Source organism: Anolis carolinensis, chromosome 1 (assembly GCF_035594765.1).
Source record: "Anolis carolinensis isolate JA03-04 chromosome 1, rAnoCar3.1.pri, whole genome shotgun sequence".
In the NCBI taxonomy this organism is placed as follows: Eukaryota; Metazoa; Chordata; class Lepidosauria; order Squamata; family Dactyloidae; genus Anolis; species Anolis carolinensis.
The window spans coordinates 261,135,031-261,250,694 of record NC_085841.1 but is presented as its reverse complement, the minus strand read 5'-3'; the positions used below and the strand labels follow the sequence as shown (position 1 = coordinate 261,250,694).

The following is a 115,664-nucleotide window of genomic DNA, read 5'->3' as shown; positions in this document are numbered from 1 at the left end:
GTAGGGCATATCATTCAGAGATTGCACACATTACATAATAATTTAGTTGGCTACAAAGTGTAAATTTTTACATCTGAAGTGCAGAAAAGAACTTGACAATGATTCTAGTCAGGAAAGGCATGCTCCCTGCTCCCTTTATCTCCTTAAATGACAATCTCAGTGGTTCTCAACCTGTGGGTCCCCAGATGTTTTGGCCTTCAACTTGCAGAAATCCTAACAGCCGGCAAACTGGCTGGGATTTCTGGGAGTTGCAAGCTAGAACACCTGGGGACCCACAGTTGAGAACCACTGGACTAGTTACTAGCAGAATTCATAGTTTCAAGTTGCCCATGTAGCTGCTTTGATCTTCCTTATTGTAAGCATTTGGGCCAGTGTGCTGTCAGTTAATCCTGATATAACACACTCCCCTGGGCTTGTCTTTATTCCCCATAGAACTGAATGAGGACTAGGATCTGAATATTACACAGATAAATGTCATTTGTTCATTTCTGTTTTATAATGTATAGTTACAAGAGCAGTCTCCATGTTTCAAAAGTAGACTCAATTGAGCAACTCTATTGTGCAACTAGAAATCATACACAGCAGAAAAAAGCACCCTTAGCTTTTATTCCGTAACCAAAGGATGTAGAATAATTAGAGTCAATTATCCAAATAAAATACAATATTTTAATTACATAAGCGTTCCCAAATGCCTGATTATCTAATGGAGATTAATGAGACTGTTTTGGAAATCCTTGTTACCAAAAAGATCCTTCTTAAAAAAAAAATCATATATATCAGAGCTTATTTCGCTTTACTGAGGAGTAAAGCAATCTTCTCACCAAAGGCGTTGATTTAATGAAAAAGCAGACACCTGTCTGGCAGCATCACCTGTCTGGCAGCCTTTTGCTTTTGTGCACGCACAAAGAACCACTACTTAATCATATGCAGGATGAGCCACTGTACTTTCATATGAGTTTTTTTTTAGAGAATCACACCTATTTTTCAGCTTGACTATTGTGCTATAAACCTACAGGCTCCATACAAATTCCTCTCCACTTGACTATGGCTTAACATCAAGTCCTTCCCATAGGAGCAGGTTGCATAAGACATATAAAGGGCCAACTTCAATTGTAATTCCTCCCTTGACAAAGCACCATCTTGTGCCCCTAATGACCTCCTTGCCCTCTATTCTCACAATTTCCTTTTATAGGTTGCCTCGGGGACCATCACTGGACACAGTGGCTGCAAGCATTTTAAATTTCCCCATAGTGCCCTAGTATAGTCACATTGCAAGGCAATTCCAGAGCAATGTGAGAAAGTTAAAGAAAAATAGATTTCCTAGACCACTGTCTGTTGTTAGGGAAAACCCACAGAGTGGGAAAAACAGATAGATCAATGGGCCAAGCCTTGATGCTGGTGGACTTTCCCGGTGTGTCTGACCTCAGATTTTGGTTGCCGTTGCTGGGTGCTGTATTCCAAGGAAAGGATTGTTGGATGGAGTATAGTTTGTGAGGTGCAGGTATCTGTAGATTGTGTAAACAGTTTGAAGGAGACCAGAACAGTCTCAACAGCCATTGAGGCTTACTTTGAAAGGTTCTTTAAAAACAAATTAATTCATGAAGTAATTAATGTTTACATTTATGCTTTTCCAATGTTAATAGCAATTATATAATTATTGACATTAGTGAATGTATTTTTAAACAAAAAAATCCAATCTTTACTATTTATTGGTTATAAGCCTAAAGGATCCTTTATCAAGCCAGTTTTCACTTTCTTTTTGGAAGTTTTATTTTCTTTATTTTGTATCAAAAGCATTGCATAAATTAGTATGCAAGTCATTTCACAGCGCTTTCTGTCTTGGTGTGGTGGATATGTCAGTTTACAGCACAGAAACATCTGCTCCCCAGTGTGCTTGCATCTTTTCCTCACTGCTAATTTAATAGCCAAACATTTTAAAAGCCATTAGAAAATCTCTTTATTACTTGCAATACTGGGGAGACCAATTTGTTAAATAGTTACCAAGCATAAGGTTCTGAATTATCAAATTGGTTTAGAATATGTTCATTCAAGGAATTAAAGAAGAGCAAAGGATAGATCATGGCCAGAAATCTTTCATGAGCATCAGAACGTTGGGTTAGTTTCTGTGGTCTATAGTGCCAATTTTCTACTGTTCACGAGCTTTGAAAGGTGTCAGTCATCAAAGACAGATGATGAGATTCTAATAGAATTTGCTGAAATTAGGAAATAATCTTGGTAAAAATTTCTTAAACAGCCGATTTCCTTTGAATTGATGCTTTAGTATTTTCTTTCATCTAAATATATAATGTGTTGTAGTGTCCTGTAAACTATGTGTAAAACCTAAAACAAAGATAATTTGGAACAATCAAACAGATTTGGAGTAATCTGATTAAAGCAATAAGAGAGGAATACTAATGAAAGAATAAAGTGTATCCTAAGGCATTGCCGATATATAAAATAAAGGGTATAAAATATTATTAACTGTGTTTGCTAATGAGGGATTCCTTTACAAGTTACATCATGGCAGTGAAAGTATATTTTGTGATAGCAACCCAAGTATGGGATATGAAATACTATCTCCATGAATTAACAGCTACAATTTTAAAAAGACAAAATTTAAGGGCCCACCCAGACAGGCCCAAAATGCGGGACATGTGTGGTTTTTTACCAGGGGTATCCAAATGACGCCCCTGGTGAAAACAAATTCAGAATAATATTCCAAAGTAATTAAATACCCCATTATATCTGGGCCTTCCTGAAGGAATGTGGACAATTTCAACAGAAAAGAAAAAACCATGATGATGAACAAAATCTGGCTACCGGTTTTAAAAAAACTCTACAATCAGGACAGTACATAAAGAGCAACACTCAAAAAGCAGGGGAATTCCAGACAAGAATCAATCAGGGTCAGCTAACACCTCCAACAAAGGATTCCTCCAGGCAGCAACCAGCAGGCCTTGAAACTACAAGGCCATTAAATACTAATCAAGGTGGAGAATTGGAACATTCACATGTGCCTCAAGCAGACAAAAGTTCTTTCTCCCACCTTGGATCTTCCACAGATATATAAATCTCATTTACTTAGTTTCCAACAGACCCCTCAACCTCTGAGGATGCCTGTCATAGATGTGGGCAAAACATCAGGAGAGAATGCTTCTGGAACATAGCCATACAGCCTGGAAAACTCACAGCAACCCAAAATTAATCTTTCTTTTTCTGTCTCCCTCTCCCTCTCCTTCAAGCACAAGATTATATCATTTCCTTTACTAGTAAAGTAAACTGAACAACCATTAAAGAGATGCCTTTCAATAATCTCCCTGCATATGACAGATGATTGATTGTAAAGTTTCACACATTTTTCTCACAATGATTCAGTTTTTTATGCCAGTTCAAGTACTATAGTGACATGCCTCTTCATTACTGTATGCTGGATAATAATGCTCTCAAAATATAATTGAACACATACAATAATACAAACCATTTAGTTAAAAAACAAAAACAAACAGCTAGGAGTAATTTACATAATTATAGCTAAAGAAAAAAAGGAATTGGTTAAATAGAAATAAGCTATGATCATAACATCCACAATATTATAACTGATGGTGTTAGATACATAAGTTAGGGGTTTGAATAAGTTGTTTCGATAATACCTCCTTTGACAACAGGAAAATGTTGTTACACTGGCGGATTATAAAAAATGGAAATAATTAAAAGGAAACAATTTTTTCATGAATTCAGATATTCTACCTTAGGTAAATTATCATTTATAGGCATATAATAACTCTACAGAATAGATGACAAAATAAATGTACATTAACCATTGTCAGTATTCTGCATCAGCTACTTAATTAGTTAAGTAGAGATTGTGAACACAGAAAGTTATGGATGAGTTTACATTCATAATCAGTATTTAGTAACACTGTTGTCATATAATAACTCTCCTCATCCCCTGTATTACCAGGCAGCAGCTACTTGGGAAGGTTTGTTATGCTGGCAGTTGGAAAATGAGTGAATGACATTTCTTTCAGGTTTGTATTAGTTAAGTATATTTATCTTAGTAACTGATATAGAATACTGCCCCCATTTTAATATGATGAGACTAGAAAGATCCTTAGCAGATAGCAAGTACAATTGAAAATATCGACAACATAAGATTTTATCTAAGGCATAATGGTGCAGTACATGGCCATATTTATGTGTGTTTCATGTTTCCGAAGGTAAGTATAACTATTATTATGATGGAACTATGGTTGTCAGATGAAATAAAGTGCATCCTCCTGTTGTGTAAAATGAGAAATTTCAGCAGGTGCTGCTTGTGTATGGCAAAGCAACACCAGCTTAAATTCTCTCTTCTACACAACCATTACCACCCCCTAAGCTAGGCAGCAGGCAGGGATCCTGAATATGAACAAATCACAGATGTGTAGGAATCCCCGGTGGCACAATGGGTTAAACCATTGTGTTGGCAGGACTGCTGACCAACAGGTCAGCGGTTCAAATCTGAGGAGAGCAGGTGAACTCCCTCTGTCATCTCCAGCTCCCCATGCGGGGACACGAGAGAAGCCTCCCACAAGAATGGTAAAACATCAACCATCTGAGCATCCCCTAGAAAATGTCCTTGCAGACGGCCAATTCTCCCACACCAGAAGCGACTTGCAGTTTTTCAAGTTGTTCCTGACACGAAAAAAACAGATGTGTAATTCTATTTATAGATTATATATTTGCATATGAATGCTGACCTAGGTTTTTACAGTCATCGGACATAAATTTGAGAAAATATGAAGCTATGTGGATAATTTCATGGCAGAAGGTTACTCTCAACTGTCCAGGTTTATTACAGGTTTAAAGATAAGAACACACCTTTGACTTGCACTTGGAGGCAACTAGGCAGCCAGTGGAACTGGACCTCATTAAGACCTGGGTGTAGGCTTTCATAGTAATGATTGCAATTATCTTCTCTTCTCTGTTTTGTACAGATATACTAAGATTTTTTTGAACTGCTACTGTTTTTTAGGCCACCTCAATTTTGTGAAATTTTATATTTCTATGATAGTGAGCGAGATTGTTTAGTTGGATTCTGATTCCCACAATCCAGATTAGTTGGATTCCAATTCCCACAATTCCCAGCCAATGAAGGATGGGAGGATCGGGAAGTCTGGTGTTTTCCTAGCATTTCATTATAACGAAGCACCTGAACCCTTAAGAAACACTTAGGAGCTGAGATGCTGTAGGAAACCTCACATCAAATAAATCACAATATAAAATTAGGTATGTTCCTAATTTCCTAATGTTTGGCATTAAGCTTCAGACTCTTAAAGTTTGCTAAACCAGTTCTATAACAAAATACCCAACAATAATAGTAAAAAAAAGAAGCAACTGCCTACAATTCACTATTTCAGAAAAAAATGAATGGAAGATAAGTGATGTACCAAATACAAATGCCTAACATTTAGTTACCTTTTGTTGTCTTCTTGGGTTTTTCTTCCCCTTGTGGCTACAGATTGTTCCCTTGTCTCCTGGGTATTAACTACCCTTTTGCCAAGGAGTTTCTGACATTAATTTTGCTGCTTTGATTACTGAGGTGAGTAGATGACTATATATCTAATTTCCACATATCAAACTTGGCATAAATCCTTGCCTGGAAAACAACACCTTGTGGGGGGAGTGGGTGGGAAGGACAAAACAACCCAAACCAAAACAATCATGATCATCTGAACTTGCGTACTTTACCATCATCAGCTATTTAAAAGTGAGAGTGCCAAAGCAAGCCTTTGATAACGCTTGGGTGACAGAAGCAAGTGACAAAAGATCTGCTAACATGGTAAGGAACTATCCACGAGGCATGATCTGAAATATGCTATAAATGTTTTTGGAATAATTAAAGAAAAATAAATGATGTTTTTCTTGCAGAAAGTTACAGCTACATTAGTTTGTGCTTTTACCATCATGATGCTCTTCTTGGTGGTTGAAACGTTTCGTGCTCCAAAGGTAAAAGTTAGAACTTAAAATGTCTTTGCAATAATATTTCCCTTTCATCTGGGTGAATAATTATTACTTTCTTTCTGCAGAGTAAGCTCATAGCTAGAAATTGGGGCCCACAATCAATGCTATACCTGAAAGGACGATGTAAGTTATGTTTGTTCTCTCATTTTCAAAAATAAATACGCAATAACTATCTAGTAAATGAATAATTTCCTTTTTAAAAAAAATATCTTGGAATGTCCTAATATATTAATAGCAAAGTATTGTACATAAGTTCAGGTGTTTAATATCATTGTATGTTGTAATACTTCTGAGTTGCAGGCATTTCTGTCCTGGGTCAGTCTACAATATAGCTGGCATGAAAAAAATAGTTCAAATGTTTAGAAAAACTAGATTACAATAATATTAGATAAAAAAATTAAATTTCAAAGAAAACATTTTTTCCTTTCACATGTGTTTTTCCTTAGGAGGGAAATTGCATGGTTTGAAATTGTTTCATTGTGCAATTTATAATACGCAGACAGTTTGTAAAGCCTTTGTAAAGTATGTGTAAACCACCCTGAGTCCCCTTGGGGAGAGAGGGCAAGTTAGAAATAATAATAATAATAATAATAATAATAATAATAATAATAATTAATAATAATAGGATAGAAAAACAAGAAAACTGATGACAATCCACTACTCATTACATCAGCGTAGTGATGTCGACAGACTTTACCTGCCCAGAAAATCAGGAGGCAGGGGGCTTCTGCAAGTGAAACAAACGGTAGAAGAAGAGAAATATGCCCTGGCAGATTATGTGAAAGGCAGTCAAGAAGCAGCATTAAGGGAAGTCAACAGTAGTAAACTGCTTCAAGTGCAAAAGACAAAGAGTGAATACCGTAAAAACACAATCCAGAACAGAAAACTGGTGAAAGAAGGCTCTCCATGGACAGTTCCTGGGACAAATTGAGAGCCAAACTGACAAAGAAAAAGCATGGCTGTGGCTCACAAATGGAACTTTGAAAAAGGAGACGGAGGGCCTGGTTCTGGTAGCCCAAGAACAAGCCATTAGAACCAATGCCATCAAGGCCAAAATTGAAAAGTTGATGACAGATCCCAAATGTAGACTTTGCAAGGAAGCAGATGAAACAATAGATCACATCCTCAGCTGCTGCAAGAAGATCGCACAGACAGACTACAAGCAGAGGCATAACAACGTTGCTCAGATGATTCATTGGAACTTGTGCCACAAATACCATCTGCCTGTGACAAAGAACTGGTGGTATCACAAGCCAGAAAAAGTTACAGAGAATGGACATGTCAAGCTACTCTGGGACTTCCAAATTCAGACAGACAGAGTGTTGGAGCACAATACTCCTGACCTCACGATCGTGTTAAAAAACAAAGTATGGATTGTCGATGTTGCAATCCCAGGTGACAGCAGGATTGAAGAGAAACAACTAGAAAAGCTGGCACGATATGAGGATTTAAAGATCGAATTGCAAAGACTGTGGCACAAGCTAGTCAAGGTGGTCCCAGTGGTGATTGGCACACTGGGTGCAGTGCCTAAAGACCTTGGCCTGCACTTGAACACAATCGGCGCTGACAAAATTACCATCTGCCAGCTGCAGAAGACCACCTTACTGGGATCTGCACACATTATTTGCCGATACATCACACAGCCCTAGACACTTGGGAAGTGTCCGGCGTGTGATCCAGTACAACAGCCAGCAGAGTGTCTGCTGTGGACTCATCTTGTTGTGTTTCAAATAACAACAACAACAACAGGATAATGGGGTGGCATTGACAAAGGGCAATAGATTTTCAGGAAGCAATATTAATGTGGAGCCACATTTTCAAATTTCTTGAATGTGCATTTGTACTACTTGTGCCAACACGATGTTTCAAGACCTAATGAAGACAGCTGTGGAAACAATGTAATTCAGTGAAAAATATATAGAATCATAGCATCATAGAGTTAAAAGAAACTACATGGGCCATCTATTTCAACCCCCTGCCATACAGGAAAAATGCAATCAAAGCACCTCTGACAGATGGCCATCCAGTCTGTTTACAAGCTTCCAAGGAAGGAGCTCCCACCACACCCTGAGGAAGAAAGATCCACTGCTGAACAGCTCTTACAGTCAGGAAATTCTTCCTAATGTTCATGTGGAATCTCCTTTCCTGTAATTTGAACCCATTGCTCCAAATCCTAGACTCCAGGGCAGCAGAAAACAAGCCTGCTTTCTCTTCCTTATGACAGCCTTTCAGATGTTTAAACATGATGATCATGTCTCCTTTCAGCCTTCTCTTCTGCAGGCTAAACATACCCAGTTCTTTAAGATGCTCCTCATAGGGCATGGTCTCTGTGCCTTTGGCTATTTTAGTTACCCTGCTCTGGACACATTCCAGCTTGTCGATATCTCTCGTAGTCAAATCAAGTGCATTTTAATGATTAGCCTATCAGCCGTATCAAAACATTTAACACATAGACATAAATACAACATACAAACTACGGTACAAAAGAAATTAAAATTAACAAGCTGTTAACAAGATCCCGTCCAGGTCAAATATCTGCGTCACCTTTACAGTTTACCCCAATTGATTCCAAACATGCAGTTCTTAGCTGTGTTGCTTTGAATAGGAAAAGGGCTGTTTTGTATGTTATTTTAGGATTCTGGCCGGCCAACAAAGATGTAGTTTTAATATGTGGGTCCCAGTGTGTTCTGTGAATAATGTATGGCCCGAGGTATTGGTCTCTCTCTTTCTTATACAATTCACAGCTGAACAGTACATGTGTGATATCCTCCACCTCTGATGCTCCACAAATACAAAATCGTTCGTTGTATGGGACTTGATCAAACCTTCCATATTTGACCATTGTATCCAGCTGCTCAAATCGAGCTCTGGTAAATACCCTCCTGAAGTGTTTAGGCATTTCTGTCTTTAGATATTGGGCTGTTTGTAAAGTATGATTAAAGAGACTTAGCCATTTCAGTGAGCCAGCTTTACTGAGGGTAGCAATGTCTTTTTGGGTTTCTATATCCAGTACTCGTAAATTGTGGTGCCCAGAATTGGACACAGTATTCCAGGTGAGGTCTGACAAAAGAAGAATAGAGAGGCACAATTTCCCTCAATCTAGGCACTATATTTATTTTGATGCAGCCCAAAATCCCATTGACTTTTTTAGCTGCTGCACCAAACTGTTGGCTCTTGTTCTACTTGTTGTCTACACAGACTCCAAGATCTTTTTCACATGTACTGTAGTCAAGCCAGGCATCACCCATCCTGTATCTTTGCATTTCATTTTTTCTGCCTAAGTCTAGAATCTGACATTTGTCCTTGTTGAGATTCATTTTGTTAGTTTTGGCCCAGCTCTCCAATCTGTTAAGATCATTTTGAATTTTTGATCCTGCCCTCTGGAGTATTAGCTATCCCTCCTAAATTGCTATCACTTGCAAACTTGATAAGCACGCTCTCTAAACCTTCATCTAAGTCATTAATAAAGATGTTAAACAGAACTTGGCCCAGGACTGAACCCTGTGGCATTCCACTAGTCACTTCTTTCCAGGATGAAGAGGAACTATTGGTGAGCACACTTTGGGTTCGGTTACTTAAGGAATTCAATGCCTAGGGGCAAACCAAGAATGGGCAACTTGGAAGTCCCTGAACAGACTCAGAAGCGGAGTGGGCAGATCAAAAGACAACTTGGCAAGGTGGCACTACCTGGAGGAATCCTCCACCTTGTGTGACTGTGGAGCTGAACAAACAACTCAGCATATGTATGCTTGCCCACAATGCCCTGCCTCATGTACGGAGGAGGAGTTGTTTAAAGCTACAGACAATGCGGTTGCTGTTGCCCGCTTTTGGTCCAAAACTATTTAGTTGCTTGTGATTTCTTTTTTTTTTTCTTTTTTAAATTTTATTTTTATTTCCATTATTTGAAATGTACAATGCTTTTGACACGAAATAAATAAACTTAAGGAATTACAAATTCACCTAACGGTAGTATTACCTAGCCCACAGTTTACTAGTTGGTTTGCAAAAAAAAAAGAAAATCATGGCCTTACTGAAATCAAGATATGCTACATCCACAGCATTTCCTGCATCTATTAAGCTTGCAACTATAAAAAAAAGAGATGAGTCTGGCATGACTTGTTTTTGAAAAATCCTTGTTGACTTTTAGTAATCACAGCATTCCTTTCTAAGTGATTGCAGACTGCCTCCTTAATGATCCTCTCCAGAATCTTTCCTGGTATTAACGTCGGGCTGACTGGACGGTAATTGTTTGGGTCCCCTTTTCCCCCTTCTTGAAGATAGGGACATGATTTGCCCTCCTCCAGTCTGCTTCTTCTGTTTTTGAAGAATTTTAAAAGATTATTGCCAGTGGTTTTGAAATTACTTCTTTTAGTTCCTTCATTACTCTTGGATGTAGTTCATCTGGCCCTGGAGACTTGAATTAATTTAGAGTAGCCACTGCCAGGTATTCTTTGACTGCTTCTTTACTTATTTGGGATTGCATTTCCCTTATTGCCTCATCCGGTCCATATTGCTTTGATTGAACACCAATTTCCTTTTGGGAGAAGACTGAGGCAAAGAATGCGTAGAGCAGCTCTGCCTTTTCCCTATCACTTATTAGCATTTCATCATCTTCTCCATGCAGATCCCCTACTGTTTCCTTGTTCCTCCTTTTTCTACTTACATAATACTTTAATAATAATAACAATAATAATAACTTCGCTTTTCTACTTACATAGCCAAATATGCTCAGTCTTTTGAACCTTTTTCTTATATGTGTTGGTTATTTGTTTGAATTGCTCTTTGGTGATTCCCCCCCCCCCCTTTCTATTTCTTGTTCAAGTCCCTTTTAAATCTTAGCTCAGCTGAAAGTTCTTTGGATATCCATTCTAGTTTTTTTAGACTTCTCTTATTTTTCTTCTTCTTGGTACTGTTTGCAATTGTGCCTTCAGTATCTTGTTTTTAAGAAAATCCCATCCATCATTAACTCTGTGTGGATCAACCACCCAATTGACATGGAAGCCACCAGCAATCACTGAATTTTAATCGTGTTAGTGAGATTTCTTCACTTAAAAGAGAAAATGCAAATTCTGTCTCAAAGGGCATTTCTTAATTTCATGAACTACAATGTGAGTTAGACAGAAGCTGTGCACCTCACTGTTTGATAGATAACGTATTGTCTCTCTTTGCTCTCCTTAGATGGTAGAAGATATGTTGCTTCTGACAACGAAGAAGAGTGCTACTTGAATGACCAGAATGCAGTTCTGAAAAGTATTTATTTATAATTACATGTATCATTATGTATTTATTTACTTAGTTACAAACCTTAATTTGCCTCCATTATTGTTTCCTAAAAAACTGTGCAGCATTTCAGTACAATGTCTGGTGGTTTCACTATTTCATCATAAAATAAATTATAACATTATAAATATAGAATTGACAAAGTAAGACAGGAAAATTTACAGCTGCCTAGTAGCATGTTAGATCTTTGGTTCCATCCATTTCTATACTGAGTGGCAGAATCTGTCTAAGATTTCAGTCAGAGGCTATTCCCATCCCTATTTGGAGGTGCCAGGGATTGAACCTAAAATCTACATGTAGACCATATTGGCTGATGTCCTTTTGGTTACATATGAAAATATAACTGGCTTAGACCTTCTGCCCTTTAGTTTTTATAGATGACACATAATTACAGTAACTATTAAAAAATCTAGTCCTAATAGAGATTAGAAGTCCTGTCACCATTAATTTCTGATCACAAAAAAGGAAAAGAAAATATAATTAAGTATAGAGAACAAAATACATTGAATATTTCTCCTTCCCCTTCTTTTTGTGTAGCTTATGCTGCTACCAGAACTGTACAAAAATATGAAAACATTTTATTAAAAATGTGTATCTTTCCCAATCTAGGTTACAAACGTTCAGCACCACTGAAATTGCCAAACCTCTGAAGAGTAACAGCTCCAGATGTTGACTATGGGGACTATTTTACACACTCTTCGCAATATTCCAACTGTTGTAAATAATTTTAAGGATCATATCTTTTTCTCATTGTGCTCCTGTGACATGCTATATTCTGTAGAGTAATTCAAGTCCATCTGTTTGGATAAGCATTACTATGTCATCCTATTAAAGGTGGAAATTGTTGCATGTTATGCAATTTGTCACATTAACACTAATAATTCTTATTGAGTATTTTGTGGACCTGGGCAGTTTGTTGTGCAATATCAGTGGCCATTAATTTTCATTATCATGCAGACAGGTTTTAGCTATAGTTGAGAGATACAGTACTTTATTTCACAAGTTTTTACAAACCACACTGCCCCCGATTGCAACATTCAACACCCTAATGCTAACTGTGAAAGGCATTGCTAGTGACTCAGAGATAGAGATGCAAAGTCAAACCTCTGCTCTTGACAATCATATTTGACATTTATGTGACCCACATTACTGGAGTACTAAATGACCCAGAGCTTTTAATAATTATAGCATACATTTTCCAAAGTACGGAACACATATATACATACCATTTTACATCGTAAATGTGACATATACATTGTGGTAAACAGCTGGAGCTTTTTCACAGGCAAAAAAAAATGCATTTTTGAGGTATAATAGACTCTAAGACAACATGACTCTTCCCCTTCTAAAAACATAACACAAATGATCTGCCTTGCTTTAATAACACCAAAATGACAAAAGTGGGTCGATTAAGTAAGTGAAGCTTTATTTATATCTCACCCCATCACCCAAAGGGACTTGGAGCGGCTTTCAACAAAGCAATAACATAATAACATAAAAAATAATAAAACACTTAAGTCAAACAATTTAAATCACCAGAAATAAAAGTAGTCATAATAAATAAGATGAAATATAACTCAGTAATGTTACAATCAATATAAAACTATGTGAAAGTTTAGTACATAAAACATATAAACATTAAAATGAGTAAATATGACCTGCTCTTGCTAGTTTGAGCACCAGGGTCAATTAAAATTCCGTTTAAACTCCAATGGTTAAAATTATTGTTAGTCGTTTCCAAAAGCCTGTCTTCAGTTCTTTCCTGAAAATAGTTAAAGTGGGGCTAGTCTGGTTTCCTTGGGGAAGGCATTCCTGAGCTGGGGGGCCACCACCGGGACGGCCCTTCCCTTGTCCCCACCAGCTGCGCTTGTGACGAAGGCAGGACCAAGAGAAGGGCTTCCCCAGCAGATCTTAAGGCTTGAGCAGGTTCATAGGAGGAGACACGGCCGAGTAAATAAACTGGACCCGAACTGTGGAGGGCTTTGTAGGTAATAACCTGCACTTTGAATTGGGCCTAGAAACATATAGGCAGCCAATGGAGCTATTTTAGTAGGGTGTGGTGGTGTACTCCCTAGCTCCCGTTAACAGCTTGGCCACAGATCTTTGTACTAATTGGAGTTTCCGAGCTGTCTTCAGAGGCAGCCCCATATAAAGCGCATTGCAATAATCCTTCTGAGATGTAACCAAGGCATGGACCGTGGCCAGATCTGGCTTTTTGAGGTACGGACGCAGGTGGTGAGCAAGTTTTAACTGTGCAAAGGCTCTCCCAGTCACCGCTGACACCTGAGGTTCAAGGGTCAGCGTTTAGTTCAGGAGGACCCCCAAGCTGCGGACCTCTGTCCTTAGAGGGAGTGTTATCCCGTCAAGCACAGGTTGCCATCCTATACCCCAATTGGCCTTTTGACCGACCAGGACTTCTGTCTTTTCTGTTTCAATTTTTTAGCTCTCATCCAACCCATCACAGCTGCCAGAAACTGGTTTAGGATCTGGGCAGCTTCTTTGGCTTTAGGTGGAAATAAGTAGCAGTGTGTCATCTGTATACAGATGTAAGTATTGTAAATGTAAAGTGATACGCTTTAGATCAACAAAACTCCTAACTTCATATACATGCTAACAGGAGGGTGGGGTAGAGAGTAAATCTATTGCTGCAGAGTGGCAAATCCACTCTTAGGCCCCTTCTACACTACCATATAATCCAGATTATCAAAACAGATAATCCACATTGTCTGCTTTGAACTGGATTATGTGAGTCTACACTGCCATATAATCCAGTTCAAAGCAGATAATCTGATTTTATATGGCAGTGTAGAGGGGACCTTAGTTTTACTAGCTCCTCATTCAACTACTACAAGTGACATTGGGTCTTTCCTGATTTCAAATCTCTGGTCCAACACCAGAAAAACTCCCATAAAATTTTCCACAGGTGGTACATTACTCCGGAAAAATTAGGGATAATGTACCCGAACGTGCAAAATAAGTGCTGGAAATGTACGAAGCAAGTGGGATCCTTCTTCCATGTCTGGTGGTCGTGTGAGGAAACCCAAAAATTCTGGAAAACAATACATACAGAGACCCAGAAAATTCTAAAAAGGACCTTCCCTCTTAAACCAGAGTACTACCTTCTGGGTATTCTGGACACTGATATAAAGTTAAATGGAAATGAGGACATTTTATTTACTTATATGAGCACGGCGGCAAGAATTATTTTTGCAAGGCATTGGAAATTAAAAAACATCCCAAACACCAAAGACTGGCTTGATAAACTAGATGAAATATATGACATGGACTCTCTAACATTTCTGGTTAGATTACACAGGGGAAAGACAATTAAGCGCACAGACTGGTCACCTTACAAAAAATATAAGAAACTCATGCTGGACAATTAAAATATAGTCTAACAGTTCCAGACTGGAACTGCTAGGTATCATAATAAACCCACCCTAGGAGAATTGGAAATGAGATTAGATATGAATTGACAATCCGAAGCGTGGAGAATCGAAGATCAACAATTTACCCTATACCCTTTCCCAATTCTTTTTTTTTCCTCCTCTTCCCTCTTTCCTGTTTTCCTTTTAATTATTGTATATAAAACTCTTCAATAAAAATTAATTAAAAAAAAGAAAAGAAAAACTCCCATAAAACCCAGAACAGCTATGGGAAGAGTGGCTATGAAACGAAGTAGATATGCACTTCCTTGACAATAGGTTTACTGGTTGACCCTCTGAGGATTCTGTACTGGTAGTGACTTGACTACCTAGGAAAGAGAGATTTGTGGTGGTGGTGTGTACATCAATGAAAATGTCAATTTAGTGTGTGATAGCTCAAATAATCTGAATTGCATGCTAAGAATTATTAAACGGTCAGAGTTAAAACTGCCATCACCCCAATACACTTACACATATTTCTGGTGAGGCCACATTTGGAGCAATGTATATACGTCTGATTGTTTTCTCCCAGAAAGCATACTGGGAACTAGCCAGCATGATATAGTAGTTTGAGTCTTAGATTCTGGGAGACAAGGGTTCAAATTCTCCACTCACCATGGAAAATCCACTTGGGCAAGTAACTCTCTCAGCCTTACAGGAAATCAATGGCAAATCCTCTCTGAACAAATCTTGCTAAGAAGTCTCCATGACAGTAGCAGTATATGTTGGAAATGTCTTGAAGGTACACAACAACAGAAGGCAGGGAAATGTTATTTTACTTTATTTTCTTCAGGAAGGATGTCATCTCCTCATAGCATCTGCTGCCACATGCTTTAGCTGAGTGGGCATTAAAGGGGATTTAGCACAATATTTTGCTCTGTGTCTTGAATAAATGTTTGCTCTATGTCTCAAGGCTTAGGCTACTGTAAGTCACTGTGCAAGTTCTTGGACAGCATCTCCACATCCATGATTGTGCTAGGTCTGTGGTTCAAAGTCTTCCAGATGCTCTTCTGCAACAGTTCACAGAACAGCACCATCACCAGAATTCGTTCTTTCTTTCTGTCTATCTATCTATCTATTTTATTTTAAAATCACTGTGCATTGTGTTCATATTTCTATGAACTTTCTCCATTGATTTAAAAAGAATGGATGTTAAATAGATATCATCTTCTCCTTTTTCTGTGTGATATACATATATCTCTTGATGTGAGGTCTTCCAGACTTTACAATTTTTTCTAATATAATATAGTATAATTTCTCCATAGTGATCTTTTGCTTTAAAGACATTGAAAACATTGCACACATTCTGAGTAGTTTTCTTATTACAGTGTAATATAGATAGATGTGTTTCTAGCTGCAGTAATTGCCTTAATTTCATAGGAACATAAGACTACTGTGTAATCAGCTATTACTAAAGTAATTACACTGACAAAAATGGTTCACAAAGAGACAGTGTTACAGTTGCTCCTACATCAGTGCTGATTGTACTAATTTAATAGTGAGTCACATTTGTCTCTGAAGTGGATAATGTGGGACAGCAAAAATCCACATTCTAATTAAGATTTATGAAAAGCATTATTTTGAGATGTGCTTTCAGGGTAGTTTTGACTTTTCAAGATTAATCTGAAGCCCTTTGTCATTCTAATATACTGTTACTATTGTTTGCCTTCACACGGTGTCTTTTCAAGGCATATGATAGCCTTCTACAAATAATTCAAGAGAAAATCTGTATCATAAATGTACTGACTGATTAACGGAGCAAGCAAATTCATTTTGCAAAATACATATGAAATAACCAGTGGTGGTCAACATTTTGGAGAAGAGCATCCTAAGTTTGGGTTTATTTTTAACAATACACCCTTGGTTACACTATGATTTTCCTTTTAAGCCCACAGTTCTACCCTATGGAATCCTGGGATTTTCAGTTTAGGGAGGGCTAATATGAATTCTCAACCAGAGAACTCTAAAGCTTCCCAAATTACAAATCCCAGAATCCTCTAGGTTGGAACTCTGGCAATTAAAAGGATATCCTAGTGCTGTAAAGCTAGTTTAAAGGGACTCTGATTCTCAGATATGAACAGTGTGTTGCGAACAGTTCACTTATTATTCTAGGGTTTTGAGTTAGTGCTACTGGAGTGGAAATATTTAATAGCACAATACTAGAGACTAAAAAAGATAGTCATGACTAGCCACATACCTGAGACTTGCTGCTCCTATCCAGAATATCTGCAAATGTCACATGTGGCAACTGTTTTGCAGATCAGCCATCCAGAAGTTGCAATAGTTTCTTAAAAAGAACTTGAATATAATGCATGAGAAGGAACAATGTGCTTATAATAGTTTACTCTTTGTGATAACAGAAGCACATAACATTAATTGTTAAAGCACCCTGGTTTGAATACAATGAGTAAGATTTATTTATTACGTATTCCAAAAAATTAATTTTGAAGTCTGTGAGGAAGGAACTGGGGCAACAACAACAACAACAACAACTTCTTATATCCTGCCACCATCTCCCTGGAGGAACTCAGGGCGGCTCACATGGAGACAAGCCAACATATAACATAGCTTTAAAACACAGTACATGAATTGAATTAAAACAATATAAACAAAATTAATATACAACACCATAAAACACATAAAACAAAGCAATTACTTTAAAACCTGGCCTCAAGTACAGCATATAAGGAGTGTGACTAGTGCAGGACTCTAGATAGGGTTTGTAGGAAGTACAGGGACAATCCAGGATAGGGGCAAGGAGGACGGTCTCATCAAGACACTGTAATCTAAAAGGCCAAAAGTAAGGATCAGGGATAAAGTGCAACAGGAATTGTAAACCATTTGCCAACTGGCAAGACTATTCACTCAAATGCGCACCAGAACATCTACATTTTTAATTCCTTACGGAAGGTGGACAATGAAGGTGCCAGTCTGATGTTAATATACCAACATATGTTAATATAGCAACAAACATACACATGTATAACCATTTGCAACTAATGTTAACATGGAATACATTTTTAAGCAGTGGTTCTTAAGCTTTTTACATGTGACCTTCCTGTACATTAAATGCAGTAATTCCTTTCAAACCCTTCCCCCCTGCTCAACATAGTCTATGAATAAAAGAGCCAAAGAAGCCAGTAGAAAGGGTAAGTTCTAGCGCCTTGCAACCTGGCCTTGGAAGGCTGGAGAAAGAGGAAGAATGGAAGTTTTCTCACTGCATGTATGAGGATGGTAGTAGAAGCAGTCACCAGGCTGACTCAACTGGAAGAGGAGAATGGAAAAATGTTGCAAGGAGGAGGGGAGAAAGAATTTGGGATGAGCTCCCACATGTGCTCTCAAGCACTTACCTACCTAATTCTTATGCATTCCCCTCCCCGCCTTCCCTATTTGTTTCCTTGGCTCCTACATCTCATTCTTCTTCACTACTACACTACTTGCCCCTCTTTCCACTTAATTTAGTCTTTTGGAAAGATATGTTCAGTACTGTCTCCATTGTATTGCCTTTCTCAATCTCTCTACTCTCCTTCCTATCCCAGTTCCAGATAAGGAAGCGGCACATAGATCTTGCTTCCTCAAGTGTGACTGAACAATCTGCAGTGTGGAAACTTTACAAATGGGTGGGGAGAGAAAGGAAGATGAGAAGATGATAAATACAACCATCTTTTAAGTAAGCTTAGGGCTCCTTCTTTTTCTCCAGCATGTGCGCATGTGAGGAGGAGGGTAGGAGGGTGGGAGGGGCAGTTGAGGCAATTAGAAAAGACCCTTACTTGGTGCTGGAAATTCAGAGCAGTCTGCAGAACACTTAATTGAGAAGAGCACCCTCTCTTCTACCATCCTTTCCTTTTCCTTAAATTGCCCTCTCTCCTCTTGCTCCCTTATTCAACCCCCTTCCACCCCAAATGAATGCACAAAGGAACATGTGCACAGCCAGGCTCTAAAGATATTCACATTTTTTTTCTTCTTTTGTGGAAGTGTCATGTTTCTAATCTACACAAAAGTTGAGGGCCTCTGTAATTTAATTATTATGTTTGAAAAATTCTTGCACCTTTCTTTAAGGAACTATGATACTTTCCCCTTGAGCATTGTGCTCCACAGTTTGATAACCAGTTTTAAAGTAGGGTTGTTGTATGTTTTCCGGGCTGTATGGCCATGTTCCAGAAGTATTATTCCAGAACATGGCCACACAGCCCAGAAAACATACAACAACCCTGTGATCCCGGCCATGAAAGCCTCCGACAACACAGTTTTAAAGTAATGTTTCACTGATATTCCAAAGCGCTGGGCCTAAATTATCATTTATCAAAGACAATGGTATCAAAACAATCTTCCTTCTGACCAGTAGTATGTAATTCAGCTTAACCTCATATTCTCAAATCATTAACCCATTAGCAAGGAACATCAGATGATACTGACATCAGGACATGAGGTAAGTTGAACAATGTGGATATAGAACAGGAGGTTCAACATCAGAATGAAATTTCCAGAATTATCAGTGGACATTTTCTGATAACATGCATTTTTATACTTAGCAGGAAACAGAGACTTTTGACTTCAGAGAACTGTTCTTCTCGAAGATAAAACTATCACACTTGTAAACTTTTAATGAAATAATTCTATCTCAATTTGAATGATAACACAAGTCCTGAAAAACAGGACTTCTTAAAAGCAGATCTAGTTTTGTTTGAAATTCAAGGAAAATCATCTTGCCAGGTTTAGAAATTGATAGATGCTGCTGATAAAAAGCACACATAGAAAAGTGAAAGGAACGAAATATAAGAACATAAAGTAGGAAATGTGTAACTCACCAGAGATTTCGAGACTCACCTTCCATCAGTCTTTAACCAGTCTTTAACCAGCAAAGGCAAATGGTGAAGGATGAGGGAGTTGAAATCTCATATCTGAAAAGCCACATATACCTCATTCTGGATATAAAACAAAACATTATGAAATATGTGAGTAAAATCTGAAAAAACATTTAGTTTTGATCTTATAGGTACATATTTATTCATTTATGACATTTCTACCCCGCCTTTCTCTAACCCGAAGGGGACTCAAGGCGGCTTTACACATAGGCAACTATTTGATGCCTTAAAAACAATGTAAATTAAAATTAATATTTAAATAGAATAATAAAATACATTAAAACAATTAGAAACACTTAAAACAATACAATCACAATTAGGTAATCCACAAGTGTAATCTGGGCCATTCCTATAGTCATTGCACGTTATTCCATATCTATCTATTGCACAAGTTCTCCAAAGGTTTGGTCAAAAGCCATGTTTTTACTCTCTGACGGAAGGTCAAGACGGAAGGGGCTGATCTAATATCCCTGGGGAGGGAATTCCATAGCTGAGGGGCCACAACTGAGAAGGCCCTGTCTCTTGTCCCCGCTAATCATAGTATGGGGGATTGAGACAATCTTGCCTATCAGTTTGCAAAAAAAAAAAAAGTCTTTATAACCTTGTTCATATTCTACCACAGCCACTCCAAACCCCTTTTAGAGATATACGAAAAGCTTGGCCTCTTACGGAACATCGAGAAAATCAAAGTGCTCTTTCAGTAGGCACCAGCCAATCCCTCTGCAAAGCCAGAAATACAGCTTAATGGTGTAATGTTAGAAAATGTAGACCATTTCCACTACTGAAGCAGCCACCTCCCCACAAAAGTCACCATTGTTACATTAATATGCATTAAGTTTGTTGTTGTCTTAATCTTCTAATTACTGGATTTCAATACTAATATCAGGTGAATACAGAGTTTAGTATAGTATGGGATATGGTATTAGTTAGGCCTATTTTTAATAGTACTAGTAGTAATAGTAATAATAATAATAATAATAATAATAATAATAATAATAATAACAACAACAACAGGTTTTATTTCTTGCCCACCTCTCCTCATGGCTCGAAGCAGGTTACAGTATTACGAAATCATAAATAAACACATAATTATTTTAAAACACTCTGTAAAATACTCATATTAAAACATACCTCTTAAAATACGTATGAAAATACACAAAACAAAAACATGGCATTCAGTGGAGTTTAAAATTCACCATTAAAACTGTCTGGGTAGGCCTGCCGGAAGCGACAGGTCTTCATTTGTATCTTAAATTCTGACAACTGATCCAGCAGTTGGAACTCTACCGGCAGGTCATTCCACAGTTGTAGAGCGGGTGATGAAAAGGTCCTCTGGGAGGTGGTTGCCAGTTGGATTGTGGCTTGTTGGAGTAACTGCCTCCCAGAGGACATAAGTGTGCAGGGCAGATTGTACGGGAGAAGGCAGTCCTGTAGGTAACCTGGACCCAAACCATGTAGGGATTTAAAGGTCAAAACCAACACCTTGTACTTTGCCTGGATACTAATTAGCAGCCAGTGGAGTGACTTTAGGTTCGGTGTAATATGCTCACTCCCCCTCAAAAGATGTACAGAAGCATATGAAAAACTTGGTCTCTCACTGAACATCAAAAAAACCAAAGTACTCTTTCAACAGGCACTAGCCAATCCCTCTGCAATGCCAGAAATACAGCTTAATGGTGTAATGTTAGAAAATGTTGACAATTTCCGCTATCTTGGTAGCCACCTCTTCACAAAAATCAGCATCAACACTCAAATACAACACCATCTGAGCTCTGCAAGTGCAGCATTTTCTCAAATGAAGCAGAGAGTGTTTGAGGATCAGGACATTTGTAGGGAAACCAAGATGCTTGTTTATAAAGCTATTGTCCTCCCAACCCGCCTACAGACGTTACACTCAACTATTGGAATGATTCCATCAGTGTTGTCTCCAAAAAATTCTACAAATCGCTTGGGAAGCAGGCGGACAAATGCCAGCATTCTAGAAGAAGCAAAGACCACCAGCATTGAAGCAATGATCCCTTGCCATCAACTTCACTGAACTGACCACGTTGTCCGAATGCCCAATCACCGTTTCCAAAAGCAGTTACTCTACTCTCAACTCAAGAATGGAAAATGGAATGTTGGTGGACAGGAAAAGAGATTTAAAGATGGGCTTAAAGTTAACCTTAAAAACTGTGGCATAGACACTGAGAACTGGGAAGTCATGGCCCTCGAGCTTTCTAATTAGAGGTCAGCTGTTAGCAACAGTGCTGGGGAATTCGAAGAGGAACGAAGGAGAAACGTGTCAAGAGGAAAGTACATCAAGCCAACCCTGACAAGGACCACCTTCCATCTAGAAACCGATGTCCTCACTGTGAAAGAACAAGCAGGTCAAGAAAAGGCCTCTACAGTCACCTATGGACCCACCGGCAAGACTCTACACTTGGAAGGCAATCATACCCATACGCTTGTGATCACCGATGATGATGGTGTCAGCGGCTCCATCAGCTGTTTCAGGATTTTAAAATGTGGACATGTGCTGGAGCAGTCCATGCTAGCGTTTAGAAACATAGTCACATATTTTCCTTGACTGCAGGGATATACAGTCATACAAATATGCACATTTTTTGACGAAAATTGGATTTTAAGAACAACTTTTTAAACCATATTTTTTGGCCGTTAATATGATCCAGTGCACATTTTCAGCAAATGTCATTTAGCCCCTCCCATTTATCATGGTTCCTTCTGCATTTAGGGCCTGTGTAGAAGGGCCCTGAGTGTTCATCTGTGCTCTCACATAACTTGCCTTTTTTTCTCTTTCATCAGATCCATCCATACTCTACAGATGATGGAACCAGAGAGAGTAATCTTTGGTTCCTGAGGGGCAAGGTTGCTGTCAAACGCAACTCAGCTCTTATTTATTTATTTACTTCATTTCTACCTCACCTTTCTCACCCAAAGGGATTCAAGGCGGCTGTAACTTCCTGTGGTGTGGCTCTGTGCAGGTACAGGACCCAGTCATGTGAGGTCACAGATAACCACTCTAAGGACCAGTTACAGATAAGCAACCTATGGTTGACTCTAACAAAGGTACCATTTATATCACATTACATTATAAAGCGAAGGTGCTTGGTTACCTATCATGTGGCTGACTCTTTCAGAATTCTGTGAAATGTAGTTTAGGGAAGCAGAGGCCTTCTCTAGATGAGAATTCCTAAACTACATTTCCAAGAACTCTGCAGGAGCAGAATTATAATACTAATGTCATATTGTTCTGAAGATATGAATTACATTATGAAATACATATTTAAAGGTGTAAAACTCAGTACACAAAACAGTGATGAATGATAGCACAGATTCTGTTTACCTGAATAAATTTACACTGGCAGCTCAGTTTAGAAATCTCAACAAAGTAATCAAAATTGTCATAAATATATAGTTCTATATTTCATACTGATCTTCAGTATTTCAATCATGAGCATTACTTAGAAATCTGGAAATACTGTAAATACCTCCTCTGCCCAGTATCAAGACACGGATACATCCATAATTCCAAATAAATTATATAGTCTGATTGTTACTAGGATGTGAAAGTGTTCATGACAGGTGCTGATGACAGCCGGACAGACCACAGGTTAATCTGATCCACGATGGCTATCAAGATCGTCCCCAAATGCAGACTCCAAGAAAAACAAGGTGTAAAATGAACACCCAAGCCCTTCAGGAGCCCTCCAAATGAGCCCTTCTCCAAACAACACTCAAAGATCATCTACCCACAGAACACCCTGAAAATGTTGAGGAACATTGGAACAAACTGAAGACCTCCATCATCACAGCCTGCGAAGAAACCATTGGATACCAAACTAAGAAACATCAAGACTGGTTTGATGATAACGACAAAGAGATCCAACAGCTAATTGATAACAAAAGGAAAGCCTTCCAAACATGGCAGAGAGACACCAACTGTGCTGCCAAGAAAAAGATCTATGCCAGTGCAAAAGCTGAGGTCCAAAGAAGGACCAGAGAACTCAAGAACATCTGGTGGACAAAGAAGGCTGAAGAAATCCAACACTTTGCAGATACTCATGATGCTCAGGGATTTTTCAAAGCCACAAAGATCATTTACGGGCCAAGAAACCATGGCATACAGCCTCTACGCTCATCAGATGGAACCAAAATTCTGAAGGACAAAACATCAATTGAACTACGTTGGAAAGAGCACTACAGAACCTGCTGAATCGCAGCTCCAATGTGGCCGAAGAGACCCTCTCACAAATCCCGCAGCAACAAACCAGGGATGAGCTTGCAGCACTGCCTAGTTTGGAAGAAGTTAGCAATGCCATCAGCCAACAAAAAAAACAACAAAGGCAGCTGACCTGATGGGATCCCTGCTGAAATCTTCAAAACAGGTGGACCTGAGCTGATACAACAACTCCACCAGCTAATTGAAAAGGTGTGGGTGACCAAAGCAGTTGCTCTATTCCGAACTCAAGAACGGGAAAGGTAATGTTGGTGGGCAGGAAAAGAGATTTAAAGATGGGCTTAAAGCCAACCTTAAAAACTGTGGCATAGACAATGAGAACCTGGTCCTTGAGCGCTCTAATTAGAGGTCAGCTGTGACCAGCAGTGCTGTGGAGATCGAAGAGGCATGAATGGAGGGCTTAAGGGAGAAACATGCCAAGAGGAAGGAGCGTCAAGCCAACCCTGACCGGGACCGCTTTCCACCAGGAAACTGATGCCCTCACTGCAGGAGAACATGCGGGTCAAGAATAGGTCTCTTCAGCCATCTACGGACACACCCCCAGGGGGAAGACAATCATCCTCGAACTACGAGGGATCGCCTAAAGAAGTAAGTAAGAAGGTGTTCATTTGGCAGTGCAGGAAAGCTCATAATTTACAAAAATTGTATTGTGCTATAAAACTTATTGCTAACAGAAATATAAGGTGGAAGCACAGAACTCCCATTAGAAAGGTAGAAACCCTACCTTATCTTCACTAGTAAAATAGACTTGAAAAATGTTCACATGCGTGATAATTTATGTCTACAGTTCTGATGGATTTTTGCTATTGCATTATTAGATCTATTAAATCAATGTACCATTCGTATTGTGATACATTGCACTATTTAATTAAAATAAGTATTAGGAAAAAGTTTTAAAAGGTATCAAATAAAGCAATTTTTTTTAAAAAAGAATAATTTAAATAGAGTTCAGCCAAGAACTACATGTTATAAAAGGGAAGGTGCTGTGTAGTGTCATACAATGCACTGCTTTCTCCTTTTGTAAACTCCACATATCCCAAATTTACTCTAGATTATTAGCAGATTATTAGCTATTGTTTTATTCTACTTTAATTTATCTGTATAAATGTATTATGTTGTTGATATTGCATTGTTAATAATAATATAGATGATGCATGTGTGTGTGCAACCTATAGGAAGGATAAAGGGAAGAGAAAATTTATTATGCAAGCAGTAATATGTACTGAATGCCCCACTTTATTAAAGAGAGATGAGCAATCACCACATACACTGATATACATAGGTTTATAGTGTAGTGGCAGTGCTTTTAGTAATTCTGAAAGGGTTTCTTAAAAATGAAAATTCTGGAAACTTTGACATTTTATATACAATATTACTAAATTTATTGCCAAGTTTTGCTGCTCAAAACAGATAATTGATTTGGGTTGTGGCTCAAAAGTCATGACTACAACTATTACTTTCTCATCTGTTATATCTTTTCTTTTTTAGCAATGCATTTTTTAGTCAGAACGTTTATTAGATAAAACTTATTTCAAAGTTTTAGTGTTACAAAACTAGTAAAGCTTAGTGAACAGAATACAAGTTCTTTTTAAAGTTCCTTTCAATCCCTAACAATTCAACATTAAAAAGAATTCAAACGACATCTAACATACATCATTTTAAAAATCACCTTTAGTAAAGCAACTTCTCTGTAGTCTTTGAAAAGATTAACCCTTAGGAGGAATTAGCGATGAGTATGTTAGGTTGAAACAAAACCAATTTCACAATGATATGCAGTCGCAATAGCAATACTTTTCAAATATTAGGCTTCTATTTGATGTTAATGAATTTAGAATAATCCAAGAACCATATGAAACTCAAACAGGTTACCTGGGACATTTAGACTCAGCCCTATTTTTCCAGTCTTTTTTGAGCCTGTAGTAACACAAAGTCTTGAAATGAAATGGGGAAAAATGATACCATTCAGTGTTTTTATGGTGTTGCTAATATGAAAAAAATATTATCTATGTTATCTATGGTAACATAAACTAGAATGCAACTGAAAGTAAAAGTAGCCATGATATAACAGTAATAAATCAAATGATTTTTTAAATAAATATTACCAACATCAAAGGCAGTAACAAGCAACCCTTTAGATCATATTGTGGATTGGTAACTGAGATACTTTATTCAACTTTCAGTCCTTTAGATTTAAATTCAGAGTGAAGAATCTGTGATAAGCATCTCCCAAATTCTTCTAAGATCATTCGTTCTGCTAAACAAACAGAGTAAGATTCCTTTTCTGCCTCTTCAGCTTGTGCCAGAAGACAGGCACATGTTGCCTCCACCACTTCCCATGATATACATGTATTCGATTGCCTACTGGAACAAAAACAAAGAGAATGAGAGAGGATGGATGCAAAAATAGTTTCCATTGTATTCAGTAATATGTTGTTGTGTTCAAGTCCGACTTAAGGCAAACCTAAGGCAACCCAACATGGGGTTTTCTTGCCAAGACTTATTCAAAGGGAGTTTTGTCACTGCCTCCCTTCTCAGCCTGCGAGAGAGTGTAAACGGCCCAAGGTCACTCTGTGGGTTTCCATGACTCAATGGGGATCCAAACCCAGCTCTCCAGGGACCTAGTTCAACATCTAAACCACTATGGCATATTGGCTCTCAGTAATACTAGTATACTCAAGAGTTGAATTAAATGTTTGGAGACAAATGTATCAAGGAACCAGATTAATCTCTGCACAGATACATAGGGGTCAAGAACTGTTTGTAACAGCAGGAACAACATACTTAACCCTTCCAACTGCAACACCCCCTTCCCTCAGTTAGGAAATACTAGCAGGAAAAACAGCTAGGGCAGTGGTTCTCAACCTGGGGTCTCCAGATGTTTTTGGCCTTCAACTCCCAAGAATCCTATCAGCTAGTAAACTGGCTGGGATTTCTGGGAGTTGTAGGCCAAAAACATCTGGGGACCCCAGGTTGAGAACCACTGAGCTAGAGGAAGGGGGTTTAGGACAGAATTATCAAATGAATTCAGATTAAACATCCTTCTTCTACTTGTCATATACTGGCACAAAAGATCTAACAGTATTATAATTGTTACTTCTGCAGCAATGTAAAGCTGAAACAAAGTCAATCTGAATACCTTCAGAGAAAATGAAATATAGGGAAGAACAGGCAGAGGTTGAAAGGACCCATGAGCTAGACTGAAAGGGTTTGCAATAGTGAAATAATTTCTTATATGCTTAATAGTGATCTATCTATTTCAAGATAATAATACATTTTATTTGTATCCCGCCACCATCTCCCAGAAGGGACTTGGGGTGGCTCACAAAGCACTCAATAGTGTGAACACACAGAATACAGTAGGTACATGAATGTATAAAACAATTATACACACAAAATTTATATAACACAATCTATAAAGATATATGTCTTAGAAAATTTATGGGTTTTATGAGGATAATCCTTAATAATTACCTGTCTTTTCTAGGGTTTGACCATATTTCTAAGTTAGAAAATGATACAGCATCATTTTCTTCATGACTTTTAATCTCCATATCGTTCGGCATATTGATTAGTGTTTTTCGCTCAGGGCTTTCTTCATAATTTTTGCAGCCAACACATTTACAGATAGATGAACACATAATTTTAGCCTACAAAATTGAAAAAAAAATCATGAAGAGATCATATTATTAAAAACAAAAAGTGACATATATGTCTCCGACTACATAACTCCTGGTTATCCATAAGAGGGTTTGTTAATGCTCCTTTCTCAGGGTGCCGAGATGGTCTTATCAATGTGTTGGTGAGCATAATTAAGAAACCCTCAAGAATAGTAAGCAAACTATTTCTTTATGAATAGTATAAACAAATACATATATAAACCTGTAACACAATTTTGCACTGTGATAATGTTTCTAGTCAGGATCTTAACTATTGCCTTTTATAGGATACGGCATGTCAACAAACCTCAACAGTGGGTCCTTATTTCCTATCTACCGATGAGTCCCTCTCAGTCCACACTAAACTATGTTGTGGAGGTCTGTCTTGTAGAATCTTGTGGCTTAACCTGTAACATAACTTATTCCCAATTCCTACATTTGTCACTTAAAAAGGCCATTTACCTCTCTATACTTATACACTGACCGGAATTATACCAAACATTTTCTACTGAATTAGGACAGGTCCTCATTTCTGAGTACGTTCCATTCTGTGCCTACCCTCCTCTCTAATACTACGTTTGGATGAGAAAATTTTATTCAACAAACCTCAAAGCATTCACAGTAATTCTTTAAGCACCCTGAACGCTTACAATTACATCCTTTGTTATGTCTGGGTTTTATATCTCCAAGTTTTCCTTTTCCAATCTTTGGCAGAAAAGCTTCTGGGTTTCTGTCAAGACAAGCCTAAAATAAAACATTTTATTTATTATAAAAAACAATAACTCTCATCTGAATTAAAGAATAAGTACATCTTATGTCTTCTAAAATGTGCTCTTACTGACATGTAATTATTTTTCAGATTGCAATTAATAAGAATGCTGAACACTCTGGCCTCTTCAACACTGCTCTGTATCCCAGGATCTGATCCCAGGTTCTGCTTATCCCAGATTATCTGTCAATGGAGACTCATATAATCCATTTTAAAGCAGATAATCTGGGATCAGATTCTGGGATATAGGCTAGTATAGAAGGGGCCTTGTGGTTGCATTGAATAAAATATTCTTATAGCAGTATGCCTGCTATTTATGTTTGGTCATAAAAGATTAGTAACAAAAGATTACCTAAAATGCTTCCAAGTCAGATTTTTTTCTTTTATCAGCTCCCCTTTTTTCTTATGATTTTAATTATAGTGATTAAAACAAAATTGATCTATGCCTTCTTTTTAGCATGATAAGGGGAACTAGTGGGGCAGGTTTATCTGCTCTAGCAATTTCTCACTGTTTTACTGTTTAGACATACTTAAGTAGGGGATTCTACTAAGCTGTTGCTTAGCTTGACTATTGAGGGCAGACATACACAGCCACAGTAGGATCGACTAGAGTAGAATGCCATTCTTTCCCACCATCAAATTTATTGCATCGATCACTGCAGGCACATTGGTGCAACCTGAAACCAAAAGTGTGTTTCTCCATCCCCCCTTCACCAACTTCCCAGTGTCAATGCTATTAAAAACTTCCAGCATGGCAAAAGGCGAGGAAGAAAAGGGACCTGCGCAGATTTTGAAAGATTGCTTAAAATCTTAATTGAAGCTTCCTTACCTGAGGCTTTGTTAACTAAAGCCCCTTCTACACCGCCATATAAATTGCAGATTATCTACTTTGAAAATCTGGATTGTAGCATATGGCAGTGCAGAGGGGGCCTGTACTAAGGTGTACCTGTATTATCATTTGAATATATATATGTGTGTGCGTGTGTGTAATTTCAGTGGATTATATATCTTAATGTTGCATTGATTCAAAAGGAGACTTTTATGAGGAAAATTAGTACTGTATGTTTAATCAACATTTTTTGCCTGAATAATAAGAAATGATCTGCATGTATGCTTTCAAAATACAATAGTAGACTAATAAATTTAAAGAACAGAATTACTCATTTTAGGACAAAAAACAGAAAATATGACATACTTGTATTACCTTAATGGCATTAAACCGTTCTATTTCATGTTGTGGATTATTGTAACAATTATTACAGTTGCAGTTACAGCAGAAATCACCATTGGCAAAGCAATCACAGTACCTGTATTTAACAAAAAAACATACAATATATTTTTGAACACTTTAAACATATATTTATATAGAAAAGCAATATGAATGATTCATATTTCTTTATCCAGCATCCAGCATCCCATGAGTGCCAGTTAATTGAGAGTCTACTATAAAAAAGGTAAAGGTTTCCCCTGATGTTAAGTCCAGTCATGTCTGACTCTGGGGGCTGGTGCTCATCTCCATTTCTAAGCCCAAGAGCTGGCGTTGTCCGTAGACACCTCCAAGATCATGTGGCCGGCATGACTGCATGGAGCGCCGTTACCTTCCCACTGGAGCGGTACTTATTGATCTTAGAAGTTAAAAAAAAACCCACATATATTGTGCCTCCTTTTAATATGTATATTAAAAGGAATGTATGTACTCACAATTTGAGACACTGTGACTTAGTACAGTTACAAGGCCTTTTTGACTTTGCATCCCAGGAACCACAAGGCAACCTAAATTGTTGAGAAAAAATACATTCACATTTGATAGTAATTTGAAAAATAACAGAATAGATTTAAACTTAGATGCATAAAAGTGACCTGATGATGTGGTTTTTCCTCCTTCCCTCCTACTACTCCCTGAAATTGCTACTTAGAAGATCTAACTTGAGATACTCCAAATGAGAATTAACAACATCTGGCAGAACAATTGGATGTTCCAAGTAGTTGATTGAGTCAGTCTACTCTGGTTAAGACTAAGCAACAGGATTCCAGACATTGTTTTTATTTCTATCTATATACAGTAGAGTCTTGCTTATCCAACACTCACTTATCCAATGTTCTGGATTATCCAACGCATTTTTGTAGTCAATGTTTTCAATACATCATGATATTTTGGTGCTAAATTCGTAAATACAGTAATTACTACATACCATTACTTTGTATTGAACTACTTTTTCTGTCAAATTTGTTGTATAACATGATGTTTTGCTGCATAATTTGTAAAATCATAACCTAATTTGATGTTTAATAGGCTTTTCCTTAATCCCTCCTTATTATCCAACATATTCACTTATCCAACGTTCTGCTGGCCTGTTTATGTTGGATAAGTGAGACTCTACTGTAAGTTCCTTTGTGTTATGGAAATTTCTACCTTGTTACTTGCCAGGATAATGAAAAACTGAGTAAAATATTTCAGTCTCCTATTATATTGAGGTAAGAAAAGTAGTTTGGATTCCAATATAAGCTGATTTAAAGACATTCATGAAACAATATCTTTCCATTCTTTTAACCCCAACAGCCTCCTGTACACCATCCTAGACTATTCGGTGGAGTCCCTTCCAGAGGATGATTTTCAGGAGATGCAGGTGACTGCAAGGTATCGAAATGGGAAACCTTTCTTCTATTAAGTTCATTATGTTAACTCACCTGAGTATCAAATTCAATGTATTTATTTCCTACTTATTTTCTGGTTACAATGTGGCTTAGTCTTAACTTGCTATGCATTTTGCCAAGTCAGGAGCTGCATATATATCTGACATGAATCACAGCGATACATGTGTAATGTTAAATTTAACTGAGGATCTCGTTCATCCTAAAATAAAACATCTGCAGAAATCTGAGATTTTGTCAAAATTATTTGCTGCATTGAAAACCACTGTAAACAACAACAACTTATGTGATTTTTTTTAGCATTGGAGAAATAAGGTTCTTATACTGACTCTGGTGATAGCTATTTTTCTTACCCAACTGAAGTCAATTTGGTTGACTCCTGAAAATTTGGATCTGAATGGCAGATATGGGTGGATCCATTATCAAGCTGCTCAAATAAAAGTTAGAAATTACATTTTTATTAAATCAAAATTTGAATACAAATGAAAAAGAAAACAATATAAAAATACAAGAACATGATCAGGCAAAATATTCGCAAATCCTATTCATAAATGTAGGAATACATTTGGAAAAAGTATACTTTAAACAGATTGATAGATTGTGATATTGCCATCAATTTGCACAACTAAAAGTTGTGCAACCTTTTCAGCGCAGCAGATCAGTTGTTTTTGCTGCAAAAGACTAACACAACAACTCTTCTTGGGGAAAAAACAGAGGTTTGGGGAAAGGCTAAACAGTGGTTCTCAACCTGAGGTCTCTAGATGTTTTTGACCTTCAACTCCCAGAAATCCCAACAGCTGGTAAACTGGCTGGGATTTCTGGGAGTTGTAAGCCAAAAACATATGCATAGAGAAGTGTTCTCTTTAGGAATTGCTAAGCCCCTCGGTGCAACTTCTAGTGGAAGTGGATTATAGGCTTGCACTGGAACATCTAGAACAGAGCTTTCTAAATTGTGTGTCATGACACATTCATGTGTTGGATGCATTGTGTTGGTGTGTCGTGCGAACATAATGAGAAACCATTTAGTCTATGTGAAATAAGCACTACATCATACATTTTCAAAAATATAAATGAAAGTTTTTCATGAGAGATGTTGTATCTCCATATTTTATGAATGTGTCTCTTATAAGGAGTTAATTTAGTACCTGGTTTTCTAGCAAAACTGAATTACTGTGTCACAAAATGATACATGTCTAAAAGATGTGTCACCAACATGAAGTGTTTGGAAAGCTCTGACCTAGAGATTCCTAGAGAGAACATAATCAAATCTGTGATTTAGCAAATCTGCAGAAGTCAAACCTTCAAATGTGAAGGACTAACTGTATTAGCTGATTTGGATGTAGGAGGTAAAATATATATATTCAAGAATTTTATCCTCAAATAATTGAAAAACTTGAAAATCTTTCTGAATATTTTGGGAAAGCCTAATAAATGTTTTCAATTGATATACTTTATATATTCACAACAGTTTCTCAAAGATACACATTAGTTTCCATTTTCATAGTATAGTACTATGTTATTTCCCCTTCCTCTTAACTTCTGCTACATTTTCCATTTTCTGTTTCTTCACTACATCTTGTGTATTTTGTAATGATGATTTCATAGTACATGTCTTTCTTGGATTTTAAAGTATTTTTGTCATTTTGTTCAGCTGTAACTTTTATGTTGCATAAACTGCCACTGAAGATTATTGTAGGGAGAATGTATGTTGTTTAAATTCTCAAAAACGGAAAGAAGAAGCATATTGAAAAGGGAAGCTACTTTTCAGCAGATCCATGAAGCTTCATTAAAATATATAAACAAGACCTCTAGTGGCAACACAGAAATATGAGACAAGTTAAGCAGACCATGTTGGGGGTTAAAAAATGTTTATGTCATTTTGCAAAAAGGAAAAGAATTAAAAACATGAGGACTGTCAAACTGGAAAACACGTGCCTGAAGGAAAAGCTGGGGGGAGGGAGGACACTTACCTCTTGTGCGCATACATTCAATTTACCCATAACTGGCAGAAACTGTCCCAGTACAGATGTTATAGAGTTACTTGCCTCTAATGAAGAAAATGGTTATTGAAGTAAAGTCATTGTAATGCTTACTGCCATTATTGTTGTTACTTTTATAAAGTTTATTTACCATCCAGGACTAAATCATGATTTAAAGTGGCTAAAATGAAAACAAATGAATTTCTAGATACATAAGATCTACAGTTCAGACAATGGAGTACACAAATAATAATAATTCTTATTCTTTACTAGATAAATGGGTGCTTACTGAGCTTGGCATTTTCCCTAACATGTTATGCTCAACGAAAATGTGTCCATTAGTTACTTTAAAACAGTGGTTCTCAAAGTGGGCATTACCGCCCCCTGGTGGGTGCTGCAAAGATCCAGGGGGCAGTGATGGCCACAGGTGCATTTGGGGGTGATGAATAACTGTAAGGGGTCGGTGAAAGCATAAAAGAAAGAAGAGAAGATTTAGAAAAATTGATTTATGTATTCCGCTCATAGCGCTTAATTTTTCTTTGAACAACGTACTGGATGTTGGCTCGGTTCCCGAATACTCTTTCACTTGCATTGAGGCATGTGCAATCGTGCACTGCTACTGTTCATGTTGTACCACTGAATTAATATTAATATTAATTTCCAGGGGGTGCTGAGTAATATTTTTTCTGGAAAGTGAACGGTAGGCCAAATAAGTTTGGGAACCACTGCTTTAAAACATAAAAAGAAAGGATTTCTAACCAAGGGACAGCCTATATTTCCAGATAGGGCTTTTAGAAAGATTCCCGGTTTCTATCATGGTGAGTTACTACCATTCAGCATAGTACTGACTAGATGGATTAATGCTTTGAAGTTGCAATATTGAAATAAGTACTATTAGCTCTCCATAGCCAGATTCAACCGTCCATGCCTTATGATGCAACTGAAAAACCCATCTCTTCCAACAGGCCTACCCAGTTAGTTTTCAGTTGTGAATTTTAATCTGCATTTTATCAGTGGATTTCAACTTATATTTTAACTCTGTGTATCTTGTTTATGTGTTTTAAAAGTGTTTAACAATGTACCCTGCTTTGAGCGGCAAAGAGAGGAGGAGGATAAATTTTTATTACAGTTGTTAAAAAGTATTCCCCTTCAAAAAAGTTCCCAAAAGCAAACCTTGATTTTACCACCATTATATTATGACATTGTATGTACTGGGAGTTGAGTATCTGTGGATTTTGATATCTACAGGGGGCTAATTGTAAGTAAATCAGCATCCTATACGTCCATAGCTGGAACTGCAGCATTGTGAGGTACAGGACTTCTGATAACCTGTTCTTAGTTGTTTATATTTTCCTGTAACATGTATATTTGGGCTCAAAAATGGCAAGCTTTGGTTTAAATTGTTTAATACAAGAAATATAAAATATTATTGAACTCAAACATTAGATGCACTGTGTTGAAAGTTGTATTCCTAGTCAAGGATGACTCTTTCAGTCACACTCAGTTTCAGGGAAGCCATTTTGGCACTAGTGAAATGTATTTTTGTGGGATCAAAAATACAAGTATATTTTAACTTAAAGCACTGACAATAAACCTTAGGAGAGGCAGGAAAGTCCTGAGAATTGACCAAGTTGTATAATGGGGAAATGAGGATTGTGAAGGGCTGGATTTAGTCTCAGGTTTTGTATCTCAGGGTGCATCTTCCCTGGCATTTTAATCCAGAGAGGGACCAAATCAGCTCCATAGTCGTTACATGATGCACAGAGCTGATTTGATATTACACGGGCCAAGGCTGCTCCATTATTTTCCCCAAAGCCAGACTATCCAGTGACTCTGGGCATATGCAATGGATTATAACTTGATTATACACCATCCTGATATCCTCAGGCTTGAGCAAACTTGGGATAGGGAATAGCACCTAACTTACTCTATCTTTCCTTCGCAGTGCCCAGTGGGCATAAAATGTTGATGGACACTACTTGGCACCTGGAGTGAAGATATCCAGAGCACTGAGGTGATTGTGGGGGAGGAGTGCAAGGGGAAAGCGATTCCTCTCCTCCTCCTCCCCTTCCCCCTTCACTTCATTACAAATGAAAGATCAAGGGAGGCAAGATAAGGGTTGCAGGTGAGCAATGCCAAACCAGTTTTGGCACCGCTCACTCATGCAGCACCCATTCAGTTGCTTGGGGGGGGGGGGGGGGTTCAGGAGTGTGGAATGTAGCCTCCATCCAGCTGCCAAGATGGTTTTGGGGTGGATAGTGTAGCTTCCAGTGATCAGCTTCACCATATCTATGTTGTTAAGATGTACCCTCAGGCCTAGAATAAGGTCGCATATTCAATTTAAGTTTTTTCTTTTAACATTTAAAAAAGAGAACCAAGTGTATTTCAGTTGCATAGTTACAATTAGACATGATTAAAATTAAAAATCGCCAAAAGAAAAAAATATGAAATATTTTTTAAATAAGTATTGTACAATGGGTATAAATGTTTTTACTTATTTTGAATTTGTGCGCCGTAGTGCACAATGGTAGAAAGTACTGTAAGTAATTTGATGTGATACAGAATGTCTGTTTGAGTATAAATCAGTAACAGTAACAGTAACATGGAAAAAACAACTAGTCTGGAAGATACATTCATTTGTTATTTTTTTCAGCTAGGTTCAATGCATATACAGTACTTTCAGTTGCAGTGTGCTTTAAATAGGGATAATATGCAATTCCATCGCCATGACTAGGATTGGTGTCAACCAGTATGGCATCACTGGGGTTGGTTCCCCTGACATTAAGTCCAGTCATATCTGACTCTGGGGGTTGGTGCTCATCTCCATTTCTAAGCTGAAGAGCTGGCTTTGTCCGCATACAACTCCAAGGTCACGTGGCCGACATGACTTCATGGAGCGCTGTTACCTTCCTGCTGAAGGTAACAGCAGGTAACCTATTGATCTACACACATTTGCATGTTTTTGAACTGCTAGGTTGGCAGAAGCTGGGGATAACAGCAGGCGCTCACTCCACTCCCCGGATTCAAACCTGTGACCTTTCAATCCGCAAGTTCAGCAGCTCAGTGCTTTAACATACTGCGCCACTGATATTACCCGGTAAAGGAATTGCAAGTAGCCCTGATGGCTGGGAGCCCACATAGCCATAAATACTATGTGTCAGCCCTTCTTGGCACCTTGGCGTGCTCAGCTGGCACTCTGCTGCTTTCCAGCCCCACCACAAGTCAGCCAGATGCTACTGTTGCCACTTGTGCAGGAAGAAAGGTGAAACACTTATCCTGGATAGAAGGCTTCTTTTCCATCTGCCATCATTCCAGCAAAGGACAGCCTGATATCAACTGCATTTCTTTGAAAAACATCATGGCATTGGGATGGTTCCTGGTTTGGTGCCAGGGCTTTCAGAGGATGGGAAGAAAGAGAAGGGAGAGAAGGGAAGACCCGATTCTGCTTTTCTCTCATGCTACCTGGAGCAGATAAAGGGTCAGAGGAAGAGCGCCTTCGGGTCAATCATTTTAGTGTCACTTGGTACCATCTGCAGTCTTTCTACCCCTCCTCATTGTCATGGCAGCCTGTGGATAAGGAAATCTGTCCCGGTCCCATTTCTGTTCACTATCTCCGATATATATGATTGTGACAGTAATGTTATAAGCAAATGTTTATAACAGATATAATATGCAATTACAAGTAGTGTGTGGTGTTGTCAAGATGTTTGAAGGCATTTTAAATGCATATTTGGCAAATTCATAATGGTTCCTTTGACACCAAGCATTTTTAAAATGAAAAAACCAGGTAAGGTTCCTTCCTGTTCGATTTTCTACTTGCGTCATTATTCAAAGGGAAAACTATTGCATATAAGAAAATAATCTTGTAGGAAAAAGATCATTGAAATTCTGTTACTATTCTGACCATTAGCATCCTTAGCTAATTATAATAGTTTAGCAAATGTCTTTGTCACTGATGAAACATTGACATCTTGTGGGCAGTTTGAGTAAATGTAGCTAGTTATATTACTTTCCATAGTTTCTACAGTGTTTCTATGTAATGCTTTACCCAAAATGTTTGAGACCAGAAATGTTTTGGATTTTGTACTTTTTCGTACTTTGGAATAGCTATAATGAGGTATTTTGGAGATGGAATCCAAGTTTAAACACAAAAGTCATCTATGTCACACATACTCTTTATACACATAGCCTGAAGATAAATTTATACAATATATATTTTTAATAATAATAGTCATTCTTGAAACAAACTTTGTGTACTCTGATCCATCAAAAAGGAAATGCGTCACTGTTTCAGCCACTCAAGTGGACAATTTTAGATTTTGGAGTATTTTGGATTTCAGAATTCCAGATAATGGTTGCTCGACATGTAGTAATTCCATAATAGTCTAAATGTGAAAAAAAATTGGCAGACCCCTACCTCCGTCTTCCAAATTGTACAAAACACTCTAGCACAGGCAGGTGTCTGCTATACACTTCACATTATGATTTTTCCATGTGATGTGGTTAACATTTGGGGTGGTTGATGCGTATTCAGGGGATTATCCCAGACTCCTTACCACTTTGCTTGATGTGCTTTAAAACCTTTTAACTCATGCTGCAGTGCACTTGGATGGTGTGCGTTATCTTGCTGCTGCAATTTGAAGCTAGCTTCAAACTGCATTATATGGTCAGTATAGATGAGTTCCTAGTTAGGGCCTGAAGGGAAACTTCCCCATCTTCCCCACATCATATTCTGCTTGGTCCTAGGTCTATGGGGTGTAGACAGGATATAGTGGAAGTACTTACAAGGTACCATGTACCTCTACATTTCGGTGGGATGTCTCTTTTTATTACCATTACTGGTTGAATGTTCACTGCATTCTTATAAACAGTATTGGGATATTTCTAGAGTTAGTGTTCCATCCTCCGGAAGACTGAGAAAAAATGTGTTGCCTTCTCAAACATAACGATTCTCACTTTGCACAGAACAGTAAAAAACATTAAAGAGCATGTAAGAGAATCCTTAGTTTGCATGTTCTATTTCTCTTAGGTTAAGGCCCGCTGAAATCCTGGTGCCAATAATGCTCATATATTATATTATACAGTAAGTGTTTTTATGACAAAGTGGTTTTGTGAACCTATTTTGACTTCATATGCATTAGGTACCTCTGCCTTTGATCTCCATAGAAAGTTAGAACTTAGCAAAATGTTAAATGATTAGGATAATACCTGATATATTGTCTTTATTTTCCAGAATTGCAATACCTGGCTGGAGATACTTTTGCTGCTCTTGATTTTGAGGGACTAAATGAACTGCTTTCAACTCTCTTGTTTCAGTATTGTTTATGCAGAATATATGAGTGCCACTTTTCAGTTGACAGATTATCTAGAATGCAAAAAAAATCTTTTCACTAATTTTCATTTTCAATACAGCAAAATTATTTATGCAAAGAGTTCTTAATAAAATGTAGTTTTATTACACTTTTTAAAGCTCAAGGCCAGTGTTTGTTTATTGGTGGGAGAATTGGCATATTATTGGGCCAAAAGAGTACATTTTCAATTCTGTTAAGCTTAGGCTCAATACTATGCACCCTTACTAGAGAGTAAGAGCCATAGAATATCAAGTGTCTTACTTCGAAATAAGTTTGTTTGAGATTCTGATCTTACGCACTACATAACTTAAAATGTATTTAAGTGCTTATATATGTGGGAGAGAAAAGTGGGAGGAAAAGGTAAACCTAGGCCCCCTGCTCTTGCATGCAACCCCCAACGTAACATTCACTGCTACTGCAGAACTTCCCCACCTCTACTCTCAAGTCACTCCTGACATGAAACAAGAACAAGAAACCCCTCTACTCTAAGTAGAACTTTCTTACTGTCTGTGTGGCACCTTCCAGAGAAGGTTATTCTATAAAATATCTCTCAGTTCCACTGGATTAAAAATAAAGAGAGATCAGAATCAGTAATGCAAGATACTTCATTTCGGCAGAAAAAATGGAAATCAAAGATACAGAATGGGGGACGCCTGGCTTGACAGCAGTGTGTGCGAAAAAGACCTTGGAGTCCTCGTGGACAACAAGTTAAACATGAGCCAACAATGTGATGCAGCAGCTAAAAAAGCCAACGGGATTCTGGCCTGCATCAATAGGGGAATAGCGTCTAGATCCAGGGAAGTCCTGCTCCCCCTCTATTCTGCCTTGGTCAGACCACACCTGGAATACTGTGTCCAATTCTGGGCACCACAGTTGAAGGGAGATGTTGACAAGCTGGAAAGCGTCCAGAGGAGGGCGACTAAAATGATTAAGGGTCTGGAGAACAAGCCCTATGAGGAGCGGCTTAAAGAGCTGGGCATGTTTAGCCTGCAGAAGAGAAGGCTGAGAGGAGACATGATAGCTATGTACAAATACGTGAAGGGAAGTCATAGGGAGGAGGGAGCAAGCTTGTTTTCTGCTGCCCTGCAGACTAGGACACGGAACAATGGCTTCAAACTACAGGAAAGGAGATTCCACCTGAACATCAGGAAGAACTTCCTCACTGTGAGGGCTGTTCGACAGTGGAACTCTCTCCCCCGGGCTGTGGTGGAGGCTCCTTCCTTGGAGGCTTTTAAGCAGAGGCTGGATGGCCATCTGTCGGGGGTGCTTTGAATGCGATTTCCTGCTTCTTGGCAGGGGGTTGGACTGGATGGCCCATGAGGTCTCTTCCAACTCTACTATTCTATGATTCTATGATTCTAAGGGACAATAATTACCATTTGAGGACTGGAATAATTTTTCTGAGAACAGGTGGGTCCTTCCTCTACCACATTTTGTGAAACTGGTAGGTTGTGGCTGTTTTCTTCAGTATCTGAATTTTGTAAAACTTCTTCTGATTTAGTAGTTGTAATGCTAACAATTGCGTCTTTGACTTCAGTCTGAAATGTAAAGAAGTTTGTTTTAAAAGGTGGATATTTTTTTCAATGTTAAGGGGAAAAAAGAAGAAAATAAAGCTGTTTGAATAGTACATTTATAAGAAGAAAAATTGCATTGATATGTAGAATTGGCATGTATATTGCCATTTTACAGTTATTTTTAAAATAAATATTCAGTATATTTTACAGACTAATAAAATGAGGAAATAATCTGAAAACAATATTTTTACACTATCTTGAGTTTTAATAAATTAGAAAATAATAATAACTTTCAGTTCTATTAATTTTTAGGATTACATAAAGGATTAATATTTAAACATTTATATATTATTCCTAGAAACAGAATGATTTGTAAGAATACTGAAAAGCCCGCTTTAATCAGACCCATTTAGTTCAGCATCCTGCTAGATAGATACTTCCAGGAAGCCTATAATGAGGTGAAGGACAGGTTGTTGCTGAAAGATTCAACCATACTGCAATTTTTATTAGATGATTATTTACTCAATAAATATGATTGCTCAAAAATGATTTGGTGAAACTCTCAAAGCTTCACTATCTATATATTTATAAATGTAATGTTCGTTTTACTATGGAGTAAACAACAAAACCACTGAACCCAATCACACTAAATTTGGCCACAAAAGACATAATAATCCAAAATATGTCTTTCAATTAAAAAAAAACCTAGAAAAATAGTCCAAATTACAGAGGATGAGGAAGAGCCTTTCTTCCCCTAACTGCCAGATAGAAAGGTAGGCCCTGCTGCCTTTAGTCCTTCTATGCTGCCTTTAGGCCCCGCCCCCTTTGTATCCTAGCAACTCCCTCAGCCAAAATGGTGCCCAGGGCACAGGCAGAGTACACTTAGGCCTCATCCACACTGCCTATAAAATACAGATTATCTGATTTGAACTGGATTATATGGCAGCGTAGACTCAAGGTCCTTCCACACAGCTATATTACACATTTATAATCTTATATTATCTGCTTTGAACTGGATTATCTTGAGTCCACACTGCCATATAATCCACTTCAGTGTGGATTTTATACAGCTGTGTAGAAGGGGCCTCATATAATCCACTTTTAAGGCGATAATATAAGATTATAAATATAATAGGAAATAATTACTGTGGTATAATAATACAGAACAATATAATCTCTAAAACCAGGACAGTAAATAAATAGCAACACCCTGAAAACAGAGAAATTGGGAATTCCAGAAAGGAAACAATCAGGGCCAGCTAACACTTCCCAACAGATGATTCCCCAAGGCAGGAAGCAGCAAGGCTTTGAAGCTGTAAGGCCATTAAATGCTAATCAAGGTGCCTAATTGCAGCATTCATACCTGCCACACCGAGACTATTAATTGCTATTATAACTGGCCAACCACGGATTTCGATTCCTCTTTTCAGTAAAAATACACATCAATAGTAAAAAATCAAATCAAAATAAATATGATAAAGATATATATTACTAAATAAAATGTCATTATAGTTCTTTATACAGCAACAGAAGGTCATTAAAGGGGGCATAGGCATTAGCAAAAAAAATAGTTTTTGCTTTTGCTGCTGCAGCTGTAGCTCCAACTCATAGGTGCCTAAAAAAGTAGTAAAATTAGGGAAAAATCAAATGTACACTTACAAGTTCATCACAGACAGAAGCAGCATCCTGAGATAAAGCACTGATACCATTGCAAGATTCTATTATGCAAAACAGAATAGAAAAATTATGAAAATAGAAGAAAATATGTAGGCAATATTACATTTTAGTAGTTCTTTACAGACTGAGGCTGGCAGCTTCTAGTTGACATAATAATAATAATAATAATAATAATAATAATAATAATAATAATAATAATAACTTTATTTTTATACCCTGTCCCATCTCCCCGAAGGGACTCAGGGCAGCTTACATGGGGCCTTGCCCGATAAAACAATCAAATATCAAAACACAGCAATAAAACAGTTATCCAATAAAAACGTCAATTACAGTAAAAACAATCGTTAAAATCAACATAAAACATACAATATTAACACTGTAGACTAATTCATAGAACCCAGGCAATGTGCAACATGTGCCGAAATGGGGAAGGTAATTTCACAGTTAAAATGGACAAAGTGCAATATAGCATTGGCAACACCTCAAGAATGGGGCTATTATAAAATGGACAGATCGATCAGTCCGACACCAGATTAAGTATCAAAGGCCTTTTGAAAGAGCCAGGTTTTTAAGCTCCTACGGAAGGAGAGGAGGGTAGGGGCCTGCCTAATCTCTCTAGGGAGGGAGTTCCAAAGCCGGGGGGCCACGACGGAGAAGGCCCTCTCTCTCGTCCCCACCAACCGCGACTGCGAGGGTGGTGGGAGCGAGAGAAGGGCCTCCCCCGACAAGCGAAGAGAATGTGCGGGTTTGTAGGGGGAGATGCAGTCTCTAAGGTAGGTGGGTCCCAAACCGTTTAGGGCTTTGTAGGTGATAACCTGCACCTTGAATTGGGCCCGGAAAGTAAATGGCAGCCAGTGAAGCTCCTTAAACAGAGGTGTTGAACGCGCCCTGTAATTCGCTCCAGTTAGAAGCCTGGCTGCCGAACGCTGTACTAGTTGTAATTTCCGGGCCGTCTTTAAAGGCAGCCCCACGTAGAGCGCATTGCAATAGTCCAGTCTAGAGGTAACTAAGGCATAAGCTAGTGTATGGGATTTTAAGCTTGTTGAGGAAGGAGGTATTCAATGCCTCCCTGTGCAATATTCCTATGCAACTCCAACTGATGGCATGAGACACACGATTCCCTGCAGTTAATTAGCCGCTAGTGGTGGCAAGGGGAATTCCAGTCATGATCCAGTGCAGTTTTACAGTCTGAGAGGACTGCCAGTGAGAACAGTGCCTGGTCGGGATGTATGAGTCTTTCATCCTGGTTTCAAAACTGCAGCCAGATGGTGCCTGGGAACCTACCACATTCAGGGCAGATAATTACATCTGTATTAGCACACCTCTAACAGCATTTAAGCACTTTTCTTAATAAGATGCCCACTGCCTTATTGAAGAACACATATAAAATGCATGCATACATACACCCGTGTTTTTGCATGCATAAAGGTGAAAATGGAGTGACCATGGCTGGAAATAGAGCAAAATATTGTGACAATCACTGCTAATCCAAACATCACTTTGATTTACTAACGATGTGTGTGGTGATAATGTGGTCACTATGGACCACAAAATGTGAGTTGAAGCAGGGTTTTTTTTGCCTGAGTAGACAACAGCTGTGCAAGTAACATAATAATCACAATGATGATATATGACACTGGAGGGATGCCTCCAGTGAGAAAAGGATGGAGGATGAAGCAGTAATTAAACTCCCCTAGCTAGGGATTTAAAAAGAAGAAAAAGAAGGGAAAAAAATCAGCAGATATGAATATTTATGAATTCATGTTTCAAAGACACTTACCACCAGAGTCACTTGGTAATGGTTGTAACATTGTAGAATTATTAACAGTTCCTTTGATTTGGTCGTAAGAAGCAGATATTTGCACCTGCAGTTGGAATTAATAGTGGTCTCAATAATACCTAGGAAAGCAAGCATACTATTGAAAACTAATGCATAAAACTATTTATGTAATACAAAGAAATATTTAGATTTATATTCCATATCAGCTTTGTTTTAGTGCAGTGGTTTCCAAATGTGGTTTCCAAATGCGGTTTTGGACTTCAACACTCAGAAGCTTGGCTGAAAGTTAGGACTTCTGAGACTTTATGTCCAAACCATGCTTTAGTGAAAAGTGCTTCTGCTTGTACAAGCCAAAGTATTTAGTTTTCACTTCACCTTCTCCCCCTCACGTGTGAAAGCCATATCACACACCTTTTTCCTGCATCATATCACATTCTATTGGAGAGGATCACTCAAGTGGGGAAATTCAGCTATGATCAGGTGATCTGACTAAAATAAAATCACCATATATATTAATATATTTATCTTACTTTGGTATGAAGGATTGCATAAGAATGATTTATCAGTTCTATAAGAAATGGTTATCTACTACTATTATGATTTTTTTTTTTAAAAAAAAACCTGAAACATACTCTTTTTAATTTAATACCACTTTCCCTCACAGTAATTTCTAGACCCGGGTGAGGGATGTTTCCTAAAAGAAATACAGTAGAGTCTCACTAATCCAAACCTCGCTTATCCAAGCCTCTGGATAATCCAAGCCATTTTTGTAGTCAATGTTTTCAATATATCGTGATATTTTGGTGCTAAATTCGTAAATACAGTAATTACAACATAACATTACTGCGCATTGAACTACTTTTTCTGTCAAATTTGTTGTATAACATGAAGTTTTGGTGCTTAATTTGTAAAATCATAACCTAATTTGATGTTTAATAGACTTTTCCTTAATCCCTCCTTATCATCCAAGTTATTCGCTTATCCAAGCTTCTGCCGGCCCGTTTAGCTTGGATAAGTGAGACTCTACTGTATTGGTATTTGTCATTAATGTTCCTTTCTTTGCAGTTGTGGGGCATGAATGCTCAATGTTTTAATGTGTGTTTTAATTGTATGTATTGTATTTTAATCTGTTGTTTACCTTAATCCACACTGTATAATTTAATTGTTTTTTAATTTGGTACTGATACATTATCCAGGCGGAGGCCAAATGGGGAAGCTAGACAGAGAAGGATAGTCCATTTTATGGGGGGGGGGGGAGTTGAAGGACTAAAACCTTTTCCCCTTGTTTTCTTGTTATTCCCTCCACCCATGTTGCTGTTGTAGAAACAACCCTCATTTATGAAATGAGAACTGGGGAGGGGGAATAACCAGTAAAAATGGGGGAAATTGTTTTCCTCCTTCAACTCGCCCCCCCCCCAATAAAATGGACTATCCTTTTCTGTCTAGCGCCCCCTTTTGGCCTCCACCAGGATAATGGAACAGTACAGTAGAGTCTCACTTATGCAACATAAACAGGCCGGCAGAATGTTGGATAAGCAAATATATTGGATAATAAGGAGGGATTAAGGAAAAGCCTATTACACATCAAATTAGGTTATGATTTTACAAATTAAGCACCAAAACATCATGATATACAACAAATTTGACAGAAAAAGTAGTTCAATACGCAGTAATGCTATGTAGTAATTACCTATATTTACGAATTTAGCACCAAAATACCACGATGAATTGAAAACATTGACTACAAAAATGTGTTGGATAATCCAGAACATTGGATAAGCGAGTGTTGGATAAGTGAGACTCTATTGTACCTTTAATTTTAATTTGATGTTTAATAGGCTTTTCTTTCATCCCTCATTAGCCAACATTTTCTCTTATCCAACGTTCTGCCGGCCTGTTTATGTTGGATATGCAAGACTCTACTGTATATGGAAAAGAAAAGCATAGGATTGTATATTTTGGTAAATGGTAGATTTGTATGAAGCCCAAAGGAGTTGATATAAGAAGCTGAGGGGAAAAAAGAATGGATCCTGAGGCTGTTAGAAATGGTGGGAGTTGGAGTCAAAGATACATTGAAAGGTCCAGGTTTGCCCATGCCTTATCTACACTGTAGAATGAATGTAATCTGACACCACTTTAACTCCCATGGCTCAATGGGAGTTGTATATTTTGGTGAGGCACTAACAGTCTTTAGCAGAGCAGGCTGAATTGCCAATCGCAGGCATCCATGCAGTTCAGGTGATGATAAACTGCATTCATTCTTCAGTGCAGGCGGATCCTGATGAAGTAGCGCTCCCTCACCTTCCCCCTCCACCGCTTCCCGCCTTTTCCCTCCATCTGGGCAGGCGTCGCGAGCAGGAGCCGTTGAGGGGCGGGGCCGGGGTGAAGCCGGCTGAGGCACAGCAACCACCAGAGGCACGCGCCGGTTTTCAATGACGGCGCTTTTCTCCAGCGCGCGCTCTTCCGAGGAGAGTTGCACGCGCTTCACGCTCCCCCCCTCCCCACGGCCCCGCCTCGCTGGAAAACCACGGGGAGGTTCTTTCCCTCCTTCTTCGCGCGCGCTTCTCTTCCGCTCCTGCTAGTTTTGTGTGTGCTTGAGGAAACAACCCATTACACAAACAAAAATAGCACGCCTCAGCAAGTAGTTCAGGCCCGTACTCTCCAATCACACACCTCCCCCGTCCAAAAACGGGAATTCAAGACAGGAAACAATCAGGGCCAGCTAACACCTCCCATTCCCAACAAAGGATCCTCCCAGGCAAGAAGCAGGAAGGTTTTGAATCTGCAAGGCCACTCAGTGCTAATCAAGATGTTTAATTGCAACATTCACACTTGCCTCAAACAGACAAGAGTTCTTTCTCCCACCCTGGACCTTATTCCACAGATATATAAACCCCACTTTTCCTAGTTTCCAAACAGACTTCACAACCTCTGAGGATGCCTGCCATAGATGTGGGCGAAACATCAGGAGAGAATGCTTCTGGGACATGGCCATACAGCACGGAAAATTCACAGCAACCCACCCCTACTACTGTTTTCGGGTGCATCTACACTGAAGAACTAATGCAGTTTTACAACACTTTGACCGCCATGGCTCAATGCTATGGAATCATAGGATTTGTAGTTTGATGAGGCACTCTTTGGCAGAGAAGGATAAATCCCTTGTCGAACTACAACTGCCATGGTTGTTGTATGTCTTTCGGGCTGCCATGATTCCATAGCATTGAGTCCTAGCAGTGAAAGTGGGTGTCAATTAATTCTACAGTGTAGGATGTACCCTTTAGCAAATGCATCCTGCTTTGAGGGCCCTAAAACTGCCTGACTTTTAAAAAAGTGAACTATTTGCATTTTCTAAATAAAAGTTTCATCTTTTGGTGGGTTGCTGTGAATTTTCCGGGCTGTATGACCATGCTCCAGAAGCATTCTCTCCTGACTTTTCACCCACATCTATGGCAGGCATCCTCAGAGGTTGTGAGGTATATTGGAAACGAGGGAAGGGGGGTTTATATACCTCTGGAAGGTCCAGGGTGGGGGGAAGAACTCTTGTCTGTTGGAGGCAAGTGTGAATGTTGCAATTAATCACCTTGATTAGCATTGAATGGCCTTGCAGCTTCAGAGCCTGGCTGTTTCCTGCCTTGGGGGGATCTTTTGTTGGGAAGTGTTAGCTGACCCTGACTGTTTCATGTCCTGATTGGGATTACTGTTTATGTTTTAAGTTATTTTAACTTTTGTAAGATGTGTTATTATACTTTGATTTTATTGTGTTACTGTTTTTTTTTTTTGATGTAACACTGTTTTAGGCTTGTCCCACTGTAAGCCGCTCCGAGTCCTTTGGGAGATGGAGCGGGGTATAAATAAAGTTTTATTATTATTACAGTAGAATCTCACTTATCCAACATAAACGGGCCGGCAGAACATAGGATAAGCGAATATGTTGGATAATAAGGACAGATTAAGGAGAAGCCTATTAAACATCAAATTAGGTTATGATTTTACAAATTAAGCACCAAAACATCATGTTATACAACAAATTTGACAGAAAAAGTAGTTCAGTACACAGTAATGTTATGCTGTAATTACTGTATTTACGAATTTAGCACCAAAATATCATGATGTATTGAAAACATTGACTACAAAAATGCGTTGGATAATCCAGAACGTTGGATAAGCGAATGTTGGATAAGTGAGACTCTACTGTATTACATTATTATTATTATATGTCTGAAATTCCCGTTTTAAGAGTGTTGTTCTTTATTTACTATCCTTGATCTTTCCGCCCATGAAAGAGCTTAGGCCTCATCTACACTGACCATTTAATGCACTTCAAAGCTTCATTCAAACTGTGACAGCCAGACATCAAACTCCGACAAAAGAAAGAAAAAGAAACCCCTTGATTTGTGATGCATGTATTTTGCTGTATGTATTTTATGTTGATCCGTTTTGACTGTAACAAAGGTGGGTAACAAAAATTATGGTAATGGGGATGGCGATGATATTGGTTTGTGGACTCTTATCCGGGCATCAAACTGGTTTCAGGATTTCCTATGTAATCATTTGCACAGCGAAAACACTATCTTCAATAGTGTTTTGAAACTGCAGTAAATGGTCAGTGTAGAACAGGCATGAGCAAACTTGGGCCTTCCCTCCAGGTGTTTTGGACTCCAACTCCCACCATTCCTCACAGCCTCAGGCCCCTTCCTTTTCCCCCTCAGCCGCTTAAGCGGCTGAGGAAAGGGCCTGAGGCTGTGAGGAATGGTGGGAGTTGGAGTCCAAAACACCTGGAGGGAAGGCCCAAGTTTGCCCTTGCCTGGTGTAGATATACTTTGCTGCTTGTGACATGGTAAGATCTAGAACGTAGATCTACAAAGTACCACAGAAAATCTAGTCATGTCAGTAATATGGCCCTAGTTTATACCATCACTAGTTCTTCACTATCAATTGATTTTGCTGAAGCTAAGTAGGCTTCCTTCATTGCACCTGTTTAATTGCTGTTCCCCCTAAATGTAGTACTAAAGAACATGTAGCTATTTTTGACATATTTCCTCAATAGTTATGAGGAAATGCACTTTGAGCAGCGAGTGTCGGCAGGCTCCAAATAAGTCAACGTCTTAAGCATTGACTGTATAAACCCGTTTGGTCCTCCCTGAAGAGGTTCCCACTTCCCAGAAACCCGGAGGGAAATGAACTTCAAATAATAAAGTTTAATATGAAAGGCCATCATATTCAGAAAACAAGTGATCGCTTAAGTAAGTAAAAAAAATTAGTAAAGCATCTTCCACAGGCAAAGGATAAGGAGAAACAAAATGACAGTTGGAGCATAAGCTGTCGAAGGCTTTCGTGGCCAAAATCACTGGGTTTGCTGTGAGTTTTCCAGGCTCACAACCTCTGAGGATGCCTGCCATAGATGTGGGCGAATCGTCAGGAGAGAATGCTTCTGGAAATGAAATGTTCCTCTCAGAACATGGCCATACAGCCCGGAAAACTCACAGCAACCCAGAACATAAGCTGTTTATCTGGTTTGCTTCCCCACCCATGCCTATGGGCAAGTTAAACTCGAACAAACCACAAGGCAAAAGTAACATTCTCTTTAAAAATAAATCAGCAAAATGCTTGGCATCCAAGAAGGTGGTGAATGTCTATCACATCTTTCTATCCCGTATATGATGCTTTGCTTATACTATGCAGTGCTGGCCTGAAGTATTCCACTTTATGTGAGCAAAGGATAGGAAGTAGGTCACATATGGGGAGAACATGAAGGAGCGGGATTGAGAAATACTTTGGCATAAAAGCCAAATATGCTGCTGAGAGTTGCACCATTAAGGACAATTTTCCTAAATTTTGCACTATATTATTTGAAACAAGTCAATAATAAGTCAGCCAGAATAATGTAAGGAACATAATTCTGTATTGTGTGATAGGGGAGAGAATTATAGTATCAGATTGTTAAGGCAGCAGTGTGGTGTCATGGTGTGACTGTTTGACCAGGGTTTGAATCCATGAACACCACCAGGTGACATTCGGCAATTCACACTCTCTCAGACTCAGTGGCAAACCTTTTCTGAATAAATCTTGTGAAGAAAATCCTGTGGTAAATTCATCTTGGGGTCGCCATAGATCAGAAACAGCTTGAAGGCACACAACAACAACATCAGACTGTTCTTGTATGTCCCTTTCTTCATAATTGAAAATAAAACTGATACTAGTTATCCTGTACATTATTTCAAATGATTACTTGGGAAATCCATTCCATATTAATTGAAATCACATTTACAGATTTTAAGTATGTGTTGTGATTAATTAAATTATGAGGGCAACTGGTCAGAGAAAGCAGTATCCACTACTGAAAAGCAGAGAATGTAATTTGGCAAATCATCATCATCATCATTTAATTACTTATTAATCGCCCTCCATCCACGATACTCTAGGCGATTTACAAGATAAAAAGGATAAAAATACATACATACAAATATTAATAAAATTAACATAGATTAAAAGCTCTAGTAAAGAGCCAGGTCTTGAGTGCTAGGGTGAAAGGCCCTAACTCACGCATGGCTCTCATATAGGGCGGCATCAGACTGTTATTTATTTTATATATATCTGAATGTCCCATGTCACTAATGGGAAGGGACTTGCTATGCAAGATGGGGGCAATTTTGGTTTTTGAGGATGACGGCAGCTGGAGATGGGTTTTCGGGGACAAGGCTACACGCTTACCTACACAATGCAAGACAAATAGAGATTTGCAGGCCATTGAAAAAGAAGGATGGAAAAAGTATGCAGTGTCTGGAGTTTGGGTAGAGGATAAGCCTCCAGGTTTAGCCAGATGCATACCCCCAGTAGTTGTGGAAGTTAAAGCAAGTGCAGGACCAGTCTCCATTAAATAGTACCCTGTCCCACGAAAAGCTGTTGCGGGAATTCAAAAACATCTCAGAGGTTCCCTTCAAAATAATTAGTCACAAAAACTGTGATATTTGGAACTTAATTCTGTTTTCTTTTCAACCTAAACTATCAGTTAAAATATCTTGCATTATATTTATTTGAAGTTTGCCTGTAACCATAATGTGTGCTTATTTATATTTTCTTGTCCTAGAGTGTGATGGTATTATGAGCTTTTTTAGAACTCGACAGAACATTAAGAAAGGACAAAACCAAACTATTCCCATCTTTGACACACAAAAATACACAAATAAGAATTATATTAATTTCTTTATTAAGGCTAACTTATGTTTACTGTGCGCTTAAAGATTTACAACCAAAAGAACATTATTTACACGCAGCTGACATTCTAAGAGAACATAAACCAAACTTAGCACGTGTCAAATAAAAAATACATGACACTTACCCTCCAGACACAATAAAAACACTACGTCCTCAGTCAATTATACATTTACATTCCCTTAAAGAATGAAAATTTGCATTGATAATACACTAACTGTGATTACATTGAAACATCTAAAACCTGAGCCAAACCTAAGTATGCATTTAATTAAAAAAAACCCATCTTAAAAATTAATAGCGATTGGTCAGTGGTCAATATGATGTGTGTACATGTAAAGCTCCCAAACACCTGACTCTTGCTGCATTACTTCCAGGCTGCTGCATGACAAGCAATATGTCATTTCTGTTCATAATTTCCTTGCTTATTTAACATACCTGATCATATAAAATATGTTCAACCCATTCCTGTGGGGGTGTATTCTGATATGTAATTTACAGAGCAATGTATCCCATCTATACCTCCAGCCTATGTTGAGTAAAAAGAATTTATTCATATTATGCATCCTCAGATAGAAAGAGAGCTCTTTTCTGCACCATCCATTTGTTATAGCTATTAGAAACTCTGGAGCATCAGGATTTTAAAGTAAAACATCTGAATTTGTGGCATGCTCTTCCTCATACCCATCACATTTAGAATAGTAACTGTAAATTGCTGCAGCATATAGTTAGGTTTTTTTAAGGTTGCCTAGAAGATGTCATTGTTACATCTTTGTAACAAGTTTTTTGGTAAATTTTCTGCCAGCTATATAATCCCATATCCATTTTCTGTAATTTCCACTAGACATTCTCTAGTGATTCATGATTTGTTATGTTCTCTACTTTTGAAAAGCATCTTGAAGTGGTTCTCCACACTCTAACCATAAAACATTCAAGATATTTATTAGTAACCTCCATTTATTAAGATTGCATATGAGGAGTTGTTTAAGGCAAGAGGGTGAACAACTTACAATATGTCAGCTAGGCTGAGTATAGCTTCTGTTTGTCGATTGTCTAACATCTAAAGATCAGCCTTCCTTAGTGGACAAAGAATCTGAGGTCAAGCAACATTTGATAACCTTGAAGTGAACTATACAGAAGCAAAAATAATAGTCATTTTAAAAAGTAGTGTAGAAATTATTCAATAAGATCAACAGACAACGGAAATCCATGAAACATTACATACAACACTGTTTAGAAACGTGCTCATATTTTTCCAAGTTTTATTATGCCAAAATAAATGACAGAATCCTGTAACTATTTTCCAAATTCAGCAAATTTTGCTTTCCAAACTTTCAGAGATAATTATGTACGTTAATGTAACTAAAAAGTGTTTGTTAACTGTCATTGTTGAGGCACAATAATTTTACCACTGACCTATGGCAATATAGGCTTTGTTTCAAGCAGCATAACCCTTTCCCACTTAGCACATTGCAATAGGTTTGTCAAATGTGTGTTTATGCTTCGATTAGTGACACTCCTATTTAAGGTGAATGCCCAAATTGTCACTTACTGATAAAAAGCAGCAAATATATTAACTGATGCTTTGCTACTGATATATTTCAGATTTCTTGTTGACATAAAACTGGAACCCACATTTTTCATCCCTTCATTTACAGAATACAAGTAGACATATTTTAAAGTAAGAAATGATCAAATGTACAATGAATTAAGAAAAGCCTCAAATAATTGTTGTCACCTTGCAGCTTTCCTACAAATACCGAGAGAATGCAAGTCATCTCATGTGGAAAAGAAAACTCTTCTGAATGTGTACAATGATGGGCTCTGGCATCTCTCACAAGTAATCTTGCTTCAATACCCTGGAATGGACTACTGCTTGGCATGGCTTATTTTCAGTCATTGATCAGAAGAGTTCTCATGCCCAACACAGGACTGATTTACCAGCTGTTAGGGAATCACTTGGTAGAGTTTTTGCCAATACCAAACATGTCACGGATGTCACACAATGCTCGTTTGATGTTTTTCCCAAAACGATGGGAATTCTAAAGACAAACATAAAGTGAGTTAGAAATCCAAATTCACAACTGCATCAAGCTCTTATATTGTACATACTATATACATGCATACCTATAGGCAAACATAAAATACATAGAGATAATTTATTCATTATGATTTCCTTATTGCAGCTTTAAAAAAAAAAGAGAGTGTGTGGCTAGTAAGCTTTTATAAAAAGCAACAAACTTGTCTTACCAGTAGATTCAATAACATGCCCCCCCCCCCCCAAAAATCTTGGTGTTTTGGTTTTTAGGCCTGCTCCTGGATTTATTTGATACACTGATTCTGAAAATTGCATTAGATAGATTGCATCAGCCGTAGTTTCTTAGGTATGTGTGTTGAATGACTGAAAATTTGTATTATAAACCTGTGTTTTGAAATGAAATAAGTAGATTTTCATGAAGTATGCTTTTTGAAAATTTTAATGTTTCCTTCATCCTTAAAAGATAGTAATTTAAAATTAAAATATCCTGATTTTTATTGGAGGAACAAAGTGGTATATTCTATACCTCAAAGATTAGAGCTGAAAGGGGAGTACTGGTGCCATTTTTGGAATCAGCAGGTCAGATATACCCAGAAACAAGTCTAACATTTTAGGAACCAAACTATATGGTGTAATAGATTCAACCTGTGAGAAAGACTGAGACTTCTGGCATAAGCTTTTATAGGCTAAGCCTACTTCATCAGATATATTGAGGGAATTGCCTAGGATCAGAATTTTGTAACTATGAATGAACAAATGGCATGTGTGAATAGAAATAGAAATCCAAATTTTGTGAAAACAATAATAACTATGGTCATTGGGGGACAAAGACAGGTGGAAAGATGTTGCTTAAAGCCAAGGTGAGTACATAACCATACAAATGATGGAAGGAGTTAATGGGATGCAGTATGGAGCTAGCTGGAAACCAAATGTCATAAACAGACCATGAGAGCCCTCATGAGGCTGGTTAACTAGGGTTATAATGTGTGTAGTGTGCCAATAAACTGTTGTCTATAATCAACCCATTGTTGATTGAGTGGAGTTTGTGCATAAGTTCCAATTTTGCCATTTCTCTTTCCTATCTTTTTTTTTGCAGTTTTTTGTTGTTGTTCAAGGATTGTTGTTCTGAGATCAGGGATGGAATGTCCAGGATGAGTGAAGCACTCTACAACTGATTTTTGTGACTTCCCATTCCTGATGTCTGATTTCTATCTGTTTATCCTCTGGTGCATAAGTTCCCTTCTGGGACAAGTCCACCTAAATTCCAAACAGTAAACCCCAAAACAACAAATCATGCATGCATTTATCATAAATTGAAAACTAAGTCTCTATGTATATGTCATTTATATTTTACAAAATCTTATCAATTCAACTTTCTAAACAGACGCATTTTAGTTAAATATATTAAATATATTCCAAGAACAAAACTACCCTAACAGAAAAAGATAGATATTAACTAATGTGCATAGAATAGACTTAATGGTCTTTAAATTTAATAAAAATGCTTACTGTTTCAGGACAAGAGTATTTGCTGGATACATGGAAATTTATGAGATTATCACCCACAATTATATAAGACACACCATAACCGTCATCAGCAACCTGTAAAAGATAAATTTTCAAGTGCTTTAATTTGTACAAACTCATACTTTATTTGTATTTCACTCCTCTAAAATACTTATGACATGTATAAAGACCTCAAGATGAAGTACAATCAATAAAACAAATGCAAATCAAAACAAACCTGCAATCTAACAAAATGAAAACCAAGCTATGGTCAATAACCCCCCAATATCTGGATGAAGGAGCCCCCAGATGGCGTAGTGGACTAAGTGACTGGAAGGTTGGGTTGCTGACCTGAAAGTTGCCAGGTTCGAATCCCACCTGGGGAGAGTGCGGATGAGCTCCCTCTATCAGCTCCAGCTCCATGCGGGGACATGAGAGAAGCCTCCCACAAGGATGGTAAAACATCAAAACATCCGGGCGTCCCCTGGGCAACGTCCTTGCAGACGGCCAATTCTCTCACTCCAGAAGCAACTTCGGTTGCTCCTGACACGAAAAAAAAAAAATCTGGATGAATAGTAAATTTTAACTTGGTGCCGTGATCAACTTAAGTGACAGTCAGGCTATTATAGGAAAGATATTCCACAACTGTAGTATCATAACCAAGAAAGCTCTCTTCTGTGTTTTCATTTATTGAAATGCTCCTAAAGTGGGACATCAGAGAAGCGTTCTTTCAATAAATTGTAGTGATCCGACAAATATAGACAGAGACATACTCCCTCAGGTACTGAGGTTCCAAACTATTCATGGCTTGAGGATGGTATTCTCCCATGTTAGCATAAAAACTACTACAAATACATAAAATGCAGTCCCTAGCATAGCTAGTCATTCTGCAGGTATCATTCAGCTTACAGGGCCAAATCCTCCACCACTGGATTCCATCCCTGGATTCTTGTTCAGATCAATATGCTGTTGAGGTGTTTGACTTGTTGAAAGCCTCCAGGGCTCTGACAAAACCTGAGAAAGGAAAAAGATACAACATGTAGCATATTTATCAGCTGTTTGCAAGCAACGATAAAACTGTTGTTTTGAAGCTACAACCCATTCCTTCTTCTCTAACTTTTGGGATGGTGATTTTTGGGACACATATATTACAACTAGGGGAAATAAGTCATCCAACAATGACACTACCACTATATTCACATGTGTGCCAGTGATCACACTTCATTCATCTACTCATTTCATCAATAAACATCCCACCTTTCTCCCAAAATGGGTTGCAAGGCCATAATTAGTGAATAGTAAATTGTAAGACATATGAATGCTCAATAATGCTTGCCAGTGGCAAGGAGTGTACTTTAGATGTAAAGAAAAGAACTATTTTACTGCGCCATTATATATGACGGGACTTGAGCATTAATAGATTTTGGTATTTACAGGGGATTCTGGGACCAAACCTCCATGGATACTAAAGGCCCACTATAATGTATTTTGTAATTCTTGTTTGAAGAAAATGAAACAAGTCAGCAAGCTCATACTATTTATCCACTATACTTTTGAATGTCTACTTTTAATATGAATATATCATGCTTCTATATTTCTTGTATATTACATGTTATCAATGCACAAATTACTTTAATTAAATCTCCAGCAAAATCATTTTCACGCAAGCTTTATAAAAATTCCAGAAGGTTTCCGTAGTTTTTGCTTATAACTTAATCAATAAATACAGTTTGGTCACTTACTTCCTTAAGGAAAGGCGATTCAACTGCAAGGTACTTTGACACTACATAAAGGCAGAAAAGGTGACGATCAATGCCATTACCAGTCATGGCAAGTCGATACAGGAGCTGATGATGAGTAGCAGCAGCTTTGAATAATGCAATCTTCTTTTCAAGCTGTAGATTAAGGGGAGAAAACCATGATTATTTTAAACTATAGCACTAAGATAGTTTGCAATTCTAGGGCATGGCATTAATAAAAGAAGCTCCATTAGGGGCCAAAAGTAGGCACACAGAACTCTCTTAACTTCCCCTCAGTTGCTGTAACAACCACTACAGATGCCTGGCAAGTGTTCATTTACTGTTAGCACTACTAGGGCTGGATACACATTTACATTCTTTGCCCAATGAGGTTCTATTGTTTTTTTCCTTCTCACTAATTCTCATAGCAAGACAATTCCAAATTCAGTAGGATTAGACTCTGGATCTCTCAAGTCTTAGTCCCATACTTTAATCAATAATTCATGCTGGTTCTCTCATTAAATTCCTTGGGTGTCTTACTACGGTACTTCTGCTGAAGTTTATACTGTGGGGCACCTGGGTCTCATGAATATCAGGGACCGTTATAAAAAAACAGAGGTAAAAAAGCAGATGGTGCAAGCTAATTAAAAACATATCTGTTTAACAAAACAATGAATCATTCACGGAGATTACTACGTCACCTAATTGCTAAATAAAGGGACAGCTAATTTCTGTATCAGTGCAAGATGGCCTTTCTTAAACTTTGGGCTTAGATTAGTTGAACAAAACAGAGAATGTGGATAGTTTAATTAATGAAGAAGCATATTTGTTTTCATTAGAATATAATTTACACAAGACTTTAAACTGTTCAGATCACTTCCTAGAACTTTACTGCATAACATTGATCTATACTAATACTGTATTAAGAAAATATAAGCAAAATGTATTTTCAATGCACTACTTGGATGCTATTTAGATATTTAGCTATATTAATAGTTCTCTTACAACTGCATTTATTGCTATTATGGACAGGAAAAATATGACCTTTTTTCCTTAGATATCACCAAAGCCAAAAAGCACTTACATGCACATAAATCTACACCTAAAATTATTCACCATATTAAACTCACAGTTTCAGATGGATCATCCATAGCTTTCACAAATTTGCATGACTGTGTAGTACATGAACGAACTGTTTCTGTTCTACCCTCTCTGAATAGGCGCGTCATAGATGCTTCATAAGTTAAGCAAAATTTACCCATATCCTTAAACAAAAATTAAAAAAAGAAATTTTAATGAAAGTAGTATGTTCAATGTGAAATCCCACAATACAAATTAAATTAACATAAACATTATAATCACATATCTTAAATATTATGGCATGCTTTTAAACCCTTGCTCTCTCTTTTGAGTAGGATGTATAATTTCATTCAATATGCCCTGAGTTCTGATAGAATTATGAGAAAGTTACATAAGCACCCTAAATTATGGAGAGCAGCATGGACTACACATATATATGTATGAGAGACAACATTAATAGTATGATACTATGGTAAGAAAATCCTTACAAACATCAGTTAGATGTGGATTGGATGCAATGATAAAAACAGCCCTACCCAGAAAATTAGGAACCCCGATGGCGAAGTGTGTTAAAGCACTGAGCTGCTGAACTTGCAGACCAAAAGGTCCCAGGTTCAAATCCCGGGAGCGGAGTGAGCGCCCGCTGTTACCTCCAGCTTCTGCCAACCTAGCAGTTCGAAAACATGCCAATGTGAGTAGATCAATAGGTACTCTGGCGGGAAGGTAACAGCGCTCCATGCAGTCATGCCGGCCACATGACCTTGGAGGTGTCTACGAACAACGTCGGCTCTTCGGCTTAGAAATGGAGATGAGCACCAACCCCCAGAGTCAGACATGACTGGACTTAACGTCAGGGGAAACCTTTACCTTTACCTTTACAACCCAGAAAATTATGAAGATTTACTGTCTCAGACAGTACACTTCCCATGAAGCTGTTCATATGGGAAACTTAAAGCACAATCAATCCTATAAATGTCATCTAGTAACTGATTTCCTAGCTGCTTTTCACACAACTTCACCCAAAGTAAAATGTGTACAGGATGAATTTCCAATTTTTTGCACTTCCCCCTACCGCCATTGCCAAAGAAACTGGTGTACTACGTTGCACAAAGAAATGGCTTAGTGTTTTCTCTGCATCTTTTTGATACTTTTTGAGACAGTGCAACCAGAATGGCACATGCTATTCCACACGATGGATTTTATTGAGAGCATCAAATTTCCCTGCACAATATTTTGCATGTTACTACATCTTACTTACTGTTTTGCATCTTGTTTCTCTCCACAGTTTTCCTTACCATGTTTAACTTTGTTATATTGCATATCCCAGAGTTGATGTGAACATCTCCAAAATACTTAACTATGCTGTGACAGCCAGTGGAGACCATAATAATAGATGTACAAAGTTAAGGTTTTTTTTTAACTCCAATGTACACACATTTTCACTGTCTCATCTTTAATCTGATCTGCTCTTCTGGATTCAACCAACTTAAATAATTCTATCAAAGCCTCAACCTGATTGTTAATCCCAACTAGAATAAAGCCTTAAATTAAATTGAGTTTACATAAGAGTTATCTTACCATACTCCCACTGATTTAGTGTATTTACTTTTGTCTAGTCTAACATTTAGGTTACATTCTGATTATCTTGCCTTTTATAAAGACTTCAAAACTTTTGATGCCAAATGGCAATATTGTCAACAGGAATTTTATGTGTGTATGGTGGATGTCTTTTTTATAATCCTCTTTTAAGAAATTTGCATTTATTCTGCTTCCTGTTACTGATTTCCCAGTTTATCATCCGACTACTACCCTTTTCAGATGACTTTGGAGTGGGACTATGTTAAAAATATTTTGAAAAACAAAGTTTGGATTAGATCGCATATGGGAAGAAAAACAAAAAATAAATAAACCAAATTCTTGCTTATTTTTCCTCATGAAAGTATACCAAATTTTCACAGAATATGCATTTCTGTGTCACAAACTCATCTTTGGGACTATATACATTTCTTCACTGTAAGTCTATGTTGTGTCTATGCAATCTCATTTATGTATTATTCATATTCTTTGTCACCAAACTAAATATACTGCCAATTCCAATTTTAAAAATTAAAAACCTATAAAGTGGGAAAACTGCATATTCTGTCTCAATTTAGACAGAAACTATTGAAGTCTTGGGAATGACCGTGTTTTTCTATTTGCAAATTCATCTCATTTTATTTCTTCCTGTCCAATATGGCAGGGGAAGTGAATTACTCCTTAGCCTGTATTCTTGGGACTAGATGGTGGTAAGACTTTACCAATTTTTTGTATACATATTTTTATTTAATAATGAAATAGCACTATTTTTTAAATGAAAGAAAAAGGGAAAAAATCAAGTCAATTAAAATATATACTATCAAGACACAGAAAGATGCCAAGGGAAAAGTCATCAGCAATCTTCAGCAGCTATACTCATCAAGGAGCAACAAGAAGGTCCAAAATTATACAGGAAAGGTATTAACATTGCAAGGGCCCTTTGTTAAACAGAACTCAGTACTGAGTAGGCAGTATGGAATATAGGTGTAAAAAGTACAGTCCTCCGGTGGTAGTTAAAATGCTGAAACTGCAAGCCATCCGGGAGACCACACTTTGTTCATCTGGTTGCAAAAACACTTTGATCAGGGAAAACCAAGGCTTGATGTAATAGAGCTATGTTATGCACTATTAGATGTAGAAATGAAAAGCTTCTACATCACTAAACAAGTCTAGCATGGAGCAAAAACAACATGATATGACTGAAATAGTAGTAACATGGGTTACAGCATAACTTTTGCAGAAGCTTTTATTTTTAATTTCAAGATTACATTTATATGGTATTTAAAACAAGCTAATAATAATTACTTACCCGATAGTGAGCAAGTTGTAAGGCGAGTTGCACAAATGCATCAGGACTAGTTTTTGCTTTCTTCATTAATCCCTTCCCAAATGTGTCGAAAGGAAATGAATGGAAATCCACATCATCTGCTAGAGGCCTTGCAACGGCCAGGGATCTTTCAATTACTTCTTGACACTAAAAAGCAGTGTTTTAAGTATGATATTATTCAAGTATTCTCATAAGGCAAGACGATTAAAAATAAATATTTTGTCTTAGCAATATTATACATTTCTAAATTAACATACAACAGCTTCTCTGGTCTGTTTCTCTCTGAAGAAGAGAAGTAATCTAAAGAATATATTACGTTTCTGTCATTGGTTTGTCAAGGGAAAATTGGATCTGTGTTTGGACAACAGATGAAGCAAATCATGAAGCAAAGCAGGAAAATTCAGGCACCATGCTCTTTTGGTGGTAAGTCAGGATTCCTATCGATCCCTAACTGACTGCTTTTGTCCAAAACAGACCAATTATGTGGCATTCCCATAAATAGAACCCTGCTTTGAATCTAGCAAATTTGTTAGTTAATATAAGTCTCACTGAGACTCATTAATTTCATGTTCACACCTGCATCTCTAAAATTACTTCAAATCCCCATTCGCCAGTGGTTCTCAACCTGGGGTCCCCAGATGTTATTGGCCTTCAACTCCCAGAAATCCTAACAGCTGGTAAACTGGCTGGGAGTTGTAGGCCAAAAACATCTGGGGACCCCAGGTTGAGAACCACTGCCATATGCAAACACATTTTATACACCATTGCTGAACATTTACTTCAGGGACCTTTATGAAAATATAGCCAAACCAACCAAATAAATGTTGCCTCTCCTATATACATCACCATTTACATTGATTGAAGAATGACTTCGTAGTACTCACTTCTTCAAGGATTTCCCATTGTAGTCTGCTAGGCATAAGGATACCAGAAGAGGATTCTCCTTTGCAATGCCCGTCTTCTGTGTAGCCCAGCTCAAGGCAGTCAGAAAACATGACATTCTGTGGAGGAAAGGGGAGATGAATCCACCATTACACACCCTATAAATACACTGCAGCAGAACATGAGTCTAAACACATGGATTAAGAATAAAGTATAAAAGGAAAATTAGTATGAGCAAACTTACTAAAATTTATGTATTTTTCAGCCATGTTCTTTGTATGTCAGACAAATTTTAAAAAGGAAGAGAAGACTTAGAAAAGTAAAAGTGGGAAACATCTCAGTCAAATCTATGAAGAAGCCCTGTTTGTATGGCTAATTCAGCTACACACTTACCTCCCAAAGATGACCAACAATAGGAGCATCCGCCCATGAATGTTCAGTATTCAGGCCCATTTTACCATTCTTGAACACTATAAGGGTGAATGATTTGTCAAACCACCTAGAAAAGACAAAAAAAATGAATGTTAATAACCATAATTTGCTGTTTTTATACATCTGGAATGACACTCTTTTATTGCCATTTCAATTCTTTTTGGAAGAGATGTAGGATAGTGTCCAAATTCAAAAAAGGGGGGAAATACCCCATTTTACCTACAAAAAGGGAAGTACACATTTCAAAAGCAAACATTACTTCTGTTTCTTTTTTGCAATGTACCTGTCATAGCATTTGCCATGTAGAAGTGACTTTGCATAGGTTTCCATTGTTGTCACTGGATCCTCTTCCCTATAACCCTGAGCAGTGTCATCCAGCGTCACAAAGAAAGCAGCCTTTTCAATAGCATCCAAAGATTGCTTGTTCTTTCCACGTGCAAAGTAAGTTTGGCGAGCTTTAGCCCATGGAACTCTGCCACAAGAATATCAACAGGAAATCATTAAAAAGTATGAGACATTTTAAAGTCATTTTCTTTTAAATCTATATGAAAATGTCCCGAATGAGGAGAGGTAGCATGGTGTATTGGTTTGAGTGTTGGACTAGGACCTTGGGAGACCAGGATTCAAATTCTCACTTGGCAATGGATACCTCCTGGGTGTCTTTGGGCAAGTGATGCAATTCTTCTCTATACAAATTGTGCCAAGAAAACCCCATGACGGATTTGTTTTAAGCTTTTTGTAAGCTGGAAACAACTTTAAGGCAACAAAATAAAAACAAACAAAGTAATAGAAAAATATTGCTACAGAATGAATTCCTACAAACTCTGCAAATGTTAGACAAGTCTCAAAGTACACACTAATCTTTTGTTAAAAAGCAATATCTTGTTACAAATTACATATACAAGATTGTTTGCAATCAAATTAATGCTGATATCTTAAGCCTCAGTTTGAGCAGCAAAAATATGAAAGTGTTAAGAGAAGGAATAATCATACAGGTATCAACTACTCCATCTAAATATGGTACCATAGTACATGAAAAAGTATATATCACAAACTCCATAAAAAGTTCTGTTGATATTCATAGGATTAGTCAGCAAGTGATTAGACAAATATAGAATAGGTTCACAGTAGTTGTACATTGATTTTATCAAGCTCGTACCTGTCTCCTGCAGTAAGAGCAGCTAACTTCTCTTCACCTGGTTGGGGCTTTGATTTATCATCGAGAATCCACTGCATCTGCTGTTCAATCTCCCGGGGTTTTAGCAGTCTGCCATCATAGTACAGCCATACTTTGTAAAAGCACCCTTTATGGTACACAACAATGTGTTTGCTGTCTTTTATGTGCTGGATGGTGTCTAGAATTATAATCCAGGATTTGGAAATGAGCAAAGGTTTCCATAATGTACGATTTTTAAACCAAAGCAATACTCAGATCAAAACAACATCCAGTATTCAATCATGCCACACCCATCAGCCAAAACTCAACTGAATAGACTGCTGCTAATGTATGTTTTTAAAAATGTGCTGCAGAAAGTACCAGTACTTTTAAAAATCTGTGATGTCAGCATATATACTTCTGCAGTCTTACTCTGCATACTTCATGCTAGAGTATATCACCCAGGGTTTCCTGAAACCTTAAAGTTTTATGAGAGTTGTGATTTTTAATCTTTTTTTCAAAGATGTAGATAATAACCTTTGTGCAAGCGGTTCCTGAGACCTGAAAATTATAACAAAGGTTGTTTTGGGGTACAAAGGTTGAAAAAGGATGCCTTATGCTATTCAAGTAAATCTATCTTTTGGAATATCAGCAAATGGGTAGCCAAATATGACTTAGAAAGTGAATTGTATAACATCTATGCTGTTAATGTGGAAGTTCTCATGTAAAGAAATACATGAACAATTCTTTACAAAATGTCAATTTCATTCCTTTACTGCTACAGAAAAGACTGAAACATTTACTGGCTGAGAGGTGGTAACATACTCTCAAGGAACATCATTCACTTTTTATGTGGGGAGAATTTTTTACATCAATGACCTGAGGTAAAAATTGTGGCAGACAGGACATTTGCTTCAAGATTTCTCTGTTGTTATATGTTTTGATATGTAGTGTTATCACCAAAAGCAAAAACAATTCTAGTAATGTAATAGTGTTCAACTTTATAGTGAAAAAATATAAATGCAGTCAACATCTATACAAAGGAAACCAGGAATGCAGATATCAAACCTTTCACCAGATGCAGAACGATCACACAGCAAAAGCACTGCTTTCCAAGAAGCATTATTTTATTTAGTCCCAACATTTGATCATTATTTTTAATTACCAATAGAACAACATGCTAAGCAAGCTTAAAAGAAATAAGATATGAAAAAAGAGGCATTACTGAGAAAATTAGTAATGATCTTAAATAACTGAGAGAATACTTTTTAAAATGATCATTAAAATTAGGAGGGAATTTGGACAAAAGGGTGAAGAATTCCTCCAGTTGATAGTTACATTGTGAAGTGTGATTCCAGTTGGACAATTATATTATGAAGTACTATATGATATTTTATCAAGGTCCAGTTCAAGGAAGTATTATGAACCATTTGAGTCTACTTCTAATCAACTATTTAATCAACACATAATAAAAGCTATTTTTCCAGAAAGAAGGCTCCACTTCTTTTTAATGTTAGATGATCATAGGATACATTTACAACCTATTCTTATACCATGTGTCTTTTTTCTTACACCTCTACCTAACAAAATAATATTTGCAGGTGCATCCAGACCGTTCTAAGTAGGAGAGCCCTACCAGAGGCAAATGTAGGGGGTGAACAAGAAGTGACATTCATGTGATCATTTTTCCATTGCATTATGGATTAGCTAGAAGATCTGTCCATATGCAAGCTTGAAGAAAGATAAAATGATTAATTGGAATATTTCAATGAGTTCTGAGATTTTTCCACCAAGATTTTGTTATTTCAAAAGTAATTCCAGCTGGTAAACACAGAACACTGAGGAGCTGTATCATCGTTTGTGCATTAGGTCCTTTTTTAAAGATTCTTATTATTAGATTGATATGACTTTGTTATTAGAAAATTAGTATAATAGCTCCTTACGTATAAGTCATGGGCAGGGATTAGGACCAAAATCATGGATTATGATATGACCCATGGATAAATTGAGGATAATTCTGCAGAAAGGGAAAAGTGCTAGCCTTGGCTCAGGGGGCCAGTTGTCCTTGCCTGCCGCCACCATTTTTTCACCAAGGCATTAAAAAGGCCAGATGTAGCATTACAGTAGAGAGAGTTAAAGAACTAAACTCTAAACTGTCTCTTTGGATGGATTTTATTAAAATATGAATGTTTCTTAACTTCATATTAAAAAGGTAAAAGTTCTCCCCTGATGTTAAGTCCAGTCATGTCTGACTCTGGGGGTTGGTGCTCATCTCCATTTCTAAGCCAAAGAGCCGGCGTTGTCCATAAACACCTCCAAGGTCATGTGGCCAGCATGACTGCATGGAGCGCCGTTACCTTCCCGCTGGAGTGGTACCTATTGATCTACTCACATTTGCATGTTTTCGAACTGCTAGGTTGGAAGGAGCTGGGGATAACAGCGGGTGCTCATTCCGCTCCCGGGATTTGAACCTGGCACCTTTTGGTCTGCAAGTTCAGCAGCTCAGCGCTTTAACGCACTGTGCTATCAGGGCCCCCGATATCTTCATATTACCCTAATATAATTAGCAATATGTAAAAAACAAATTTATAAATGTTATCACTTTTTAGATTTTTGTAGTTTTTGTATGATATACATACCACTTTGGAAATTGTGCAACAAAGAACTGGTAGAGAAATGTGACTTTTTAAAACCACCTGTTCAGAAAAACACAAATATTACATCTTTCTGAGACTATATTTAGTGGGGATCATTAATTTTATCTTGAACTAACCCATTTAGTAGGGAATTGCTACAACACTGAAATGGTTCAAAACTTTAAAGAAGTGGATCTTACAGCACTGTGCAATACAATTACAGTGACCTCTTTGTTAGAAAAATCACACAGCCTCAGCAAATATACGCAGATGTTATAGGCTGAAGCAATGTCACATATATAGAATATTAGAATGCAAGAGGCCAGATACATTGACAGGACTAACACTATACCTGTCTCTATGCCCGGTATACGACTAGTGTTGAACATACGTTCATACTGAGAAGAGCACATTGGGATGGCATTGTAAATCATTAGCTGAAAGGAAAAAGGGAAAGTCAAAAAATCCCCCATGCCAAGTTTTCAAGTGAAGCAATGGAAACCACGAGGACCCAAAGGAGTGGAATAAAAATGGTAAAGATCACATTAAAAGACAGGTTCACACTGGGAAGCAAATAGTTTCCTAGAAAAAGGGTATTTTTTGAAGGAAAGAAATAACTAAACCATATCAGAATGCAAGCTGATATCTCTTTAACCATCAAGGTATTCTAAATGCGACTGGAGATTATCTCAGCAACTACAAGAATACAGCTCAAATGAAACAGTTTTTTTCATGCTTGACACTATGAATATGAACATGGGTTATTAGGATGGGATATTCAATGGGAAGTTCTGGCAGCATCTCACACTCTTAGGATTCTGTGATGTTCTTGCTTTCAACTGGTTATTCTTACCTGTTTCCTCTCCTGGAATACGGGAGGTATTAAACATCCTCTCCCATTGAGCTGAGCAGAGTGGAACAGTGGATCCCATCAGAAGAATCTATGCCGCAAACGTGCATTACAATTGCGTTTTACAAATAGAGTTAGCACGTGAAGAGAAAAACACATGCCAGGGTTAGAGTGATTGTCAGAAGATTTGGGGATTCCTAGGCCACTTCAAACTAGGAGAAATTCCCTACACAGAGAGGGAAATGAAATGAATCTCATACAAGATTTACCAGTTGTCATTAAAGCATTTATGCATCCCATTTCAGTTATGCACATGCAGTTCAACAGGAGACTTTGTCTTGTAGCTTTCAGAACATATTATTCCAAAACCCTTATTAATTATATTTCTTAAACATATTTCTATTCTACTTAGTCTATATGGATTTTTCTTATGCTATTTTAAGATGACAAATCCATTCTATTGTTTTCTTCCTCCACCTTTCAAGACATATAATATTGCATTAATGATAATGGGAACTATTACCTAGATGTTACCTAGCTGCTGGATGCAATCTATATACGAGGGCTATCCAGAAAATAGGTTACGTTTTGGATTTTAAAAAGGACCAAGTATAGGATAAATCATTTACCATATGCAGCTGAAAGACACATCCCAAAACTACAATCTCATGTAATCCCCATTTAAATTTAGCCATGTTTTTTTATAGATAAATGAGTTTGAAAAGTACTACACCAGTAAATTTGCCGCTTCTCTCCTCTGTTTCCAACAATGGGGGCATGGCTGGCAGTGCAGCGTTTTGGCTACGCTGCAGGAAGGGAGAAGGAGGAAGAGCCAAGGACACAGGCGGGGAATTTACTGGTGCTGTACTTTTCAAATTCATTTATCTATAAGAAACGTGGCTAAATTTAAATGGGGATTACATGAGATTGTAGTTTTGGGATGTGTCTTTCAGCTGCATATGGTAAATGATTTCTCCTATACTTTGTCCTTTTTAAAATCCAAAACGTAACCTACTTTCTGAATAGCCCTTGTATTTTATATGAACGTTTCCATGAGAATTCAGCTCATAGAATCATAGAATCATAGAATAGTAGAGTTGGAAGAGACCTCATGGGCCATCCAGTCCAACCCCCTGCCAAGAAGCAGGAAATCGCATTCAAGCTGCTATTATACAGGCTATTTCAAAAAGACAGACCCATTTGAAATCGCTATAGAGTCGCTATCTCTGCAACCCATCCGTGAATGAAACCTTTATCGCTTGAAAGGGTGGGGCATAGAGTTTCAAATTATTACTGCTAGATTCCTCTCCCAGCACACAAACAGCCCCATTCATATGCAAGATGGTGATCCCACAACATAAGGCTCTTATTTTCCACTTGCTGAGTTACTTTCTAGATTTTCTGGCTCATTTACTAAATGGTTAGTAAAATTTAGGGATAACTTGTTAGCTGATTAAACAGTTTGTAACTTTTTGTGTAATTGTAGCATACGGCTGTTGTGAAATACATTGCTTTGAGATTGGGTTCGTCATTTTGAAACACCCTGTACTTTAACATATTATAATATTATAGGTTTCTGCTTTTCTAATGCTAGAAACAGGCTAAAGTTCCCTCCTATAAAAATACAAAAATAAAATTGAAGAGAATATCTAGAGATATTCATCTGCAAGCATGATATTACTGAACACGTTTCATACCATGAAAGAAATAGTTGAAAGGTATGCAATGTTATTGTTCCACACTTTGGACTTTTCCTGCACAACAACTGTAGAGATTGAACACTTTGACCATAATTTTTAAATAAAATGCCCTCACGTTTAAAAGGTAACATGGGAGAAGAGGACAGTAGTTGGTAAACAGAAGATGCATAAAATAAGTTAAACAGAAACTAAAAGTTTTAGTAATTATTTGAACTAATGCTCTTTTGAATGGTCAGTATTTGAGCCATAAATCGATAAATGCAAAGAATTGAGTTACTATGCAGAAGATATAAGGAGGAATGAGAAACATTGTGGAAAAGGTGAGCAACATTCAGTCTCTCCAAATGTACTTAGCCTACTAAATAAAAGTAATGGTAATTGCAATCCAACAACATTTAGAGAACAGCACTTTGCCCATCATTGGTAGTCTTGGTTTAGCAGCGTTATCCTAGTACTGAACTCTAGGACATGAAGAAGTCTTCTAATGTTCACCTTTTTCCAGAAACCAAAGTGGCACTTCCAACCCTTTCCTGGCTGTTAGCGGATGCTAAAGAGTAGGATTTTGTGAAGCACAAGAAGCACTGCAGAAAATTCACGAGATAGTAATCTCTTTCATATACAGAGGTCCAAACTTAGATGCAATTCTTTGTGTACCCACTGTCCATCCAAGACAATTACATATACAAGAGAATGCAGGCCTTCCTTATAATCAATATTTTACTAATTATTTTGACTTCTGTTTTGACTTCATTATACACATATTTAGCTTGCTTTCAATAAGCTATGCTACTTCCACATGTATGGAAGTCACTCATTAAATATTAAAATCAGATCATTTCAGCTTTGCATCCTGACATATTGCTAAAAGACAAAATAATAATAATAATAATAATAATTATTATTATTATTATTATTGTTGTTGTTGTAAGTATGACACAGCAAACAAGATAGATATGCTGGATTTCGTTTCACAAAATCATAAGTCGAACACTTCCCAAGTGTCTAGGACTGTGTGATGTATTTTTGGATGATGCGCGCAGATCCCAGTAGGGTGGCCTTTTGCAATTGGCAGATTGTAATTTTGTCAATGTCTATTGTTTCCAAATGCCAGCTGAGATCTTTTGGCACGGCACCCAGTGTGCCAATCACCACCGGGACCACCTGTAATGGTTTCTGCCAGAGTCTTTGAAGTTCAATCTTGAGGTCCTGATAGCGGCTGAGTTTTTCCTGTTGTTTTTCGTCAATGCGACTATCACCTGGGATGGCAATATCAATGATCCAAACCTTTTTCTTTTCCACAACTGTGATGTCTGGTGTGTTGTGTTCCAGAACTTTGTCAGTCTGGATTCGGAAGTCCCACAGTATCTTTGCATGCTCATTTTCCAATACTTTTGCAGGTTTGTGATCCCACCAATTCTTTACTGCTGGGAGGTGGTACCTGAGGCATAAGTTCCAATGAATCATTTGGGCCACATAGTTGTGCCTCTGTTTGTAGTCTGTCTGTGCGATTTTCTTACAGCACCTGAGGATATGATCAATGGTTTTGTCGGTTTCCCTGCACAGTCTGCATTTTGGGTCATCAGCTCATTTTTCGATCTTGGTCTTAATTGCATTTGTTCTGATGGCTTGCTCCTGGGCTGCAAAGATCAGGCCTTCTGTCTCCTTCTTCAGGGGCCCATTTGTCTTCTCCTTATCAGCTTTTCCTTCAATTTTGTCAAGGAACTTTCCATTCAATGGTTTGTTGTGCCAGCGGTCAGCTCTACTTTGTAGTGCAGTTTTCTTGTACTGGCTTTTTGTCTGCTATGCTTTGAGGCGCTTCTGATTTTTGACTTCAATCAAAGCAGGTTCTTCACTTTGCTTTACATATTCTGCCAGGGCATGTTCTTCTTCTTTGACTGCTTGTTTTACTTGTAAGAGTCCTCTGCCCCCTGATCTTCTAGGCAGATATAGCCAGTCAACATCATTGTGATGATGATGATGATTATTATTATTATTATTATTTATACCCTGCTATATCTCTCCAAAGGGGACTCAAAGTGGCTCCAAAGGGGACTTGAAATGAACTTTCTTTAATTGTGGCATAAAATATGCAATGACAACTCCCATTCTCCATTGGTTTTGGACACATAAATAGATAGGGAAAAAATAAATAAAAAAGGAGCTGCTGCTCTTAAAAACTTTCAGAAATGACAACTTCCCACTAAAACACCGCAAGCAGCTGATTTTCCAAAACCAGAATTACACTTCCAGTCACTTCTGATTTGGGGAAACAAAAGAGGAACCATTACAGTTTTGGAGAACAGTCTGGACCACAGCTCAACTGGTTGTGGGAGGTACTCCCCAGACTTGCCAAAAAGCTAACTCTTTTTTAAAAGAACTAAAGCTACATATAGCAGATGACTAAATTTATTATTTTCTTCATGTTATTAAAGAGTTACTAGCATTTTAAAAAAAACTGTCAGGTTATATTACATGAAAAATATATTGTGAAAAATTGTCCTGTTTTTCTATTAGCTATTAGCATGTACACTAAATGCAGTAAAGGGACTAATAATGATATATAGGTTAGTTCATATGTTCTGATTTGTTTGCAATAAATTAAAGTATTTTTCTTCCAAAGCTATACAATCATGGTTAATTTAGACAACTATGTCCACATCTGAGATGCATTCCCATAACAATAAGCAACTTTAAGACACCTCTGAAGTTTTCATTATTTCAAATCTCAAACTAAGTCTAATTGGGGAGGGGGGGCTTTACTAAAGTAGAGACATCCTGGAGCATATCACAATTCAGTGGAGACATACCCCAACACTTTTACTTTTATGTCCCATCTTAAGCTCAGGAAGCCGTAAATCAGTGGTTCCCAAACTTATTTGACCTACCACCCCCTTTCAAGAAAAAATGACTCAGTGCCCCCTGGAAAAGGGGTGTGGCTTAAAGTGGTGGGCGTGGCTCCTGCTCAAGAGGGTGGGACTGAGCCTCTCCCCTAGTCCAAGATGCAGGGCTGGGAGGGGGAGGAGGAGGTGGGCGGAGCCACAAATGGGTGGCCAGGAGTGGGATGGACGGAGTTACGAGCTCTCAGGCAGGGCTGAGCTTCTATCCCTGTCCTGTGGCGCCTGCCAGGACACAGAGGGCAGGGCTAGAGGAGCAGGCGGGGCCTCTTACCAAGTGTCTGATGGGGCTGGACCTCTATACCCCGCCCCTGTGTTCTAACAAGCGCCTCAGGGGAGGTATACAGAGACTCAGCCCTGTTTCACGCTCTTGAGAAGAGCCCCTACCCCTAGCCCCGCCCTTTATTCCTAAAAGGCCTCTCAGGAGAGCTAAACAGGCTCAGCCCTGTCTTGGCCTCTTGGAAGGAGGCCCTGCCCCCTTCCCTAACTCCGCTCTCTGTGTCCCAACAAGTGCCTCAGGAGAGGTATAGATTCTCAGCCCTGTCTCAGGCTCTTGGGAAGAAGCCACGCCCACTCCTCTAGCTCCGCCCCTGTGTCCTAACAGGTGCCTCAGGGGCTCAGCCCTGTCTCCACCACTTGGGAGGAGGCCCTGCCCCTCCCCTGGCCCCACCCAAATGCACCTGTGGCCATCACCAGCCACCTGGATCACTGCAGCGCCCACCAGGGGGTGGTAGCACCCACTTTGGGAATCACTGTCGTAAATCCACAAAAGTGATTTAGTACATTTTGTAGTTTCAGCTGGCAACATTGCTTCTTTAAAATTTGTACTTCCCATGTCTACTCCAGGTTTTCTCAGGCATGATATATGAATAGAGAAAAATTTTCAACTTGGACTATGTGAATGTCTTGCAGGAAACCTGACAACCAATCAACGACATCAGAGCCCCTCCAAATTCTTTAATGCCCACTTTCAGAACACCCAGTGATAATCTCAAACAATACCAGTAAGGTTTCTATCCTGTCCCTATGGAATATTTTGGATTAAATAAAATATTAATCTTAAATAGAATAACTCACTGCAATCAGTAAGACTTACATAAGTGATAGCTTATGTCATTTCAATGGGTCAACTGTAACTGGAAATGATATAATATTTAACCCAAGGATTTCAGTAGGGACAGGACAGGAATTCTATTGCTATTATGGGAAGAGAGCATGCTGAGCCTGAGGCAGATAATAGCAGGGGTCTGCACAAGTAGGTCTGAGGAACAGACATAATTGTCCCCAAATCTAGTTTTCCTTTTCTGTGATGTGGAGCCAGCAATTCAGCAAACTCTTCCATCTCTGTAATTGAGATCTTATACACATTTGCCTTAATAGTTGAAAGCTTTCTTCCTCCCCTCAGTTATTTTTCAATATGTAAAATGACTTTTTAAAACATAAGATTCACATCTGTAACTATTTGAGGAAAATGTACATACTGGCTGAATTTGCTGCCTGTCCAGTTTTCTTCTATATAGGAGGATGGCATGAATAGCATTTCCAGCTCTAGCTGCCTGCACAGAGGTGGGCGTAAAATACAGAAAGTCCTAAAGGATGAGAAAACGTAAGAAGAGACATTAGCAAATTCCCCTTTTTATATCCTGAAAAGTAAGCTTTATATGTGCGCATGTTAATTTTAATATAGCTCACAATACTGTAGTAGCATCAATTCTACCTCATGATTCCACTTTTTCAGCCAAAAGCGACTTATCAATTTTTTTACAAGTGCAAGAGGCAATGTGTAACCCTGTTCAGTTTGTTCTATATTTTCACTATCAAAATTAACAGCAGTGAAGGGCTAGATAAAGTCCCCTCATTATCAGGGTTAATACTATTTCATCTAATGGAGTGAGAGTCCAATCACCAATTTTACACATGAAATCGAGGCTCCTGAGTATCAATATAGTAGAGAGGAACAAAGAAGCATATATGGAGATAATTTATACATTCTCCCTGTATGAACTCTCAGTTACTTCTTTATTGGTCTGAAAGTTATGCTCCTGGAACAAAACACAAAGCAAGGAGAATGTACCAATTTATACCAGTTTTACTGCCACAGTCCAGAAGGTGGAAGTAAAATCAGTTAAAATAGGAATATAGCTATTTTGTCTTTAAAAATCAGTGGAAGTTTACAGCAGCTGCCTGGGATATATTATATTATTAAATAGAAAGCTATTTCTCATTTATGAACACAATCTTATTTAGCATCTCAGCTAACCTGAAGTGCACATCTTCTGGCCTCCCAGATATAGTTTGACTGCATCCCCCATGCCGCATAGACAAGTGTGAGGAAGAGTTGCAACCTATGAACATCTGGAAGCCCACATGTTTCCCATCCCTGCCATAAAGGAAGTGGGTCTGTGGGAAGTACAAGAATGTTGATAGACTGCTTAATATACTCACCATTGCAAAGTAATTGCTGTTTACCATAATAGGCCCACGGCCTCGAAGGTAAATGTATTCTTCCCACCAATCGCTAACCTACAAGAACAAATAAGATCAAGATAATTAATTTGGAAAATTTATCGAAATACAGTAGAGTCTCACTTATCTAACATAAACGGGCCGGCAGAACGTTGGATAAGCGAATATGTTGGATAATAAGGAGAGATTAAGGAGAAGCCTATTAAACATCAAATTAGGTTATGATTTTACAAATTAAGCACCAAAACATCATTTTATACAACAAATTTGACAGAAAAGGTAGTTCAATATGCAGTAATGCTATGTAGTAATTACTGTATTTACGAATTTAACACCAAAATATCACAATGTATTGAAAACATTGACTACAAAAATGCATTGGATAATCCAGAACGTTGGATAAGCGAGTGTTGGATAAGTGAGACTCTACTGTATCAAAAGATACAAAAGCCTTGCTACATCAGATGCTTTGCTCTTGACAATGGAAGTAAAATCAAAAACTCAGTACTGTATCCAGAAGCATATACTTTCATTTCTAGGAAAAAGTCCTATGGTGGTGTTACTGCTTTTTGGCACTACAAGGGTTGCCATCATTAACTAACTCTTTAGTTTATCTAATCCAAACATGAAATATGCCCAAAAACATATCAGTCTCTAATGATCTAAAACCAAACGAACAAAACCTCAGCTACAGTTGCTGTGGGCCCAGTTTACTGAACAATGGGGTGCTACATAAAAGCACATTTCTTATCCTGTTTTACCTAACAACACTTTTTATTGCTGACACACAAATAGTAATTTCTAAAAACAATGCACTGAAATGATAAGCAACATTGCCTTTTGCAGAGTAAATTTATTCAGTTACAAAAGAATTTGTAAAACTTAAACTTTGGAACAAAGTTGAAACTATATGATTTCAGTAAAGCATACAACTCATCTACTTACATAGTTTGCAGCCCACCAGGACTTCAGTTTCAAGTACCATTGTAGCTTTGGTCCCAAATTAGTTGCAAAATCTTTGCCGAGAGCTTCCATTCTTTTAAACTGTTCCTCATTCATAAGTGGATGAACTGATTCTAAATACTGGAATTGACAAGAAGAAGAAGTCTATCAGCATGGCAAGGCCTATAATTTCCCCCACTTCGTTCCCATAACACAAATAAACAAATGAAAGTAATAGGGCAGAACAGCAGCTGCCCTACAATACAGCTGTCAATATTATCTGGTGTGATGATGAAGTAATGTCCTAACAATATGACTTTTTGATGAGACAAGCCATCTCTGCACGTAGAACATATGAAGTCATAACTTTAAAACATGAATCTATACTTTGTATGTAACTGGTTTGTATGACAAAAAATTCACCAAAGTCATCTAGAAATCTATCCAGTTTCAAAACGTTTAATTAATTTCAACCAAATGTAAAGGTCAGAAGCAAAAGCATGCAGGGACATTGAGTAGTAATTCATCTTTTCTTGTCTCTCCAAGCATTGGACATAAATATTGTAGCAGTAACTATACAAAAGACCAGCTCTCAGGCCTGGTTCAAATGGATATTTCTAGTTTCCTGATCTATGGTTAGGTGAGTTGGAAACAAGTGCCAGACCGATGTCTTTTGTTGGCATGCCAACCTGTTACCTTGAAACTACTGTTCCCTATAATATTTGAAACGGAGATGTGAGATTTAATGGGCATTTGCTAACCAGGTTTAAATTGCAGTATAATGTTTGGATAGTCAAATGACATTAAATCAAAGGTTCAACCAGAAATGGCATGCTGATAGAAGGCAAGATATCAGGAGACTCAAAATGCATCCCTAGCTTGTAAAACCACAGTCTTACATGTTCTCATAACAAATAGCAATATTATAATAAATATAACAAATGGCAATGTCATTTTTCTTCATTGCAATCCTCTGCTCCACTACATTTTAGCCCATGGGCAATTTCAGTGCAAATGGTCAAATTAGAGAAAATGATATTTCTATCATTTCGAGAAATTTGAACTGCAATTCTTTACTTATAACTTAGGTTGCCCTATCACCTGGACCTTATTTCGTAGTAATTTCCACATTTCAAGAGATGACACAAAATTTATAAAGATACTTGCAAAGTTATATATTTTTTCACTTCCATCCTAGGTCTATTTGATCATGTAAGATTTGAAAAATTGAATTTGTCTACTGCAAGTTTTTATGGACCTTTAAAAGGACATGTTGCTAATTTAATCTAATTTCTCTCAGTGAATATATATTTATTTTTATATATCTGCTATTATTGTTTCCTGTCTAAACGAATAACACTTTCCCTCTTAAATACATGCCTAAATCACATTTATTTATTTACTATATTTCTATCCCTCTCTTCTCACCTCGAAGGGGACTCAGCAGTTTACAGTTTGGCCACTTCAGTGCCACATTGCAAACACACAGTGTATAAGTATAATACAATACAAATCAAAGCATATTTAACATAAAATACAAGACAAAAACCACACAAAGCATAATAACGTTCAGAAATAAGATATAAATAAATAGCATTACAAACATTTAAAACCAATTACAATTATTGTGGAGACTCATTAAATAAATAGTATATTTCGCTAAGCTCAGTCATCAGTGATAAACATGAGCCAGCAAGAATATTAAGAGAAGTCTCCATAAAATAAAAATAATAAATAAATAAAAATAAAATAAAATCTGAAAACAAAACAAAAACAAGAGTTCCCACTAAAACCCAGGAGGAACAGTGTTGAAAGTTAAGCGTTAGATTTAGATTCCATTGACACAACATGATTGTTGACATTAAATTTCCTATTGATTCAATGAGTCTAACAAAAGGATTTAGGCCAAAGTTATTCCTTACATAACTTTGTCATCATATAATGACATCCTAAGAAAAAAGCATTCTGAAGAAAATGATCTTACACCACTAAAACATTCACAGATTACACATTACAGACAATAGATTAAAATGCGGGAATCCTGAAGACTCTTAATATCTTGCCTTAAGAGATGGAATGCAAGATAAAATAAGGGTGTGTTAATAGACAATGCCATGTTTGATTTCACTGTAGGGTAAAGGAGACATAATGTAATCTTGAAATGAGTTAATCCGATATGTTAATTGTTTACTGACATTAGGAACAAAGCAAATCAAGGTAAGCATTCCATCTGGATTTACATTTGAGGAGAACAGGTTTATAAAAATCAAACCCACCCTATTTACTGTATTTTTAACAGATGGAACAGGAAGACGTGGCAGAGATGTCTGGAAACTGTACAGCATTGGCTTACGACCAGAGAAAAGCTTCACCAGTGTCTGAAAATGAAACATAAAGATTTTGACTATGCAGCAGAAAAAAAGTGTTCAACTTGATTTATAAATGTGCATTTAATACTTCAGACTTGCTTCCAGGAAGATGACGGCCAAAGGGCTAGTTCATATATGGATCACTTGCTGCTATTAACCCATTGCTTATCAAACCTAGACCTAAAAAGAAACTACCCCTTATCAAAATATTTTTTTCATATGGCCGTTGGCTGTTAATCCTGATTCCTAGTTATATAATAAAGGTTTAAGTATAATTAATGTTTGCCCACATCCTTTCTACCCTCTCCATCCTTGTTTCACTATGTGTAAATTCCTTGGGTGCAGGAGCCTTGCTAAATTAGAAAGGTGTCATACATGTTACAGTTTTGCTCCATTCAGATGTTATTAGTGGCAATGAGAACACGGAAAATATCATAGTAATGGACAGAGCACTAAAATATCCATTGTTTAAATTAGCAGGACAACTAACTGTCAGAGGAAGAAACATATTGATTCCCTGACTGCCTGGGGATTATATTAGCATCTTGTGAAAAAAGCACTGGGCCACAACAGACACTCATCTTCTCAGGGTGTGCCAGCAGTCTTATTCCCAGGGATCTGTAAGATTTTCATGGGATTTTCTGAGTCATTATAGTGGTTGGCCAACTAGGTGTTTGTTGTGTTGTCGAAGGCTTTCATGGCCGGGATCACAGGGTTGTTGTATGTATTCCGGGCTGTATGGCCATGTTCTAGAAGTATTCTCTCCTGACGTTTTGCCCACATCTATGGCAGGCATAGGTGTTTGCTTGGTCACCCTAGTGGACATGGTAGGCAGGTAGGTTCCTTGTGTAGTAGGTACCCATCGTCTGGTTAAGATCTTCCACTTGCTCTCCTACTATTTGCTTGAAGTTTATGAGTTCTTACTTGTAATAGGGACGATGTGTATTTTAGCTGATTTTATATTTTTGTTACAACTGTAGGCAATTAAAGCATAGACTCAATCTGGGGAGACAATGGGCTTATATTGCCTACCCTCCCTAGTTCCAAAGGTCCCCTTAAAGGGCCTTGGGCTGAGGCATTCAGCAGCACACCCAGCTTTTATGAGATTCATAGGAACCAATTCAGCCATGCGGGTTGTTATTTCTGCCATTCCATGTCTCTTCCAACACGAGGCTGTGGGAGGAGGGATTTCTCAAGTGGTCACTTGATACCTAATATCAAGAGTGGGAACCATGTGTGGCTCTCCAATGGTGTCTGGCTACAACTCCCTGCATTCTTCAGCACAGATTATGCTGGCTAGGCCTGCTGGGAGCTGCAATCTAAACAGTATCTGATGGCTACATGATTTTCAGATCCTTGCCCCAAGCTAGGCCAAGGTTCTTCAGCTGTAACTAATAAAGATATGGATGTTTCTGAGCTCTTTGGGTGTTACTTGCATTTCACTCATCTGTAGACACCACAGCTGTGATTTCACCTCCAAATAGATGATGTTTGAAGAATAATGTGTGCGTAAAAGGGGTTTGCCCATTGCATTTTTAAATGGGAAAACTGTTCAAACATCAAATTTTCCTGTAATTTGGGTTCAAATTACAGGAAAGGAGATTCCACCTTAACATTAAGAACAACTTCCCGACTGTAAGAGTTGTTCAGTGGTGGAACTCTCTGCCTCAGAGTGTGGTGGAGGCTCCTTCTTTGGAGGCTTTTAAGCACAGGCCGAATGACCATCTGTCAGATTGCTTTGAATGTGCTTTTTCTGCATGGAAAGGGGTTGGGCTGGATGGCCCATGTGGTCTCTTCCAACTCTATGATTCTGTAACTTCCCCCTTCCAGTCAAGTATTTATATACACTATATATTGAAGTGCAAAAATCTGAAGGTCTCTGTTGTCATTAACTTCACAAGATGACATGGCATAGAGAAGTTCTCTTTGTAGTCAACATATAAGTAATTAAATTCCATTTTCTAAACTTTCAGAACACAACAATTTTTACACTAAAAATAAACATTATAAATACACAAAAATATCTATCTTTGCGGGGGAAAGTAGATCTCTCTCAGGGTTTTTAACCAAAAGTAAAGTTAAAAATAGTAAAATGGGGGAGAGGGGGAGAGACAGCATGAAGAAAAGCAACAACAATCCAGACTGCTTAGTGAAGGAAAGCGCTACAACCTACCAAATATAGCTAGTTATATAAAGTTTACTAACTTAATGAGAATTTTAGTCCCCACAGAAGCAATATTAGTTGATCTGTAAAAATGCTTGCCATTTCAGTTATGGTGGAAAATGTTTTTCCTCACATTATCCAGGAGTAAAATTCAAAAAAACATATTAGTAGTCATAGCCTGCTCACACACCTCAATCTCAGCATTGTAAGAAGAAAAAAACTTGATGTGTTGAATGTGTAAGGCATGCCAAAAATCCAGCCAATGAAAGCCATAAGCCAAGTTGACAACAATACTCTTGTCCCTTACCCTTCTAGATAAGAGCCTGTAGTCAAATCAGAAAGCTCCTGAAATCATATCTGAAGAAAACTATCAGATATTTCTTTTGCAACTGGTTTCTATTTCCCACAGAAGCATTCAACAGATTAGTCCTCATGTTCCAGTTGAATTCCTTCTAGACATAGTTAGCCAATACATGCAAGGGACACAGTGCAATAACATAAGATACCGTTGTAGATAAGGCACCTGTTTGTTTATTACTAATACCTGTTCATTATTCTGTAATCTTAACCTTCCAGTGCTCCAGGTATTCTAGACTACAACTTTCATAACCTCACAGTCAGGTTAGGCAAAAGTGTTGCAATCTATAATCTAATAATTCTTAGGACAGTGTATATTAAGGCCAAAGACAAAATGATGTTTTAAGAAAATAGGATGGTTTAATAACATGAAGAATGCACCTCACAATTATCCCTTTTGGGAATACAGCGAGCCCTTGGTATCAACATGATAAGTTCTCAAATCCCATTATATATAATGGCATAGTAAAATGCGGTTCCTTTACATAAAATGAGAAATTTTGGATTTTTAAAAATATGGTTAAATTTATGAATGCAGAATCTGAAGATATGGAAAACCAACTGTGCATTCAAAATATTTCTTCTTAAACTTTGTTTGGATCTGAGGCTTGGCTCTTACCCATTTTATGAAGCTTTATGTTCAAGCATTCAGAGCAATTTCTCAATATACTTAGCCTGTGGTCTTGAACAGCTTTGTATGATAAGATTTGCAGCACTGAACATTTAGCTATTCAAATACTGCAGTCAAGTGTAGCAAAGCTTCACAAAAATGCAGGATTCTTTTGCTAGTAGGAAAAATGTAACTAAATTGAAAATGTTCAAGGACCAGAGGTTTGTGTGTGTATGTGTGTGTGCGCCTTCAAGCTGCCTGTTGACTTATTGCAACCCCATGAATTTTATAGTTTTCTTAGGAAAGGAATACTCAGAGGTGGCTTTGCAAGTTCCTTCCTCTGCACAAAACAGTCACTTATGATAAGTCCAGCAACCTCATAACAGTGGAGATGGTTGTTTTTATTTTTTATTATTATTATTACCAACTTGATTTATATCCCACCCCTTTCCCAAAACTTTCACTCAAGGTGAATTATGAATTGAGTACAATGTAGCTAGTAATATACAAAAGATCAATAACAAAATAGATATAAATTTTGAACAATGTTAAAACTACTTGAAACACATTATTAAACTAATAAAGATACCAGTACAATTAAAATAGCACATCATTTTTCTTAGAAGCCTTCAGTTTCAAAAGACTGTCAGAACAGAAAGGTCTTTTGTTTGCTGATGAGAGGACCACAAAGGTAGACCATGGGAATGGAGGTCCAGAGCTTAGGGACAGTCACGTAGAAGGCCCTATTTAAAAGGAAAAAGTAAAGGTTTTCCCTTGACGTTAAATCTAGTTGAATCTGACTCTGAGGGGTGGTGCTCTTTTCCATTTCTAAGCCGAAGAGCCGGCGTTGTCCGTAGACACCTCCAAAGTCATGTGGCCAGCATGGAGTGCCATTAACTTTCCACTGGAGCGGTACCTATTGGCAGAAGGATAAGGGCCACAGGCAGAGCAGCCTTGAACAGAATGAACAAGATTGGAAAAATAGGCTGCTTGCAGCTGGCAAGTTTTGCCCGGTGTCATCACTACAAAAAAGGTAACTCCAAAATAACACATTAATAGGAATCTAACCTAAATCAGGTAAAGATTACCCAGCTACATGTTCTAGTTTATAATAACTAACTCTTACCATCCATATCTTGGTTCCTGTAGAAAGTTTGCCGTGTTCAGCAAACATCCAACCATGGTAGGAAAGCAGCATCTTTAGTGTGTAGCGCATTGAGAAAATAAGGGCTACCCAGAGCCCTGTTCCAAAAAGAACCCCACTGACAATATTCTGTGTTTGGTTGGACATATAGCCCCTGTTGTAAGAAAACATAAGAAAAAGCATCTGTCAAACAATGCTGACAATAGGTAAAACAGCAGAACATATTACTAAAAAAAGCCAGTGTAAACAAAGCCAATCTGAACGTATAACCAGGGCTGAACTGAAGTACCAGTTCAACAAACCATTAGCAGGCGGCATATTTGGGAGAGGGGAGGATACACACAAACCGCTCAAATGGTTACTAATGCAATTATCACTTTGCCTCTCCACTCCCTTTTAATAAAATTTCAAAAGCAATTACTATGGACACAGTGGCTAGAATAAAAGGGACTTTACACACTACACAGTTATAGAACTGTGGTTACACTTTAACTGCCACGTTTTCATCCCACAGAATTCTGGGATTTGCAGTTTAGGGAGGGGGTACTTGAATTCTCAGACACAGAATTTTAGTTTCCCGTCAAATTATAAACTACAGCATTTCACAGGTTGTAGACATGACAGCTAAAGTGGAATCAAAGAGGTACAATTGTGCAGTGTAAAAGGAACATACTGTGGGAGGTCATGCATTCCACTATATGCATCGTGTGAAGACTTGACATGACACTGGAAAGACATTTCACTTATAGCAATCATAAGTCAGTCACTTAATGTAGGTAGCATTTAAAAATAAGAGAAAAAAGAGAATGCGAGCTGAAGAAAGGAAGAGATCAAAGATACTATCACCCATCACAGAAAGCTCTTCGTTCTGTACAACTCTATTTGAACCATTCCATCCCTCATGTTCCCTAATTAGAATTCCTGTGTTGAGAGAGAGCCGAAATCAACCCCTCTAGATAAGCAACTTAACTTTGTGCATATTTTATTGAAGATGTTAATGTCAAATAACTTCAAACTTATTAAAACTAGCCATAGTTAAGTTTATGTTATTTCAATCAGACGGTCATTCTAAAAGCTTTTGTCCCATGTATGGTTTTGGACAGGAAAACTCAAGGAAGCGATCAAACAAATTAGAGTCTTTCTTATCCAACCTTTGCTTATCCAACATTCTGTATTATCCAACGCAGTCTGCCTTCCACCTGGATCCACAGCTGTTTCTCTAGGCAGCAACACACAGCAGGCCAACACGCCCAACAACAACACAAGTGCAGCCACACTCCCAAATAAGTGGCAGACTTGTTGTAAAACATGATGTTTTGGTGCTTAGTTTGTAAAATCATAACGTAATTTGACGTTTAATAGGCTTTTCCTTAATCCCTCATTATCCAGCATTTTCACTTATCCAATGTTCTGCCAGCCCATTTATGTTGGGTAAGTGAGACTCTACCGTAAATAACATTTATAAAAATCTTTAAAATCACAAATAAAAGATGGCAACAGCATTGATAAGAATGAAAGTTAAGCTTCAGGACTAAAATCCTGAATCCAAATTATGTATCCCCACCCAAACTATACAATTATTAACTGCTCAGCATTTTGGTAAAATGTTAACATTAAAGAAAATATGCCAGTTTAAATAGCTCAGCTTCTTCCAAGCCAATGAGAAGAGATTGAATTCATCACCAAAACTTATCTGATCAGTAAGAAAGAGGGACAATGTTTACTTACGTTATATCAAGGGTCCGGTTGATTTTAGCTATCAATCCCAATGAAGGATCTATTTTGGCATACATTGTTGACATAACTCCTACTACTACAATCAACCAACTGGATGGGCTAGCAGGATAGACTCCTGTGATTATGCCATTCTGAAAGAAGAACACATCAATAATTAATTTTCTGGATCCTGAGGCTATTGCTTTACATTTCCCAGAGCACTTGTGTTATTAACTAACCCAGGATATGAGAAGATACAACCATACAAATGCAGACTAAGTTGTGACACTGGTCTTCTTTACATATCACCATTACATCTAAATAGCCAATGAGCTATTGGCTATTTAGATGAATAAGCTATGAATACGCAAAAGGGTTTATTAAACAGATTTGGAGACTAATTGAAACTGCACCACTGGGAATCTGATAGGCTAACATTGCAGAAAGGTGTTTGGGGAGCTGAAAGGCTGTAAACGCTTCCAACAAATGTATCAGAAGAAGGCTGATTCACTTAAACCAAGAATGACAAACTTCCAGATATCTGTCGAGATGCAATCATTCCTAAAGCTGTCTGATCATGTGTGGGTGTATCAATAATTTTATTTATACCTTGACTCTTTCTTAAGACTGGGACTCAATGTGGTTTACAGTTTGCAAAATCAAAACAAAACAATAACAACAAAAACAAATAAAGCCATATGTAGCTAAAGCATAGCAAAAATTCAAGTTTAAAACTGTATTAAACTACTTGTAAATCTAAAATAATTTAAACCATTAAAATCCTCTTTCTAAGGTGTTTAATACCTATAACATATACAAAATCTGTTTCTAAACACCTGCTGGAACAGGAAGATCTTCATCAATTGATGAAAGGCCAGGAAGGAAGGAAGCTATCCTAGCTTCCTTGGGAATGGACTTTTACAGTCTGAGAGGAGCCAGAGAGAGACACTCCTCCATCTTGTGCCTTAGTTATATCCCAACTAGATTACTGTAATGTGCTCTATATGGACTACTTTGGAAAAGTATTCCAAAGCATAAACTAGTGCAAAATTATGTAGTCAAATCAGAATAAAAGATTATAGTGAACATGTGATTTCCTTTTTACAGTAGTGCTCTGGCTACAAGTTTGCATTTGTACACAACCAGAAGTACTAGCTATGGCACACATACACCTGTATGTTAGCCAACTGAAAGACTGTATATCTGTCTGTTAGCCAACTGAAAGACTGTATTCTTCTTTGACTCTGTCTAGGCTTTGAGAAACTTGGGGGGAAGCCCCCTTTTCCCTTGTTACTCAGTGGCAAGAAGGGGACTCCTCTGTGGCTTTTCCCAGATTGCAGAACATTTTTTCAGGGAAGGATAAGATGGCCCCTCACTGTTACTCTGCCACCTTCAATTATCTTTGTTATTTAAAAAGGTATTTAGCAGTCAGGCAGGAGTGCAGTATGATTTGATACTGTCATCTTAAATTATTTTTAAGTACAGATGTCCTTCCACATTTGTGGGTTTGACTTTAGTAGATCTGATTACTCGTACATTTGTGTCCTGCTCTGCAGCTCCCTAGAGATGAAATCACCTCACAGACAGACTGAAAGGCTTTTATTTCTCAAAGCATACAGTACGGTTAAAAGCAAAGTTCCATCTGAAAGTTGCTTTCCTTCTCACCTCCTCATATCCCTCACCCTGGCCCTCCCCTTCACCAGCCCGTTTCGATGGAGACCCTCCGTCCTGGTCAGCTCTCTTGCTTCAGGTGTGCTACAGGCCAAGGCATGATCTACCTTCTTGGTTCCCCACAACACCAGGAAAGGAGGTCATGACATTTGATTGAAAATGTTCCCTCTAGGAATCTCAAGTCCTGCAGTGTGATTCCACAATCAGCTTCCAGAAGGCTGACCGAAGAGTCATACCAGAAGATCTAGTATTTCCTAGGCAAGTGTTCCTTCCCATTTAAAAAAAAGCAATTTATTTATTTGCAGTTTTTCACTTTCACAGGGGCCCTGTGGAGGGCTGGCTGCTAATCTGAAACTATTTTACAATCATTTTAATTCATCTGTATTAATTTTATTTATTTTGTGCTTTGGGAAAACAAATGGGACAGAAATAAATAAGTGGGAATACACTCTCAAGAAAAAAAAAAGCAAATGGGCTGTCTAACCCTTCCTTTGATCTCTGTCATTTTCCCCATAACTGCTTACTTGTAATTTACTAAATCTGGCTAGGAAGAACAAAAAGCAACTTGAATGCATGGTGTGGAAAAATGGGCACGTAGAAGGATGAAGCACCTCTCCACCAACATCAGTGTTATGCTGTAAATATAAGTGTTCAGAACCCTGCATTTGTAGAACAGCATGTAACTTTATCCTGAGCACAGACTGGGACCTGCAAAATAAATTACCTTGAATCTGATGAACTTTTTCTTCCATGAGTATAGACCAGACAGGTAGATCTGCCTGAGAGCCTCATGGCTCATGCGAAGGTCTATTCCATCTGGGGTTACAGTAAATTGAAACGCCACTGCTTGATGAGCTTCCGCCATGGTTAGAATATATCTGTCCAAAAACGGATTTTTAAAAATTGCATATTAGTAGTAGACATTTACTTTGAGATAGCTAACCAGAAACAGAGTACATGATATATAATACAAACTTATACAGACCAAGTATTTAAATTTTGCTGTTCAAATGCACAATTTACTTCCCAAATATTCCAAGCCAAATCCTGTTTCATCAATCATAAACTGCAATGGTTTTCCCCAAGCAGCATCTACAACAGGATCTGAATAGATTTGAAAGAAAGGGGAACGAAGGCAACAACAAACAAACTTTATTAATATACCGCTGGGTTTGCTCATAATAAAGCGGTTTACACATAATAAAAACATTCAATACATATACATCATACAAAATACAATAAACCAATTTAACAGCAATTAACAAAACATATTTAAAATTCCAACATTTTAAAACAATATAATACCTTAATAAAAGCAAATGCAATCGCTCCCTTGGGTGATTCTACAGCCAATGGGTATAAAATATAAATCGAACAAGATGGCAATATGGGCCAGGGTAGGACTCACGTGGTAAAAATAGGCATAAGCCAGAGGTGAAGTGTGACTGATAGCAAGGAACCTAGGCCAGGATTACACCACTTCAATCTCCTGTATAGCTATCAGGTAGAACTAATAAAAGTAAACACCATAACAAAATCAAAGCAGCGTGTAAAGTGCAGGACAGGAGTCATGTAGTGGCCAGGGTGGCGTCTAGGGATTACAGAATAATCGCTTCCAAAAACCAATTTGAACCCCAAGTTTCCATTTAATGGCTAAAGTGGTGTCTTGGGCTTCAGATTAGTCATTTCCAAAAACCTGTTGAAACCACCAAGTTTTCAAGGCAAGGAAGTTTGCCTGGTGCTCACCTTTACTTTCTTTTGATGCCAGGCAAAGAGCCCCTTTTATCTTCCCAGGTTCATAATGTGCAATGAATTTTATAGAATCATAGAATTATAGAATAGTAGAGTTGGAAGAGACCTCATGGGCCATCCAGTCCAACCCCCTGCCAAGAAGCAGGAAATCGCATTCAAAGCACCCCCGACAGATGGCCATCCAGCCTCTGCTTAAAAGCCTCCAAAGAAGGAGCCTCCACCACAGCCCGGGGGAGAGAGTTCCACTGTCGAACAGCCCTCACAGTGAGGAAGTACTTCCTGATGTTCAGGTGGAATCTCCTTTCCTGTAGTTTGAAGCCATTGTTCCATGTCCTAGTCTGCAGGGCAGCAGAAATAAGCTTGCTCCCTCCTCCCTATGACTTCCCTTCACCTATTTGTACATGGCTATCATGTCTCCTCTCAGCCTTCTCTTCTGCAGGCTAAACATGCCCAGTTCTTTAAGCCTCTCCTCATAGGGCTTGTTCTCCAGACCCTTAATCATTTTAGTCGCCCTCCTCTGGACGCTTTCCAGCTTGTCAACATCTCCCTTCAACTGTGGTGCCCAAAATTGGACACAGTATTCCAGGTGTGGTCTGACCAAGGCAGAATGGAGGGGGAGCATGACTTCCCTGGATCTAGACGCTATACCCCTATTGATGCAGGCCAGAATCCCGTTGGCTTTTTTAGCTGCTGCATCACATTGTTGGCTCATGTTTAACTCGTTGTCCACGAGGACTCCAAGGTCTTTTTCGCACACACTGCTGTCAAGCCAGGCGTCCCCCATTCTGTATCTTTGATTTTCATTTTTTCTGCCGAAATGAAGTATCTTGCATTTGTCCCTGTTGAACTTCATTTTGTTAGTTTCGGCCCATCTCTCTAGTCTGTCAAGATCGTTTTGAATTCTGCTCCTGTCTTCTGGAGTGTTGGCTATCCCTCCCAGTTTTGTGTTGTCTGCAAACTTGATGATCGTGCCTTCTAACCCTTCGTCTAAGTCATTAATAAAGATGTTGAACAGAACTGGGCCCAGGACGGAGCCCTGCGGCACTCCACTTGTCACTTCTTTCCATGATGAAGACGACGCATTGGTGAGCACCCTTTGGGTTCGTTCGCTTAGCCAATTACAGATCCACCTAACCGTAGTTTTGTCTAGCCCACATTTTACTAGTTTATTTGCCAGAAGGTCGTGGGGGACTTTGTCGAAGGCCTTACTGAAATCCAGGTAGGCTACATCCACAGCATTCCCTGTATCGACCCAACTCGTAACTCTATCGAAAAAAGAGATCAGATTAGTCTGGCATGACTTGTTTTTGGTAAATCCGTGTTGACTATTAGCAATGACCGCATTTGTTTCTAAGTGTTCACAGACCACTTCCTTGATGATCTTTTCCAGAATCTTGCCTGGTATCGATGTGAGGCTGACCGGACGGTAATTGTTTGGGTCATTCTTTTTTCCCTTCTTGAAGATAAGGACCACATTTGCCCTCCTCCAATCTGCTGGGACTTCTCCCGTTCTCCAAGAACTCTCGAAGATAATTGCTAGTGGTTCTGAAATAACTTCCGCTAATTCCTTCAATACTCTTGGATGTAGCTGATCTGGCCCTGGGGACTTGAATTCGTTTAGAGAGGCCAGGTGTTCCTGGACAACTTGTTTCCCTATTTGGGGTTGGATTTCCCCCAATCTTTCGTCCTTTCCATGTTGCTGAGGTTGAAGATGGCTTTCTTTTTGTGAGAAGACCGAGGCAAAGAAGGCATTGAGCAGTTCTGCCTTTTCCCTGTCCCCTGTCGCCATCACCCCATCTTCTCCTTGCAGAGGCCCTATCACCTCCTTTTTCTTCCTTTTTCTACCAACCTAAGCAAAAAAAGCCTTTTTTGTTGTTTTTTATGTCCCTGGCAAGCCTGAGCTCATTTTGCGCTTTAGCCTTGCGAACCTGTTGTCTCAATACTGGTTTTTATTATTCTGCTAATTATTTTATCACTTGAAGTCCCTCTTTCCATTCAAACTGTCCCTGCCCTGGCTTTGGAAAAAGAGGAGCAGAGGCAAGCAGAGCTCCATCAACCCTTAACCCAGAAGTAGATGAAAGGCCCTTTCTTCATCCCAACTGGCTGCAGAAGAAGAGAAAAATTGGCTGGATCTGCTGGACTTAATCCCCTCCCGCACTGTCATTCCTTTCATGTCTCATTTAGAGTGTAAGTCTAAGTGCACAGAACTGCCAAACTAACAATTTGTACACTGTTCTGGGAACAATTTTAAAAAAAAAGGAAATCTAAATAAATAAATAAACATTTTGAGGATTTCTGCTGTTTTGCAACAAAAGCCAGCTGTGCACTGCTCTAACCCCTGGACTGTAATTCTCTAAAACTACATCTGCTTTCCATATTATAATAATCTGTTTTTTTTTTAAAAAAAAGCATGTCAATGCACAAACATTTCATTGAATGATGAATATAGAATACTTTGAAATATTGTAAAAATATAAACAGACCTCCTAATAGGTAAAGGTAAAGGTTTTCCCCTGACATTAAGTCTAGTTGTGTCCGACTCTGAGGGTTGGTGCTCAACTCAATTTCTAAGCCAAAGAGCCGGCATTGCCTGTACACACTTCCAAGGTCATGTGGCTGGTATGACTGAATGGAGTGCCGTTACCTTCCCGCCGGAGCGGTACTTATTGATCTACTCACATTTGCATGTTTTCGAACTGCTAGGTTGGCAGAAGCTGGGGCTAATAGCGGGAGCTCACCCTGCTCCTCAGATTCAAACTGCCAACCTTTCGGTCAGCAAGTTCAGCAGCTTAGCAGTTTAACCCACTGTGCTATTGGAATAATAGTCAAGCATTATTCAAGTTTAAACAGAAGTTTCTACTTCAACAGCAGATCCTTAAGAGATCTGAGGCATTTTTCTAGTTTCATCTTTGAGTTGTGAACTACTGGCATGCCAAAATCTTGGGGTTTGGGGGATGACAACAGTTGTTCCTCCCTCTTCCTCTAACAGCAGTCCCTCCGTCTTGATGACAGTGCACATGGCTTCGCATACAGTCACTCCTCCTTGTTTCCCTCATGGGAACTTCAAGGTTACAGATAAACTGAAAACATTTAGTTGCTGTTGAAAAGTGAACAATACTGGACTGTATAGACAAATAGTCCAAATCTATATATATAAAAGAGTGATGGCATTAGGGCAGCGGACAAAACAACAAAAGTACAGGCCCCCCAACCTCGAAATTTGACAACACAACCCATCATCCATGCCTCTAGGTTGATACAACAAAAAGAAAAGAAAAATAAAGTCCTACTTAGAGGGAAAGCAATAATTGTTTTTATCCAATTGCTGCCAGTTTAGAAGGCTAAGCTTGGTCTCCTAGCAACCCACTCAGCCCAGTGTTAATAAAAGAATAAAAAATAAATACAAATAAAACAATAAAAAATAATTAAAAACGCTAAAAATTAATACAATAAAATACTATAACAAAATAACTAAAAATAATACAACAAAATAATAAAATATAATAAATAAAAAAGATAAGTTACAATAAAATTAATTAAAAAAAATACAAATAATGTCAAATAAAAATTCCACAACAACTTTTAACCAATACCACCACCACTTTGCCACAGCAACGTGTGGCCGGGCACAGCTAGTTTGATATAAAATGGCTCCCTCTGCTTTCAGAGACTGATTTTTACTCCCATTTGCCACTTTTTTCCCAAGCAATATAATATGTAGAAGATTTAAGGATTTGTGTATTTTTGGATTTTCAATGCAACGTCAAGCTATGTATATGATAGTTTGCTGTGAGTTTTCTGGGCTGTATGGCCATGTTCCAGAAGCATTCTCTTCTGACGTGTTGTCGAAGAATTTCATGGCCAGAATCACTGGGTTGCTGTGAGTTTTCTGGGCTGTATGGCCATGTTCCAGAAGCATTCTCTCCTGATGTTTCACCCACACCTATGGCAGGCATCCTCAGAGGTTGTGAGGTCTGTTGGAAAACTAGGCAAGTGGGGTTTATATATCTGTGGAATAATGTCCAGGGTGGGAGAACGAACTCTTGTCTGTTGGAGGCAGGTGTAAATGTTTCAGTTGGCCACTTTGATTAGCATTGAATGAGCTAGCAGCTTCAAAGCCTGGCTGCCTCCTGCCTGGGGAGATCTTTGGTTGGGAGGTGTTAGCTGGCCCTGACTGATTCATGTCTGGAATTCCTCTGTTTTCAGAGTGGTGTTCTTTATTTACTTCCTGATTTTAAAGTTTTGTAATACCGGTAGCCGGATAGTGCACATTTTCATGGTTTCCTCCTTTCCGTCAGAAAACAGGAACTCCAGGCAGGAAGCAGCCAGACCTTGAAGCTGAAAGGCTATTCAGTGCTAATTAAGGTGACCTATTGCAATATTCACACCTGCTTCAAATAGACAGTTTTTTCTCCTATCCTGGACCTTCTACAGATATATAAACCCCACTTGCCTAGTTTCCAACCGACCTCACAACCTCCGAGGATGCCTGCCATAGATGTGGGCAAAACGTCAGAAGAGAATGCTTCTGAAACATGGCCATACAGCTCGGAAAACTCACAGCAACCTTATAATGCAGTGGGTCCCCAGATGTTTTGGCCTTCAACTCCCAGAAATCCTAACAGCTGGTAAACTGGCTGGGATTTTTGGGAGTTGTAGGCTAAAACACCTTGCATTGGAGCCACTGCTATAATGCAAGTATTCTAAAAAAAATTTTTGGGGGGGACCAAAAGGTTCCCAAGAATTCAAAATAAAAGGGACACTTAACCCACATTACATTTAGTTCTTAATATGCTTCTCTTAAAACAATACAAATTAAAAGCGCAAGTTGACTTAAGCAACCTAATAAAATGTGATTCAATGAAACATGCAGGTGGATCTTCTTGAAAGGAGAAGCACTGGCGCTCATAACTTTTTAAGATATTGCTCTTGCTTCCCAAGAAGGTTGTAATAACTGGCAGCAGAGCCCTTCCCTGCCTCCACGTTTCAGAAGCCATCACGTGTTTCTCCAGAAAAGTAGGTAAAAGGGCGCAGAGTGACAGAGCATGCGCTTCCATTTAGAAATGCAGATCCCTACTCTACTGCAAAGACTGCAGTGGCCACATGAAATTGCTAAAACGAAAAGAAGAGGAAGTGTTTCTCTCAATCGTGGCATGCCATCTGGCAATGGATTTGCATACAGACTTTGCACACAAAGCATCAAGAGGCAGCTACTTCAAAAGAAAAGGAAACAGGCTTGAGAGGGTATTTTTATTCAGCAGTAGCTACGTAATTTTATCCGCTCTCTAAGTTGGCAATATCCTTAAAATAATTTCTGGAATACTCATAGCAATATATGATTTTTTTAAAAAAAACAACAACACATGGCTGAGTTCAGATCTAATATTAAGCCAGAGAACTAAATGAAGGCTGGCTTAAAGAACACAAGCAGTGTATTGATTGTGCCTGCTTGCAACAGAGTGGCTAAACCAGGCATGGGCAAACCTCGGTCCTCCAGGTGGTTTAGATTTCAACTCCCACAATTCCTAACAGCCGGTAGACTGTTAGGAATTGTGGGAGTTGAAGTCCAAATCACCTGGAGGACCAAAGTTTGCCCATGCTTGTACTAAACAAACTACAGGACTTTTAATCCATAGCTTGTTTTCTGTGCGTGCGTGTGCATGTGTGTCATCTGAATGCTGCCATCTTTTGACAAACATAATGAGCAAGCCTTGGAGCTTCACTATGTGTTATATTTAGTCATTCTGGCTACAAAGGGAATGACAGGGCAGCATGTACTAGCCCACTGCTGGTTCTCGGTAAACCAATTCCATTACAGTTTTCTTACGTGTAGTGTGAGTTCGTATTACACAGATTTAATTACGTGTGAAGAACTATCCCGGTCAACTCCTGATGGAAACATACCACAGAATCATGTTGCATGGTCTGGAAAATACATAGAGAAGTGTCCCCTCTTGGAATTTTCTAAGCCAGTGTTTCTCAACCTGTAGGTCCCTAGATGTTTTGGCCTTCAACTCCCAGAAATCCTAACAGCTGGTAAACTGGCTGGGATTTCTGGGAGTTGTAAGCCAAAACACAGGTTGAGAACCACTGGTCTAAGCCCTCCAGCACAACTCTTCTGTTCACCTTCAGCACAGGAGGCATAAAATCACATTGCCTGAAATGTAGGAAACCATGAATTTCCATAATTATAACACTGATGAAGTTTCTTTATTTTACTGTTTTACTGTATCACCCAGAAACTATGGGGCCTCGATGGCCCTTGTGCCGGCTGAACTGCTGACCGAAAAGTTGGCAGTTCGAATCCATGAGACGGGGTGAGCTCCCATCTGTCAGCCTTAGCTTCCCATGCGGGGACACGAGAGAAGCCTCCCAGCAGGATGGTAACACATCTGGGCATCCCCTGGGCAACGTCTCTCTTGGCAGCCAATTCTCTACACGAGATGCATCTTGCCTCAATTCGCTACTGACAGGATTAAAAAAAAACCCAGAAACTACTCTGTGTACTTACATATTTAAATCACTGTTTGAAACGAGGAGCTCTCATTGTGCTTGCAAATTGGTGCCAAGTGTGCTCAAATGATAGCAATAGATCCATAAAATATTCAAATAAAGCCAACACCACGTGGAAACTACAGAGTAGATTATGTAAAATCCAGGCACCAGGACAGTGTTGTTTTTCAAATTTAATTGCAATCTTTTGATGCTCAAGTACAGCATATTCTTCACTACACATTTTAGCTCCTGTACTGTGCAGTTTATATCAGTGTGAAGGCAGGGATCTGTTCCTCCCCGTTGAAAACCCAAAAACCCAAATGAATACAAGTCAGCCAAAGATACTGGCACTGGCTATTGCGCTGATTCATTTCCACTTTTCCATTGGCAAGTGTAAGTGCAAGTGTAAGTGAAAGCAAACTACAGTAGAATCTCGCTTATCCAACATAAACGGGCCAGCAGAACGTCGGATAAGCGAATATGTTGGATAATAAGGAGAGATTAAGGAAAAGCCTATTAAACATCAAATTAGGTTATGATTTTACAAATTAAGCACCAAAACATCATGTTATAAAACAGATTTGACAGAAAAAGTAGTTCAATGCATGGTAATGCTACGTAGTAATTACTGTATTTACGAATTTAGCACCAAAATATCATGATGTATTGAAAACTTTGACTACAAAAATGCGTTGGATAATCCAGAACGTTGGATAAGCGAATGTTGGATAAGTGAGACTCCACTGTAGTTGTGTCATCATAACACAAAAGAAAGTAAAAACAATAACTAGGCCTTGCTCAAACTCAGAATTGCCAATAGTCTTTAGAAGGTTAATTTACAAGTCTCTTTTCAAGTGAGATTAATTACCGATGAGCCTACATCACTAAGAGCTCTTATTACCAATACCTCCAAGAACAGAAGCACCTCATTTGTCTCTACATTGCAAGACAATCCAAGCTGGTGAAAAGGGCTGCTTGTAACTCTACTCTTGACACAGAGAAGGTGACTAAGATTATGGCTCAGGCTTTTCCTAAAATAAGTGGGGAAATTGCCCACTTAGGATGTCCTCATCCCTGTTTTGTTACGTCTTGTCTTGATTAGAAATATTTCCCAAAGGAGGCAATTATAAAGGTAGATGAGAAGTATGTCCCAGATAATAGCAACTAAAGAATACTATTCATAAATCATTATTTGAAGTACTGCCCGTTTACCGTGCATACCTAAAAAAAGCAGACACTTTTATAATCTACTATTTTGCTGCTCATCCAACGATGTATGTCACAGGGAAACCACACAGCAAGAGGTGGGGAGTGTATGGTGTGGGACCTGTTCACACAACAAAATTAGAGTGCTATGATTCTAGTTCAGGCACAGGCAAACCTGGGCCTCCAGGTGTTTTAGACTTCAACTCCAACAATTCGTAACAACCTCAGGCCCCTTTCTTTTCCCCCTCAGCCGCTTAAAAGGAGGGGGAAAGTTTTTCAAAACTTATGTACAAGCATATACAGTATTCTTTTGAAACCACCAGTCCTGTGATTCCATAGGACAGAACCATGGCAGATAAAGTGGAATAACATTGCTTTAAATCTGTAGTGTGAACAGACCCCTGGTTACTCTACAGGTCAGGTTATGGTTGTTTAAAGCACTGCATTCTCCCATACAAAACTGCCTCTGTCTTGATATCTTTTGGGAGGCCCTTTCCTCTGCCTCACCTCACTCACAGGTACACTTGGTGGAAATATAGGAAATGGTCCTCCCAGAAGCTGCTTCCAAGCTCTGGAATTCTCTTTCCAGAGATATTTAAGACTCTCCTTATTATCTTCCCACACCCAGGCAAAGATGTTTTTATTCCAGACTTCTGAGAATTGGTTTTCGATGGGACATGTAGAGAGGATTTTAACTTTTTAAAATTCTAATGGCTATGGTTTATATCTCATTTTAATTTTTATATGATTTAATTATCTTTTAACATTTGTGCAGAAATAGGAAACATTTTATTTAATTCGGAACTGGCTGAGGATTAATTTGCAGATGATGCCTAATTAGAAGGGATAGCCAATACTCCAGAAGACAGGAGCAGAATTCAAAACGATCTTGACAGACTAGAGAGATGGGCCAAAACTAACAGCATGAAGTTCAACAGGGAAAAATGCAAGATACTCCACTTAGGCAGAAAAAATGAAATGCACAGATACTGAATGGAGGACACCTGGCTCGACAGCAGTACGTGTGAAAAAAATCTTTGAGTCCTCATGGACAAGAAGTTAAACATGAGCCAACAATGTGATGCAGTGGCAAAAAAAAAGCCAATGAGATTTTGGCCTGCATAAATAGGAGCATAGTCTCTTCCAACTCTATGATTCTATGTACTCATACATTCATACACACATTCACTCCAATATTAAGAATGGTGTTGGTTTAGGTTACTTACAGAAATAGTTAGCAATTTTTCAAACAAGATGGTGACTTTCCTCTTTCCCAACAAGTATCAAGAATAGGCTACCACAACTCACATGGCATGCTGAAAAAGTAAAGTTTAAAAAATAAAGTTTAGACATTAAAACCTAATTCACATTTGAAAACAGTATTCTTTCAAACTCATTCTTTGCAAATACATTACTCATAAATATTTGACTCAGGACTGTAAGGAACTTTGGACTCTATTGAATTACAGTATGTGCGGATGCGTGTTGTCCTTATGAGACTGCTGCAGGTTATTCCTTATGGCTGAGATATGCAAAGAAGGAATTATAGCTTGGAGCCAAGACACAAAGCCATACTACTTTGTCTGCCACTTCTCATAGTTACTTTACATAATGTCGCAACACCTGAGAAAACTGGAGATGTTATCTCTGTAATTTAATCAGCATCACTTTGTAAGTTCCCCAGGTACTAAATAAGATTATTATGCCATACCCATGCAAAAGAATGAGGATTCTATGAATGGCAAATATCTTGAATGGCAACTATATCTTGGGTACATCTCCATTGTAGAATTAGTGCAGTCTGACACCACTTTAGCTGTTCTGATAGTTTTGTCAGGCACCAGCACTCTTTGGCAGAGAATGCTAAAGACCTTATAAAACAGGCCTGGGCAAACTTCGGGCCTCCGGGTGTTTTGGACTTCAACTCCCACAATTCCTAACAGCCTACTGGCTGTTAGGAATTGTGGGAGTTGAAGTCCAAAACGCCTGGAGGGCCGAAGTTTGCCTAGGCCTGTTATAAAACTACAACCCTCATGATTTCATAGCATAGAGCTCTGAAACCTACACCCAAATAGGAGAACCCCTATCCCGCTTATATGGATCTGAAACTGACACTGAAATACGAGAACATCTATCACACATATATGGATCTGAAACTTGTCCCCAAAGCCTTGGAGCTTGCAGTGATTACAGAGGTACAGTTTGCACTATCACTTTTACTTCTGTACAGTTGAATAGTTTCCAGAAACAACTCTGCAGGCAGGAAGGCAGCTCTCACAATTTCCATTTGCGCAATGCCAAGAAAACATGCTTGACCTACAATGAGTTCCAGAAATAGTTCCTTCTTGCAGTCTTCCTTTTTCGTTTTCCCCGCTCTCCCTGTTCCCCCCCCCCCCCCCCAAAAAAAATCCCCAGCCTCAATATTACTAGGAGCTTGTGACTGAGTTTTATGGAGTCATGCGATATGTCATCTGAAAGGCACTTTGGCAAACCAGCGTAGTTCTTGAATCCCCGCCCTTCCTCCACGGCAGCGGAAAGATCACATGGCTGACTCAGAAAAGTAGGCGAAAGGTTACGCTGAGCACAACACACACCACCCAGCCACAAAAGCTCAATTTGTCTTTCACACTTGAGACGACAGAATCCGCTCCAGCAGCCCAGTTCTACATAAAATGAATGGGAAGTGCCACTGGCACCCTCAGAAAAAGATGGAGAACTCGGGCATTCAAAAGGCACAGAAGGGAATTCAAAGGAGAAGGAAAGCTCAGTGTTTCAGGCACAGGCCGAACAGCAGCAAATCTGAGCCTTGAATTCATAAAAATGCAAAATTTACATGTAAATCCAAGCGATTCCTTCTCCGTACAACAATGGACATAACTTGAGCTACTACTATGAATTGTTTTTAAAAAGTATAAATAAAAATAGGTTGTTAAAGGAAGCTTTAACGTGACAAATGAAGGTTCTTCTAGCTATCCAATATTTTATTATGGACTGGGCTAACACCCAATAAAGTTATGGCTATCTCCTTCCAGTAAAGTTATGGCTATCTCCTTCCAGTAAAGTTATGGCTATCTCCTTCCACGTTTACTCTGATCCTTTAGGGAAAGATTGAAGGAGCTCCTCCCATACCAGTATTACCCAGTTTTTCCAGGGGTGCATCTGAAGGTTCTTCTAGCTATCCAATATTTTATTATGGACTGGGCTAACACCCAATAAAGTTATGGCTATCTCCTTCCAGTAAAGTTATGGCTATCTCCTTCCACGTTTACTCTGATCCTTTAGGGAAAGATTGAAGGAGCTCCTCCCATACCAGTATTACCCAGTTTTTCCAGGGGTGCATCTACGTTGTAGAATTAATTCAATTTGAGCCCATTTTAACTGCAATGGCTTAATGCTATGGAATCTTCAGATTTGTATTTGATGAGGCACTATTTGGCAGGGAAGGCTCAAGACCAGGGGTCCCCAAACTAAGGCCCGGGGGCCGAATGCGGCCCTCTGAGGTCATTTACCTGGCCCCCCGCCCTCAGTTTTATAATATAATATATTGTATATACATATAATATTGATAATAATATTATAATGTAATACAATATAACACTAATAATAATACCATATAATAATATTAATTATATGTTCTATATTACATATAATATTACTAATAATATTACAGTATAGTGGTATAGTTCAATATAGTAATATATAATGCTAATATTGTGCTATGCTAATAATATAATATATTGTATGTACATATAATTTGTAAGCCACTTTGGGGTCAGAAGGGTGTGATACAAATGTAGTAAATAAATGCAGTAAATAAATAAATAATAAATAAATAAATTTTAGACTTAGTCTGAAAATCGCCCAAAGTCTGAAATGACTTGAAGGCACACAACAACAACAACAACAACAACCATAATTAACTTGACTATCTCATTGGCCAGAAGCAGGACCACACTTCCCATTGAAATCCTGATCAATGTATGTTGGTTAAAATTGTTTTTATTTTTAAATATTGTATTGTTCTTTTGTTGTTGTTGTTGTTGTTGTTGTTGTTGCTGCTGTTGTTGTTTTTGCACTACAAATAAGACATGTGCAGTGTGCATCGGAATTTGTTTGTATTTTTTTTTTCAAATGATAGTCCGGCCTCTCAACAGTCTGAAGGATTGTGGACCGGCCCTCAGCTTAAAAAGTTTGAGGACCCCTGCTCAAGACCTTGGTAAAACAACCACAACCACAATTCTATATCATTGAGATCTGGCAATTAAAGTGGGATTAAATTGCATTAATTCTACAGTGTAGAATGCTTTGATGCTTGGAGGTTAGGAGATATCGACTCCTCAATCCTGGACAGATTTCCACATGGATAGTATCCAAGTGGTGCAGAAAAGTATTGTTTTCATAAACTGTATACAGTAGAGTCTCACTTATCCAAGATAAACGGGCCGGCAGAACATTGGATAAGCGAAAATCTTGGATAATAAGAAGGGATTAAGAAAAAACCTATTAAACATAAAAGTACATTATGGTTTTACAAATTAAGCACCAAAACATCATGTTTTACAAGAAATTGACAGAAAAAGCAGTTCAATACACAGTAATGTTATGTAGTAATTACTGTATTTACGAATTTAGCACCAAAACATTGCAACATTTACTACAAAAACAATGACTACTAAAAGGCAGACTGCCTTGGATGATACACGACCTTGGATAAGTGAAGCTTGGATAAGTGAGATTCTACTGTATTTTCACTTTTATGCAGTGCTCCAAATGTACTTCTACAGGAAGAAATGAATAAATTGATATAACATTCATGATTTGAATGTCAGCATAGCTGAATCTAAACATATCATACAGTATATTGAAAAGCAAAATTATAAACATGAAGATTAATCACTAAGGCCCCTTCCACACAGCTGAATAAAATCCCACATTTTCTGCTTTGAATGGAATATATGGCTGTTTGGACTCAGATAACACAGTTAAAAGCAGATATTGTGGGATTTTCTGCCTTGATATCCTGGGTTATACGCATGTGTGGAAGGGCCCTAAATGAATCCCTTCTGAGTTCCTTCTGTTTCCTCAGCATTATATAGCACTACGTTGCTTTTCATTTTACCTTTATAAACAGCTTTTTTTCTCAATTCACTGTCTCCTGCAGCTGTTCCAGTTATACTGGAACTACCAGATGATTTATAGCAATTCACTCCCAACACCGAAAGCTGAGATCAGGCGCAAATATAATACAAGGTTTCAATTAAAATTTCACAAGGATCTTTACAATTTTCTATTAACAACAGCATCACCCTTTATTATGTGGAAAGTCATCCTTCTATCTACCACAAGAGAAACTTCCTCATCCCAGGTTTTGCATCAAGCAATCTAATCATGGCCTCGATGATAATTCCCACCCCAATCTACACATTCCTGGAAGGCTCAGAGTCTTTTTTTGGTAATTTGCATATCTGCAAGTCCCAGGTTCTAAGGATAGGCTTATCTGAATGCTCCGCCCAAAGATTTCAAATGATATGCTCTTGCTATGCATCCCCAAAGTTTAAAGGTTTTCCCTGACATTAAGTCTAGTCGTGTCCGACTCTGGGGGATGGTGTTCATCTCCATTTCTAAGCTGAAGAGCCGGCGATGTCTGTAGACACCTCTTAGGTCATGTGGCTGGCATGGCTGCATAGAGCACCTTTACCTTCCTGCCAGAGCAGTACCTATTGATCTACTCACATTTGCATGTTTTCTAACTGTTAGGCTGGCAGAAGCTGGGGCGAATAGTGGGAGCTCACACAGCTCCCCGGTTTCGAACCACCAACCTTTCGGTTAGCAAGTTCAGCAGCTCAGTGGTTTAATCCACTGTGCCATTGGGGGCTCCCCAAAAGTTTAGGTGCACTCAATTGATCTTAAATCAAAACACAGACTTTTAGAAGATATAGAATCCGTTTGTTTTCTTTTTTTCACTATATGTTGTAGGTATAAATTTCTCCTTAGTAAAAAACATTGTGGGAAAGTATAAGCATAGAAGGGCTGTATTTGAGAAATGAAAGAATTGCATGTTCTGGGTGCTGAGTTGTCACTTGACTAAATGATTTATTTTACTTGATTAGGCATAGGACTTTAAATCTATTGAATTTACAGAACTGTGTATTTCTACAGATTTATATTTATTACTTTTATATCTCCAAATAAAGTAGCAGGCATGATTCTAGCTCCCACTTCCTTTTATCTTCACTACTGTCTTATGAGGTAGATAAGGCTGGGTGATAAAGAATGGCCCAAGTCACCAAGTGAGATTCATGACTGAGTTTGAATCTATGGATGCATCTACACTGCAGTTTAATGTCGCTTGAACTGCCATAGTTCAATATGCTATGGAATCATGGGAATTGTAGTTTGGTGAGGCACTGGCAAACTTTGGCAGAGAAAGCTAAAGACCTCAAAAAAACTACAGGTGCAATGATTCCACAGCACTGAGACATGGCAGTTAAAGTGGTGTCAAACTGCATTAATTCTACAGTGTAGATTAGGCATAGGCAAACTTCGGCCCTCCAGGTGTTTTGGACTCCAACTCCCACCATTCCTAACACCCTCAGGCCTTTTTCTTTTCCCCCTCAGCTGTCTACTCTCAGCCTTCTCTTCTTCAGGCTAAACATGCACAGCTCTTTAAGCCACTCCTCATAGGGCTTGTTCTCCAGACCATTGATCATTTTAGTTGCCCTGCTCTGGACGCTTTCCAGCTTGTCAAGATCTCCCTTCAGTTGTAGTATCCAGAATTGGACAAAGTATTCCGGGTATAGTCTGACCAAGGCAGAATAGAGGGGTAGCATGACTTCCCTGGATCTAGACACTGTACTCCTATTGATGCAGGCCAAAATCCTGTTGGCTTTTTTTGCCGCCGCATCACATTGTTGGCTCATGTTTAACTTATTGTCCACGTGGACTCCAAGATCCTTTTCACACGTACTGCTGTCGAGCCAGGCGTCCCCCATTCTGTACCTTTGCATTTCATTTTTTCTGCCTAAGTGGAGTATCTTGCATTTGTCCCTGTTGAACTTCATTTTGTTAGTTTTGGTCCCTCTTTCTAATAATTATAGACTATAGTTCAGAGGAAGGAAGCGGCAAAATCACCATGGAGGGCTCCTTTGCTTAACGAAATCCTATGAAATCCATAGGGTTGCCATACTTTGACAGGTGTCTTGAAAATACGTGTGCCCACACACCTGGGGATTTCCCTCAAAGACAAAATGCCAGTGGATGAACCTGGAAAGGCCATTTACCTTTTTTACAGCATTGTTCCGTATCTGTTTGCTTCGAGGTGAGTCCCTCTACATTAAAGCAGGCCTTATCTGTGCAGAATAGAAAGGGGGGAGTTATAGCCCTCCCAACTCTGCAGGGCAATTGTATTGGCTGAGGCTGCTTGAAGTTTCAACCCCATGGAGGGCCTCAAGGTAGCAGTTTCTGTCCCATACAGTTTCTGGTGGGGTCAAAGGCAGAGCAAACAAGACCCTGTAGTTCGGGCCACAACTAAGGGCTTCTTCCATTGATTTAGCCTCTCAATAGTACTTCCACATGTCAAAGGGCCAAAGTCTAGATAAGCAGGCAGGATACTTTGAGTGCCTCTACATCAGGCATGGTCAGGCATGGGCAAAGTTGGGCCTTCCAGGTGTTTTGGACTTCAACTCCCACCATTCCTCACAGCCTCAGGCCCTTTCCTGAAGGGCCTGAAGGAAGGGGCCTGAGGCTATGAGGAATGGTGGGAGTCGAAGTCCAAAACACCTGGAGGGTCCAAGTTGGCCCATGTCTGCTCTACATTGTACAATTAATGCAGTTTGACACCACTTTAACTGCCCGGCTCAATGTTATGGAATCCTGGGAGTGTGGTCTGGTCAGGCATTGGCACCCTTTGCCATAGAAGGCTGTGTCCTTGCCAAACTACAACTCCCGGGGTTCCATAGCCTTGAGCCTGGGCGGTTGAAGTGGTGCCAAGCTGCACTAACTCTACAGTGTAGGGACCCACACACCATCTGTGAAAAGATTTCCATGCAATGTGGGGAAGCATTGCTGAAGTGGTGTCAAACTGCGTTAACTCTACAGTGCAGAGACCCGCCATCTGGGAAAAGATTTCCATGCAATGTGGGGAAGCATTGCTGAAGTGATATCAAACTGTGTTAACTCTACAATGCAAAGACCCACCCATGACCCACCATCTGGGAAAAGATTTCCATGCAATGTGGGGCAGCATTGCTGAAGTGGTGTCAAACTGAGTTAACTCTACAGTGCAGAGACCCTCTGGGACAAGATTTCCATGCAATGTGGGGAAGCATTGCTGAAGTGGTGTCAAACTGCGTTAACTCTACAGTGCAGAGACCCTCTGGGAAAAGATTTCCATGCAATGTGGGAAGCATTGCTGAAGTGGTGTCAAACTGCGTTAACTCTACAGTGCAGAGACCCACCATCTGGGAAAAGATTTCCATGCAATGTGGAGAAGCATTGCTGAAGTGGTGTCAAACTGTGTTAACTCTACAGTGCAGAGACCCTCTGGGAAAAGATTTCCATGCAATGTGGGGAAGCATTGCTATTGCCAAGGCCTGCCTTCCAACCTCTTTGGACGAAGGGCGCATCTACACTGCAAGAATTAATGCAGATTGATACTGCTTGTTTGGTATTGCCATGCTTCGGGGCTGTATGGAATCCTGGGAGGCGTTAAGTTTCGCCAAGCGCCGTTGTCTCCTCCCCGGACGGGATTCCCGCAGCCTTGAGCACTGAAAGCGGTGTCAACGCGTATCTAATTGACAGTGTGTCGATAGAGATGCACCCCGAGATTAAAAAAAAAAAAAAGGCAAAGGCACTCACGGCTGTCCAGGCGGAGGAGGAGGCGAGGCAGGGAAGGGGAGCCCCGGCGCAGTGCAGCTCCACGCAGAAGCAGCGCCGCCGTCGTTACCGGCTGGGTCTGGATTGGACGCCTGGCCAAGTGCAAGGGGAGGAGCCCAGAAAGAGGAGAAGGAAGGAAGGAAGGCGCAAAGGGCAGCAGCAGCAAGAGAGAACAAATAGCGGGGGGCGCGTCAGGGGCGCGTCCGGGGAAGAGCCGGAGGAGGAGGCCCGGGGGCGGAGCCAAGGGGATGGCGGGAGGCTCCGTCTTCGCAGCAGCAGCAGCAGCAGGAAGAGGAAGCCCCAGCTCTCTACAGCACACTGCCATCTCATGCGCTATATGGTCAGTGTGAATCCCTAGAATGAATGCAACTGCACTGACCATCATATCTTGTGCTTCCAGCTGCATCAGATGGCACTGATCCCGCCCAAATGTGCCAGAGGAAACCTGCCTTGTGCTGCCAGATGCTAAATGGATCTGCTCTGTCAAATAATGAGTCTACATGCACCAGGCATGGACAAACTTCGTTTTGGAAAATGGAAATCTCCATAACTTTTTGGAGATATTATATGATACAAAATGGGGGGACGCCTGGCTCCACAGCAGTTTGTATAAAAAAGATAATAATAATAATAAAATAAAACTTTATTTATACCCCGCCACCATCTCCCCGTGGGGACTCGGGGCGGCTTACATGGGGCAGAGGCCCAAACAACATAGAACAAAACATAGGTAACAAATAAAACAGTAATACAATATATCAATTGAAACAAAAATACAGGATAAAAAATTGCATTTAAAACACCTAAATGGTAAAATCGTAATAAAAATGGGATAGATTATTTAAAATCCTCTGGGGCTGATTAATTAATGACTGTATCTCCAAAGATCTTGGAGTCCTTGTGGACAACAAGTTAAACATGAGCCTACAATGTGACGCGGCAGCTAAAAAAGCCAACGGGATTTTGGCCTGCATCAATAGGAGTATAGCATCTAGATCCAGGGAAGTCATGCTCCCTCTCTATTCTGCCTTGGTCAGACCACACCTGGAATACTGCTTCCAATTTTGGGCACTGCAGTTGAAGGGAGATGTTGACAAGCTGGAAAGCGTCCAGAGGAGGGCAACTAAAATGATCAAAGGTCTGGAGAACAAGCCCTATGAGGAGCGGCTTAAAGAGCTAGGCATGTTTAACTTGCAGAAGAGAAGGCTGAGAGGAGACATGATGGCCATGTATAAATATGTGAGGGGAAGTCATAGGGAGGAGGGAGCAAGCTTGTTTTCTGCTGCCCTGCAGACTAGGACACGGAACAATGGCTTCAAACTACAGGAAAGGAGATTCCACCTGAACATCAGGAAGAACTTCCTCACAGTGAGGGCTGTTCGGCAGTGGAACTCTCTCCCCCGGGCTGTGGTGGACGCTCCTTCTTTGGAGGCTTTTAAGCAGAGGCTGGATGGCCATCTGTCGGGGGTGCTTTGAATGCAATTTCCTGCTTCTTGGCAGGGGGTTGGACTGGATGGCCCATGAGGTCTCTTCCAACTCTATTATTCTATGATTCTATTATCTTTGGAAAGGCATGACCTTGTCAGGAGTCACAGCCTTTTGAAAAATGATGCCAAGACCCAGGGGTGTGTCCATGCCTGGTATAGATCCAGCCGCTGTGTAGTGGTTTTTATTTCCCCAGGGGGTGGGGGTTGGGACTGCTGAGTATTGACCATTGGGCTCCCATCTACACTAAGTATTTAATGCAGTTCAGCTAGCTTTGAACTGCGGAGGCTATTTATTTATTAAACATTTATATTCCGCCCTTCTCACCCCGTAGGGGACTCAGGGCGGAGCACAACATATATACAGCAAGCATTCCATGCCGGGACATAAAATAAACCATAAATGTGCACAAACATTAAAACATTAAAAACGTCAATCACCCCCAAAGTCCACCAGTATTCCCAGTTGGCCATGTTAAATTTGTGTTTGGGTTCAGTTTTCTCTGAATACAGGGGAACTATAACTCCTGGATGTCAAGGTCAATCCCCCCAAACCCCAGCAATGTGCAAAGTTGGCCATGCTGTGTGCCAAATTAATTTTAGGTCCATTATTGGTAGGGTTCAGAGTGCTCTTAGATTGCAGGTGAACTTACATCCCAGTCCCTACAACTCCTATAAATCATGGTGAATTCTTTTCAAACCTCTCTCTCTAGTATGTTCAGTTGCTGTGTGCCATAGAAACAACACTGGGATGTCAGTGGAGGGAGGGGTTTGTTGGCTCCCCAGCACTGTGGGTTAAGACAGTTTGTGGAGGCCTGAAGCTGTCTGTATAAGCGGACACACCTGCCATATACACACATACACATTTTCACTTTTATTATGTGTATAGATAGATTAAAGGTGGGAAGAAGCAAGCAGTCTGCACCTGCACACTAGCAGTGTTGTATAGTGATTTGAGTATTAAACTATGATTGAAATGTTCTTTCAGCCATAGAAACCCGCTGGATGACTGTGAGCAACTCACTTTTTTTCCAATGGAGACAAAGACAAGCAAATGTTGCCAAGAAGCCCTTGTGTTAGGGTTGCCTCAGAGTAGGCACAAACAAGATACAAACAAAAATCCTGAGGGCATACCTCAAAAACAGTTGTACATTAGATATGCCTTTGTGTATAGCTTTGCCATCAAAGATGTAGGCTAATACCTTGGTTTCATTCTAAAGATACTTGAGTTCTATTCTATCCCATAGATGAGTTTGGATAATCCACTTTGACACTAATGACATCTGAATGTTTTTTCTGCTATAAGGCAACTGCTATAGCCCTTTGTCTTCAGTTATTCCATATTGTATCCTTGGCTTTGTCTTAACGTGATCATCAAGAAGTCTGTTTTAGTGTAGTGGTCTTGATTCAATGCTAATTTGCAACAAATGATTAGAGTAATGATGGGGGGAAATACACTGTTAAACCAACAGACAGAAAGTTCTTCTCCAGTGAACTGCTGCTGCCTATGTTTGCCATCATTTGGAGTATGCGCAGTGTCCATACAAAAAGCAAATACCACTGTGATGTGCACCAAGAAACTGGTGTACATATTGACTACCAAAAAAATAATATACGGGAAAAGTCTGTAGTCTTGCATTTCTTTCAATATCTGTGTTTCTGTAAGCAAGTTACAGGGAGATGGTCTCTAGAGACACTAGTGTGTGTATATGTGGGGAGGTATTAATAGAGATTACACAATTAAAGCAGCATATCTCCAGAAATGTGAAGTATTGTTTGCAATTCCCCTTCTTGCTTACAACAGAAGGACAATGGTTAGGTTTTAAGAGCAGTCCATCTTAAGACATCGCATATGATCTGTTGTCATGATCATACATACTGTCATGCTGGTGTTTCCAGACATTTGAAATTCTGAATTTTGCTGTTAAGAAAAGGAGGAATTCTGTTACAAATATTCAAACATTTGGTTGTCTCCTGATACTCAAATGTTTCAATGTGTTGTGGATGAATTTTTCTGCACAAGAAACAATACATGATCAAACAATACCTTTTTTGTGCAGAATGATTCCTTCTCATATTCTGTTTGAATATGGGGAGAAAAATTAATCCTTAATCAGTGGCTGATGCCAGATGAGTGATGCCCTCCTGGGCACACAGAAGACTGGGCGACTTGGAAGGCACTGAACAGGCTGCGCTCTGGCACCACGAGATGCAGAGCCAACCTTAAGAAATGGGGCTACAAAGTGGAGTCTGCAACATGTGACTGTGGAGAAGAGCTAACCACAGACCACCTACTGTAATGCATTCTGAGCACAATGGAGGATCTTCTAACAGCAACACCAGAGGCACTCCAAGTGGCCAGCTACTGGGCAAAAGACATTTAGTATTAATGACAAGTTTTTTTAATTAAAAAAATCTTTGTATTTGCAAATCCATTACAACTTGTACCCTCAGTTCGCTTCTGACACGAGAAATAAATAAATTGATGCTTTTGCGGTATAGCGACTATGCTTGATTGGCTGTGGACATCAGTGTTAATAACATACACTGATTTAAATGTTCATGTTGTTTTATTGTCTGTAACCTAATTAATTCATTACTGATCATACAGTTTATTATATTTATTATATTGTTTATACAGTTGTACACACTTTCAAACACTGTTTTTAATTTGCACATCTTTCATCAGGATTATATTACTATAGTCAAATAAGAGTGACTCTTGTCATGCAGCCAAAATTTCAGTTTTATAGTACATTTTATTATATATTTATATCTTATCTGTTGGAATCAGTTGACCTTGAGAACTTTTCATCTAACTTCCTTCATACAATTCTTGGATTTTTATAAGTTACTAATCCACAAGAAATGGTGCGTTCAATAGTCCCATACTATCAATTGTTTCATTGAGGGACTCATTTAATCTCCCATGTTATGAAATGCAATTTAGTTTTAGCATGAAAAGCATTTCGCCCTGGATGACTTTACACTTCAGATTTTGCAACAAGTGAACCCCAATCATTCTTGCAAGTAGATGCAAATATCATAATAGTAATTTTCAATATATTTAAGAGGTGTTTCTTTTCTTTTTCTGTCTTGCAACAGGCAATTATAGTTCAGATGTAGTGTGTCATCATAGCTATGCGCTTTCTATTAACCTGTTTGGAAAATAGATTTGCATTACCAAATCAAAACATTTGCTCAAAAATGTAGGCCAAAGGTATTGGAATGGTTCTCTGCCTTTGCTCAGCTGCTTATGTTAATAGGTTTTAATCCAAATCTGTCAATATGCAAAAACTTCTCCAAACCTTTTACTGAGGTTACAATGCAATTCGTTTATTGGACCAGGGTACAGTCATCCCAGTAAACGAGAGCATGAAAATGACAACACACAATTTAGTTATAAGCCAGCAAAACACTGGCACTGGCAAATATCATAAAGGTCATCCAGGGTGACTTGTTAAAGTCTAAAGTATACTACTCAGAGGCAAAGAGTTTGTTTGACATAACCTTTAACCCATATTCTGAGTTTTCAAAACTCATGTATTTGCCTAGGCCATGTGCCATAACCATGTTTTTTATCAGTTCCTTACTATATTTTCAGTACAGTGTGGTCCGGCCATCAATTACTAGGTTTACTAACCCTTGACTTTCAAAATGCTGGTTCCTAGGGACTTCTTGTATATCATGAATATTTCAGGGAGCGGAGCCTGGTCAAATTCAAGGGGACAAATACTCTTCAAGACGGACTCAAATCCCGAGAGGAAGAAGGATTTTTAATCCCAGTTCCCCTCAGGATTGAGGCCCCACAGCAGCCCTAAGGTAAAGTTTTCCCCTTGACATTAAGTCCAGTCGTGTCCGACTCTGGGGATTGGTGCTCATCTCCATTTCTAAGCTGAAGAGCTGGCGTTGTCCATAGACCCCTCCAAGGCCATGTGGCTGTCATGACTGCAAGGAGCGCGTTACCTTCCCACTGGAGCGGTACCTATTGATCTACTCACATTTGCATGTTTTCGAACTGCAAGGTTGACAGAAGCTGGAGCTAACAGCGGGCGCTCACTCTGCTCCCTAGATTTGAACCTGCAACGTTTTGGTCCACAAGTTCAGCAGCACAGCGCTTTAACACATTGCACCACTGGGGACTCCTACAGCAGCCCTAAATCCTGGGATTTTTTCTAGGTCTTTGGATACATGCCCTCCCGAGTTGACCAGAGGGAGGGCATCTAGCCAACCCTCAGCTCCCCATTTTCCCTCTAAACTTACTGGAGGAGGCTGAGGATGCAGCCAGGCCTCTCTGGTTAGTTTAGACAAAAAATGGGGGGCCGGGAGGGGAAGGTGGGATTCTTAGAGCCCAAAGAACTGGGATAGCAATGGAGATTGACTCCCAGGATCACAGAAGGCGGTCCGGGAGTCAATCCCCACAATCCCAACACCTGGAAGGATTCAGGCCTTGCAGTAATATGTCGATTTTGTAATTCAAAAGATCTAACAGTAGAAGCTTCTCTGTTGTATGTACTCCTGACATTCAGATTTTTTCAAACATTTTTTAAAAGGAGGATTGCAGTTAACAAAAATTATATATATTTGGGGATTATTTTTATTTTGCAGTAACTATCATAGGGCATTGAAAAATAGGTTGTAGCCATGAAGCACACAAATTAAATTGTATATATGGTTCCATTTTTCTCAACTAAGTATTTGAAAGCTGGAACTGGGCAACTATTATTTTTAATGCCTTGTACATGGCTTCCAAGTTTTTCTCTTTTAAGCTGGATATACCCATGCCTTACCTCTCTGTCTCTAATTTCCTCATCAGCTCTGTTTGTCTTTGTTCTGCTGGTTTCCTTTTTTATCCTTGAACTTCTCATCCCAGGTAATCATTTGCTTCTTATATATCACCTGCTACCTGGAAACCTAGTTACTGAGTACACATGGAAGCCTGAAGATGGTCATTGGGAAGCAACAACAACAATGCTGGGCCATCCAAAGCCAATTTCTACAGTATTAAAACATCATCTGCATTGATCTGGTATTACTGCTAAGTGTCCTGCCTTTTTATGGGCCTTATGATGCTTCAGTAAGTCTCCAATTCAAGTGATGAGTTGCTTGCATACTACAGGAGTTATACGACATTTTCCTTTTGTCTCTATTATAATAATGAGGCATTCTATGTTCTAGTAGCCTTTTATTTGTGACTTAGGAGCCCCCGGTGGCACAGTGGGTTGAACCCTTGTGCCGGCAGGACTGATGACTTGAAAGTTGGGTTGCTCACCTGAAGGCTGCTGGTTCAAATCCAACCCGGGGAGAGCGCAGATGAGCTCCCTGTATCAGCTCCAGCTTCATGCGGGGACCTGAGAGTAGCCTCCCACAGGATGGCAAAACATCAAACATCCAGGTGTCCCCTGGGAAACGTCCTTGCAGATGGCCAATTCTCTCACACCAGAAGTGACTTGCAGTTTCGGAAAAAGAAGGGGGGCCTGGGAGACTGAGTTGAGCTAGCTAACCTGGATGTTTTCCCCAAACAGTGTGGACAGAATAGAGATCATCCTGTATTTTTATCTAATTTGTGCGAGACAATGTATGCAATCTCTGCATACAGATGTCGGCATTTTACAGGTACTTAGACAATATTTAATATTAATGAGCAGGTGATGCATAGACTAGTCATAAGCAATTTTTAGGGGAATCAGGAATGAACTGGCTGTTACTTAGTCATTACTGACATCTACTGGACAAAGTGATAATGAAACTACTTAACAGTTTAAATAAAGAAAGTATGGGAAGAATCTAGTGCAATGGTTCCCAATAATCTAGAGCTGATGTGGTCTATCCAATGCAATTTTCTGAATCGGCACCTCAAATAACCCCAGGAACAGGCCTAAAAACGAAAACAAGATTTTTTTCCCCGGTTAGGCTATGTTGTTATCCATGGATTTTGTTAATGCTTGTGTAAAAAAAAAAAGAAAAGAAAAAAAAGAAGAAGGGGCGGGGGCTGAGGTTGAAAAAAATACAAAAAGCAGAGAATGAGACCCAAGAAACTGTCCCTAATGGCAATAACAACAACAACAACAACAACAACAACAACTTTGTGGGACTAAACAAGGTCTTACAAAAGGCTGCTTTCCCATTACAACTGATGTGTGGCAATGGGAGCTAACCTCCAAGATGATCTATTCTCAACAACCCTGTTGAGTTCATGCATACTCCAAGTTTAATTGAGTCAATCCACATATAATGCGGCCTTCCTTTTTTCTAACTTGATTCTTCCCCTTTTCCCATTATTCTTTTAATGCTAAAACAAACCAACATGGCTGTTTTAAAAACTGCTGTATATAACAAGATTCTTACAAGTGGAAAAAAATACATTGAAATAAAAATATAACTTTTTATAACTCTCATATAATATCAGATTCAGAATATAAGATTACTAAATAGGAATGTATCTTCAAACATCTCACCTACTAAAGTTGAGATGCTTTTAAACATCTCCACAAATAACCCCACTTCCAAAATAATGAACATTAAGAACATAAAGAGAGAACCTGCTGGATCAAACTGAAAGCCTATCTGACCCAGCAGTTTGTTTCTACAGGAGGCAACCAGTTGCCTGAGTGAATTTCATCAGTAGGGCATTAGTAGAGAGCAATAGTATACTTGTAATGAAATGGGAAAAGTCTATAGGTTATGGCAAAAGCTTGCAAGCCATAGCACCATATGGCACCCTGTCATCATGAAAATATGACAGAAGAATCATGGATGAGATGTGTAGATTTCACAGTAGAAGAATAGACATATGTCATATCCAATACTTTTTGAGACGATAACTTTGTTTTATTTACCAGATGGACTTGGTGCTGGGGAAAACATTCTTTTTTAAAATGGTTTGGGATGGGGGATTAATAATTGTTTTAAAAAGTCACTTGTTCCACAACAATGACAACACTGCAGCGCCATTACTATGACGATCTGTAGGATTTGGTGGAATTTTACTCCTAATCATATCAGACCAACACCCACATATAAACCCCAGCAATGATGGAGTGTGCCATATGGACTTTTATCACTCTGGCCTTACGTCACATATGCTCAGAGCACACAAGTAGAGCTTAGGGAGTTACTCTGAAGAAGACGAAATGCAATGCTGACCCCATCTGTTACTGGATAATGCTGTCGGGACCTTTCCCATCACGCTCCATTAAAAGACTCTCCTGCTATTCCCAGTTAAACACTGAAGCCCTGTTTATATAAAATGCTCTTGGCCTGCAGACAAAAAGAGATACCAGAGGAGGCTAAGGGTTTAGATGGGATGGGAAGGTGATGGCATTGCTCCTCAGATAAGAATTCTGCCTGTCAGAAGACAGGTTCATTAAGTCCCCAAAATTCTAGAATCCCAATAATCTTCAATTGAGCATTTAAAAACAGTGTAGGCAAAGGTGTAGGCACATCTACCAAGGGAATGAAAATATAGCAAATACAGGTCTAGATGTGAATGGTTTTCAGTGCCTTTGTCTCTGCTAAAAATGTGGGGACTGGAGAACATTTCATTGAGAGGCAATATATTTGGGGTGCTTTCCTTCCTCCCCATAGTTGCAGTGTGTGTGGGGTGGGGGACAAGCTAGCCTCCCATGTGAGGGAGCCCTACAGGGTGAGAACAGAAGCTAAAAAGGGTCTTGGATTATTAAATAAAGTTTCAAACAGAAATGATCACAGAAGATTGCATGCCCTCAGTTCACTGATGTCTTGGAGAGGCCAGCCTACAAGAATCAACACTAACACATTTGCCATTAAGACCAACTTCATAGTCCAAGGAGTGGTGTCTTTAAAAAGGTATACAAACACCAAAGCTTCTTGTCTAATTTTCATGCAATCTGAGCTCAGATTCTGTGAAGGTAATCTGCTTTCAAACACTGTTTTGCTGTGGATAAACATTTTGTAATTATAGTGAAGTAGTTGATGCACTTTGTCCTTAGGCAAACGGAAACCGAACTGGTGGCGGCAAGGTCATCCCCGGTATAATAAGCCTGACTCCTGCAGTTTTGCAGAAAGAACAGTTGGGACACATTAAAGCTGAAAAGCACGATACTGATAAAGATCTGAGAACTAATATATAGTTTTGTAACTATAGGCCGTAAACATGTTTTGCAAAAGTGTCCACCTGTGCAATAGCAATAAAAAAAGAAAATTGTGAGCAGGACATAGGAGTTAATGACGAACACTCTGTCTGTCCCTATTTGGCAAAGATAGTCACAATTAATCTGTTTTTTAACTTTTTGATCTGCTGCTAAAATGTCCCTGGCTCTCCGCCTCCCACTTTCCCCCTTGGTGTGTAGCATACTGAAATTGGGCAAGGTTCTGGAGTGTATGGTGGGCTCACAGCTTCAGGAGTTCCTTGATGAAACAAATTATTTAGATCCATTTTAATGTAACTGCAGGCCTGGCTATGGGATTGATACAACTTTGGTTGTCTTGGTGGGTGATCTATGTAGAGAATTGGATAGGGGAAGTGTGTCTCAGTGATTCTTCTGGACCTCTAAGTGACTTTCAATACCATCAAACATGATACCTTTCTGGGTCGTCTCCCTGAGATGAAGCTTCGGGTCACGTTTTACAGGGCTTTCAATCTTTCCTGGAGCAGAGGGGAGGGTGGGACTCAGAAGATGGTGCTGAAGAGTTCTATTTGACATTGTGGCAACTGCGCTGTGGTTTTGTCCCCAATACTGTTTAATATTTACATGAAACTACTGGGAGATATCACCTGCAGATTCAATCAACCAGTATGTTTATGTGCTAGTCAAAGTCCATGACAAAGAGCTTTGAAATATACAGAACATTTAAGATAAAATGTACAAAAACCAGTAAACAAAGTTACTACTAAAGTAAAAGGTCATCTTAGGGTTGCCATGATTTGAGAATGACTTGAAGCACTCATCGACAAATTGTCCTTTTGTTGGGGAGATTAAGGAGCACAAATAGCATGGATTAGGTCTAGACTGATTTAACAAAGCTATCCCTCTTCTGATCTGAACCACTACATACTGCTTTCATCTGTAAATCCATGCACCAATACCCTAACATAGGTCTGTCATTTTAAACAACAGTCCTGGATAAACTTTGCAAAATCTCTTCTATGTTTGAAGTAGGACCATATCAAAACCAAACAAAAGTAGAAGGCATGCTTGCATTCAACTCCTCAGAAATTGCTCATTTTAGAGAGAATGTTAAAAAAGAGATGGAAGATGCAGAAGTAAAATGTTTGCTTTATTTTGTGCACTTGTGTGATTGGTTTAGGATTTACTGGAAAAATATAACTTTCCTTGTGATTTCACTGTGCCCCAATCTGGCAAAAATTCACATTCTTATCTGCAGAGTAAAAGCTGTATTTGTGTATGGAATATGGCGTATTTATTTAATACAGTAGAGTCTCACTTATCCAAGCTAAACGGGCCAGCAGAAGCTTGGATAAGCGAATAACTTGGATAATAAGGAGGGATTAAGGAAAAGCCTATTAAACATCAAATTAGGTTATGATTTTACAAATTAGGTACCAAAACATCTTGTTTTACAACAAATTTGATAGAAAAAGCAGTTCAATACGCAGTAATGTTACGTTGTAATTACTGTATTTACAAATTTAGGACCAAAATATCACGATATATTGAAAACATTGACTACAAAAATGGCTTGGATAATCCAGAAATGTGGATAAGCGAGGCTTGGATAAGTGAGACTAAAATGAAATGCTGTGCTCTAATGCACATAATTTAATATTTTAAAGCTACCTGTTACAGAATGAATATAAAATACCATCCATTTAATTCAAACAGGAGTTTCTGCATAGTGTCCCTACAAATCAGATATAACAGAGAAGAGAAGAGGTAAATATAGGAGTTAGACAAATTACTGTACTGTACATGGTTCTACTTGCTCCAGTTATAGCTTAGCAAATGCATTTTTCCCTTTAAAATCCTTCAGAAATTTGGAAGTGAATGTAGGTTGTCCTCAGGTGGGGAAAAGATATCAGGATGTTGTGTCTGTTTTGCCCTCCTCCTCCCTCCCGCCGCCACCAACTGCAGTTTTTTATTCCTACTGTGGAATGTCCCCCCCCCCAACTCTTTTCAAAGTCAGCTCTATGGAGAGTGCATTGCAGTAATCCAAATGGGGTGCAACCAAGCATCAGTTACCATGACCAACTTCTCTAGGAATGGGTGCAACTGGCAAATTAGCTTCAATTATGGAAATGTACTGGTGGTCACAGGAGCCCCGGTGGTGAAGTGTGTTAAAGCACTGAGCTGCTGAACTTGCAGACCAAAAGGTCCCAGGTTCAAATCCCAGGAGCGGAGTGAGCGCCCGCTGTTAGCTCCAGCTTCTGCCAACCTAGCAGTTCGAAAACATGCCAATGTGAGTAGATCAATAGGTACCGTTCCGGCAGGAAGGTAATGGCGCTCCATGCAGTCATGCTGGCCATATGACCTTGGGGGTGTCTACGGACAATGCTGGCTCTTCGGCTTAGAAATGAAGATGAGCACCAACCCCCAGAGTCAGACATGACTGGACTTAACATCAGGGGAAAACCTTTACCATTACTACTGGTGGTCACAACCTGAGCCTTCAAGCCTTCAAACCAAAAACCTATTTTTAAGGGGAATTGTACCCCCCCCCCATCTAACACAGACTGTCATTCAATTGAATCAAGATGTAATCAAAGTTGCTTCAAGGCCTGAAACAAGATTAAAATGGATCTAAATAATACTGTACATTTTATCCAGGAACCCCTAGAGTTGTGAAACCAACATATGCTCTCCTACCTTGTCCATTATTGAGACATTGGAGACTGATCTATAGTTAACTACTCTAGTAGGATTTAGGGAAGCTTTTTTCAAAAAATGTCTTACTACATCAGCTATGTTAGGAATCGGTCTTGTTGAGAAGAGCCATTAATCACTTCCTTACCCACTCCACCAGTCACCCTCTGGCTTGTTTAATAAACCAAGAGGGGCAAGATTTTAGTACACATATGATGGCTTTCACCTCTCCAAAGATCTTGCTCACATCCTTGGCATGCCAAACTGAAAATAATCCCTCAATATAGGGCACGTTAAAGTCAAAATTACATCTAATGGAACTGTATCAGCATCCAGATCACACTAAATTTGAGTGATTTTATTTGCAAAATAGTGGATTAATTCTTTACAGTGAACTACAGAGTGACTTAAATTCTTCTTTGCATCAAATTGTATCAAATTTCTGATCACTCAAAACAGCTTGATGTTAGTCCGTGGCGGTAGGACTAGATGGCCTTTGTGGTCTCCTTTAAAGATTCAGTGGGGTGGGACTGGGTGGTTCTTATAGTCTCTTCTAGCTCTATGAAAATGGTAGATTGTAGACTACTTCAGTTGATCTTTTCCTGAGTTTTCTTCCACTGCTGTTCTAGTATCTGCCTGGCTTGTTTCATTGCTGCAGCTCCTTAGAAAACCAGGGGGATTGTCTAGCCCACTTCACACGAAGGGATACTTAGGAGCAATTATATCCACTGTCTTGGTAATATCTCCTTTGCAGAGATATAATCATTATGAGTTGGAAGAGACCTTGTGGGCCATCCAGTCCAACCCCCTGCCAAGAAGCAGGAAAATCACATTCGAAGCTCAACCAAGGCAGTGACAGTATCTCTTGACAAGGCAGCGGGAAACTCCCTGAAAGTCATCAAGAATCCTCTAGGATCCATAAGCCCCCTGGAGCAAACCATCTTAACGGGTCTCCCATCCTTGTAGAGGCTTCAGGTCCAAGTTAGTCTGAACCTCACCAAGAAGTGATCTACCATGACAACAGTAAGTAGAGAAGCTCTTCCCAGATCACCACATTCCTCCATGCCTTGGCTATCCAGATTATTTGGGCTGAAAGATAGTTAGAGGTGATCTTTTTGTGAATATTTTCCTTTAAATGGTTCAGTCCCCCCCTCCCCACAGAGCAGATAATATAAAGTAAAAGCTCCCTTAGTAATTTTTGGAACCATGAAGGTTTCTTCTTATATATCTCTTGTTTCTTCCCTTTCTGTTCCAGCCACTTTTTATTTCCATTTGTCATCTATGCTTTTCTTTTCTCTGGATTTTTTTGGCTCCAACTTGTTTTGGCCTCAGATTCAGCTGTTTTTTTTCTCCTTGCTGACAATGCATTTCTTTAGCTGTTTTCACTAGTC

At 38.8% G+C, this 115,664-nt stretch overlaps 3 protein-coding genes and 1 long non-coding RNA gene across 13 annotated transcripts; 1 reads left to right on the top strand and 3 right to left on the bottom strand.

Moving 5' to 3' along the window:
• The first annotated feature begins 5,686 nt into the window (after positions 1-5,686).
• On the top strand, positions 5,687-12,132 carry LOC107982380 (spexin prohormone 1). Its single transcript, XM_016991084.2, has 5 exons — positions 5,687-5,821; positions 5,911-5,988; positions 6,069-6,126; positions 11,182-11,253; positions 11,893-12,132. The coding sequence occupies exons 1-5, from the start codon at positions 5,819-5,821 to the stop codon at positions 11,931-11,933; spliced, it is 252 nt and encodes an 83-aa protein (XP_016846573.1). The 5' UTR covers positions 5,687-5,818; the 3' UTR covers positions 11,934-12,132.
• A 556-nt stretch (positions 12,133-12,688) lies between these two features.
• On the bottom strand, positions 12,689-20,548 carry LOC134295354 (uncharacterized). Its single transcript, XR_010001898.1, has 2 exons — positions 16,906-20,548; positions 12,689-15,718 (listed from the first exon to the last, which is right to left on the bottom strand). It is a non-coding gene; the product is annotated as an uncharacterized LOC134295354 (long non-coding RNA).
• Positions 20,549-23,950: 3,402 nt separating this feature from the next.
• tesmin (testis expressed metallothionein like protein) lies at positions 23,951-45,712 on the bottom strand. 6 transcript variants are annotated; one of them, XM_062967536.1, is made up of 12 exons: positions 45,493-45,712; positions 43,192-43,310; positions 41,394-41,452; positions 39,597-39,758; positions 38,078-38,234; positions 32,861-32,937; positions 31,244-31,317; positions 29,940-30,011; positions 29,434-29,545; positions 28,076-28,213; positions 27,285-27,460; positions 23,951-26,171 (listed from the first exon to the last, which is right to left on the bottom strand). In XM_062967536.1, exons 2-12 carry the CDS (start codon positions 43,220-43,222, stop codon positions 25,979-25,981), a joined length of 1,251 nt encoding a protein of 416 aa, XP_062823606.1. In that variant the 5' UTR covers positions 43,223-43,310; positions 45,493-45,712; the 3' UTR covers positions 23,951-25,978. The 6 variants fall into 6 exon arrangements, with proteins under 6 accessions (XP_062823606.1, XP_062823609.1, XP_062823604.1 ...); XM_062967534.1 differs by having other exon boundaries at positions 23,953-26,174; positions 45,493-45,709; XM_062967538.1 differs by having other exon boundaries at positions 23,953-26,171; positions 29,443-29,545; positions 45,493-45,709.
• A 4,672-nt stretch (positions 45,713-50,384) lies between these two features.
• On the bottom strand, positions 50,385-102,152 carry cpt1a (carnitine palmitoyltransferase 1A). 5 transcript variants are annotated; one of them, XM_008108753.3, is made up of 21 exons: positions 101,970-102,151; positions 100,394-100,462; positions 94,340-94,429; positions 84,385-84,538; positions 82,002-82,141; positions 80,256-80,427; positions 75,906-76,007; positions 73,633-73,770; positions 72,667-72,744; positions 71,703-71,810; positions 65,631-65,718; positions 62,145-62,340; positions 61,269-61,457; positions 60,947-61,052; positions 60,556-60,672; positions 59,654-59,818; positions 56,820-56,954; positions 55,693-55,845; positions 54,860-54,964; positions 53,954-54,046; positions 50,385-52,448 (listed from the first exon to the last, which is right to left on the bottom strand). In XM_008108753.3, the coding sequence occupies exons 4-21, from the start codon at positions 84,523-84,525 to the stop codon at positions 52,362-52,364; spliced, it is 2,313 nt and encodes a 770-aa protein (XP_008106960.1). In that variant the 5' UTR covers positions 84,526-84,538; positions 94,340-94,429; positions 100,394-100,462; positions 101,970-102,151; the 3' UTR covers positions 50,385-52,361. The 5 variants fall into 5 exon arrangements, with proteins under 5 accessions (XP_008106960.1, XP_016849104.1, XP_008106955.1 ...); XM_016993615.2 differs by lacking the exon at positions 94,340-94,429 and having other exon boundaries at positions 101,970-102,152; XM_008108748.3 differs by lacking the exon at positions 100,394-100,462.
• Positions 102,153-115,664: the final 13,512 nt, after the last annotated feature.

Coding starts and splice junctions, on each gene's coding strand:
- tesmin (XM_062967534.1), bottom strand. CDS start 43,222: ATGTTACAACCATTACCAAGTGACTCTGGTG. Junction 41,453..43,191: donor ATTACCAAGTGACTCTGGTG/GTAAGTGTCTTT, acceptor TTTGCATAATAG/AATCTTGCAATGGTATCAGT. Junction 29,546..29,939: donor AAGTCACAGTGTCTCAAATT/GTGAGTACATAC, acceptor TGTTAAATACAG/GTACTGTGATTGCTTTGCCA.
- LOC107982380 (XM_016991084.2), top strand. Junction 5,989..6,068: donor AAACGTTTCGTGCTCCAAAG/GTAAAAGTTAGA, acceptor TTCTTTCTGCAG/AGTAAGCTCATAGCTAGAAA. Junction 11,254..11,892: donor CCAGAATGCAGTTCTGAAAA/GTATTTATTTAT, acceptor TTCCCAATCTAG/GTTACAAACGTTCAGCACCA.
- cpt1a (XM_016993615.2), bottom strand. CDS start 84,525: ATGGCGGAAGCTCATCAAGCAGTGGCGTTTCAATTTACTGTAACCCCA. Junction 80,428..82,001: donor AACCGGACCCTTGATATAAC/GTAAGTAAACAT, acceptor TTCTTACAACAG/GGGCTATATGTCCAACCAAA. Junction 61,458..62,144: donor GCTCTTACTGCAGGAGACAG/GTACGAGCTTGA, acceptor TTCTTGTGGCAG/AGTTCCATGGGCTAAAGCTC.